Source organism: Canis aureus, chromosome 2, assembly GCF_053574225.1.
Source record: "Canis aureus isolate CA01 chromosome 2, VMU_Caureus_v.1.0, whole genome shotgun sequence".
Classification (NCBI taxonomy): domain Eukaryota; kingdom Metazoa; phylum Chordata; class Mammalia; order Carnivora; family Canidae; genus Canis; species Canis aureus.
This window is the reverse complement of record NC_135612.1, coordinates 75371967-75477111: the sequence shown is the minus strand read 5'-3', so window position 1 is coordinate 75477111 and position 105145 is coordinate 75371967. Positions and strand designations below refer to the sequence as shown.

General features: G+C 42.6%; 1 protein-coding gene across 1 annotated transcript; it reads right to left on the bottom strand.

Annotated features, from left to right (window-relative positions):
- Positions 1-221: 221 nt before the first annotated feature.
- On the bottom strand, positions 222-63200 carry RELL1 (RELT like 1). The gene is made up of 7 exons (XM_077879700.1): positions 63002-63200; positions 32965-33189; positions 30419-30490; positions 22807-22864; positions 20199-20435; positions 17205-17343; positions 222-2299 (listed from the first exon to the last, which is right to left on the bottom strand). The coding sequence occupies exons 1-6, from the start codon at positions 63087-63089 to the stop codon at positions 17208-17210; spliced, it is 816 nt and encodes a 271-aa protein (XP_077735826.1). The 5' UTR covers positions 63090-63200; the 3' UTR covers positions 222-2299; positions 17205-17207.
- Between the last annotated feature and the right edge of the window lie 41945 nt (positions 63201-105145).

Here is a 105145-nt window from a genome sequence, read left to right as displayed (position 1 = left end):
ATGATCTCCAAATTTTAAAAATAACTATCAGGGGGTGGGGAGTGGTGTTCCTTGCCGGGGACGGGGCTGGGGAGGGGAGAAGCAGGAAACTGACATCCAGTGGGGGACAGCTGGCCAGATCATCACTGGTCAACTGAGACCTAAGAAATCAGACACGTTAAAATCAGGCCCAGTATGAATCGTAACTACCACAATCGCATTTTCGTTCAAAAACAACACCGTTTATGTTTAACATTTTTATTTTTAACTCTGCTTTGGTAGTACAAAAGTCGTAAAAGTACAAACCAGACAGTTAAAAATATATCTGACACTCAAAATGGTGAAAAAGTTTCCTTTACAAATTTTTACATCAAGGTGGTAGCCAACTCACTCATTAAACCAGAAGTTAGCCCATCATTAGTGTTTTGTATAGTAAGTTCATGGTGGATCCCCAGATCCTTCCAGAGAAGGAAGAAGAACACAAGCCCTGTAAACATCAGTTGCTTTGGGAACACTTAAGAATTCTTATCAGTAAAAAGCTTATGTGTCAAAACATTGAATGCTTAACTTTTGGCATATTTGGAAGCCAGCCGGACAAAAACTGCTCAAGTATTAGAAAATATTTAAAAGGTACTCTTGGTATAAACACAATTTTAAATATGGTTGAGTATTCTCTTGCCTGTTGTATTGCTATAAAAAAGTGCTCTGACCTGAATAAAATTAAAAAATAATTAAAGCTGAAGAATATCTTACATTTTAGCCTCACCCTTTGAGGACATCATAGTTTTCAAGCCAAAAAAATGATGTTCTTAAAAAAACTAAAACTATTGATCTAGACTGCACATATAGTTATTTACAGTAATACACACACCCCCAAAATTCCTATGTTGCCCCTTTCTGGACTTCAGTGGGATTTCTTTCCATACCAGCTTCCCCTAGTCCACTGTATAGATGTATGTACACACGTGGAGCTCTAACCGGTTGTCAGAAAAAATTCACATGAAATTAAACTCACCATTCATTTAAAAGGTTGGACATTTTTAGTTTGATGCTATAAACAGAATGGAATGCGTAAGTTTACAGTCAGTACTTTACATATGGAAATCTTCTTTGGGGGTGAAATGAGAAAGATGCTCTTTCTCTCCTAGATCAAAGAAGTGCCCCGGGCATCACACCAACACTGACATGGGGGCAGGTCTTGGAGACCTGCCTGTAACTGGGCGCTCCCAGTCCCCGGCCCACACCTGTCAGAAATGTGCTACTATCTCTGCCTCTGGTTCTTGCAGGGGTTTCGTACACTACATAGCTTTTAAAAACACATAAAAATAGGGCTTTCCAGGCTACAGGGGAAATGTAACCATCAAGAATCTTTTAAATAACGAGCATGGGTTACAAGACGCAAAATACGAAGTGTCCGAGCAAAACATGCCAGGGGAAGGTATTGGTCCATTCTTCATCAGCAGTTGGGTATCTTTGTTTTGTTTTGGCCTTGGGTTGTCAAAACAAGCATTTTTTTTTTTTAGTTTTGCCGGGGTTTTTTTTTTTTTTTTAGTCATTTTAAACTATTATCCCCCTTTATTCAATAGATTAAATAAGACTTGCTTAGCGCAAGTTTAAGAAAAAAATACTCTCGATATTTTATAAGTGACCTAGGAGTGGCACGGTGGTGGTGACTTCTTGGTCCAAGAATCCGAAGTCTGGCTTCTGGTTCCATCTGACTCCATGCCCTTCCGGGAAGGATAGGAACCCCAATTTCTCAGGGCTAGACCAGATTATCTGCAAGGACCTTTGACCATTGAAGCTTCATCTTTATCTTTTTTAACAGTTAAACTGCAAGAGGATCTTCTTGCAACTAGTTGCAAAATGAGATCTATGGGTTGGGAGAACAGAAGCCGTGCACAGATGTGCATGTATGTGTGTGTATGCGCACACTCACACACATTCATGCATAAACATCCCCAAGCAGCAGCTCGGACTGCACACAAATAGTTCCCCTGCACACAGCGATCATGCGAGAAAAACTGGCAAGATGTACCAAGGCCAGAAATAGGGGACTGGGAAGTATGGTGGTTGGGAAAATTTTAAAATAAGCTCTTTCCTTCACTGGAAACGTAGTAAATTTTCCCTTGGACTTTTTAACCCAAACCTTGTTTCCAAGCAAACTGAATTCTGTATGTAGCATAGCACAGATATTCCCTTTTAGCTTTTATCCCCATGTCTGCAGACTCCACAACAGAAACTGTATAAAAATTTTAAAAAATTCCCCAGGCAACTTCTTCTAAGTCTTCAGTGTCTTAGAACTCTTGAAATAAGGTCACCCCTGCAAGAGAAAACAAAAAGGTGAGCTTTCCAGAAGGTAAACATCGTATCACGTATTAACCCATGTGGATATTTAAAAACACAGAGGAATTGTAATCCATCCTCACCTCCATCTCACCTGACCCCACTGAGTTCCTTCCCCCATTATATATTTCTTCTAGAATTCGGTCTAAAGAAATGTTAAGTACCACAATTTCAGAAAGACCTCATTATCAAGGTTTTGATAGAAAACCAAGAAAGAATTTGAGAGCCACAGTAGACTGAGGGCATCGGTCTGTTTCAACACAAGCTTCTAGAGTGACCGACCGGTTGAGCGTTCTCCTCTGAGTCATGTATCACTTCTTGGGAATGTGTTTATTAACTCCTTGGCCATGTTCTCCCAAGTAATGAGCATTGGGGTGAGCGTGCTCAGTCACAATGAAACTTCTTTGTGTCAGAAAAGGTGGCTCTCCCAAGCCACACAAGACAGAGTCAACTCTAGATGTCCACGGTGCACATGAGGCATCTTGGCTAGGATCTTGGAACCAACAGAAGCTCAATGACCAGATGCCCATCTCAGATGCCAATTGTGACTCGAGGGCTGTGTTGTGTGTTTTGGTTCAAACAGCTGGTTCTAGAGTATTCACACTTTCATTTCAAACGAAGTCCCCAGGAAACTTGGAAGACAGCTTTTTATGTTCCAAAGCTGTTTGCGATTGTTGTTGCTGTTCTTACAAACGTCTCATCTGAGTGACAGACAGCTGTGTGCCTGTTTACAGTCCTGTTTGGAAGACTGGGATAGGACAGGACGGAAATTCTAGCGCTGCCTGTGCCTATGGAGGCATACACATCACACAGGCCACCCTATGCCAGGTTAAGGGACAAAGAATTGCCCCATCTGCCCACAAATGCTAAGCAAAACTGTATGAAACCAACTTCCAGGAATACAAAGAGCAAAATGCCAATAAAGAGATCTTGATTTACATATTACTTTGTACTTATTTTATAGCTACTTCAATTTTTAAAAATATTTTTTTTTTATTCATGAGACACACAGAGAGAGAGACAGAAACACAGGCAAAGGGATGAGCAGGCTCCCTGAAAGGAGCCTAATGTGGGACACGATCCCACAACCCCAGGATCATGCCCTGAGCCAAAGGCAGATGCTCAACCACTGAGCCACCCACGTGCCCCTACAGCTACTTCAAGATCTAGAGTCTGAGATATTACCCTTTCCTGTCATTCTACAGTTTAAAATATTCATCACAGTTATGAGAGAGAGGCAGCGAAGAAGAGAAAGAGAGAGAGATTGCCCAAACTAAAAGGCTTCAGTAAAGGATCCTTATCCCCTTTGCTAAAAAGGAAATAAAACATCGTCCCCTAAAACAGAATGCATGGAGTTTTTAATTACGAATGGAAGTAATAATTCTCTGCTCTGCCTTGCTTCAGCTTGGCATGGCCAAAGTGCAGCTTTGTGCTGTAGAGCTAAACAAAAGCAAGTCTGGAAATACTTTCACTTGAGAGTTGATGAGTACAAACAGGGTAAAGGGAAAGAAGCCAGAGGTGGAGAAACAGAAAAATGGTCCCGAAAGACAAAACAGTAAAAACAGGGGTGAGTTTTCAAAGCCAAACTTCAAACTAGGCCATTATCTACAAAACAGGTGTTCAACTATTTTTATATCTCCTCCTTTTATCATCTGCTCCCTTAGACCTAGATTTTTTTGCATCAAGGAAAACAAGAAAGTCAAGGGCGAGGAATGTCAGGCCTAGAACGTAACATCCTATCACAGCCAGAGGTTTTGGTCCAACTGAGGAGAGCTTCCCATTAAGAGTTCTCTGCACAGATTGAACTGACTTTAAAGCACAAAGACTGAGGGCTGGGCTAAGGAAGGATCTGGAACGAGCGGCCTGGATTCTAAACCAGACCCCTGTGACTAGCTGTTGAACCTTGGCCCACTCTGGAGCATTTCCCCAAAGGGGTGTTGGTGGTTTTACAAACGATGATATGCATACAATGCTTAACCCGGGCCAGCAGTCAGGACACTCCCAAGGGCTAGCTCGGAGGATCCATACCAGCATCCAGCTGCCCTAAACAATCATGCTGGCTTCAACAGCTGCCTCCTGTGGCTGATTAAAACTGTACCATAAGCAGTTTGAGAGAGGAAGTGAAAAAAATACAAATTCTGCTTAGAGTCCTCATTACTAACACTAAACAGATAACAGAAAGTGAACCTTTCTAAAAACCCTACTAAAGCTACCCAGCACTGACGTGCAGGGCTCTCTCCCTCTTCAAAAACATGCGCTTATCAACAGGCAGCACTTCACCAGGACAGCTGTTATCCATTTCCAAGTAAATCTCTCTTTTATCACAATGACAATCTAGGGTAAAGAAGACACCACATACTCTGCGGCTTGTAAATCTCCAGCTGTGACCTTACGTCTTGAGCTGGGTCACAGGTGCATTTCCAAACTGCTAAATTTCTCCTCATTGCATCCTACAGGTGTAAATAGATCCATATTGATAAACACATACTTTTAAATGGCATTTCTTTAACAAAGTATGTTAATATTAAAAAGTGCCTTCCTTAAGGTCTTAGAGCAATCAGAAACCATGTGTAGGCTGGCATAAATGCCAGAGTGGGCCGGCAGCAGTGGACAGACCAGGAGAAAACCCTCCACCCACATGTTGTTCTCAGTTTCCATCACGCAGGACCTCTCTCTCTCTGGGAAAATTGGTGAGATGACAGTCTTACAGGTGGATGCTCAAACTGGATGAAATTAAGCAAAACTTCCTTACATTTAAAAGATGACTCAGGGGGTGCCTGGGTAGCTCAGTGGTTGAGCCATTGCCTCTGCCTATGTCTCTGCCTCTCTCTGTGTCTCTCATCAATAAATAAAATATTTAAAAATAAGTAAAGATGATTCAGAAATCCCCAGCGTGACCATTTCCCTAGTAACGCAAGACTTCTGGAGAAAAATTAAGAACCTCAGAAAAGGTGAAGGAAGAGGTCATTCTAATTATAAAGGTAAAGCCATAATTCCATTATTATATTAGGGTTCCACAAACGCCACAATACAGTGTGTGCCTTTGATTAGGACATATATGTGCCTTGTTAAAAAGGATCCTCTAGAAAAAAAAAAAAAAAACTATCCGGCCCCTTTAAAAAGTAGAAACATGCTTTAAAAAAACTAGAAACCTGAGCACCTTAATAGACATTGAACTCTAAGACCTCCAAGGACAGGGTGTCAAGGAAGGAAAACACTCTCTGATTAATAATAACAGTAGGTGACATTTACAAGGGCTTTCTATGTGCCAGGCACTGCCACGCTAACACTCTAGATTCATGAACTCAATCTTTCCAATGACTCCATGAGTCAAGGACAGGTCCCATTTTCCATAGGAAGAAACTGAGGCTTCCAGGGTCAATAACTTACTCAAGGCCTCACACTTAAAAATGGTGAAGCAGCAATTCTAGGGTAGGCAGGCAGACCTGGAAACTGACCCACTCATCCCCAAAAAGCCCTGACACACCAATCCCCACGGAGACATCCACAGTGTTGCTGAGATCTTCCGTTCCTTCACTTTCCTGCTCCCCACCTGTGTGGGGGGCAACAGAAGAGAAATGCAGAAATAGAAACCCTGGCAGGGCCACTCCCTAGGAAATAGTCCCTGTGGCTAGACAGGAGCAGTGAAATGATGTTAAAAACCTATATCCTAGGGATCCCTGGGTGGCGCAGCGGTTTGGTGCCTGCCTTTGGCCCAGGGCGCGATCCTGGAGACCCGGGATCGAATCCCACGTCGGGCTCCCGGTGCATGGAGCCTGCTTCTCCCTCTGCCTGTGTCTCTGCCTCTCTCTCTCGCTCTCTTTCTGTGTGTGTGTGACTATCATAAATAGTTAAAAAAAAAAAAACATTAAAAAAAAAAAAAAACCTATATCCTAAAAGGGGCTCAGGCCCTAAGAAGGTCAAAAGTGTACCTTGAATGAAATGGCATGACACGGAACAGACAGATACAAGGCTACAGAATCATATAGCCGGATTAAGAATTTTGTAGAACACACTTAAAGGAAAGAGATGGGGAAAGTTGCTCCTAGAAACAGAGCTAAGATTAGGACAGTAATATTCATACTCAAAGACCTAGAACAACACGTACTGATCTTTCACCAGTAATCTGTGATCCTTCAAGACTCAAACTCCTTAATTAGAGGATTATCAACTACCAGGCTCTCATGGAACAATCCGTGGTCATGTGTCCACAGGTTCTAGTTGCTGAACATGTGGGGACAGTAATGCCTGCAGAGGGTGGCATCTTGGCGGGTGTGGATTAATGGGAAGCTATCAGGAGGTACTTGGTGTTCGTAGTCCTTTAAACCTTGCTCTGGTCTAAATCATGTGTTAAGTTTTATAATGTTAATGCCTTTCTATTTTAATAAAGATTCCATGTTTACTAAAAAGCAAATCTAGGCTAACCGATAGACTCATGCTAATCTAGCTAAATCAGTGAGTCTCTTTAAATCAATGTTTCTCAGGATGATGGGTCACACCTTTAGAAGCAACTCAACGCTGCCAATCTCCGGATCACCCCCTAACGTACTAAATCAGGACTGATGGGACTGGAGCCCAGGACTCTGGTTTCTCGCAAGGTGCCTTCATGCACATACAAGGTTTTAAGCCAGGAGATAAAACTCAGTACTATTTGTCAACTGATAACAACCACAATAATTAAATTCATTTCTGAAAGGGCAAAGCCGGCAAACACAGCACTACAAAGTTAGCTGAGGTCAAAAACTATACGAAAGAAGTGGAGGAAACAGACATGACAGAAACATTTAAGGATTCAAATATTAATAAAAAGCTCAGCAACTCAATCTGAACTGCAAAATTCTGTAGTATTAGACTGAAATAGTAATTTAAAAAATCTTAACATAACCTGACCTACATAATTGTTGAATGACTGAATCACTTCCTAATTTCCTTCATAATAGTTTGGAACTAGAGTTCACCTCATCTGCAGAGGCCTATTTTACTGACCAGGTGAGTGAGCTAGCATCCCTCCTGTTACAGAATCACTGAGAGCTGGTCACCTGGAGGCACGACAGTGTATGTACTATGTACTGTGTACAAATGGCCACCTGGAGGCATGACAAAAAGTGAGAAGACAGTCTAAAATCTCAAAGAGCTTGGAGCTTATACAGGAAAGCTTAAGTGATCTCCAATCCAAAACGAAATGAGATACGTCGCATGTCATTTCTTAAACAAAACTAGGATATTTTACAACTTGCCTTCTCATCTAATGATACAGAGTAGATGCTCAGCCTCTGTCCATGTAGTTCTACTATACCAATGTGGCGTCCCTACTCAGGTGTGTGGTAACACCCATCTCCTTCCACCCTCTTCAACACTGGGTGCTATCCAGGGAGACCGTGTAAACCAGCTGGCCTGGGAGGCCTCGGTTTACATATGTTTGTTCTATAAATAAGTAGGAATAATTATTTACAGTGTCCCTTCTACTCTCAGAAGAGTCTCATTTTAAATGAAAGTTACACCATCAGGCTAGTATTAGCATTCATATTTGCCAACTGAAAAGCAAAAAGTGATCTCATTATTTTAGTTTCTATTTATTTGATTGCTACTAAGTTTGGGCATTTTCCATGTTTCTTGACCACTGCGTCTTGTGAGGGTTCTGCACCCAATTCCAGGGTGTAGGTGTAGGTAGGGTTTCTCCCATGCCACCAATGCTTGGACAACTGATGGGTGTCCTACAATTCAACTCAACTCTAACTCTACCTAACTAATGATAGCATCAGATCCCACAAGTGGGCTGCCTTCCACTTCACATGCCGATCACAAGTCCAGACGGTTACCTGTATTTCTGACCAACTGGCTGTAAGTCAGAGGTTCCCATGACCCTCTCCGTGGATTCAAAACTGGCTCACAGGATTCAGAAAACCAGTTTATTCACTAAGTTACCAGTTTATTGTAAAGGATATTAAAGGATATAAATCAACAGCCAGATGAAGAGATACATAGAGCGAGGTTCTGAACAAAGGAGCTTCTGTAGAGTTTGGGTCCCGGACACAATGGCATGTGGAAGTGTTCTGGTTCACAAACCTGGAAGTTCTCTGAACCTTCTCCTTTCGAGTTTTTATGGAAATTTCATCATATAAGCATTAAATCACTGGCTACTGGTGATTAATACAAACTCCAATCCCTCTCCCTTCTCTGGAGGTGCGGGGTAGAGTTCCAACCCTCTATACACATGGTTGGCTCCCTGGCAAACCACCTCATCCTTTAGTTAACTAGGGGCTTTCCAAAAGTCACTTCATTAACATAAAACAAAAGACCTTTATGGTTCTTATCCCTTAAGAAATTACAAGAGTTTTATTAGCTCTCTACAAGAAATGGGGACAAACTATACATTTCTTATTATAAATCACAGTATCACACATTGCCACATTACAACTCCTAGTTTGGAAGGGGGTTTAATAATCACACTTTTAGCTTTTTATTATCAATAGTGAGCAACTCTAATGTATATCAATTCAGGAAAAATAAAAATGTTTCAGGTATTTTACATTCAAAATGGAAATAGCTTTTTTAAGTAGCATAGAGCTTTGAAACTTCTGACATTAGATTTGGATCTTACTGAAAAGTCTAAAGGTAGCTCTTTACTAAGTTATTATACTCAACAACAATTTAAATATGTTTAATATTTAGAAGTAATGAAAAAATTAAAAATAAAAAAATATTTAGCAGTAATGGGTTTCTCAAGTGACAATAACTGGACACTTGTGATCTACCAGCCCTTGGGATGGTAGGATGCAGTGAAGTTTATTCCAAGTTAATGTACTTGACACCAAAAGTTATTCTGTATCTGGAAAAAACAAGGGTCCCCTTGGAATTATTTAAATGCAATTCAGCAGCTCCCCATTAGTCTCAATACATCTACAATTCAATGTCTACACTAAGCTATAGGTTGGAGATCTAGGACTTTGAATAGAACCACCTCTTTCTAATTGTCTCTACTGGCCTATGAGCTAGAAGTTCAGCTAACTGTCAGTAAGCCTCTACCTGAGGATCAAATGAATAATACTACAATACCTATGAATATAAAAAATAAATCACAAACCATTACCTTTTCATACTTTTATTTGTTCATTTTTTTTAAGATTTTATTTCTTTATTTGAGAGAGAGTGCAAGCGAGAGAGCATGAGTGGGGCGGAGGTGCATGTCTTATTTTGCAAATCCTAAAAATAATAATAATAATAATTCGAGACACCTGGGTGGCTCAGGATATGGGTATGTTGGGGGATGGGAGAGGGAGAGGGAGAAACAAACTCCCCCACTGAGCAGGGAGCCCAAAGTGCGGCTCAATCCCAGGACCCCGGGATCATGACCTGAGCTGAAGGCAGACACTTAACCGACTGAGCCACCCAGGCGCCCCTATTTGCTAAGTGTTTAAATACGGCTTAACTGATATAGTAATATTATCTAGCATTTGCCTATTCAGCACTTACTAAGCACCAAGGAGCGATATCCCTATGAGGTAGGTGATATTATTACCATTATCCTCACTTCACAGATGGAGAAGCTGAGGCATCAGAGGCTACGATGTGAAGGGTGACACAGAGAACAAGTGTCAGACCAGGACTGGAGGGCAGGGAGTATGATTTAGAACCTACACAGTGGAGTTACTTCAGCATCCTATGTCCCGCTACTTATAGAAAACAGGCCCTATGATTCACTTAGCTGTTTAATGTCAGTAGATTCAAAGCCTCGGGTTACAACTTAAGAAAAGTAAAAATCGTGGTGATAACCATTGATTCCCTTTTCTTTCTAGTTCTGGGCAATAATGTCTCTAAAAGCCTTTCATCTTCTGCCTCTGCCAAGCCCCCACAGGCCTGTCGGGAGGCCCTCCAGGGTCTCGGGGAGCCGCCAATGCTGCAGTTGCTATGGTGTAAAGGACAGAGGTCACAGCCTCTCTTTCTTAAGTCCCATCCACGGGCTAACAAGATCCAGAAGAAGAAGAGCTCAGTTGACGCAGGAGTCAGTGGGTCAACTTCTGATCAAAAATAGCAGGGGCCCTGGACCAGGTGCTGCCTGGGGAGATGCATGCAGGGGAAAGACGGCTTGCCTCAGCGGCAACTGAAACCAAACCAAACCAAAACCCTCCAGGCCCCTACACTATCTGACTCCTGAGAAGACTGACAAATATGTTTGTCTCTTCTGTACCCACAGCAGGGCTGGGGAGCAAGAACTTGGAAAAAACATCATAGTTGATGACAGCAAAGTATGTTTTTAGGGCCACCAAAAACTCTCAGATAATTTGCATGTTTGTTTTGGAGGTATTCCCAATGACAAAGAGGGCACGCAACTTTTTAAAAATGTGTCCAGCGTTTTCACTCCTCATGGCTCAATCCGTGGGGAATAGTAAAAACTCAAGAGTCCATGGATACTATTACTCATCAACTTCAATAAAAAGCAAAGTGTAGATAAGCATCTACGCTCTCACTAGAGGAAGGGCAAAAAAGGAAGCTGTACATACATATGTGTGTTATGTAAGCATGTCTGTGCACAGAATAATCCTGAAAAGACACAGAGGACACCAGGACCCATGGCTCCCTCCTGGGAAGGAGATTTCGAGATGGTGGTGAGAGAGAAGGGCTGTAAATAGGGTGAAGATTTTGCTTTTTTTAAAGGCCTATTTTTCACTCTGTAGGCTTTATTGCTGCTTGCATATTTTATTGTGTGCATGTCTTATTTTGCAAATCCTAAAAAAATAATAATAATAATTCGAGACACCTGGGTGGCTCAACATCTATCTGCCTTCAAGCTCAGGGCGTGATCCCGGAGTCACAGGATCAAGTCCCACATCAGGCATCTTGTGTGGAGCCTGCTTCTCCCTCTGCCTGTGTCTCTGCCTCTCCCTCTCTCTCTCTCTCTCTCTGTCTCTCATGAACAAATAAATAAAAATTTAAAAAAATAATAATAATAATTCAAGTTCAAACACTTGTCATAACCAACTCACCAGAGAGAGTGAGGGGAATGAAGGGTCAGAGGGTACAGGCTCTGGAATCTACCATCCGCATAACCTTGAACAACACACATAGCCTTCTTACTCCAAAAGGAGGGGATGAGGAGGCATGGGGAGAAAAATCTACATAAAAAACTAGAATGAAGCTTCGAGAAAGTGTGGCCCTTATATGTCCATCTTCTACACTTCTATGTCCCTCAGGCCTGGCACAGCACCTCACACACAGTAGGGGATCAATAAATACTTTATAAAGACATAACTGTACCTGAATTGACCTGAATAGCAATCACAGCTCCTCTGAGATCTCAAAGTCTATGATCTTAGTCTACCTGTAAGAAACCAGAATTGCTCACAGAACAGAACCTGATGCATGGCAGCCCAAAGACATCAGGGGGTCCCTGTAGGAGACCAAAGGAGCCGTGCCTGGTGAAGGCTGATAACGCTGTCATGATAGCTACTTTGAACCACCGGGCTAAGAGATCGAAGGAGGACTTGCTTTACTTGGAGAAAGCAAAGCTCCCTCAAACTCCAAAAGCCCCTGAGCATGTTAATTCCAAATATAGACTGCTGCCCATCCAAGCCCTGTCACTGCCAGCCCTTGGAACTGGGAAAAAGTAATCCCTCTGAGCCTAGTTCTTCATTTGTCATGGGGAGAGTGGAGAGATTAGTACTCATAAGGCTGCACTGAAATTTCGGTCCCTCACTCAGCTTTTCTCCACATCCGGCCAGTGCCTGCGCAGGTGGTAGCTTCCCTCCATTTCCAAAATTAAGATGGGCTCAGCGGGAATGATCTTCCACATAAGAACACAGGCATCAACCCAAATACTCCTTCTCCTCTGCAGAAATGTACTCAGCAACTGCAAATCAAGGCAAGTGTCCCAATGTCTGCCTATTTGAGGTACAGTTTCTTCTTATGAATTTCTCTGCCACGGCTCTTTAAGACCAGTGAATCAAATGAAGGGGTTCCCATCAAGCCTGACATACCTTGCTTTCTCAAAAATGTATATTTTGCCCTGCAAAAAAACACAACCTAGGGAGAAAAATATTAGCTAACAAGCAGTTAAGTTTCTCACCATCCTCTCCCTCCCTGGAGAGTTACCAGAAGAACCACAATGCAAAGTAGTGCAAATAATACAGCCCAATCTCTGGGGAGCCCCCACAGGGACCCTCCAATACACCCCTGTCATGAAGGTGAAAAGGAAGGAGGAGAGGATGGTGCCAACGGTCGGGGAGGCTGACCTTGTGACCTTGTGACTGGCCACAATGCTCAGGAGGCAGGGAGCATGATCCATGAAAGAGTCTTGGCAAAAAAGAAGGCTTTTATCCCAGAACTCAGCTCCAGCAAGGCAGTTTAGCACAGAAAACTCAGCCCACGCTACCTCTTAATTTAACCGGCCCTCTGATCTGTATAATACAAAGAACAGCGGCAAAACTATCCAACTGCCCTGTTACTAATTCTGATTCCACCTCCGGGAGGAGGGGAACAGTTATGTCTAAGGCCTCTTAGCACAGGCAAGAGAATGGTCCAAATTCCTAAGGGACTTGCCAAATATCGATTGTTAAGATGTCATGAGAATCCAAAACTCTAATATTCTTAAGAAATAAAAAGGGATTCACAGAATCTCAAACTGATATTTGAGGAACAGGCTAAAACATAACTAAGACCACCAAGAATGGGATTGATGAAAGTTATTGATAGTAGCACATACTTAGTAAATACTAACTCTGTGCCAAGGACAGATTTAAGAACAATATATCTATGTTATGTCACTCAGGACCAAAAACAACCCTGTTGTAAAGATAAAGACCCTCCGGGGGTGTGGAAGGGTGAAGCAATTTGCCCAAAACCACTGATCCTTAGTGGCACAGTTAAAATTAAGCCTAAACAGTTTAAACCCCCCCTTTTCATCACCATAATAAATTACTAAAATAATTAACAGAATTGCTTCAGTAATACAATAGCATAAAATAAAAAGCCATGTCTAATATTATGAATTTTTGTTTTGATGAAAAAATATTGTTGTGTACACTTCCCAAATTGATGTTTCGAGGAGAGCCTACCAGAAGATGCAAAAAGGAGCACATACTTGAGAAACGTATGATATCAAATGCTTACGACAGCTTCATTTTTAAAAAATGAAAGACCAGTGATCATGAAGACAAGGCAGTGGCATTTGGAGCCTGAAAGCGATTTGATTTATTTAACTTCAAAGAACAAAAGCTTATTCTTCTAAGAAGAAATCAAAACACATTTTCTGTGAAAAAAAAAAGAGACCATTTTAACTGCATTTGCCAAAATAAATCAGGCAGAGAGCAAGTTAGATCTAACTACAAAAAAGAGCACAGGCTAACGAAACGGGGGGGGGGGGGGGGAGAATAAAGGGCAGAAGAAACGCCAAACAACAGACTTTGTTGTTTTTTAAAAAGAGGAGAGAGAGAGAGAGAAAGAGAGAGAGAGAGGCATCCTAAGGCTAGTTTCTAGTATCAATTTCTAATTGAAAAAAAAGAAACCAAGCCAATGATTAGATATGATTTTGCATGTGAATATTTAAATCAATTCTACACTAAAAATCCAAATTTAAACAAAATAATTTTCCAGAAAGAAATATAACTCTAAAAACTATCTTAGACTGTATGAAAGATGCATAACACTCCTGTCTTACTTTATTAGCTATATTCTAGGGCAAATCTTCCAATTTAGTCCAGAACCAGAGATTTAGGGCCCAGACAGAAAAATGTCAGGATTTCTCTAGTTGGAAAATCAAGGCATGTTAAATAGCCCAAACATACTCCTTTGAGGGGATGAGAAATGGTAAGACATGTAGAAAGAACTCCAGGAATAAGTTTTTTAAATGACAATGAATATTCCTTTCTCTTCTTTTTCAGAGTCCATTCTCTGTTGGGGTCATCAGACATGGCCCCTCAGCAGGTCTCAACCCCAGCAGGCTCTGACCATGGGATCTGCTTTCCCCAGACCCAGATCAGTGGTCGAGCCTGTGATTCCAGCAGTCAGGCTGCCTGGAGGAGGCTCTGAACTCCACCCTTCCTCTGGCAGGTCACCCTGAGCACCCATATCGCTCAAACTCTCTGTGTTTAACACCTCCATTTGCAAAATGGGGCACTTAACTAGCACCCACCTATTGCTGTTATGAGGATTAAATCAGTCGGTACACGGAATGTGTCTTTCAAAGCATGCTGGGTACACAGTAAACACAGCAGGTATTATAATTAAATTATCCTATGGCCCATGAGCATTCATGACATAATTCTCTCCACTTTTGAGTTTGTTTGAAAGTTTCCATAATAAAAATTTTTATTTTTACTTTCAAAATTCATTACAATTGAGGGCTCAGAAAACACATCCCCTTCCTAAGGTCATTCATGAACTCATTGTTGATTTTGGAGGGCACAGCACAATACGGTTACCCTCTACTGAGAGCCAACTACGTGCCACACACTGTGCTGGCACTTGCCTTAAATCAATGAATTTAATATCCTTATGTCATATTCAAGGAAACAGGTTTAAGACGGCTTAACTCGGTCAAGCACAATCTCCAAGTGGTGAAGCTAGGATGTGAGCCCACGTCTTCCGATCAAGTACAACGTTCTTTTACAAAATCTTGGTGGATGACTGTGCACTTTGCAAATAATATCAAATTGTAAATCAGATGTGGTCAGGACTTCAGATGGGTCAATCAAATTCTTAGAGCCAGATACAGAAGAATTTGGACCAAGGAAACCAGCAGAGCAATCCTACTTCTTTTAACCTTCTCAAATCTCAAGTCCTCTCACTCTGGGCAGTAGACGCCAGAACCTGTGAGGCGGGCTTGACAGATCACCCCGTGCTTCCTGCCTGAGGGAGAGCAGTATCTTCTTACACGTGGTCAGCTCCAACTCCCGACACGCAGCCAGGCAGATGACTCAGAGGCAGACTCTCTTCACAACCAATAGCTTTCTCTGCAGCTCAGTGGGCTAGACCTTCACCTTCCACTTGGAGAGCCGGATGCTTCTCTTCTCAGGATTAGAGTCCTTATGACTTCAATCAGATTGCTTCTCTTTATTTACCAAAGTCATCAGGATTCGAACTAGAATACCTAACATTTACTCTGCTCAGTGAAAATTTTTCTGCCATGATGGAAATGTTCTGGATCTGCGCTGTCCGATATGGCAAGACCCTAGCCAACTCTGGCTACTGAGCACATGAAATGGTACTAGTGCAAATGCAGAACTAAATTTTTAATTTTAATTAATTTAGATTCAAGTAGCCACAGGTGACTGGTGGCTACCATATTAGACCCCAAGGTTCCAGATCACTGATGGAAATGCCCTCCATACGTCTTCATGAATGAACATCCTAGGATGGTAGAAGAGAACAGTTGGTCTTGTAGTCAGAGACCCAGGTTCAAATCAGCTCCTCTTTCCAGCTAAATGACCCTTAACATGTAACTTACCCTTTCCATTCATTTATTGTCTCTTCTGTAAAACTGGGATAATATCCATCCAATCAAGAGATGTTTACACAATGGTCACATGCAAGACTTATATCCCTACGATGCCCAGAAGACTTGAATACTGAATTGGCATCAGTGGCTTTTATTATTCCCTTCACCATCCTCTTTCTAAGTCTCTCTTGGCTCTCTTCCCAAGGCACCAGTACCTGGCTGAAAAGTTGAAGACAGACTTTTCTACTGGTTCTCTTCTTTAAAGAAAGCTCCTAAACTCAGGGGAAGGGGCCAGATCTTCCCAAATGTGAGATCCAAGAACTAACACTGGAAGTTATCAGGATCCAGAATTCAGGAGCACAACTCTTCCAGATTATTTCCAGATCACCTTCAACCACCCCACCCCCCCCGGCCCGAGCCTGGGCAGATTATCAGAGAAGCTTCCTTGAAAGCCACTTCTCTACTCAACTGTGCCATACCAGCCATACTCCCCTTGACCCCAGGGCTCAGCTTCAATCTTGCCTCTTTCCTGTACCTTCTTGAACCCAGCAGTCCACCTCCTCACATCCTACCCTTCCTTCCTTCTGCAAGGGTGACCTCTTCTGCCTTCACATTCAGGTTCTGACGGGGCCACTGGAGCTTTCGTAGCATAATCACTCCCAAGTCCTTACACTCACCCTCTTATCCGTAATAAGAAACATGAAAGGGGTGAATGCTACTCAAGCCAGAACAGAAAGAAGAGAGTAAGATGAAAGCTAAGCCAGTATCAAATTATCATGAGCCTTTTTCCTTTGGCAAGCACTATCTCCCAAAATGAAAACTGCCCAGCCAAAAGAGCATTCGTTTTGGGTTTTTAAATCACTTAAAAATATTTGGTTGGAAGAGTAACATTCCTACTGGGACGATTTTAGAATGGTGGCACATCAAAGAAAACTGGTTTCCAACTCAATTAAAGGAAAACGCATTGGTTTGCTTGCTCCAGCCTTTTGCAAATCACAGTTTACCTAGAAATGACTACAAGATTATATTTCCCTTGGCCTGCATGGTTTTTTGAAGGACATTTAATAAGCTGCCAACATTTATGAACCTGTGGTGATTTCACATTTCCAGAGTCTAGATTTCCACTGTTTTTTGCATAAGATCTAGCAACACTTAAGAGCCTTTTGCCTTGTGGTAACGCAAGTCCTATGGGTAGGTTTGCCACGATCCCTACCATTCCGCATGGTGTCTTAAATAACCCTCTCCCTCATTATCATGCAGGCCAGGCACCTGGAGGCACACAAGTTTGTGGCCTCTTGGACAGAAGAATAAACACATGCAGTCCCCTACAGCTCCAGCAGCTCTCACTCCCCTGGCCAGTCATTCCTACATCCCCCACACCCTGGGAGGCTCTCAGCACCTTCTCCCCACCATACTCCCCCACCCCCCACGTCACCAAACTACAACTCACCTGCTACTCTGTGTCACTTTGTTCTCTCTTCACAGGTGTCGCAGGCACATCGCCGTTGACACTGTCGGTCCCGCTAACTGACATCAAACTTCTCCGTTCCTTCTGATTTGATTTGTGTTCCACTTTTGTCACTCTAAACCTGAGGGGTTAAAGAGCAGATCTGATGAGTTTGGCATTTCCAGGAAATACGAATCAACAGTGAATCAAAAGTCTAAAGGATCCCATACGAACTCAGCCAAAAAAGTTGGGGAATCAAAGAAGAATGCCCTAATCAATAAGGAGAGGCATTCCTACCCAGCAAACACTCCTGTCCCCTGACCAACTTTGCAGTGGATTTTAGCACATCACACACTCTGCCAGGTACTTTAGAGAGCACAACAATGCATTAAAAAGCATGGTTACCCACATTCTAAACAGTCTCAGGGATGTGGTTTCTAAGAGGGACATGGGTTGACCACCAGCTGTTTTAACCACAGAAAGCAGGCTAAAAGCACTAGCTTGCCAGTTAGGCTGATGTAACCAAATGTTCACTCAAGAACTGCCTTCAGTGCACCCCTCAGAGAGTCTTATCTCTGCACACACATGGCCAGAGGAGCCCCAACTATGCATTTTCTCAGAATCCGTTGGCGGGAGGGTTTCTGTGTGTGTTCAGTTTTCAACTTTTTTTTTTTTAAAGCAAATTTGGGTTAATTTTCCTTAAGGGCTAAGGAAAATATTAAGGGAATTAAGGAAGAAATTTTCATTAAGAATGAAAAGAGACATTAAGGAAATTTACTCAGTTTGACTGTTTTTCTTTTATCATCCATCAAAACTCTGAAGTCTTTCATAATAGCTTCTCTCTAGTTCTCCTCTAAAATTCCCTTAACACCAAGATAAAATACATTCTCCTTCTTCATCCAAATGAGATCACCAACCACAAGGAGGAGGAAGACCCTGAGCAAGTAAAAGAAGGATTAGGGGAAAGTTGTAACCACAGATCCACTTGGTCAAAATGGAAGTCTCCCTTTAAGCAACACGAGAAGCTGGTCATAATTAAACGCTCACAGTATTCTACGTCCAACAAAGAGAGTTGCATTTGGGGCATTCATAAGAGCCATGTTGAATCTCAGCTGAAAATTTCAGCAGATTTTTTTTTAAAGCAAACAAAATACGCTTTGTTTAAACAAGCCCCAGGTTCTCATTACATTCCACATTCACAAATTCCCATGACTCTGCTTCTTAATAAAACAGTGTGGTCATGAGTTATACTCTTTTGCTGGAAGTGGGAAGCAGCCCTGCAGTCTTCTAGTTGCTTGTGCAACACAATATAAAACTCGACCAGATCAAAATAACAACAGTAACAGTCGCGAACAGTTGAGTGCATAGTAAGGGCCAAAAACTGGCCTAAGACCTTTCCATGAGTCAACTTATTTAATCCTGCCAGCAACCCGGTGAGGTGAGTGTTATTATCATCCTCATGTTATAGAGGGGGAAAACTGAGGAACAAAGAGTAGTGAGTTTGGAAGCAGTCACGCCAGCACTTGAATGAGGGAGATACAATGGGTTCAGGCTACTCTCCCCAGGGAGAAAGAAGGATCCCTAGAGAAAGAAGGATCACATCTGCAGTCCTGTCAACTTTTGCTTCCCCAGCTCGGCTTCAACACACATACTCTTGACCATTACTTCCTGCTGTCTTTCTGGAGGTACCCTCACAAGGGGACTCCTGCCTGAGATTCAGTATGGATACTGTGGACACGCCAAAGCACTCCCCTGCACAAATGCTCTCCATGCAGTTCAATGGATTCATCACTTGAACTGCAAGAGCCACACATCACAGATGAGCCACCAGGAAATGGTACTGGAGGACTGGAAAAGCCAGGACCCAGGTAAAGTGATCTAAAAGAGAGCAGTCCCAGGAATCCACATGGAACTTATGTGGCAGACACAGCAGAGCCGTGGGCAAGCTCCACCTCTTCCCTGCTCCCCACGAGCAGACCATGAGGGATGGCCGGGGAACTGAGGTCTAGACAGCAGCATGTAAGCAAAACGGAAATGTGCCACTTCCAGGCCTGTCTCATCAAACCTCTTAGGAACAATGCTCCTTGCACTTTCTCCTTCTACTAGCACACCTGGCAGAGCCACAAGGTGGAAAGCACCTGGGCCTCTGGACGGCTACCCTAAGAGCCACCCGCCGATCTTTAGGTCTGCACAAGTGAGATATAAACTTCTGTTCTGCATCTGGCTGAGATTTGGGCTTTACCTATTAGAATAAGAGTGCTGGTGAATTCTGTGTATCAACTTGGCTGGACTAACAGATGCCCAGAGAGCTGGTCCCACATTCTTTCTGGGTGTGCCTGTGAGGGTGTTTCCAGGAGAGATTAATCAGCTCTTGAGTCCATATATAGATTGAGCGAAGAAGATAGTCCTCACCAATGAGGATCGGTGTCACCAAATCCCTTAAGGGCATGAATGGACCAGGTCCATCCTTTTCCAATGGAAAAAAGTCCAGAAAGGAAGCACAAGGGTTTGTCTTTTCCTGCCCCTCAACATCCACCCCCTGGTTCTTGGGCTTTCAGAATAGGGCTGAATTATACCACCAGCTTCCTGGGTCTCCAGCTTTCAGAGGGCAGATGGTGGGACCTCTTGGCCTCCATAATCATGCCAGCTAATTCCTATAATAAATCTCCTCATATATAAATAAATAAATTATATATATGTATATGTATTATATATATATATATATTAGCTCTGCTTCTCCAGAAAACCGTAATAGAGCAAGTAATTAATTTTTTACCTTAATTAATACACCTGACACCTGATCTAGCAATACCCACCTCTTAGGATTATTTTGCTGTTGGAAAAATGTAGGACTCAGAGCAGAAAACATCTAGAAGGCCCAGAGATATAACCCAAGCCAGGCTTAGGACATCATACTCTATATTTAACAGCTACACACAAATCCACACACCACAGCAAGTACGTCACACAAACCCAAAGCATCAACAGGGATCTTACCTGCCAACAGAGAGGACAGTGACCTCTCCTTGACGCCTTGCATGGCCCTGTTTGGACTTGTTGGTGGGTCTTATGAAGTGCCACCGCTTGTGCCTACACCGATGACACACGTCCCTCTCAACAGCACCTCCTACTGTGTGTAGATGGTGGCCACAGATGTGTTTTCCTGGGGTGCCTCCTGGGGACAAGGGCCCCGGGCTCACAGGCGGGCTCCCAGGAGTGCTGGGAGTCACAGGGCTATGGTGGGAAAACGGAAAAGGCAAAACTGGTTACTTCAATAAAGTCCTAGCTAAGGCGATCTCTCCCCTACAATGCAAGTTGCAGGATTAAATCACAGCCGAGTGTCTGCCTTGGTCTCTAAACAAAGAGATCCCCTGAACATATGGGCCTTGAAGGAGAAAAACACGTAAGTTCCACTCAAATCATCAAATGACTTAAAGTAGAATATTTGATCCAGACTGATTATTGCATCAAAGGAAGAAAGCTTTTCAGTCAAGATATCAAAAGTAATGCTTAAGAGATGTTGACAGTGTTGATAATAGTAATGAAAATAGCTAACACTTAGTATTCTAAGCATTTGATACAGTTCATCTTTACAAAACCCCATGAGAGTGGTATTATGAGTTTCCTCATTTTAAAAATGAGAAGTTAAGTAACTTGCCCCAGGTCACACAGCTAATAAGTGATGGATCTGAGATCCAAATCTGGAAAGCCTAATTCTAGAAACCATGCTCTTAACTGCCATGCTATAGTGCTTCAGAAACAAGGGATACTGAGAAAAAATCCAGCCAGTCCATCCATCCAAACTATAAAAAGCAGAAGTAAACAGGTCAGATGTTGGCTCCCTTCAAAAGGCACATCAGGACTCTGGTCCACTAGGAAAGGAAGACTTAAAACAGGACAGGGCCAGCCTGACCAGGAATCAGCCCTCTGACGTGGTACAGGTAGGTGTAGGTTTGGCGGGGGTGGGGGGTTGGCAGGTCACCACAGAGCCTGAGACTGGGGCCTGGGCCAGCAGCCCCAGAGGCACATGGCAGTCTTACGACAGCATATAAACCAGCTTTTCTGCTCCTGGAAGCCGGCCCACTTGTACTTTTCAAAAGAAGTGTGCAGACTAGGGAGATAGTTTCAAACATCCTAGGTAGTCAAGTTTTCTGGAGTTCTTCAGGGATGCTCTTTAGATGGTTATATTAAAAACACTCAGCAGTAGCTGAGACCAAAAAAAAAAAAAAGAAGAAGTGAAATTAACACCACATTGAAGAAAGCTGAATTCAAAATTTTAATAACATTCATTCAACAAACATTTATCAAATACACAAAACCCAACGAGAGGCATTATCCATTGCCCCAAGATAACTGAGGCAAACGTGCCAGGAAACAACATGGTCCGAACACCAGGTAGGTGGTCTGTGGTCAGGGCTGGAACATGGGAGAAATCCCAGCTCATGTGTCCCTAAGAACTATCCTGCCAGAGCTTCCTAAACTGACCTTCCTGCACTTTAAGTGACCTCAGTAAAGGGCAAATCTAACATGGCAGTTGGACAAACACACTGTAGGTATCTAAGATGTGCTGGGTGCACCACCCACAGAGTAAACAGGAAAAGGTCCAAATTCCCTTTGCTCTGTCCCTTGGTCCAGTCTGCCTTCCTAGCCCTTTTTGCTACTATCCACAGTGCATTCTCTGGCTGCCCCAGACCAGAACTCTCCTGGGCGTGTCCCATACTTTATGCTCCAGTGTTTTTGCCCTGGGCTTTCTCCGCCTACAAGCAGTCCCTACCTCTGTCTCTGCTGGTCACATGCCTGGCTCAGATGGCATTTCTGTGAGCCTTCACGGACTTCCCAAAGCCCCACAGAGACCCCAGAGCATCCAGTGTTTGCTTCTCCTGCAGCATGGCCATGCTCCCCATCATAAGGCCTCATGCCCCAGGCTCCATTCCCCACTAGACTGAGCCCTCTGTGCCAAGGATCTGTGAATGCCCAGCCCCAGCACTGAGCAGACATTCAATAAATGCTTCTTGCTGAAGAAACAAACAAACAAAAACTATATAGGAATACAGTTCTCTAAAATTCATTAAAAGGGAATATAATCTCAACAACCCAACCAGCCTGATTTTCGCTTCATCGTCATTATTCGCGGACGGCTTTCAATGTGCCAGGCCCCATGTCTTCCTTACAATAACCCAAGGAAGTGGGTGCAATAGTTATCTCCATTTATAAATGATGGAACTGGAGCTCCTAGAGTGGAGTTAACTTGCCCACAGAGAAATGGTCACTATGTGGTGGAGATGGGACTCAACCGAGGTGCCCAACTGCATGGCTGTTATTTCTTTGTCATATCTCCAACACCGCAATCCTCAGTTGGGGCTGAATTCGCCCCAGGGGGCACTGATGATGTGTGGGGACGTTCTGGGTTGTCACAAGAGGACACCAGCATCTAGTGAGAGGAGCTCAGGAGTGCTAATAAACACCCCACGATGGGCAGGACAGTTGCCCACAGCAAAGAATTATCTGGCCCAAATGTCAACCAAGCCAAAGCTGAGAAATCTGCTCCAGTAGATAACTGGGGGGGAAAAATAAGTGCCACTAAATAGAGGGGAGAAGTGCTTACCTTTCAGGGTCCCCCAGGCTGTTATCTGCTACCATTGCCTTTAAAACATCAACGTTTGCTAAGGAAAAAAAAAAAAGAAAGCAAAGAATTAAAAAGAAGTGAATCACACAATCACAGAATGATCACATCAGAAAAGCTGTTGGAAGGAAAATAAGAGAAAAGCTGTTGGAAAAACATCTGAGTTCCTTCAGGTCACGGGGTCCTGGGGTCCCGGAGAAGGGAGGGTTTCTCCCAAGGTAACCCCTCGAAATGGCACCATCTGCAGAAAACTTTCAGCACGCAAGAACTTAGTATGAGTGACAGAGGATCCACACAAAGGAAAGCAGATCACACCAGAGAGCTGTGCTTCCTACATATCATTCCAATATAACACAGAAAAATACATTTCTTTCCCCCTCCCAAACTACAGGGAAATTTTCATGCTGCTTTCCGCTGCATTCAACTCACTTTGCCAAATATGTAGTGAGATGTATGTCTCAAGAGACCTGTATTCTGGGGCACGTGGGTGGCTCAGTGCTTGAGCATCTGCCTTTGGCTCAGGTTGTGATCCCAGGGTTCCGGAATCGAGTACCGCCTATAATTCCCCCCACAGGGAGCCTGCTTCTCCCTCTACCTATGTCTCTGCCTCTCTCTGTGTCTTTCATGAAAAAAATAAATATAATCTTAAAAAAGAGAGAGAGAGAGAGACCTGTATTCTAACAACTTGCATGTGCCCCAATGATTAGCCTTAACCTCTGGATACCCACATTATTATCAAGTCTATCCCACATATAATCAGGGATGTGAGAGAGTTAATTTTCCAGGTGCGCCATTTGGCTTAACTCGGCTTCAGGACCATAGAAGATCTTAACTCTGACCAGATACCTTAAATTTTCAAGAGTTGGTCACACATACAGGTTACCTAATAGGGACTGAATCAAACCAGACTTCTAGTGTTAATTTTTTTAAGGTCAGGAGTAGGCTGTCAACCAAAGCAAACTCAATCTAAGCTTTTTGAGTCCCCACTCCACACTCCACCCCCACAGACACACATGTTCTTTCTGTCTCTTACAGGGTGGTCAAACTCTCAAGGATGAAAGACTAAGTGAATGTTCAAGTTTCTCTCGGATATTCAATTGGCAAGTCCAAATGTTATTACTGACTGCTAACCTTTTGATTGATTTTTTTAAGTGCTGTTCTCATGAGGAACCACAAATTCTCCAGAGACAAAAGAATAAAAAATCACTATTTGCCATGGGAGCCAACAGCAACATTTAACATTTAACATAACAAATGACATCCCTAGAGAGGAAAATTAACTCTAGCTCCAACACTACTGCTCTTAAGTATTAACAGTTACAGGTTTGTATGGTGCTTCTCAATCTTTTAAAAATTAAAGGATTTTTAAAAATATTTTATTTATTTACTTGAGAGAGATCGAGCACAAATGGGACGGAGGTAAAGAGGAGAGAGAGGGGGGAAAGGGCAGAGGGAGAAGGAGAAGCAGACTCTCTGCTGAGCAGGGAGCGTCCACGGGGTTGGGTTCGATTCCAGGATCCTGAGATATGACCTGAGCCAAAGGCAGCTGCTTAACCGACTGAGCCACCGAGGTGCCCCAAAATTTAAGTTTTTTAATTTAAATAATTATTGCTCCACCCAGGAGCCTTTTGCAACATCTTTTTCCTAATCACCCCCTTGTGAAATTATAATACTGCAGACAGATATCTGTTTATGTCCTGTACATATAGTTATGCTTTATGTATAAAATAATAAGGGGTTTTTGCCCCCATGATCCATTTTCCCCCTTTTTAACCCTTGCAAATGCATAGGTTTTTTGTTTTTTGTTTTTTTTTTAAAGAACTATTAACACAGCATACCATCTTTTCTAAAAGAAATATTCTCTTTGGCCTTCATGACTCTCTATGACAATGTCCAAACACATTCCCTAACACATGTTCTGACCTACATAAGACTCCTGTCATTACTGAAAAAGTGCTGAAATGATTGGCAGTTGTCTTTTCCCACACCACAAAGGCAAATTTAAATATAATCTAGTGATGCCAGTCATTTTCCCTTTTAATTAATAAGGACTCAGAAAATTAATTTTTGTTTAGACAAAAGGTTTGGGACTACATCCAATAATTTGCCAGTTGACACTTATTCTCTCTCTACCATCATTTACTATACTTGGAGACTATAAACATTAAAGACGGGAGACAACAACAGAAGTCATGAAAGTAAAGAAAGCAGTAATAGCTCTCACTTATAAGAATGAGCTTTTTAAAAACAAAAGTTTAAATCATTGCCCTAGAAAATTAATCACTCCCTTAGAAACATGGGATCAGAAAACAATCAAGGAAGATTATTAAAATATATCAAAATCGTTCCTAAAACTGTTTTTTTTATAGACTTGTGTTGTTTCTTCTGTATTCATGTACCTCGCCCTACCTCTTAGAAAAATTTTTAAATGGTCCCTTGTTTGCCATGAGTGAATTCTTTAAGAGTAGACTCGAGTTTCTGTGTCAACATCATTCACACCCTCCCTGTCTGAGGAAGGTTCGGTATGTGGGGTCATGTGGTTTCCTGGGTTGAGAAAACTTTCCACCATGCTTTAATTTGGTTGTAAAATTACAATGAAAGAGCAACCATCTGATTAAGTTCTACTGAATCTACTGCTTTCTTTACTTTCAGTCTTATGTAGGTCAACATCTCCTCCTTGATTGTTACTCATAATTACAATAAGCAATAAAGGAAATGCTCCCCTGTACTTGTCTCCCTTCATGGGTTTCCAGAGAACGGGAAGAGTCAGTTACGGAGTAAGGAAAACCTGGCAAAAACAGGAGACATTTTCTAGAGGGTAATAATTTCAAAAAATGCTTCCACTCTTCTGTCCTGAATCTCTGCCTGACCGTAGATATAAAGCAGTCAAAAGCAGGCAAGAAGAATGTCCTGTTTTCTCTCCCACCACTCTCCCCTTCAAAGATTCCCTTGTGGGGCGCGCCTGGGGGGCTCAGTCAGTTGAGTGCCTGACTCTTGATTTCGGCTCAGGTCACGGTCTCAGGGTCCTGGGATCAAGCCCTGAGTTGGGCTTCCCACTCAGCATGGAGTCTGCTTGTCTCCCTCCCCCTCTGTCCCTCCTGCTGCTCTCTCACTTTTTCTCAAATCAATTTAAAAAATAAAATCATTTTTAAAAAAGGATTCCCTTGCAATCAAAGCAAATCCCCCAGGTGAGAACTATTGCCACTACCAAAATTAGAATACTGCTGTGTGCCAGCCACTTGGCCAAAGGCTTTACAGACCTTACCATGTTTGACTCTCCTGATAGACATAGAGACTGAGGCCCTAAAGCTTAGAGCTGACTGGCCAGCGTAATACAGCCAGCATGACGGACCTGGACACAAACCCTGGTCCATCAGACTCTAGGGTAGATGCTATAGACTCCAACGTTCTCCTTCTTACTTCTTCAATATCCAAACACTCAATGGTTAATAGTTTAATGCTTCACAGGATGTTTGCGTAATCATTATAGCAAGTCTCAGAGACGTACTTGAGAATGATAATTTATAATGGAATCCCTCTTGCCATAATATAAATTGAGCCTCAAGGTAAGAATTTCACAAAAGGATCCCTCTGCCTGATGTGAATAATGAGGAGCACCTGGAGAATAATCCCAGTACTCTTCCTTGTTACCAGATGACACAGGTTAAGGGCCCGGCAGAGAGCCTGAGCTATAGACTTGCTGGTACTTCCCAAATGCCCACAAAACTCAAGAAAACCCCAGGGACCACCCGTACACTCTTCAATTCAGTCTACTCAGAAAGACAAATTAAGTTAAGGGTAGCACTGTGGTTAATCCAAGCCTGGAGATTAGCCGGAGAATAATCAGTATGCAGGTCAGCTGATGACTCTATGCCCCTAGAGATTTATCTAAACTAACCTGATTTGCAACATTCAAGACATGATATATTTAAACCATAAACAAGAATGTCACCATGAGTACAGGTGAAATATTACCCCATTAGCCAAATGAAAAATGCAAAGCAGAAAACTACTCATAAATCATGATTGCAAATGTTTTTAAATATGCAAATTAGGCAAAGGAGACCTAAATAAACAACGGCAAATGGTAATGGATGGTTAGTATTTCCATTTTATTCCTCTTTTTTTTCCAATTTAAAAAAAAGGAAAATTAAATTAACATCAACAGGGAGGTCTAAATTGATACTAAGTTCAGAGACTGTTCATGACATAGACAAAAGATTAAAAATGCATTTGTTCTATAGAGGATTGAAGCCTCAAAGCAAACTAAAAAGCTAGGTTATAAACTGGGAAGAGACTTTAAGTATGGATCTAATTCTGCCCCTGTGGTCTGAGCACTGGCTGGAAGGCAGAGATGGCCATGTCTGGAAAAGGGTTTTTGGGGAGGTGAGATGTCTCCTCATGGCCAAGGAGAACCACCACCCATCCTCAGAGGTCATGCTCACAGGCAGATGAGTGAAGGCAGGGACGAGGGAAGAGAGGAGAGAGAATTGGGGATCAGAGGAGAGAGAAGGAAAACAGTGGCTTAGCTGTTTCTCTAATGGACCTACCGGTCATTGGTCATCAATGCAAAGGAAACAAAGAGACTACTTTCCAAAAGGAAAGCACAGCATTACAACAGAAAAGAAGGGACGCCTGGGTGGCTCAGTGGTTGAGCGTCTGTCTTTGGCTCAGGTCACGATCCTGGTCCAGGAATCGAGTCCTGCAGGGAGCCTGCTTCTCCCTCTGCCTACATCTCCGCCTCTCTCTGTCTCTCATGAATAAATCGATAAAATCTTAAATAAACTAATTAATTAAATAAAATAGAAAAGGACTGGAGTGCCCGGGTGGCACAGTCAGTTAAGCTTTTGACCCTTAATCTGAGCTCAGGTCTCGATCTCAGGATCAGGAGTTTAGGCCCTGCATTGGGCTCCACACTGGGCACAGGGCCTACTTCAAAAAATAGTAATAATAATAAACAAAGAAAATTAAAAAGGACAGACCTCTCCGCCAACAACTGTGGGAGGTGAGGAAATTACACAGCGTACTTGTTCCAGCGCATCAAATGCTTCTCCTCTGCTGCCATGAAGAGAAGGGGCCCACTATGGGTGCCACCCTGCCATGCACTGGCTGTATGAACTCTGGGCCTCTGTTTTCCCATCTGCAAAATGGGATGGCAAAAGGGCCTACCTGCCTCCATAAGGTAGTTTTGAGAATTTAATGAGTTAATGCTTAAGGAGTTTTATCAACTATCACATCTGCGCTTTATCCCCTTGAAAGGAAGATGCTTTCCGTCCCACCCTCCTGACACCAGGAAAGAGATCGTAACAGCAAGTGGTTATGAACAGACCCTGGAGTTAGATGCTAGAGTTCAAATCTCAGCTCTGCCACCTGCCACCTGCCAGCTGCTGGCATGTGATATTCGCATTAGCCAAGCCCTGTGAGCCTCTCGGTTTCTCAGCTGCAAAATGGGAACCAAGTATCTGAATTGTAAGGTTGTTGGCCCCTAGAAAGCCCTTAGACCAGGCCTGGCGCACAGCAAACAGTGCATCCTAGGACGCTGTATATAAGAACTTCAGCTCCTACAAAGTTTTTGGTTTACTTATTTCTGATTCAACAGTCAGGAAGCCACCTCACCCCACACTCACTAAGTTAGCAATTGCTCCAAGCTTTTAGAAACCCCAGGCCCAAAGGTCCCCAAGGGCCCCCAAGCCGTGTGAGGTAGTTTCCAATGCACAAGGCACACCATGCCTCACTCTGTGTACCTCTGTAATGGCTGAAGTTTCCATGCCAAGAACATATTTGTGTATTTCTTGTACAAATTAAAAACCACTTTTTATGTAAAAGAAATGTGCACCCTCGAGTGTTGAAGAATAGCATCACCAAGTACTGGTCCCTGAAGGAAGGTCTCTGGAGGATGGAGAGCAAAATACAAGTGTTCCAATCATTTTTGTTGTTATTTTAAACACCATTCTATTAAGGCTGATTATCTGGTTTTACATCCTGTAGAAACTGGACGCCACAAATTATAAGAGAGGAGACGTAATGTTGCGTAGTTGAAAGAGACTCACACAGGGCTCTGCTGTTGACTAACCATGTGAACTCAACTACTAGAAGTCTTCATTTCTGTACCTGGAAAATGGGTATAATAATACCAACTCTAGAGGGATATCCTGAGGATTAAATGAGATTATGCACATAAAGCACACTGTAAAGAACAAGGAAAATTATGCTGAACCATTTAAAATTGTGTTTTCTCTCAATCAAAAATGCTGACCAACAGCCTGGGCCAGGCAGATGATCTCACTGACAGTGAGGATATCGGGGTGGGGACCCCCAGGGAAGGGCTGGGGGCAGAGGAACAGATATTTACTGAGCAGCACAGAGGCATTTTACCTTTTGGACAAATGGCTTGGCTGCATCAGCGCACACAGCAGCAGTCAGCTCGGACTAGAGCCCCAAGGAAAATGTTTTCTTTTCAATTCTCAGGAGGACCCCAAAGTATGGCGATCTGCAGCTACCGGGGATGTGGGCAAGGAGTTCCACACACTCCAAAAGTGTCCGAGGGCCTCACCGTGTGCACCTCTGTGATGGTATCCTACTGAGCTAACAGCCAGTGTTTGGAACAAGGACCCTAATTTATCTAATCAAGATTCAATTCATCCTCTATTCCAGAAGATCGGAATTTAGAGTACACTTCAGAAGGGAAAAAATGGTTCCATCCACAAAGGTTAAACTTTTTAAAAGTTTGAACACTTCGGAGCAGATCACCAAACAGGCAAATCCGTAGAGACAGAAGCAGCAGGTGGCCACCAGATGGCTGGGGATGGGCAGCGGCCTGGGCAGGGACCACCTAACGGAGACCGAGTTTCAGCCTGGCCTCAGGACAACCTTCTGGAACTAGGCCGTGCTGATGGCTGGACATCACTCCCAACATACTTAAAGCCACTGAACTGTACATTTAATGACAACTTTTTTATGTTTTGTGTATTTTACCTCATTTCTTTTTTTTTTTTTTATTTATTTATGATAGTCACAGTGAGAGAGAGAGGCAGAGACATAGGCAGAGGGAGAAGCAGGCTCCATGCACCGGGAGCCTGACGTGGGACTCGATCCAGCGTCTCCAGGATCGCGCCCTGGGCCAAAGGCAGGCGCTAAACCGCTGCGCCACCCAGGGATCCCCCATTTCTTTTTAAGTACAAAAAAAAAAAGAATACACAGCATCTGAGTGCCTATTATACTAGGCACTTTATGTGCAAGACGTCACAACAATGCCACAAGGTAACTGTTATTTATTACCCTCCTTTGATGGAGGGGACAATGGAGGTTCCATGAGGTAAAGTGACTTTCCCCAAATCAAGGTGAGGCCAGGATCTGAAGGCAAGCCCAAGGATGGCTTTCTGCAACACTTAGACCTACTGACTCTTCGAAAACACACTTCTGCGAAACTCTCATGATCAGATAATCTGGAAGCGGACGTATTCGTGAGCTTAGGTAAAGGGTGTTGCCAATGACCAGATCCACAGGACAGGCCATACAAATTCTGACCCTTCGAAGCAGAGTTTTCAATAAAACATGAATACTAGACTGTTCTGGAACACCAAAACATCCATACCTTCATTTTTCATGATGTACTGGACAATCTGCCCAACGGTGTCACTATTTTCATTGACACTGTCATTCAACTCTGAAAGAGAAGGAGGAGCGGACAATGGGTTACACTCGGTCACCTCTGTCAAGTCAATGAGACCTCAGTGAACAGTCCCCAGAAACCTCGGCCGTGGCGCTAAGGGTCGAGGCTTTCTTCTTTCAGCCCCCAAATGCCTGACACAGCCCATAGTGACTTCCCTGGCATACCAAGGACCAAAATTATCCATCAACTTCCTCTCAAGTCCAAACACCCACTCACTTTCATGCATGTATGTCAGTCCTTATTACTACATTCCTCCCTCATCCTTTCCTTAAACCTTTAGGGGAAATGGGAAGAAAATAGTTAATCAAAACATAAGATCCTCCTTGGATTTTATTTTAACTGAAGACACACTATATAGAGTATGAATTTCTTTTTTAAATCGGGTAATTATTCATCCATGTTTAGAAGACTCTTCTTTTGTTTAAACACACTTCCAAATAACCTAAATTTTGGCTGTGGTGAGTTGTTTGCCCACAAACATGGTTTACTTTAGGAAATTCTGTATATATGACCATCTCTGGAAAAAAAAAAAAAATCAAACCTCCACCCTGAAACTGTGTAATTTCAGGGAGGAAGGAAAAGGGAGGGTTGAAATATTCCACACCCTCATTTACAGAGAACAAATCAAGGTGTGCAATGTCCTATTCGTGTACCTGGAAAAGTGGCTTCTCCATCCACAGTCAGCTTCCTCCTCCATGAAAATGCACATTTGGTTGGACAGTGCAAACGCTGACTGCTAAGGCAGCCTACAGAGCATCTGTTAAGGAGGGGAGGAGGAGGCTCGCTTTCTGTTGACAAACACTCAGCTTTGGTTTGCTCATGAGCTACACATGACTCATCCTGCAACCGGGTTCTCTCTCTGCCTCAAAGGTCAGTGGGGGTGGGAAAAACCAACAGGCCAGCAGGCTGGCAAAGAATGAAGAAGCTCCCTCCGCTGTGCCCTTTGGGTTCTCTTGAAAGGTGACTGACTCCAAAGGTCCCTTTCTGCAAAAACTGCCCTTTGAAGAACTGAAAGAGATATGGAAGGTTAGCTACTACTCCTCATGGTCCAAGTCAGGAAACGTCCCTAAAGAATGTTGAAAAGAACATCTATGGAGAAAACAGGATTTTATCTCTTGGGTTTTCCCAAACACTACCCTAACAACGCCATATTAAGAAGAAAAGGTAAGACACCCTCAAATTAATACTAAGGCACCATTTCTTGCCATACTTTTACTGCACAGTTGACACCATTACTTACTTAATAAATATAAATGCCAATCACATAGATTTAAGATAGAACGCCCCCAGCAGAAGTAATATCACAAAAGTGATAAGAGCTATTTAAATTTCCCCTTATTAGATTCTCTCTCAATAAAAATAGTAAGGATTAATATTTATGGAGTCGCCACAGGTGCCAAACACCAAATGCATCTTCTCTCTAAATTCCACAATAATCCTACAGGGTGGAGATTACTGTCCTCATTTAAATTAAATTAAAATTTTAATTAAATTGGCATTAAAATAACTAAGATTAAATTCCAGTTAAATTGCACATAGCAGAAGTCCAGAGCATATGTAACTTGCCCAGAGCCACAAGTAATGAGCTAGTAGGTGTTTAATAAGTGAAAGCCAGGTTCCAGGTATGGTTACTACAAAATCTAGACTGACACGCCACCATACCACCTAGCGTTAAGATGGATCATTTTGGGGGCACCTGAGTGGCTCAGTTGGTTAAGCACCCAATTTCAGCTCAGGTTGTGAAATCGAGCCCCTCGAAGGGCTCCATGAAGAGTGTGGAGCCTGCTTAAGATTCTCTCTCTCTCCCTCTGCCCCTCCACCGCCCCCTTTTCTCTCTCTCTCTCTCTCTGTCTCTGAGGGAAAAAAATGGATAATTTTGCTTCATAGAGCTGAAAGTATCTGTGACCGATTTCTCACTCAAAAATCACCTTAGAGGATCCCTGGGTGGCTCAGCAGTTTAGAACCTGTCTTCCGCCCAGGGTGTGATCTTGGAGTCCCATTATCGGGCTCCCTGCATGGAGCCTGTCTCTCCCTCTGCCTGTGTCTCTGCCTCACTCTCTCTCTGTCTCTCATAAATTAATAAATAAAATCTTTAAAAAATAAAAAAATAATAATCACCTTCACTTGGGCCACCTGCTTAGCTCAGTCAGTAAAGCATGTGACTCCTGAGCTCTGGGTTGTGAGTTCAGGCCCCACATTGGGTGTGGGGACTACTTAGAAATAAAATCTTAAGAAAAAAGAAAAGAAAAGAAAGAAAAGAAAAGAAAAGAAAAGAAAAGAGAAAGAAGAAAAAAGAAAAAAAAAGAAAAGAAAAGAAAAAGAAAAAGAAAAGAAAGAAAAGGAAAGGAAAGGAAAGGAAAAGGAAAAGGAAAAGGAAAAGGAAAAGGAAAAGGAAAAGGAAAAGGAAAAGAAAGAAAAGAAATCCCCCCCCACACACACATCTCCATAAAAAGACTGCCAGTATTTACCTATCTTTTCAACCTTCTCCTCTTCCACCTCTTGCTCGGCTTCTGTTGTACAACGATAGCCCTTCTTCTTAAGCAGGTGACAGATGAGGACACCAAAGAGACCCATGATGAAGAACACAGGGACAAGGGCATACGCGATATATTCTGGGTGTCCATTCCCAGTATTGTTAGTGGGCTCCGGGGTCGTCTCTGTCCTGGAGTGCAACGTGTGGCTGCCACCAATGTCTACAGAAAGAAATACACATGGTTGCATCAGACGTCTGCCCAGGACAAGAAAAGCTTGAGGACCCGGGGAAATGCTCACATCAAATTGGAGTCTGCTCCCAAAACCCAGGCCATGCAGAGACCAGCGGGTCTGGCCGTACAGAGCACAGGCTGAGGGCCAGGCTTGGCTAAAAGTCCAAGTTCCCATCTTGCCCCGCTACTCATAAACTAAGCCCCACCCTGGGTCATTTCTTTAAAACCTCTCAAGCCAGCCTCTGCTGCTTCATCTGCAGCAGTACCCACACGGTGAGGAAAGCAGGCACAGAGTTCAGGTAAAGTGTCAGGCACAAAATAAACATAGAATCATCTGGTGGCCTTAGAGCCTTCCCTAAGCTTAGTGGTTAGGAGCAAGGACCCAGGTGCCTTGGGTTCAGGTCCTGACTCCACCACCCAGCAGCAGTGCAACACTGGGCGATAACTTAGCACCTCCATGTCTCAGTTTCTTGTGAAATGGGCATACTAATTAAACCTATCCACCCTTCTAGGGTGTTATGAAGATGAAATAAATGCACATAAAACATTTAGAACCATTTTTACAACATAATAAATGCTCAACTACACAGCGGGTACCATCTGAGGCACTTGTGATATATCACGGAGTAAGACAAAGATCCTTGTCTTCATGGAGCTTATGTTTTAGAAGGGCTTAGTATATTGACAGATCTAGAGTATGAAAAAGAGAGAAAAGTACAGGATGGTGTCAAGATTTGGGCCTGGGGTGCAAACATATAAATGGAAGCATATGCATTTTTTGTTCATTCACTTATCCTAATTAAAATTTATCATATGTCCATTAGGTGAAAGGCATAAGGCTAGGAACTGGATACAGTGATAAACAACATGACTTGGCCAACAACATCTTAGAGCATGTAGAGAAACATCAGAAATGATCCCTAAACAAAACACGTGGGCAGATCATCACAGACTGAGAGAAATGCAGTCAAAAGTATACCCAGGGCAACAGGAGAAAAGGTAACAGTGAGGACCTAGTTTATGACTTCAAAAATAGGGCAGCTAGGAAGGGGGCATCTTTTGAAGAAAAGGAGAAATTTGCTTGTGGACATGTCCAAGTATCACATGGACTTATCACCAAAGGTGCCAACAGATCCTAAGAGGTCCCTACACATGGGGACCTGAATCTTCTCTAGGAAGGAGGGTGAGAAGCAGAGAACCTGGTGCGGACATCAGGAGACATGATCAACAAAGACAAGAGACAAAGAGCCAACCAACTACATAGAAAACCAGCAAGGTACCAGCCCACAGACACAAAATGAGAAGAGAATTATCAAATGAAGGTCAGGTAGGATGAGGAGTAAAGAAAAACGTGATATTTGATCGAAATGAAGTGGCATGATTTGGAATACTCAGGTTCTCAAATGATGAAACCAAGTTCTCTGCATCAGGGAGATTCCTGATGTTACTTAAGAAACCCAGAAACTGGAAAACTAGATACATTTAATTACAAGCTCTCTCAAAGAGTATTTTGATTAAAAAAAGAATCTACATGGCAATGATCGTATGGGGCAAATAGAAGGCGTGAAATAACCACATTTCATCACTGCAGCAAATAGTATTCGACAGAAGCCCAATCTGCAAACCAGAGGCTGTACAACAAAGGGCTATCAGTAGTTCATGTGGAAATACCCATTACCTTTGAACAGGAAAGGAAACTGTTGGTTTCTTAGGTTTGTAAAAGGTTGCATTCATTATTTTATCACACAATCTCTAGAATTGGGGATAACCTATATTTTTTTTCTGATTATTCTTCCAGGAATCAATATATTAAATGAATGAACAAATAAAGGGAAGCACACACCCACACCACACACACACACACATACACACACACACACACTTCCCTAACCTTATGCAAATATGTCATCCAATTTAGGATTTAATGGCCAGTTTTTTAGCAAAAACCAGAAACCTTTCTTTAACGTCCTTTACAATTCTGAGTCTTATTAATTAATTCCTTTTTAATAACACATATTCCATGCAACAGGAATAGTTGAAGCAGACAACTTCTAAGACTGAGAGAGTTTTACTCCGAGTCATGGCCTGTTTCAATCTGGAGGTGATAACCAATTCTCTTTGGGGGGAGGGGGGGCACTAGGAAGACAGAGGAAAGCGGAGAGGCTCGGAGTTGAAGCCAACAGTCCCTCCTGAATCAGGTGGTTGAGAATGTGTCTTCATTAATTTGACATGCAGCAAACCCTTGCAAACACTACATATTTAGAGTCCATGATTTATAAACAGTATCAGTCACTTAATCTCGTGTAATTACTGTACCATGGAAAAACTGAAGGAGATATGAATCTAAATTAGTGAAACATGAATTACAGAGAGATGCCATATAGCACTGAAGTTACAAGGTCACACTGCCTGGCATAAATAACAGCGTGGCCACATACTAGGTACGTCACCTTGGGCAAATTATTTAACTGCTCTGTCCTCAGTTTCCTCATTGTGAAACAAAATCAAATGACTGTACCTTTCTATGACGATTTTAAAACATGGCCCCAAATCTTTTGATTCTCTTCCAATGGAAAAGTCTGTATCTCCTCCCCTTGAATATATCTTCTGGGCTCCGCCCGGCCAATGGAGTATGTTGGAGTGATGCTCTGTCAGTTCCCAAGCTCCAGGCCCTAAGAAACCAACAGCTTCCACTGCCTGTCACTCAGGGCACTTGCTTTTGGAACACAGGCACCATGCTGTGAGGAAGTCCAAGTGTCCCCAAGAAAAGAAACCAATCATAGTCGTCAACTTGCCAACTATGTAAATGAGCCATCCTAGAAGTAGGTTCTATGGTCCCAGCTGATGTCACGTGGAGCAAACGTGAGCCGTTTCTGATGAACCCTGCCCGAGTTGGAGGTTCCTAAACAAAACGAGTGACTCTTGTTTTAAGTCACTAAGCTTTGAGGTGATTTGTTATATACCAATAGTAACCAGAAGACTACGTCATGGAGTCATTATAAGGATTAAATATACTAATACATAAAGCACTTGGAAGAATGTTTAGGAAGAGATAAGCGTCGTAAAAGTGTTTAGTCACCAGCTTGACAGAACTGGACTATCCACTAGCCACAAGAAGCTCTTCAAATTTAAGGCAACTAAAATCACAAAGTAAATATTCACAAATAATGCCTAAAAACATTTGTTAGCTTAGGTTAATTTAGCTTTCCTTCAATTTATGCTAATAACTTGTTTAGAGACACTGGCCATCTTTCTCCTTCACCCCCAGTTGAATCATATCTGAATTATAAGCAAACTGTTTGAGCCCAAATTCATAGCAGGAGTTGTTGCTGCATTATTTATAAGTCAAAAAGTGGCAAAAACCTGACTGTTTGACAGTGGAATAATAAGAAAATATCTAACTTAATCATTGTCTACCCATTTGATGGAATAATATGCATCATTTAAAACTATTCATAAAGATTTTGCAAAGGCATGAGAAAACACTGAAATTACGACATTGAATTCAAGAAACTTAACTCAGGGGTGCCTCAGTGGCTCAGTCAGTTAAGCATCCAGCTCTTGATTTTGGCTCAGGTGATAATCTCAGGGTCCTGAAATCGAGTCCCACATTGGGTTCCCTGCTCAGTGCAGAGTCTGCTTGAGATTCTTTCCCTCTTCCTCTCTCTGCCCCTTCCCTCACTCTATCTCTAATAAATAAATAAATAAAATCTTTTTAAAAAAACGAAAAGCTTGATTCAACATCTTACTTGCAGAATGGTTCAACTATTTTAAAAAATGCATAAAGGCATAAAATGTACAAAGCAATGACCAAAATATTAAATGATTCCAGGTAACTGAATAATGGGATAATTTTAAATTTTATTTTTATACTTATCTACAATTTTGCAAAATTCACATGTATTACTTTTGTACCAAGGTGGTAGAAAGACAAAGCAGAGGTTGTCAGTTGGGAATCAAAGACCCCTTTGAAAACATATGCTACTATGAAGGCTCCTATTCCAAAGTTTTGCCTCTAAGTTCTATGGGCTCTGAACCCCAAGTTCATAGAAGGGCAAGTGACTTGATCAGGATAATGCCCACGTTTCTGCATGATGAGTCATATGGCAGACATAGATGCCATTCTCTGAGATGGGAAATAACCTGAAGAAAAAAAAAAAGGAAGTTTGCTTGGTGTTGAATTTTATTTCCTCCCAATTCAAATGCTGAAGTACCCCAAGTACTTCAGAATGTGATCTTACTAAAAGACAAGGTCCTTACAAAGATAATCAAATTAAAATGAGATTATTTGAGTGGACTCAAATCCCATATGACTGCTGACTTTATAAAAGGGAAAATTTGGAGGCAGGTGGGCACAGAAGGAGAATACCATGTGAAGATAAAGGCAGAGATGGGATGATGCTTCCAAAGGCAAAAGGCGAAAGGCAAAAGAAGGCCAAAGACTGCCAGCAAACCACCAGCAACAAGGAGAGAAGCATGGAATAGATTCTTCATGGACCTCTGAAGGAAGAAACCTTCCCGATCTTGATCTTAGAATTAATTCTACCCTCCAGACTGTGAGATAATAAACTTCCCTTGTTTAAGACGCCCAGTTTGTGGTACTTTGTTCCAGCAGCCTTAGCAATATACGTGGCATGGAAAGGACAACATCACGAGCTCAGTTTTGAACATGTGGAGATAGAGGTAAGCGTATGGAAAGCTAAGCCTATGGAAAGGTAAGCATATTTCCACGACTAGTTGGAAGATATCCATTAAGCAACTGGTTCTACTCCACGAGGAAGCTGAGGAAGAAAAGCCAGGGCTCTCCTCTAGAATGTGGAGGATAGAGATTCCAGAAGGGATAAGCAGTCAGCGAGGTCAGATGCTGCAAGAGAGCAATTAAAATAGGAAGGAAATGGAAAATGGGGCAGCCACTATGTAAAACAATATGGTGGTTCCTCAAAAAGTTAAAAATAGAACTACCCTGTGATCTAGCAGTCCCCCTGAGCCTATTTATCCAAAAGGACTGAAATCAGGATCTTCGAGAGATACCTGCTTCCCATGTTCACAGCAGTATCATTCACAGCAGCCAAGCTATGGAAACAACCTAAATGTTCACTGATGGCTGAACAGATAAAGAAACCATGGTGTATACAGACAACTGAATCCCCTTTAGCCTTAAAGAGGAAATCCTGCCATATGTGACAATGTATATGCACCTGGAGGACATTATGCTACATGAAAAAAGCCAGTCACAGAAGGACAAATACTGCATGATTCCACTTTATGAGCCATCCAAGAGTCAAATTTATAGAACCAGAGAGTCACACGGTGGTTGCCAGGAGTGGGGGAGAGGAAAGTGGGTAGTTGGCATTCCACGGATGTAACATTTCCGGCACATTTTACGACATGGGGCCTGCTGTTAACAATACTTATCCTGCACTTAAAATTTTGTCTAGAGAGTTGATCTCATGTTAAATGTTCTTAACACAATTTAAAAAAAGAAACAAGAAACAAACAGCCTAAGAAGGCTCTTTAGAAAAAGAATTGAGACGTGCTCAGACAAATCAGGCAATGTAGAAGAACTCATGGGAAACCATTAGTTTCTAATTTAGGAAGCCACTGGAATTCTTTTAACTTTCTCCTTGTTGTACCTTACATCCTGTTTTTCTGTAGCTTCTTGAAGTAAACTTAAAAATCCTAAAATACATACACATATACAATGAACAAATAAAATAACAAATAGGATGGAAAAACAATCCATGGGAGAGCTTCATGGCCTTGGAGGGCACAGTTTTTCAGTAGCCTGGAATGTAAGACTAGATCCCCTGGGTTGAAGAATAGAGACTGAGCTCAGTTTACTCTTCCTGGATGCCCAGTAGGAGCAAAAAGAAGGTGAGAGGAAGAAATTTCTACTTGGTGTTTTGTTTTGCTTTTAAGTGGTTGAAATCAATGTATTTTTTTTTAAGATTTTATTTGTTTATTCATGAGAGGCACACACAGAAAGAGAGAGAGGCAGAGACATAGGCAGAGGGAGAAGATGTGGGACCTGATCCCAGGACCCCGGGAACACAACCTGAGCCAAAGTCAGAGTTCAACCACTCAGCCACCCAGGCACCCCTAATCCAACATATTTCTATACAGAAGGAGCAAGAGGGAGAGACTGAGAAAGAATACGGAGTGATAGCCTTGAGAAGATTTCCATACAAAGAAGAAAGATCAAACACTGGAACAAAAACCAACCCACTTCTTCCTGAAGCAGCGGGTCTGAGAGTTAGAGCCCCCAACAGTGGGCTGGAGGAAGTTGAGGGAACAACGTGCATGACATCTTCCATTTTCTCTCACAATAAGTAAGAAGAGATGACACCTGTTGAGACCAGGGGGCGGCCGGGCAGAGGAGCAGCTCGTGGAGACAGGGAGGCCTAGCCAGAGACTGAGGGGATAGGAGAGGACAATGAAAGGACAGGGCACTGGCATTCAGGGCACAGCCCAGAGGCATACCCCAAATCTCCAGCTGGACTAATAACCCATAGGGAGAAGTCCATCCAAGCTGGAAAGCCCAGCACAGTAAGGGACCAGGAACCAGAGTCAGAACAGAAAGCAGACAGAGCCATGGTAAGGAGGGGAATGGTTCTGAGTGAGATGGTGTTCCAGAAGAGACAGTGTTCCAGAAGAGATGGTGTTCTAGAAGAGACGGTGTTCCAGGAGAGATGTGGCTCGGAGTAGTTCACATCTCTATTACCACTTACAATGACAACCACCACATTTGCAGAGCATTTAGGAGCTGGCACTGAGCTAAGCACTGAATCCTCATGATAAACCTAGGACATAGAGGTATATCCTCACTTTCCAGATGGGGAAAGCAGGCACAGGAAGGTAGGATGACCTTCTCAAGGTCACACCGCTAGCCGGTGGCAGTGCCTGGATTTAAACCAGACAAGCTGGCTCCTGCCTGCTTCTAGACTGTTTCCTCTTACCTTCGGGAAGCCTTGGTCTCTGGGCATGTAAAACTAGGACTTGTCATTGGGCACCATCCAACTACAAATGCCTGTTTGAGGTATATTTTAATTAGGGTTCTTTCAAGAATATTTCATCACTTAATTACTTTTCTGTTACATGCGAAATGCTGGTTTGCTCTGGTATTTTAGAACTTAGGTTAAGGCTTCCCAAACTTCAAAACTGTGGGTTCCAATTAGCACAGCAGGAAGTAGGACAGGTTTTGAAAATGCCCAATGCCAGATTCCAAAGAGGTCCATGGGATGAACAACTACAAAACTGCCTTTTGTCCCCCATCTCTGACTTCCCTCCTCTCTCCAACATCACAGCTCACCTGACAGAGGCCACAACCCAGGTCAACCCAGCCTCATCTCGAGTTTGCCCCATGCCCAGCAAGAGCTGCCGAAGCAGAAAGTTCTTGGCTCTCACTGATAAATGTGATTCCCTTCCACAATATTACGAGTAAAAAACATCCAACAAAAGCCAGCGTTTATCAAACTCCTCTGGGTTTTTCCTACCTGGCCAGCTTTGGTTAATTCACTGCATTTTGAGCACCCACTCAAATGTGTTGCATTTTGCCAAGATCCCATTAAGAAAGTCACAAAAGAAGACTTGATATAAAAAGCTTGCAGATGGCAAGGAACTGAGGAAGAGGTCTGAGGAATGGCTCCAAGTCAATCCACAAAATCAAAAGCAGTTTTTTAGCTTGCTTCCAAATAATACTTGTATTTCCAAATGACCTCAGTGGTCATAGGAGCCGAGAAGGAATAGCATGGAAATGGCATTCCTCAAACCCAGTGGGCATAGCTCAAGGTTGCTAGACAATGGGGAAGACGAAGCTAATAACTAGAGACTACAGATAAGGAGGTCCTTGTGACCTCTCCCAAGCAGCTTTGTTCCAACCAAGGAACATTTTGATGGTTCTGAAAGCTATCCTTCCCCTTTTATCAGGAAAGGGTATGCAGTCTCAGAATCTAGGGTTTCTCAGCAGAATGACCCGACAACTCTGTGATGGAAAAGGCACTTGGCTAGTATGTAGATTACCCACAGAGTTTGGTTGGAAAATCGCTTTTAAACACACACATACACACCCTATTTTGTTTTTAGTGAAGATTCAAATCACAGTGCCCAAGAGCAAGCTATTTTTGGTCTAGTTTACTAAGATCCATAGACGTACATTTCCCTAAAAGGGAAATAGCCACCTCTGTGATTTGAACAAGTCACTTTACCTCTGTGGACCTCAGTTTGCTCAGCTGAAAAATCATGAGCTGGAGCCAGTGGTTCTCCATGGTTTCCCAACCTTCTCCAGCCCTACCCACAAAGCGTGACTGGTGATTAAAACACAAGCCCACCCGCCCTCTTGTGTCCACAAGGCAAAATCCCCAAAGCTCTGAGAACAAACACTTTTAGGATTCATTCCATAGCAAAAACTAAATCCGACAGACTCATTGGTGGCAAAACCTGCTCTGATCTCACACGAGGCTATTTACAATCTCTATTCCAATGAGTTTGCTGCATAAACATTAATGTGTTTCGTTAGACCTCGGAAGGGCGGTCTAACATATGTAGAGTTTCAGCAGGTCACAACACTATGAGGTAGGTACTGTCCTTTTAGAGGAGGAGAATCACAGGTTCAGGGAGGGTATGTCACTTGCCCCGAATCACACCAGTTAAAAGCTGGTAAGAGCCTGCATGCAGCCCAGGCAGGTGCTTGAGGACGGGGCTCCTGACCAGCCTGCCCACTTGAGCAGGACTGACCTACTAGTTTCTGCAAAACAACCTCCTTTATTAAGCTGTTTAAACACAGTTTAAATCAATTACATACACTCATGCAAGGGGCAAAATGCAAAGCAAACTCTACAAAATTCAATCATCCCCAAATTATTTCTATCTTTGGCTACAGAGACAACCCAAGTCATAGAGCCTTCAAGACCATCCCCGGACACTGCCAGTTACGGAGACCCGGCATTCACGCAGACAAATTGAAAAAGCTTAAAATATATGGGGGAGAACAAACGAGCTTAGATTGAGATGGGAAGACAATGGAAGTCAGTACATAAATAAGTGCTAAACCTTGTAGTGAAACTTAAGGCAGCTGCCAACTTCTAAACAACTCCCAGATAAACAGCTGTTCCAGCCCCTCCCTCCCCCACTCCGAAACTGTGCCCAGGCAGGGAGAAGATATCCAGATAGGACCCAGCTGCCCAGGGTCCACCCACCCATGACACAAAATCCTTCCCCATGCATACAGTACAGTCACTCAGTAACCATTATTTTGTCAAAGTCTTTGCAGTGCTTCATGACACTGGAGCACAGAACTCTGATCTGGGCAGCAAAGACAACCTGGGGGACAGAGAGAGGCCTCGAAGCTTCCTCTGCAGGATGTGCATACACCACCAACGCCCAGTTATGAATCCTCGATCTACAGAAACCTTCAGCTAAGAGGTCCCTTGAAAAAATGAGGCTGTGCCCGGGGTTTCTGTTAATACCTGTGTGAGATCAGCTGCCCCCTGGAGATGCCAAAACAGAGGGCCCAGGGCAGGAGGAGCACCCCAGGATCTGGAGGCAGGCATGAAGAGTGGGACAGGGAGACAGGGAGGGACAAGCAACCAAAGATTTCAAAATATTGCCAGAGGCCAAGAAGTTTTCTTCCCTTCCCCAGTACTTGGCTAAATGTTGGCTTTTGTTAGAAACTAAAATAACCAAATACAGTATGTAAACGATGACTGGGGCCTTGCTCAAGATTTTAATCAATAATAAAAAATTTCAAAACAGCCATAAAGTATATTTTGAGGACAACTGAGGAAACTGGGTTAAGGCAGTATTAGAGACGTTACTGTTTATTTTCTTAGGTATAATGATGGTATTGTGGTTATGTAGAAGGAAGTCCTTAATCCCACAAGAGACATGATAGAGGTAGTTAGGGAGAAATGTAATAATGTCTGCAACTTGATTTCAAATAGTCCAGCAAGGAAGTAGGTAAACAGATGGATAGCTAGGTAGACAAGGTGAGCAAGCAATATGGCAAAATGTTGACTCTAAATGATCAGTATACCAGGACCCACATTATGATTCTTTCAACTTTTATATTAAAAAGTTCACAAAGTCCCATTTTATCCATTTTAAATTTCCCTTTGTGGAAGCCTAATTTTTTTTTCTTTTCTTTTTTAAAAGATTTATTTATTTACTTGAGAGAGAGTATGAGAGAAAGAGTGTGCATGAGCTGGGTGGAGGTGCAGAGGGAGAAGCAGACTCCCAGCTGAGCAGGGAGCCCAATGTGGGGCTCAATCACAGGACCCCGAGATCACGACCTGAGCCGAAATCAAGAGTCCGACGCTTAACCAACTGAACCACCCAGGCGCCCCCTAATTATTATTTTTAACGGGAAAATGCACTTGAATTTCCATCACAATTACTCACAAAGGAATGTTTGGAGCACAGCCCAACCTTCAGCTTCCGTTTCTTTGTATATGTACCATAGGTGTGGGAAGGGAAGCAATTAGTGTGATCCAGGAAGCAAAGGGACTTTACGTTAGGTTTCAAAAGAAAAATCGAATTTGGCTGGATAAAAAGGGAACAAATGTTCTTGACAGGCAGGAGATTGAGGAGCGAAACTGAATCACTCCTGAACCCCAAGCAGCTATCGAACAAAAGGATTAAAACTAAGGTAAGGTTAATATCAAGATACTAAGATACTTAAAAATAATGATGGATACTGTAAATATTTCTCATCATAGGTTTCAACTGAAACTAGAAGGGGAAAACTAACTTTGCAGAGTCAGAGAAAGTCCCTAGCAATCTCCACAACTGTGTTGGATTCACCACTTGAAGTTATTTTTAAAGGCTACAGAACTCCCTGACCAAACACAATTCCCCAAGGGCATCAAAAGATTGAACACAGGCCACAGGCACCACCCCAAAGACGCTCCTTGAGAGAGGATTAACTCTAGGATCCCACTGTTTAGAGAAGCCAGGGTTCTCAACATCTGGATCGTTCCTGAACCTTCCAGAGTCCTTCAAACAATAGTCTGCATTCAGAAGACAACAGAAGGCTCATCTGACCTGACCGCATCCCAGACTAGAACGAGGTCAACTTGCCGGTACCTGCCTTGGGACACAGGCGAGGAGGCCACCAACCACAGCTCCAAAGCAGGGAAGGCTGAAGAGCCCCCAGCGGACCCCAAGCTGCAGGGCACATCTTGGGGTCTTCAAGATGGGTGTAAGCAAAAGCAATGCTCATGGTTCAGGGCTCTGTAGGTTCAGGTAGGTCTTCTCATTACCCCCTGACCCTGCACTCTTAGCCACGGTCTCACAGGGCCTGGAAGAGTGGAGGTGGCCCTAAATTTCATCCAGTGATACATACCTCACGGTAAAGAGGTAGGTTAAACCATCACCAGCTGACCACAGAGCTGGGCTAGAGCCCAGGTCCACACCCACCCACTGTTAACACCCTTAAACTCTAAAAAGGCTGCCTCTCTCTAAATGACCCTACTATGTATGATGAATACTGAAATCAGCATCTGTCTTTTTTTAATGTAAAAATCTTCATAGAAAATGATTACAACCAGTTAGAGCAAAATGAAATTTATAATAAATTCATTTTTTAAAAAAGATCTCAGAGGCATAAAACTACCCAGTATTAGTTTTTAACTGCAGGGCAGCCCCGATGGCTCAGCGGTTTAGCGCTGCCTTCAGCCCAGGATGTAATCCTGGAGACCCGGGATCGAGTCCCACATTGGGCTCCCTGCATGGAGCCTGCTTCTCCCTCCGCCTGTGTCTCTACCTCTCTCTCTCTCATTCTGTGTCTCTCATGAATAAATAAAATCTTTTTTTTTTAATTTGTTTTAACTGCAGAGGCAAAAGATCACTCGAAAGTGTAATGCTGTTTTACCCTCCATAACTATGAAGGTGAAAGGAAAACTCCCATCTGTTGAAAAGCATCTTATTCACAGCTGTTATGTTTTCATATTATTCCTAAGTATTGTACTTAGAAGCAATCCAATAGCAGGCACAAACGTAGTATGTACTAACACTGTGAGTTACATGGCATCTAAAAATCTTTCAGAAAAAGGAGAGAGGAAGGGAAAGAAAGCGAGGTGCAGGAGGAGGAAAATCTTCAATCATACTCATTAGCTAGAGGCACCATGCGAGATATAAAAGTTCCCACCCTAACGACACTTGAAGCTTTTACAGTCATTACTTTATTGAAACCTCTAATCCCAGGGAGGTAGCCAAGAGGGTGGATGAGATCCTCATTTTGCAAGTAAATCAATCGGTGGCCTAACATGACATCACTAGGTAGAGGCAGGGAAATGAGCCAGACAGAAGAACCACGACACACCTGCCGACACTTTCCCCACCCCCTTCACTATAACGCACATCACCCAGGCACACAATTGTGGTCAGAGTGAGGAAACCCAAATGTGACACAGAACTCACAGGAAAACCCTGGTTTAAGTCAAACACACCTGTCTCCCCAAGTGGAGAGGAGGGTGCCCTGTTTTTGCATGTCATCCCTCTCGCAGTTCTGGAGCACTGTGCAACCCCTTATCCATTTGCTACAGGGAACCTGTGAAGCTGGGAAAGCACAGTCTATCCCCTCCCAGAAGGGCTCCTGGGTAACTGAGTGTCCACTTTCCCTGTAACTCGATCAGCAGTTTTGTCAAGATGCTATTTGTAGGACAGTGTGTCCTGTGTACTTACACATCCATTTGCCAAATACTGACAGTTTTTAAAAACCAAAAAAAGATTATTTTCAGAGCTGGGCAACTGATACAGCCTGTAGCTTTACACACTTGTTGGGTAAGCCCTTTCTGAAAGATGTTAGTATACCAGCAAGCCTCTGTGCTCATAGAAATCAATAGAAGGTTGCAGTTAGCAAAGACTCAAAAGAAGGCTGCAAATAGCAGCACATTCCTAAACCCAGCTTGGGGAATTGGCCCTCGACTAGATTTTCATGGGGCTCCGTGACATTCCAGATGGCTAGATGTGTAAAGGGATGACAAACAGGAGAGGAGTTTACACGCCCTTACCAAAGCCACTGCCCACTTTTCACAGGGTTGCAATTCCTACCAGATCTGTTCGTGTACACATTCCTTGCAAGAGGCCAAGCAGGGACGAGGTTAGAAATTACTTAAACTATGGCAGGGAGCGAACGGCAAGTGTCAGGACGAAACCACTAAATAGGGAGAAGAGGACAAGGCCAGTTGGCCTGTTTCCAGCAGAAACAGCAAGAGTGAGGGTGAGGCAAGGGGGTCCCTTAGGAACCACTGACTCCTCCAGAGCTTCACTGAGACAGGGCTGGCACAGAGGACCAGGCCTCCGGGATCTAGGTCCCTGGGTTCTGGTATAACCTGCCCCTGCCAGGGTCGGAGTTCAGCCAGGTCGTTTCCATCTTCCAGAAGACAACACAAACTAACCACGTGGGAAAACAACTTGGTGTTGCTGAGCAGGCGGGAACTAAGCATGGGTTTCAAGGAGAAGACTGGCCGAGAGACCACATCCAAGGCCTCAGGGAAGTCCAGCCACTCCAGCACCAGCTGCTAAGAGCAGTGGACCTTACTGAGGGCTCTTATGTGCCAGGCCTTTTTACTCCCATTATCTTTCTTTTTTTTTTTTTTTAATTGTCATGATTCTGAGATAAGTGTTATTATCAAACCCATCTTAGAAATGGGGACATTAAAGAACAAAATATTGGAATGCCTGAGTGGCTCAGTCCATTAAGGGTCTGGCTCAGGTCATGATCTCAGAGTCCTGGGATTGAGCCCCACTTTGGGCTCCCTGCTCAGCAGGGGGAGCCTGCTTCTCCCTCTCCCTCTCCCTGCCGCTCCCCCTGCTTGTGCTCTCTCTCTCTCTGTCAAATAGGTGAAATCTTTAAAAAATAAAATGAAGAACAAAAGATTGAAGTCAAGGTCACTCATCTGGGGAATGGCCAGGACCTGAACCCAGGTCTGTGACAAGCAACACCCATGCCCCGCACCAAAGCTGCTCCCTAGAAAGAAAGCAGCAAAAGCAGAAGCTAGCATGTTCTCAGCTGCTCTGTGTTTATTCAACTTGCTCCTTAGCTCAGTGACCCCAGGTTAAGTCCATTCACTTCCTGTGCCTCAGTTTCCTCATCCCTAAAATGCAGACAATACGAGAATCGTTTCTGAGTATTAAATGAGATGAACTTGGGTTTACCCAATGGCCTAACACAGGGTAAGTGCCCCATAATGCTGGTTTTTATTGTTGCCACGATCATTATGAGTGGTAAAAACGGTAAAGGCCTCACAAAGCTTACAGCTCAGCTGGGGACACAATACCAACCTGCCAGAAGGGGCAGTGAACCACAGGAGCCACACTTGGAGGAGGCTGGGTTAAATGTGGGGGGACACGGTCTCTGCATAGGCCCTGCAGGTGAGGGCACAGCTGCCACCAGGGGCTCCCGAGGCAGCACGGCAGGGACAAGGCCTCCCGTCCCATGCACGCGGGCCCCGCAATCCCCCTCCTTCCAGGAACAGGAAGAGGAGCATGATTAAACAGAGAGCCACAAAAGTCCTCAACACAGGATTTTCCCATTAGTCACACTTGGGCAGGCAGGGCTCCTGCGGGACAGGCACGTGGCCTGCCTCCTGGGAACACGGGCACCGGGAAGGCGAGATGAGCAAATGGGGAGCACCCAGGTCACGACCCGGACGAGGTCCTCCGGTGTGCAGCCGACCCGCTGGGGCGGTGGGAGAAAGAGCAAAGCAAAGGGGGGTGCGGGCTAGGAGACAAAACAAGATCACTCTGGGAAAGGCAAAGGGGGGGACGCATAACCAGAAGTAATTAGGAAGACCCAAGACAAAAGGTGGGCTTAAGGGGAAGACACAATGTGAAGGTCACTTAGCACAAAACTCCAGTAAGAACTCTGAAAACCAGCCCCAAGGGTTAGACCCAGAGTAAAATACAATTAATAATAGTCACATATTGGGGATCCCTGGGTGGCTCAGTGGTTTAGTGCCTGCCTTTGGCCCAGGGCGTGATCCTGGAGTCCTGGGATCGGATCCCACATCAGGCTCCCGGCATGGAGCCTACTTTTCCCTCTGCCTGTGTCTCTGCCTCCTCTCTCTCTCTCTCTCTCTCTCTCTCTCTGTGTGTGTGTCTCTCATGAATAAATAAATAAAATCTTTCAAAATAATAATAATAGTCACATATTGATGCATCCTTTGTATAAATACCATGCCCAGTACCTGACAGGTATGAACTCATTTAACCCTTACAATAACCCTGTGAAGCAGGTTTGTATTTGTTTCCACTCCACTTTGCAGGTATGAAAACTAGAGCACAGAGACGTCAGGTAACTTGCATCAGGTCACACCGCTGGCAAGTAGCTGAGGTGAGATTTTGATCCAGGCGTCTGGGCTCCAGAGCATCATACTCTGTGCTCTACAGCCTCTGAAATGTGAGGTAACAGTTCTGAGGTTCAGTAAAGTTCCACAAAACGGGACTACCCACAGCTCATCTCTAGTTGGGTTGGAGTCTTAGGTAGAAAATCTATGAGTCATCATTAACTCATCTAATTCGATAGTTAACCTAGAATTACACAATGGTTTTTCCTAGCGAGACTATCATTGAGAATGAAAATGTGTTAAAGTTACGTTCTTTAAGTTAATCTATCTATTTTTTGGTATCAAGCACAAATTTTTAAAAATCCTACCATTTTTTTAAAGATTTTTATTTTATTATTTATTCATGAGAGACAGAGAAAGAGAGAGAGACAGAGAGAGAGAGGGAGGGAGAGGCAGAGACATAGGCGGAGAGACAAGCAGGCTCCATGCAGGGACCCCGATGTGAGACTTGATCCTGGGACTCCAGGATCACGCCCTGAGCCAAAGGCAGGCACTTAACCACTGAGCCACCCAGGCGTCCCAATCCTACCATTTTTTTAAAAAGATTTTATTTATTCGTGAGAGCCAGAGAGAGGCAGAGGGAGAAGCAAGCTCCCCATGGGGAGCCCCATGTAGGACTCAACCCCAGGACCCCAGGATTCCGACCTGAGCCAAAGGCATATGCTCAACCATTGAGCCTCTCAGGTGCCCCCCTGCTACTATTTATAAAAAGCAAAATCAAAAAGCCATCCCGACCTATATTTAACTGTTATAATTGTTGATTACTCGGAAATCCTAAACCTCCCTTTGACTTCTAAAACAATAGAAACGATCCCTGTGAAGGGATCAGATATGTCATATCCCTTTGTCTAAAATTATAACAGTTGTAAATGAAAAATGTTAAGCAAAAAAAATAAACACAAAGCAGGATTTTGAGCCAATATGATCCCAGTTTTATTGAAGAAAAAGATGGCAAAATGTTTACACTAGTGTGGTAGGATTTTAAGTTATCTTCATTTTCTTTTTAGTGTTTTGTATATTTTGTTGGTAGAACTTGGAAGTACCTTTTTTCTTTTTCTACTTCTTGCATTTTCTAAAATGCCCTGCTGGTAATCACAACAGTTGTTTTTCTTAAAACTGCAGATAAAAAGTCAGTAAGAAACTTGCATTACTCTTAGGTTGAACCATAGGAAACTATTGTCACTGTAGGTCAAAATACTCAGATTGGTGATTTCCTATGGTTCCACTTAATAGTAATATTAATGCTGTAGAGGTAAACCATAATCCTGGAAATCCCTTACTTACTAAGGAACTATTTACAAGTGTAATCACTAATATTTACATAATAGATATTTCCACTGATTGGGGGCAGAAACAATGTGATGAAATCTTTGGGTTGGGGCGCCTGGGTGCCTCAGATGGTTGAGCATCTGCCTTGGGCTTAAGTCATGATCCCAGGGTCCTGGGACTGAGTCCCACAAAGCGGGAAGTCAGCTTCTCCCTCTCACCTCTACTCCTTACTCATGCTCTCTCTCTTTCTCTTTCTCTCTCAAATGAATAAATAATAGCTTTAAAAAATATATCTTTGGGTTATACCAGGACAGAAGGGTCAAAGAAAACCACACAGTGGTATAACTTCTACTTTATTATACTATAAAACACAATGTTAAGTACATGAACAAGAAGGCACTGGCCTGATCATTTCTTTTCTTTCCCACTATATTTATTTTAATACCTTTTGAGTCCTTATCTAAATAATAACCCACCATCGTTTCAAAAAGATTCCTCCAGGAACAATGTTTTAATATTATTAGTTGGTTTTTCCAAACAGGAAAGACTTGACTGTTTCATTTTCCAACTGTCAATTATCCTTCACCAACTGGGTGTCCTACAATTCAATTCAGTTCTGACTCCCTATTCCTGGGGCTAGTGCCAACCCCACAGGTCTCAGGGCTCGGTCCCACAAGACCACCTCCACTTCAGCCACCAGCTGCAAATGGTGTCCCCAGGCTAACCAACTACAAAGTCAGGGATTCTCAGGATCGACAACTGGCTGAAATAAGTTAGAGCACTCAGGAGAACTCTGATGCTTAGGATCACAGTTTCACTACAAAGGACAGCACTCAAGAATGGCCAAAAAGGAAGGGCTGCATAGGGCAAAGTATGGCGGGCAGGGGGTTTCTCTGGACATACCACCCTCCCAGCACATCTGTAAGTTCAGAGTTTTTATGGAAGTTTCTCGCATTAAGCATGATTGATTAAGTCACTGGCCATCGATGAACTCATTCATCAGTCCCCCTTCCTTTCCTAAGATTGGAGGATGGGACTCAAAGTTTCAACCCTCCAATCCTGCTGTTGGCTCCTCTCGCAAACAGCCCCCATCCCGAAGCTACCTAGGGGCCCACTAGTCAGTCATGAGCATAAACTCAAGGAAAATAAAGGGTCCATTATGAATACCAAAAGATACTCCTCTCTCTCCAAAAATTCCAAGGGTTTTAGGAGGTCTGTGCCAAGAACTAAGAACAAACACATATATATTTTATTATTCCACACTGACTCAAAGTCTGGAGTCTTTGCTCACTTACATATCAAGACACAGCACTGAACAGCATGGAAAAGATCAACTATTTTATCATATGGTTCAAGCAAAAGAATTCTCTTGTCTTCCCCTTTGCCACTCCCCCCCCCAGGAACTGAGTCACACCACCTCTACCATCTCCGTCATATGGAGGTACCTAATGTATCCTCGTACTTTCAAGCAGATTATTTTCCTCTCCCAAAATCAACTTGGTCTCATCATTGTAAATAAATAAATAAATAAATAAATAAAATCAAGGGACAGAAGAGAAACACACTTGCCAGAAATGGCAGGGGGATGAAGCCCTCAGCCAAGCAGGATTTGAGAAATCACCCCAGTGCTGAGCTGCATGTTTTATTTAAAGACACTGCTCTATAGACACTGATGGCCAGCACTGCCCTCCTGACCAGGAGAGAAGCGAAAACAATGAGAACCTGGCCAACAACAGGGGGAAAGACAGAAATGCACAACGGTCTTCTGAAAACAAATGCTTGACGATGAAGGATTCAGGAGTCAAGCTGACTTGTACAACTTTGGAGGATTTACTCTAACGTAAGACAACTAGGCAATGAGCTAGCTTTCAGCACCAATGAACACTTCGTGGCCCTCACACCAGCAGGCTGCACACTGCACTTATTTCATGATTCCAGCTTCCCAGCGGTCCTTAAACCTCAAAAAAACTATTCCTCTCTGTGTCATATGTGTTATATTAAACCTCTACGCCATGTGTCATATTTCTATCACTTACAAAGGACTATATTATTCATTTTATATGCCAAACAATTCTGAGATGCATGAAGAACAGAGATGCCCCCCCAGTCCTCCCCTCCCACCCCCCATCTCTCTATCTCTGTCTCTCTCTCTCTCTCCAAAGCAGCAATTTAGAAACAAGAAGAAGGAAGAGCAATTATCAACTGCCTTGCTGAAGTACTCAAACTCAGGACTTTCCTGAGCTCAGCATCTGGGGCCCTGCCAACCCATCCCAGTGCCTGGGGTCCCACTGTCATCCACTACACCACACCCCAAGTCCCCCATTGCCTACACAATAAAGTGTATAGTTTCTGGAGCTCCACAAACTGGCCTCAGTCTCCCCTCAGCGATTTTCACTGAGGAACTCTCTGTTTATACCACGTCTGCACTGACTTCTCCTGTCCTACCTCTACACCTTCATACAGGCTGTTCCTTTTGCTGGGCCTGTCACCCCTCCACTCCCTTTGGGTCCACTTACAACGCCAGGCTTTAGGCATGGTGAAGTCCTTTCCACCACTCTTATCAGAAGGCAAGTCCCTCTTCTGTGATCCCACACAGCCCTTTGGATGGTACCAAACTCATTCTCCATTATTCCACAATGATTTGTATTCAGAGCTTATCTTTCCCTTCTGAATCACAAGTTTGTGGAGGACAGAAACCAAGCTTGTGGGTTTTCTTGGAAGTTTTTTTTTTTTTTTTTACTTACCTACACAACACTTCATGGTATCTCAAAGAAGGCCCTTTGTTTCTTAGTGAAGCCCACAATGCTTATAGGGCATATCTACAGGTCTCACCTGCAAAGATACTAACTCGGAAATCCTGCCTGCGAAATAGATTTTACCCTCAGAATCCCACTTCCTGGCTCTCTCACCTAGCTTCCAGCAATCCTCAAGGCCTCTTTTTTTTTTTTTTTGTATCCATGCTTGTTTTGTGTTTTGCCTTTAATAGAGGAGGAGGAGGTTGGAAAGAATGAAGGAAACAGCAAAGGAATTAAGGCTCTACAAGCCTATAGCACAAACTTGCGAAGAAAAATGAAGGAATGCCTGTTCATTAGCCATCTGCCCCTTCACCAATGCCAGGAAATTCCGGGCTGCTGTTTTTATAGTGTAGATAATTCACATGATTGTGTTGGAGACTTCCAGCTATGAAGGGCTGTTAGAACATTTGAAAATTAGCGTTCCCAAGTTATATCGTGAGACAGAAAGCCCAGTGAATTCTCGAAGCTTCCACCCCTTACAGGAATCTCAGAGAACCACGTTATGTTTGTACATATGCACGGGGGAGGAAGGCATGTTACCAATATTGAAAAGGATTTTTTGTTTGGTTTTGTTTTTTTTTTTTTTTTTAATTCTACCTATCACATGACATTTCATGCAGAGGCTGTTTATAAATCTTCAACCACTCAGCTAAGCTCATCTGGCCAGTTAACAAGGGTAATGGCATAATTGTCTAATTTGTGTCTTTTTAGGAAACTGAAGTCAATTTTTCCCTCATGACAAAACTTTTAAAAATTCATTTATAGGGCAGCCCGGATGGTCCAACAGTTTAGTGCTGCCTTCAGCCCAGGGCGTGATCCTGGAGACCCGGGATCGAGTCCCTCCGTCGGGCTCCCTGCATGGAGCCTGCTTCTCCTTCTGCCTGTGTCTCTGCCTCTCTCTCTCTCTCTCTCTGTGTCTCTCATGAATAAATAAATAAAATCTTTTTAAAAATTCATTTATAAACCTAATGACATGTAAATTGAGTTACTCCACTCAAAGATTTACTCTCAAGGCAAAAAGATGATTCCTAAAGAATTCCTTGGAAAACAGCTCATTTTCCACTAAAAAAGCAGAATCTACATTCGATTTATGATACCTTCGTTTTCTCTTTGAGTAGATGGACCTACTATGAAAAAGGAAAAAAAATTAAATATACAACCTTCCTTTTACCTGTGATACTGAGCATGCAGTACACGCAATTTCACATAATAATAAAGAACATTTGAGAACAAGGAACATCCATCTAGCTGTGGCTTCCCCTCATCCGTGGCATGAGTGAAACATTTCACTTCTCTTCATCTTGCTGATTCCTCAGTAAATCTGTTTCCTGAGATACAGCAGCCTGCTCCTCAGAGAGGCTGCAGGAATCTGATCGAGCAGTGAAATATCTGAGTTCTCTACACCTCGCTAATGCCAACATTTTTTACAGGTATCAACTTAAACTTCATTCCCTCCAGACATTCTTGTTCAACCTGTACTAGAGTCTTCATCCCACTCCCAGCCCCAGGTTAGGCACTTGGGCCAGGTGCTATACATACTAAAGACACTTTATCATTAAGGCCTGTTGGATCATCTTCCGGATAACCTGCTAGTTCCATAAAGTCACAGGCTGAGTCTGATTATTCACATTACTTCATCCCCAGTGCCTTGCACACAGTAAGGCACCTTACTAACTAACATTTGCTGGACTAATCATTATACCGAAGAACCAACCCGTGAAACAAGGGTCTAAAGGAAAGATCTAAAGTATTATAGAACTTGATATACACACATTAATAGATGCATTTGACGTCCTGGTTGTAGAAACACAACTGAATTCAGTTCGCCTCTGAAAACAGTTTCAGGAGTTGATTTGGGTTTTGAAAACTTTCACTTTGAAAATTTTCACTAACACTTCCAAACATATCAATGTCCTCCCATACTTACCCGATGAAGCAGCACTTGCTTACTTTTATTATCATGCTTTTTTTCTCAATGACCAGAGTTTTCCACCTCAGGCTTTGGGAACAATATGGCCCACAGAAGCTGGCAGACAAAACAGCCTCTTATTAATTCGAGAAGGGACTATAGCTAACATTTGTGGGTGAATATTGGAAAGCCTAACCCTTCACTTTATTGTAAACAAAAAGCGGAGTCAGAATACCTGGATTCCAACTCTGGCTTCCTTCCTTCTAGCATTTATGTGTCTGCTCTGTGCTAGGTCCTGTGCTTGGATCTTAGCCGTGGACAGTGACCAAGACACATAGACAGGTCCCTCCCCTCACCAAACCTAATGGTCTGCTCCTCCAGGAACTGCAGGCTAATGCTGTTCCTGACAGGCCACTGAACTTCTCGGGGCTCGGTTTCCCCATCTGCAAAGAGAGGGGGTTAATTGCAAGAAGACCACTAAAGTCCCCTCTCACTCTAAGGTTATATGGCTAAAAAACAACACAATGGCTCCATAAGTCAGGTAGCCAAAGTCATGCTTCTCAAGTCCTGCTCATCCAGATCCAGAAGGCTGGGAAACCAGCATGAGGACCAAGGGCAAATGTGGACCAACGAGCCTTATCAGAAGCAGCAAACTGGAGCCACTTCAATGGAGAGCCAGCTTTAAGCCAACGGGGAGAGCCCTAGACTGAGCAAAGGAACCTGCTTAAGTCCCAGCTGGGCCAACTTAGTGTCCTCAACTACTAAATATGCTTTGGGGCAATGGTCCAGGTCCCTTCAGGCCCTAATGCTACAGGATTCTACTTCCTCATTCCAATATGCGTTTTTCCCAGCACCACCAAGCAATAATTTTATTGTGAGGCTATTTACCTGGAGACAGCATCAGGTCCCACAGGTTAAGGACTCAGTCCTACGAGACTGCCCCACCCCCCACCCTGGATGCCAATTCCAAGTCCGGGTTGTCACCCTGTGCTTCGGACCCCCTATCAACCAGAGGTTCCCACAACCCTGCCCCCCTCCACCACAGCTTGGGTGCGATGAATATGCTAAAGCGCCTCAGAACACTGAGAGAAACACTTGACTTACTGGACCACTGGCTTATTACGAAAGCTAGAACTCCAGAACAACCAGCTAGGAGAGGTGCATACGGTAAGGTATGGGGCAGGGGCGTGGAGCTGCCATGCTCCCCAGGTGCGCTACTCTCCAAACGCCTCCGGCCTCCACCAATGCAGAAGCTTGTCACATCTTGTCCAAAAGTTTTTTAAAGCATTTCATCAGAAGCTCTCCCCCCAAACTCTTCCCCTTCCCAGAGGTTGAGGGGTGAGAGTAAAAGTTCCAACCCTGTCATCATTATGCGGCCTTTCAGAGGCCCAGCCCCCTCCTGGGGCTCCCTGGGGTACCACCTTGAGTCACCTCAGGGGCATCTGCTCCAAGGGAGCGCCTCATGAATGACAAAGGACCTTCCAGCCACTTGGGAACTTGGGAGGGTTTGAGAGCTTTGTGCCAGGAACTGGGGGCAAAGACTAATAACATTTCTTATTAAATCACACTCATCATAAAAAAATAAATAAATAAAATAAAAAATTAAAAAAATAAAAAAAAATCACACTCATCATAAGATTCTACTTCGACAGGAGTCTACTTCACCAGTCAGCAGTGAGAAGAGGAACAATGAGTAGTCCAACCCTGAATAATCACCAAGTATATCAGGAGGAGAATTACATCAAATCCCAGAAGACACTGTCAAAATTTTGTGACTGTATTTTTGGACCTACTGGCTGGAGATAACCAGATAATTGATGTATCTTCTAGAACTCTTCCAAAAGAAAGTGTCACACTCGACCCTTATAAAGCCAATAATTTGCTGCCTTCTGTTTTTCTCTCCTTCCTTGCCTAATTTTGGTAGCTAATGGCTCAGCCCCCACAGATCCCCTGCATCCCAAGAGGACTCCCTGCCAAGCCTCCTTCCCAGGGTGGGGGCCTCAGGCACTGCCCCACATTGCTTCCCCAACGTGTACACCCCTGCCTTTAAACCACCAGCCTCAGCCAGGGCTGGGAAGCTAGATGAGAGAGGCGATGCCTCAGGCAGTAGCAGAGAACCTGAAAGGAAAATTCTGGAGCAGTTCGGAACTCTGTCCCACCAGATTGTTACGGCAGGTTAGGATTTGCTTTAGGACAAAATAATAATAATATACTTTTTTGGTACTTACTATGTGCCAAACACTGTGCCCTGCACTCTCATGTTTTAGCTCATGTAATTGTCATAGCAATCCCATGAAGCAACTCGCTGTATTTTCTCCCTAATTCAGATGAGGAAAGTGGTTCAAAGATTTTTTTCCCTTCGAACAATGGCATTTTATTTAGTGGTCAGGATGCACATGTGCAGAGATGCCTGGGTGGCTCAGTGGTTGACAGACTCAGTGGTTGAGCATCTGCCTTTGGCTCAGGGCATGATCCCAGGGTCCTGGGATTGAGTCCCATGTCGGGCTCCCTGCATGGAGCCTGCTTCTCCCTCTGCCTGTGTCTCTGCCTCTCTCTGTGTGTCTCTCATGAATAAATACATAAAATCTTTTAACAAAATGCATATGCACAGGAGTATGCAAACAGAATGATGGGAGGGGAGAGCTGCTAGCCGTTTAGAAGCCTGGAATGAGCAAAGACAAGAAAGTGGAGGCCTTGGAGTTTGGAGGAGAGGGAGCAACAGAAACAGGGCTTGGCAAATGGATTCTCAAGGTGAGATGACTGGCACCAGAGGGCACAGAAACTCGGTTTGCCTGGGGGATCTGCCACTTTCTATCTACCTTTTCGGCCCCCAAAAAAGACCTCCTGGGCAGAGGAAAGCAGAGGAGAAACTGAGCCCAACTTCTCCACAAAGTTGCCATTATAGTGGACACCCATCCTCAAAGCCACCTAGAAGAAACAAAACCTCAGCTTTGCCCAGATATCTTTATTTTAGTAGATTTAGTAGATTCCATACTAGGCTACCAAAATAGTGCTTCTCTTTGTGAAGTGCCACTCAGTTGAGGAGTTACTTTTCTCCATAGGATATTTTACTATTTTAAGCAGTTTTACATTTGGCTGCCCACAGACCAGAACAAATGAGTCATGGAAGAGGAAATGCAGGACCATAATCCTTTATCTGAAAACCTGGAGGTCAGATGTGCCTCGAAATTCAGACTTTTGTGATTCTAGAAAGGTAACACAATGCATTTAGCACACATTACATAACGCTCAGAAATCAAATGCCTTGAGATTATTGCAGCAAAATTTAGCAATATTCAAACTAAGTGAGATGAATACGTACCCTAGAGTCTCATATCAGTTCAGGTTAGGTTTTACCACCAAAGGGGTATGCAAAAAGCCTCAAAAAGCTTCTGGTGTTCAGAGCTTTTCAGGCTCCGGAATTGTCCAAAAAGGATTACAGGCATATGCAAATGGCTCAGGTACTAGAAAACACAGTCAACCTACCAGTACTCAAATCAAAGACATACAAATTAAAACAATCAAAGTACCATTCTGCCTTACAAATTAGCAAATGTGTTTTTCAGAGAAAATGCCAACAGTGTGAAAAGTGAATCCTTCAACCACTGCTGTGAAAAGTAAACTGGGCCAACCTTCAGATCACCGATACTGGGGTCATCAGTGGCTTCAAAACCATGAATACCTTTGATCCCAACATTGCCTTTCCAATAACTCATTTTCCAAAGATGTCACCAGCATCTAGACAAAGCTTTACACACAGATATTCACTGAAGAAATTCATCTGAGGGGCACCTGGGTGACTCAGTCACTTAAGCATCTGCCTTGAGCTCAGGTCAAGATCCTCAGGGTCCTGGGATCCAGCCTCATGTCAGGTTCCCTGCTCAGTGGGAAGTCTGCTTCTCCCTCTCCCTCTGCCCCTCCCCCTGCTCATGCTGGCTCTTTCCCTGTCTCTCTCAAATAAACATTTTTTTAATTTAAAAATAAAACCAATTCATTTGAAAATTAAAATTCATTTAAAAATACTTAACAACAGGGGCACCTGGGTGGCTCAGTGGTTGAGCATCTGCCTTTGGCTCAGGTCATGATCCCGGGGTCCTGGGATCGAATCCCACATCAGGCTCCCCTCAGGGAGGCCTGCTTCTCCCGCTGCCTATGTCTCTGCCTCTCTCTGTGCCTCTCATGAATAAGTAAATAAAATCTTTGAAAAATAATAACAATAATTAGCAACAACTGAAATCTAAAACGGGGGCACAATGAGGTAAAAACCAGTGAATCCATATAACAAAATATGATGCAGCCATTTCTTGAGTAGGTAGGGAAATGGAGAGACCTCACATATAATATTAAGTGAAAAACGCAGGACACAAAATTGTATTTGCATCATGATCCTATCCAAGCAAAAATCATAAAACAAGAAGGAAATACACTAACAGCAGCAAGTGCCTTGGAGTAACGAGACCAAAGGGTGACTGTCTCCCCTTTAAATCTTTAAATCTTTGGGAGAATTTTCCAAAAGGATCAAGAGCACTGTATCTTAGCTGAAAGGAAATGGAGAAAGAAGTCCTGTCTTCCTAACTCCCAGTCAATGGCAGTAAATTCATGAATCTGAGGTGTCGCTCTGGGCTTTTATAAATGTACCAACATACAATGAACCTGTCTTTGCAAAACCACCACCATCTACAGAATGATGACCTTATAGTACATGTGGTCTACACTTACTATACAATTTGACTAACATTTTAAGTCCAGCCTAATAGACACTATGGGGAAGAAATCCAGAAACAGTTCAAAGGATAAGACAATATGCCACTTTGCAAAGACCTTTCAGAGACAACAGCTCATTTGATCCTCACTGGCAGCCAGTAAGGCAAAGACAGGAACTGGCACATACCCATCTTACAGGTAAGAAAATGGAGGCATAGGGAGCCACACTTTGGGGAGTGTGGCACACTCCCCAAAGTGTCAGGGGCTCTCCCTGACTTCTAGTCCAAGGGTGTCTTAGAGTTTGGTGCTATTTCCCCTCTATCTTGCCATTACCCTATTACTTGGTGATTCTTTAGAAGTATCTTTGAATAAAAAGAAATTTTATTCACTAGAAACCAAACCAAAATGATTTACTGATGATGAGAATAAGCTTCAGAAGTGAACAGATCTGACTCAAGGTCAAAATCCAACTTATATATTTGAGTGACTTTTTCAAGTTAACTTCTCAGATACTCGGTTTTCTTATCTACAAATACAGGAATAAAACTACACAGCTGACCAGGTGCTGAAGAATTAAATGATCTGAGTACTTCGACCAGAGCCTGCCTCCAAACAGGTATAACAAATGCTATATTCCTTCCTCCAAAAAAAGACTGAAGTATCTACAATGAACCAATTCCAAATTCCAACTTTAGTCCTTGTTGGCACACCAGACTCCTTATCCTACCTGCTATCAGGAGCCCATCAAATCTATACTAATTACTGAAGTGCCCTAAAATAATTAGAAACCACTCACCATAACAGTTTTAACCAATGACAATTTAAATCATTTTTTGTCAGTTTTAAATAATTTCTCTTTTGTCTTGGCATGTAAGTAAACTTCAACATCAGAGCCAAATTCTTTAAAAGTAACAATGAAATTTTTGTTTCAATTGCCTGGGGCTTTGGCCTGTCTCATTTGAATTCAACTACTGAAACTCCCAAATCATCTGTTTGATTAATTTCTTTGAGGGAAAAGGGAGGAGAAGGGAATGGCAGGCACTTTTCAAATTTTTCATTTCCTCTTTAAATTAGATTTGGGCATGGAAGCCTAGGCTCTGAGGATGCTTGCTCAAAACATTCTGTCCACTGACAATGTTATTATGTGGCTGTACAGCTTGGTAGCTACCTGACCAAAGGAGAACCCAGAATTTAATAAAGCTTATCCTTAGCATCAGCGGAGGAGTTAGGAGGCTGGATGGAAGCCCACAAAGCCATAGGGCCTTTCCCTCTCCATCAGCCTCCAAACCTTTTCCACCCACTCCTTTCTAGAAGGCTGGGCCCATTGTCTGGTAGAGAAACTAATAAGCACAAAGGTTGAGTAACCAGAGACCTTAAGGCCATAAATAAGCCAAGATGTGGAAAATCATCCCTTCTGGTGCTTGTGGTATACAGTTTCGAATGCTGCTTCTAAGAGACAAAAGTTTAATGAGATTCTCCTAGGAGGCAGGAAGAAAAAGAGACATTGTCACTACCCACTGTGAAGTTATCTGTCCTTTTTTCTGCTTCCCAACTTCTGTTAACCACATGCTTACAATTTCAGGATGTCCTACACTCCCTATCTTAGAATCTCAACAAGACTGCTGAGGATGATTTCTGCTCTATTTTTCTCTCTGGGGAGAAGTGGGGTACAGTAGAGAGAATGAACTTTAGAATCAAGCAAGTGAAGTTATTGAAGATGCATATAAAAATGCATACACACGGGCATGGGTGTGTGTGCACACACGCGCGCGCGCGCACACACACACACCTCCTAGTGGTTCTGCTTCTCCAATTAAATGCTGACTGATCCATTAGCTACATAACTCAACCAATTATTTAATTGCTCTGGGCCTCAGCTGCCTCCCCGTAAATAAGAACTTTATGGGGCTCTAAGAAATAAGTGTACAAAAAGCATATGAAGTGCCCAACTCAAAGCTTGGCATAAAGCAAGCACTCGGAGTGGCTGCCTATCTCTTTCCCCCGACCTTCCTAAAACATTCCCTGCAAACATTAATACTGTCGTAGATCCCAAGAGGATCAGATGCTAGCTGGTCAGGACATCTTTTCTTCATACAGGCCTCAAGTTGCACTGGCACATTTGTACTCTGTACTCTTTCCTTTTTAGATACTTTGTTCTTCTTAAATGGTAAACTTTTAAAAAAAACTTTTTTTATTGGAGTTCGATTTGCCAACATATAGCATAACACCCAGTGCTCATCCTGCCAAGTGCCCCCCTCAGTGCCCATCACCCAGTCACCCCAACCCTCTGCCCACCTCCCTTTCCACTACCCCTTGTTCAACTTTCATCAAAAAAACGTCGCTATGCAATTAGATGAGAACTTTCTTCATCACATTTCAGGCCTGAGAGCTGAGTGTTGCTCAGCGATCCATCGAAACACAAACTTACCCCAGGAATGGATGTCCCCTGCTGATGGCTGATTACAGGCATGCCGCATGCTGTGCTGAATTTTTGAACAATCTGACTCTCAGGTGAAGCTATTCAAGTTCTGGGGCAACTGACTCTAGCTCTTCAAGTACTGTCTACAACCCTGTGTCCAATTTGAACCTGATTGTGCACTGAAACACAGGGTGAAAACCAAAATTTCCCACCCAATAATACATGTCACTCGCTGCCATCTCCCCAGGAGGGATGACTGAAGGAAATACGGGTCTGCTAATAAAGGCTCAGGAGACACTCTCCATCCTGCTCCCTTCCTAACATGTTCTGTCTTCTATGAAATAGTGAAAGCCAAAGTGATAAGCCGGTTTAAGAATTGTAAGCGATCGTTATCTTCTCAGGAGTAAAGAGCAGATATATGTGTTGTTATGGAGGAGACAGTCCCGGTTGGAAGGCTTCCAGATGCTTATTATTATCTGGACGTGGAAGAGGAGCTGCTCGAGCTTGGAAGAGCTTGCTGACGTAAGACTCCAGGCTGCGGTAACCCCAATTGGCCAAGAAGGCATACGTTTATTATTTTTTTTTTTAAACTAGTGCTGTCAAGTGGCAATTAGGAGGGGAGACGGTGGCAAGGAATCCCTGGGGTCTAGGGCCATAGAAACAAGAGTGTGAGACTGGACTTCCGTAAAAGTTACACCGCCTCGTAGGTTTCAATTAAAAAGCTCCTGCTCCAAATTCGTCATTGAGGACAGCACTTTATGGTCTCTGCTGGTGGCTTCCTGCTCTGACCACAGAAGGTTCCTTTTGTGGTGACAGGAATTGACTCAAAGAAGAAGAAGAGAAAAAAAAAAAGTAAGTTTACAAATGCGCCTTCCCTTTTTTTCCAAGGCTGATTTATCCAGAACATGTGGGGAGGACATCTGAACCCCCCAACCTGTTGTAAGAATCCATCAGCCGCTGAAATTCATGAAAACTTGGAACGGAAAGAAATGGAAGTCCCCAAGGTCTGAAAACATAAGAAAAATTAAACGGTGGGGGTGGGGGGCAGGACGGCGCACCCGGGCGCTGGAGCCCATCTGCGGCTCGCGGGGCCTCCGAGGGCTCGGCCGGCGGGAAGCGCCGCGGGATCCCAGGCAGGCCGGGCGCCTGCACCCCCGACAGCCGCGGGGCGGCGACGGGGGCCGGTCCTCGGAGCAGCGGGCCCGGGCGAGGCGAGCGGGAAGGGGCCGCCAGCCCCGCCGGCCCCGCCGGCCCCGCCAGCCCGGGGCTCCGCGTCGGGATCCCGCGCCGTGCCCGGGCGAGGGCAGCTCAGCGCGCAGCGAGGCCGCCTCCCGGCGCCCGGGCCCCCCGGGACACTCACCCGGGGCCACCAGCGGCGAACTCGCGGTGCCTCCCACGAAGACGGCGGCGGCCAGGACCGCGGACCCCGAGAGCTCCCACGGGGCCATGGCCGCCTTCCTTCGCCCTCCTCCGCGGGGCGCCGCGGCCCGGGCTCCGGCAGGCAGTGCGACTCGAGAGCCGGCGGCCGACCGAGTAGCGAGGCTCGGCCCCCGCGCGCCGGGAGCCCAGCGCGTCCAGGACCCTCCTCTCCCGCCCCGCCCCGCCCCGCCAACCCCCCGGCTCCGCCCGCCGGGCAGCGAGCCCCGAGGCCCCGCCCACGCCCCGCCCACCTGCCTGGCCCCGCCCCTCTCCGCGGCGCCCGCTTCCTTTCTAAATTCGACCGCCGCTTCTGCCGCGCGGATCCGGCCACGGCCCCGCCCACCTGCCTGGCCCCGCCCCTCTCCGCGGCGCCCGCTTCCTTTCTAAATTCGACCGCCGCTTCTGCCGCGCGGATCCGGCCACGGCCCCGCCCTCCGGCCCCGCCCACCTGCCTGGCCCCGCCCCTCTCCGCGGCGCCCGCTTCCTTTCTAAATTCGACCGCCGCTTCTGCCGCGCGGATCCGGCCACGGCCCCGCCCTCCGGCCCCGCCCACCTGCCTGGCCCCGCCCCTCTCCGCGGCGCCCGCTTCCTTTCTAAATTCGACCGCCGCCTCTACCGCGCGGATCCCGCCACGGCCACGCCCACCGGCCACGCCCACCGAGCGGGTCCGGTCACGCCCACCTGCCTGGCCCCGCCCCTTGCCGCCGCGCCCGCGGGGGTCCGGAGTCAGGCTTGGGCGCAGCCGCGGGGTTTGCGCGGGAGCCGGGCGAGGGGGCGGGGTGTCCGCGGCTCCTCCTGCCGGCTCCGGGAGCAGGCGGGCGGAGGGTGGGGAAGAGGGCGAGCGGGACTGGAAGCTCCAGGTGGCCTGACTTGACCCTCGTCGGAGTGGGCACGAGCTTCGGTCTTCGCTGGCCTTGCCCTCCGTGGCCGGTGCAGAGACGGGCCCTGCTCTGTACGTGAACTTCCACCGTTTGAAAATAGAAAAGGCAAATCGTTTAAATTTCTTCCTATCTCCGCTTTCCCTTAAGCTGCTCCTTATGGGAAACAAAACTCTACATACCCGCAGGAACAAACTGCTTTTGTGTGTGTGTGTGTGTGTGTGTGTGTGTGTGTGCTCACGTTGCACTTTGCAAATACTTTCACGAAATAGCTCTTAAAGTGCCTGTGTTGTGCCCAAGATTGCGAATCCAAGAAACCACCAAGGAGCCGACACCGATGCAAACTCACGAGGGTTTATTTGCAAGCTCGAGCTTGGGTCCAAGTATACCCGACAGAGCAGGACTTGGACCCCGAAGTGGGTTACAGCTGTTTTTTTGGGGGGGGGGTTGTTTTGTTTTAAGATTTAGTTAGTTAGTTAGTTAGTTAGTTAGTTAGTTAGTTAGTTAGTTATGATAGTCAGAGAGAGAGAGACAGGAGGAGGGAGAAGCAGGCTCCATGCTGGGAGCCTGATGCCGGACTGGATCCCCGGGACCCCAGGATGGTGCCCTGGGCCAAAGGCAGGCGCCAAACCGCTCAGCCACCCAGGGATCCCCTACAGCTGTTTTTTTTATAGGCTGGTCTAGGGGATTTTCAGAAGGGGTGGAGGAATTTCTCAAGTTCTGTTTACATTCTGATGTGGGGCTTTCAAGGGCATTGAGCTCTGTTCTCATTCTAATATGGGACTTGCTACCACAGGCGTGGGCTCTGTTGTCTTTCTGATATGGGATTACCTGCCGAGGACATTGAGGACATTCTGTAGTTTTTCCTATAAACTATAAAGTTCAGCTCTTATTCATAGGGGCCTAAGATGGCTGTACTTGTGCTAATGCTAAACTTGAGGTGGAATGGCCTTGATTTTTCTCGGCCTCCACACCTGGTCACTTAGGATCTCCTTATAGCCTCATGTCAGCTCTGTGAGGTGAGTAGTATCTCTATTCCACAGGCCGCTGACTTAACCCAGCGGCTCCTAGGATAAACTGGAATGAACTTGTCTCCATTGTGTTTGCTCCCTGCTGTGACACCACACAGTAAGAGTCAGAAGTGGCTTTGAAGTTAACTCATCACATGCATTGATTAAACAAGAAGAGCCCTTCTGAGTAGTTCCTACTTTCCTGTACTATAGAAACCCCTGAAGCAAGGTCAGGCCTTCAGCAACTCAAGGTCACAGGCCTGGTGAGGCAGGTGAGGTCTGGGGGTCTTTACAGAATAGGGCTCTTCCTTGGCTTGACTGTCATCCTCCAATTTTTTTTTAAGATTTTATTTGTTCGAGAGAGACACACACAGAGAGAGGCAGAGACACAGGCCAAGGGAGAAGCAGGCTCCCTGCAGGGAATCTGATTCCAGACTGGATCCCAGAACTCTGGGATCAGGACCAGAGCCAAAGGCAGATGCTCAACCACTGAGCCACCCAGGTGCCCCTGTCATCTTCCAATTTTCAAAAGACTATTTTCTTGTTGCGTCCTCGCCACATAGGCTCTTACAAACATTGACACTGAAGTGGGAATCCCCACGACAGAAGCTTGGGTCTCTACAGATAGCAGGGGCTGAAGGATGGGAACCTCTGCCCTTTGAAGGGGAGTGAGGTACCACTGTGTATCTGGAAGATGAAGTAGTTTTATACCACCCTAGAAATTGAGAATGGCTACGTTTGAAAAAAAAAAAAAGGTCCATGTGGTTTTCTAACTAAAAACAGGAGACAGTCCTGGACCTAGAGCCTAAACTGTAAACTATAAACTGTAGCCAGGACCAGCTATATAATTTGCAGAGCCTAGTGTCAAATGAACATCCAGGTCCCTTTGTTCAAAAATTATTAAGAATTTCAAGATGCTGGTGCACCTGGGCTCAGTCCATTAAGTCTCTGCCTTCTGCTCAGGTCATGATCCCAGGGTCCTGGGATGGAACCTCGCATGATCAGCACTGGGCTACTTGCTCAGGGGGGGAACCTGCTTCTTCCTCTCCCTCTACTACCACTCCCCCTGCTTGTACTCTCTCTCTCTGTGTCAAATAAATAAATAAATAAAAGTTTTAACAAGAAAAAGAATTTCAAGATGGCAATTACAGAGCATTAAATCAATTGTAGAGCTCTTCTAAGCATGGAGCCCTGTGTACAGGCCATACACCCATAAAGCCAGCTCTGGTTTTAGCACTTTGAATGCAGCAAAGTGCTTGAACCAAGATACCTGCACAAAATGTAAAATGCTACCTGAAAAATGGATGTTTCACACTTTTTTTTTTTCACAGATTGAACTTACTAGTAAAAAAAGACAGGATTGTTTTTGTTTTTGTTTTTAAGTAATCTCTATACCCAACGTGGGACTCAAACCCACAACCCCAAGATCAAGAGTTGCATGCTCCACCGGTGCCCCAAGACAGGGCCATTTTAAACAACATATTTGAATTGGATGTCTGTTCACGGCTCTTCAGAGATAAAAATACAACCCTGTAATTAAAGCTGGACGAAACCTTAGTAACCACCTATCAAGCCCCTTTAAAGATGAGATAGTTAAGTGATTTGCCAGATACCTCATTCCTAGTATGAGCCACGGTTGGAAACCAAGGCTCTGAAATTTCTCTTCTCAGACTTTTTTGTAACGTTTAGCTGCTTCATACAGTCTCTGCAGATACCTTCCTGTCACATAACCCCAGATACATACATTTGCACATCTCTGTTAAGGGGAGAGAGGAAGTGAGAAAGGGATGAAGAAAGGGAAGAAGATAGGAAGGAAAGAAAATCAAGCTAAAACTATTCTCCAAGGACTTACCACTACAGATTTGCTTGTACAATTTGAAAAGCCCCACGTAGATGCATCTAAAAGCCATTGTTTGTTTAATCTTAAATGTGAAAACTTCAATGTGCTAGAAGTTCTCTTTAGCATTAGGAAGAGGATGTCACATTGCTTCTGAGGAAATAAAAACTGACACCATGAGACTAAGTGATCTTCCCATTTTTTTTTTCAGAATAAGATTAAAAGATAGTAGGTAGAAATAGTTGTTAACAATAGCTCTGATTTATTCATTCCTTAGATTGAACCCCATCCCATGGTGAGCACTTTTCCTGTGTTTCTTCAACAAAGCCTCATAACTTTATATTTTGGGAAATATTGCTACTGCCCTTCACTACAAAGCTGAAAAGACTGAGATATGAGGGATTAAGAAATTTACCCAAGTCATACAGCTGCTCCACGGTGTTGCTGGGACTCAAATCCAAGATCAGCTCACTGCAGGCCTGCACTTGAACTTCTGCTTATACTGCTGCCTCCAAAATTCAGAACACCAGCCAATCCGCTCTCTCTTTCCAATACAAAGTCTCATTCTGTCTTTGCATGCTCAACCTAGCCTTTTGGCACTCTGTGTCAACAATTACATGGTTTGTTCTTCAAGAATATTTACGGGGATAGGTTATAAATAAGACTTTGGAGGGATCAGACTTACAAACTTATGCAATGTGCTGTCCTTTCTGTTTTTTGTTGGTTTATGTTTTGTTTTGTTTCCAGTGTCCTTGTAAGAATTCAGTTAATCATTCCCCTTAGTAGAAACCTTTCCTGTTTTCCTCTGTGCCGCTAAGGTGGTAATTTTCATCACCATCATTTTAAATGCGTAAGACTCAGTTGGCTGGTATTTACCTTAATTAATGTAGAAAAAACTTCCGCAGAAGGTCTCTGTAGAATTTCTTCTTTCTGTGATTTAGATGTAGTCATGTTTCCTTTTGAGATGTTATATCCAGGAGGAAAGCTGATAATTAAAAAAGTGTATATATAAAAGTGTATATATGTATATATATATATATATATATATATATATATATATATATATATATACTTGCAGGGGGATAAAATAACATATATATATATATATATAATATTTTTTAAAGATTTTATTTATTTGAGAGAGCGAGCACATGAGTGGTGTGGGAGAAGAGGCAGAAGTGGTGTGGCAGAGGGAGAAGCAGGTGTCCCTAAAAGTATATTTTCTAAAACCTAGGGTTATTTTCATCTAATAACAAGTATGTACCATGTTCCTAGTACTGACCTGAGAGTAGGAGGTTGGAGGGGAGAGTCGCTGTACATTTAGTAAAAGATCCTAACCTTGCTTAAAGAAACTTCTCAGCCTACCTAGAAAAAAGGAAACAATAGTGCAGTAAAATGGGGATGGTCAAAGGCCCAGGGGTGGGGTGGGTGAAGGGAGAGTCCTGCCAGTGACTCACCCTGTGACTTTCAGCAGCTTCTCTTTGGTCAGTCTTCTTACCCATAAAATTCAGCCGGGGGCGGGTGGTGGTGGTGGTGGTAATAGGATGATTTCTGAAAGTTGCCATCCAGCCCAAAGATTCTACACCATAATAAGTAATCCGCTGACAGGGTAAAGGGTGTCAGAGTCAGGCTAGAATGAAGCATTTCTCAAAATTATGAAAACACAATGGGTCAGATAATTCTTTGTTGGGTGGCTGTTTTGTGCACTGTAGGATGTTTAGCAGCATTCTCTGCCTCTACAAACTAAATGCCGGTAGGAATCTTCCCCCACCCCCAGCCTCCCAAATTGTGACTACCAAAAATATCTCTAGATATTATCGAATGTTCCGTGGGGGACAAAATAGGCCCCAGTTGAGAACCACTCGCTAGAGGAATTCCAAGATGACAAAAGGATTGTAAATGGAGGCTCTGAACAAGGCTTCATGGAGAAAGTACAATTTGGCTGAGTCTTGGGATTAAAGTACAATTGGGCTGAGTCTTGGGATTAATGGAGAGGTGAGGGAAACACATGAGAAAAGGTACAATAGGAGAATTTGCATGGTGTCAGCTGCAAGATGATAAGTATTCATGAGCGAAAGGAGAGACTGTGTTGGCAATAACCATGGGTAATAGCTGAGCATGAAAGTCAAGAAAAGGAGAACTGACAACTTCAAATGCCCATGAATTGTCATAAATTATAATAAATTATTCTATCACCAAAATACATTTTTTTTAGGGATGGTGAGAAGAATTTCCATTGTTCAATTAGACCGTTTTCATCATAAATCAGGAACTGCAAATACAGAAATCTTCATTTTGCCCTTGTGCTTGGTAGAGTCCTGAGGAATCTGACAGGTTAGCAAGAACGTCCTTAATCTCCGCCCCCCTCCATAAACCACCATGTTGCACCTTGTTTCATGGGCACACATTCTTCTGAAAATGGTATGTAAGGGACTCAGGCCATTTGCTGGTAGAGCCTCAAAACCAGGTGGATATCCACTGACATGGTTGTTCTCAGTGAAGACCAAGAGAGAATTACGGTGAGGAACCTCATGGTGTGGGCCCAGCAAAACCCAAGACACACGATTCAGAGGACACACTCTACAAGGTACAAGGTGCCTATCTTAGGCAAGCTTCCTTTTGATTGCAATCAACAAAAACTTATTAAATACAAGCTCAATAAATACTAAATGTATTATAAGGGTAAACTCTCTCATGGATATAAAAAAGAGCCAGGCGTCAAGTCCTCAGGCAAATTAGAACCAACAGCAGTAAATAATAAATATAGGTGGTGAGGCTCCCCCTCCAACTCCCCGGGGCGGCCACATCATCCTCACTTCTATCTCTTTAGCAAGTATATGCTTCCTCTCTGTGTCTCTTTCTGCCTCTGTCTCTCTTCTCTCTCTGATTCTATCTCTGTCTGTCTCTCTCTACCATCTGCTGCCTGTTTGTTATTTATCTTGGCCAGGGCCTCCCAGAGCTGCCTCACACCCAGGCCCCACTCAGCATGACCTGCACAGCTTGGCTGTGGACTGATTTTCCCCTGTCTCAGGAGAACATGGGGCTGCCCAGCTGCATGCAGCTGTTCCTTCTAGATAGGGATGTTGGTCATGGTCCTCGAACTAGCTGACAGGTTCTGTGCAGAAGCCAGCAGAGGCAAGATTTTCCTGAAGACAGAAGTGATCATCAGCGCATGGAACTAGAAGGTATTATGTGAAGCAAAATGAATCAGTCAGAAAAAAATAAACATCATCTGATTTCACATATATGTGGAATTTAAGAAATAAAACAGATGAACATAGGGGAAGGGAAGGAAAAACAAGATAAGATGAAAACAGAGAGGGAGACAAACATAAAAGATTCTTAACTCTAGGAAACAAACTGAGGGTTGTTGGAGGGGAGGGCGGTGGGAAGGACGGGGAAACTGGGGGATGGACATTCAGGAGGATACGGGATGTGATGAGCACTGGGTGTTATGTGTAAGTGATGAATCACTAAACTCTACCTCTGAAACTAATAATACACTATATGCTAATTAAGTTGAATTTAAATTTTTTTTAAAGTGATCATCAGTGTCAAGTGTACAGAGTAGTCCAGTAAAATAAGGACTGGAAAGTTCTCCAGCAAATCAGGCACCATGGAGGTTACTGAGGGTGCTGCAAAAGAATATTAAGGGAAATGGGGAGGGGAGGCCAGAGTGCAGTGGACGAAGAAGTAAAAATAGTCCTAGAGAGTTTTCTTTCCAGAAGCTTGGCTGAGAGAGAAAAGAAAAGGAGGGGTAGAGGGGCCTTGGGAGTCAGGGGAAGACTTTTATGGAGTGGAATTGATTTTATGGGATGACTGGAAAAAATGCAGAAAGGAAGATGTGTGGGAAGGGGGATAGCTAATGCCATGAGATCCAGAGAAGATCCCCGATGGGATCAACAGCATAGGCGTTGTTGGCCTTGAACAAAAGGCAAACACCATAGGCTCTGAAATTGAAGATGTACATACTTGCAGGTGGGAGATAGAAAATTGAGGAGGTTCACGTTAATGGAGGCAGAACCATGCTCTGATAATGGAAGGGAAGGGAAGATGCAAAGGTTTTGAGGGAACCATGGTCGGAGCCGTCAGTACAGGCATCTGGGTTGTGTACTGCACAAGGGCACCGCTTCTGACCTTATCCCAGCATGTGAAAGCCAGAGATTCTGGCCTCCTGGCCAAGTCTTGGAAAAGCAGAGGAGAGCTTCCTCCCATAAACTCACACTGCCCGCAAGGCTGTGCACACACGTGGAAGAGTACACATGTACACTCTCACCGGGGTTCACACACGTTTACACACTCATGCATGACTGTGTCCTGTATCAGTCATGCTCTGAGCATTCCTTGAGGTTTTATTCTTTCATCCACAGAAACCTGACTCATGCCAACCAGGAACCAACCCTGCTTTTCTTTCCCTGGGGATGTGCTGGCTGCTGACACTGTGAAGACCCAAAGTCAGGGGCAGGCGGGGTGGGGCAGGAGGGTGTGGACAGGTTTGAAGCTCTCGGGCCTGTCTGTGTGGGCTGCTGGGTATGCTGACCCCTGGGACCCTGGCAATCCTATTTCCTCCTATCCCAAGGAGAGAGCTCTCCAGATCATACAATATCAAAACTAACTGGAGGAAGGGGCACTTCTTGCTAATTCTTTGAGATTCTGAGAGTGATAAAGGTTTGCATGTCGCTGAAGGGCACAGGGGAGTGGACTGGTGCGCGCAAGGCTGTGTTATCACTGAGGCTACAGCTGGAGCTGGAGCCCATGAATTTTTCATGGGCCAATCTGCTCAACTGAATGATGCTCTGTAACTGTGCCTGGCAGCCCAGGGCTAGGAACATAGAAGGCAGCTTTCGCGATGGATCCAGGTTTAGGGTTGGTTTTGTTTTTTCAGGAAAGAGCTTTGACATCTTAAAGGCTTTTCAAGCCATCTAGCAGTTTTTAAAGGGCACAGGCAACAAGCTTCAGGGTAGGCTGGCTAGGCATGAAAGGGCGGGGTACAGGAGAACTTGAGGGTCTGGTGGAGCATGAGGTGCATGAATCAGGGTGTTGGGGTGGAGCGTCCAGAGAACCACAGGATGGGAGGACCCTTTCGTGACATGCAGATGCTGCCAATTTCTTTGGAACTCTGAGCACCCCATAATATACTCTTTTTTTCTTCCTTTTGGCACTGCCAAAAAAGTTGATCTGCTTAGCTAAGAGGCTAGGAATTATATCCCTCTGGGGCGGGGGATAGGGGAATGATCTTCTCACCCCATCCTTGAGCTCAGTGTGGATGAGCCCCATAGACCTCCCAGGCCCCATACAGCTCCCACCTCCACCTTGCCCAGGAAATCAGCATGTGCACTTTGATGTTAAAGGTTTTCCTGAAAGGGCTATGGGGAATCAGAAAAAAAAGTAGGAAAAAGAGGAAGAGGAAGACATTCCAAAGATCACAGAACATTGCATAGCTTAAGCCAGACTATAGTTATGTGAGTTATATGAGTTTCCTGCTTGTCTCTGTGTGAAATAACTACAAGTTATTTCTCCTAACAGAAATGTAATGCAAGTCACACATGTATTGTTAAATTTTCTGGTAGCCATATTAAAAAAGAGTAAGAACTGGGGCATGCTGCGTGGCCAACTCTTGGTTTCGGCTCAGATCCTGATGTCGGGGGTCCTGGAATCAAGCCCAGGCCAAGCTCCACGCTCAGTGGGGAGTCTGTTTGAGGAGTCTCTCTCTCCTTCTGCCCCTCACCCTGCAGGGAGCACATGCTCACTTGCTCTCTCTCCCTCTCTCTAAATAAATAAATAAATCTTAAAAAAAAAAAAAAAGGAATAAGAACAGGTGAAATTAATCCTAATAGTATATTTCATTTAACCTAATGTATCCAAAATATTATCATCTCAACACGTAATCAAAATTTCGAAATTACTAATGAGATATTCTTAATGTTCTTTTTACTGTGCCCTATCTTCAAAATTTGGTGGATATTTTCCATGTATAGCAACATCTCAGTTTGGACTAACCACATTTCAAGTGCTTCATTAGCCACATGAGGCTTTGGTACCATATAGACCCGGGCTTGAGTCCCTAGATGACTGAAAGCCTCTTGGATTTCTATGCTCTGCTTTTACTGCTAAGAGTTATGTTTATCAAGATTCCTACGTCCTTCTGACCCTACAGGAAGCCCTGGGGACCCTTGCCTCCTAAAGGGTTTCTGTGTCCACTCTATCTGCAGATACTGTGAAGAAATAACAGTACCAACTAGTTCACGTGTGGTAGGGACTGAATGAGGCTTTAGGGTTCTGCCCTGGGTCTCAGCATTCATGCTCAACTCTTTCACTTGGCCAAAAGGGAGCTGAGTGCAATGAACATCCCTCCCCCACCCAGCAGCCCAGCCCCACCCCACTCCCCACCCTGAGACTTAATGAAGAACTTTGAATGCTGAAATTCTAATTCACCTTTTCTCCTGTAACCACACATCAAGATGGAGGAACCGGGTAGGCCAGCTTCATCTACTTCAAAGCAATCGCACAAGTTTTTTTCTTGCCCAAAGAACTTTGTTTGACTTTGGAAAGGCAAGCTACGTCAACAATCGCTTCTCCCTCAAAAGCCTGATTCTATAGGTCTTATAGTCCTTTGGTGTTCCTGGTTGCTCCAAGTCATGCAATGGCCTCTGAAACAGAGACTGTGTCTAGCCTGTGCCACCCTCCCACCCACCAGCCCGCTGCCAGAGGGATCCTTTCAAAAGCCTTAATGTAGCAGAGAATCCTCTGCCCAATGCCCTTCCAGGAGCCAGCCCTTTGCTGCCTATGGAGTCACATTAAAAACCTTTAGCCTGATGTAGCCTGTCTATCCTCTGGGTGGTTCCTCTCCATGCAGGCAGGATCCAGCTCCTCTCTCTCCATCCCGCACTCCTACTTTTCACATATTCAGGTTGTGAAGGTTGGTCTCTTGGCCTCTCTGACTCACACGGCCTGCTGCTTATTCATGGTCGACTGGCTCCTAACTGCATTCTGGGCATAGTTCTTTTTTTTTTTTTTTTTTTAAAGATTTTATTTGTTTATGACAGAGACACAGAGACACAGGCAGAGGAAGAAGCAGGCTCCATGCAGGGAGCCCAACGTGGGACTCGATCCCGGACCTCCAGGATCATGTCTTGAGCCAACAGTTCTGGGCTAGGATGGCCACTCTGACCTCTAGGAATGGCTGCAATTCTCTTCACTGCCCCATCCCTCCCTAGACATGTATGCTGCTTACTCTTCCCCCCTCCAGCCCCCCACACACAACATACTAACACAAAGGTGCTGCATGTAACAGACTTTTCCTAAAATTTTGACCAATATCCTCTGTGGATCCAGCACACACAGAACAAGAAAGGAGGCCATTCTCATAATTCTCTCTCTGGGTGGCTCAGTGGTTGAGTGTCTGCCTTCAGCTCAGAGCTTGAACCCAGAGTTCCGGGATCCAGTCCACATTGGACTCCCCACAGGGAACCTGCTTCTCCCTCTGCCTATGTCTCTGCCTCTCTGTGTGTCTCTCATGAATAAATAAATAAAACCTTTAAAAAAATTTCTCTCAGCCATCACGGGCATGGAAAACTCCTTATTGGAAGTACAGCACACTCCTTGGGTCTTCACTCACCTCTTTGCTTTTAGGATTAGAGCAAAGAGTCTTTCCCTTTCCTCTTCTAGAATGTCAAGGCCTTCAACACACTCCAGCCTGCCTCCCCACAAAAAGATCCTAAAAATTGTGATGTAAAGGATTACCTGATTTTATTCCAGATTGCCAGGGTTTTAAACTGGACTCCTCCCATGCGGTCTGTAAACTGAAATAAAGGGGTTTATAGATTTGGGTGGGGGGAAAATATCACATCTTTATTAACCTTGCAACTATTCATTCAATTAATCTTAACTTATTCATTCAATAATTATTCCTTATTTTCAATAATCTTGAAATGAAATTTAGCATCTCCTTCAATTATGAATGTAGGCAACAACCCACAGTGCTTGCAACACTGACACACACAGAAATCAGATATTTTCGTATCTATTATAGCTGTTCAGGTATCTCAAAATGTCATTTATGCCCATTATTATTTTGAAATCACTTTGAAGTTTAAAATTTCAAAAGATTTAAAATAAGATCTTGTTATTTAATATGTGAGGTGGCATATATTGCCCTACCACAATTTCTCTTTAATTTTTCAGTAACAGCATTTCAATGTAATTGGTTTCTTTGTAATCCCATATATTTTATTTCCCATATTTGAAGATACAATTTGGAGAAGAGACTCCACAGGCTCCACCGTACTGCCAAAGGGATCATACCCAAAAGCACATACCAAAAAAGTATGGAACCCTTGCCCTAGGAACTGCCTTTGCATAATCCGCCTCCCCCACCCCCGAAGAATTTTCTTCTGTCAAAGGTATCTTCCTTCCCTGCTACTGCTTCTCTAGAAACTGACTTGGTTATAACCAAGGTCTGGGGATTGTATATTCACTTTGCTGGCTAGCTAAATACTCATTTCTATAAATTTATTTCATGGGGATATTTCTGTCCTCACCCATAAATGAAATTTAGAGCAAGCCCCGTGATCTTCCTGGTACCTTAAAGGTAATAAAAGCTACTATGGACACTAATTAAAAGTTCAGTCTTCTGTAATGATTAAAAACTCCTCTCCCCAATACTTGTGCCCTTATAGACGAGACACCTGCACTGGGAAGGTTGTGTCGTCTGTTTACAGAAGCACACCTTACTTTGGAATATGGTATCTATTAGATCTTGATGCCTTAGTTGAAACAGCAATCTGGACCTGTTGTAATCTATCTTCCTTTTACTCTTTCTCTCTTTTTCTTTCTTTTCCTCTCTCCACAATATTAACCTCTATGCTTTCATCTCTCATTATTCCTTTACCTAAAGTCTATGCTGCAGGCAAATGGGTCTGCTTTCAAGTTCACCAAAGGCCCCATAAATATTCCTATCTGCTCCTTCTTCAACATCTGTCACCCTTCAATGTCACATGTGTTCTCCATCTTTAGGTAGAGATTCATGTCCTGACTCCTCTGAAAACAATACTCTTAACCATACATCTCTTAATGTACTCTGTTACTTTCTGATCTGTGGGATACCCTCTCCTTCCAACAGATTCCAAACATTGAGGAAACCCACAATGTTTTATGTGAGTAGAGAAGGTGAATTTTTAAAATGATACCAGCATGTTCTCTCCCTGGATGTTAAGGAAAGAAGTTCTTTGAAATACATATTCCCTATTACGGGGTGTGGAAAGGGTAGCTTGAGTATGCTCCACTGACCCAGGATAAGGGTGTGACTGGACTTTTGTGGCCTGAACAAAGGTGCCCTCTAACCTCTGTGCTACTCTGGACTCATAATTACAAAGGTGGTAGGCAAATTACAGAGGGGAGCCTCTTTGGGAGAAAGGGATCCCCACATTTCTCAAACTTTAATATGCATACATAAAACACCCAGGGATCTTGTTAAAATGCAGATTCTGAAGTAGTAGCTCTGGGATGGTACCTGGGCTTTTGCATTTCTTAAAAAATCTCAGAGATTGACAATGTGGCCACAAGAAACACTTTTTTTTTTTTTTACAAGGAACACTTTGAGTAACAAGTATCTACACCTCAAACTATACTTTTGAGGTTCAACATTGTGAGAATCTTATTTTGTGGATTAGGATAAACCCCACTGAGGTTCTTTGGCATGTGCATTAGATACCTATTGCTCTATAACAGAATTATCACAAACCTAGTGCCTTAAAACAGCACACATTTATCTCATAGTTTCTGTGGGTCTGCAATCCAGGTATGACTTAACTGGATGTGTATCAGGATATCTCATGAGGCTGTAATCCAAGTGCTGGCCAAGCATGGGGTCTCATCTGAAGGCTTGACTGGAGAAAGATCCAATTTCAAGCTCAATGGCTATAGGTAGGATTCAGGATTCACTTCCTTGTGGCATGTTGGCCTCTCTCAGTTCTTTGCCATGTGGGCCTCCCTAACATGGCTGCTTGATTTCTCAAAATAGACAAGCTGAGAAGGCAATATAGAGAGAGTGTATCAAGGTACAAGTTACAGTCTTGTGGAACATAACATGGACATGACATCCCATTGCCATTGCCATCCTATTGGTGACAAGTCAATCCTAGGTTTCACCCACACTCGAGGTGAGGGAATTACACAATAACATGGACACCAGGAGACAGAAATCATTGGTGGCCCTTGAAGAGCCTCCTGGCCATGGTAAGAAAGAATGGGATGGGCTTCAAAGGGAAGATGACCCTGAAGGAAGAGTCTGGGCTAGTGGAATGGGCAGAATGATGGCCTCTCAAGGTTGTCCATGTCATAGTCCCTAGAACCTATGAATAATATGGCAGGTATCATAGCAAAGAGGCATTCAAGTTGCAGGTAGAATTAAGGTTGCTAATCAACCGACTTCAAAAATAAGGAGGTTATCCTGGATTATCCAAGTAGGCCCCATGTAGTCAGAAGGGACTTAGAAGTGGAAGAAGGTGGCCAAACAATAAATCAATCAGAGGGATATATAAGTATATAAGTATGGAAGACAGACACAGAGAGATATAATGGTGCCGGCTTTGAAGACAGAGGAAGGAGCCAAAGAATATGGGAGCTCTTTACAAGCTAGAAAAGGCAAGGAATCAGATTCACTCCTACAGCCTCCAGAAAGAAAAGGAACCCTGTTCACACTTTGATTGTATCAAAATGATTTCTGCTAGATTTCTGAGTTGGAAGCATAGTGAAGAGATTGGTTCCAATATTTCTAACACCTACATTTTGCTGATTAAAGCTTTATATTACAAATTGATTTATAAATTTAGTGCAATTTTCATTTTCTTTTGGTTTTTTAGTCTGCTGTTTCTTTTTCCAGTCTGTTTTGTATATTCCCTCTCTTAGAATTGAGGAGTGTCAGAAGAGATAAGCATTCTGGTCATGGGCAGGAAGAAGCAAATAGTATATTGAAATGTCACTTGGAGAAATCAATCCCTCAACCTCTCTTAAGCACTTGGCAGCTAAAGTAGGTGAGAGATACTGAAATGTTGTTTTAGGTGCAAAAATACTGTGAAATGCAACAAACACCTCCTTGGGGGATTAAAAAAAAAAACTTTACATTAGTTGATCATCATATGAACCAAGGTGACTTGGCCAGCTCTCAGTGGATACCAAGGGTCCTTTGTCTAGTCTACAGCCATTCCAAGCAGCTGCGCCAAGGCAAGACGATTTCTAGGACCATGGTAGGGGATTGCATCCATCACATTTTGGGGCAACATTGGAAAATGTTGGGTGGGATTTGCTTTTAAGCACCTCCTCACATTGTTTAACTCACTCTCTTCTCATCTTTCCCCTGCTTACCTTCAAGAAGCTTCCCCCGCCTAAAATTACACCTTTTCCCATTCTTCGGCTCAAAAGCCTACACTACACTGGTCTCAGCTAGATGAAATGTGATTCATTTACTGGTGTTCAGTCCTGCTAACAAGTATTCTTATTTTCACTAGGAATTCAATTTTTAAATCAGTCCCTTAATAATGTTCTCAGTTGACTACTTTTTCACATTTACTAGGTAACTACAAAATGTCCATCAATGTGATGGTCACTGAAAAGGAAAGGTTGGGCAACACTGGTTTATTATAAGAGCTAGCATTAAAATACTCATACATGTACCTATTTCATGTGTCTTCATATAAATCATTATATACAGGGCGCCTGGGTGGCTCAGTGGTTGAGCATCTGCCTTTGGCTCAGGTTGTGATCCCAGGGTCCTGGGATCGAGTCCTTCATTGGGCTCCCTGCAGGGAGCCTGCTTCTCCCTCTGCCTGTGTCTCTGCCTCTCTCTCTCTCTGTGTCTCTCATGAGTAAATAAATAAAATCTTTTTTAAAAATCATTATATACATATATGTATTTTACAAATATACCTCAAATGTAAAGTATGTGAAATTAGGATTCATTTATGAAATTGCTAAAATTCAACCAGGCTGATTCCTTCTACAAAATGATATGTAAGGATCTTCCTGAGTAATGAACAGGGCTTGAAAAAGCTGCTTATACCAAAAAAAAAAAAAAAAAAAAAAAAAAAAAAAAAAAACTTGTAAAAGGTTAAGATAGTCAATTGTAAAATCATCAAAATTAAGTGAAGGAAACGATTTTTTAAGTGATTTGATTATTTTTACCTGAAGGAAGGTAAAGGTTTGAGTTACCTTGCTTTTTCTGCTGTGACATTTTGATTTCTCTGTGTTTGAAATGATTTCCTTATTGCCATGTGCAGATGGCCTGGTGTGTTGCTCTCAGCTTCAGCATCACCTCCCTCAATGCTGCCAGCTAGCCCACAAACTTCTCTTCTAAGTCACACTTATTAGATCCCTGATGAGTAACAAGAATGAAGGAAGGCCGAAGACAGTTTCTAGGCCTGGAGATTGCTATTAAAATGCTTTTAACACCACCAACCTTTCAATTACCCATTGAAACAGAAAAGGAGTCCACCAGTGATTTGCTTTGTACCTTGGATTTTATTCATCTTTTTGCCCAAACCTCAAATATTTGCACTTTTTCAAAAATAATTTTTTCTCTAGCAACTAAATGGCTTATGCTTATTGAAAAAAATATGGAAAAGTGAAAGTCATCTTAAGCTAATCACTGAGAAATTACCATGTGGTATTGTATTTTTTTTGGGGGGGTCGTTGTTGTTGTTGTTTGGTTGGAGTGTTTTTTTCAACTAAAATCATTAGCATTTTCTCATGTCATTAAATGGTCTCCAAATGGTCTCCAAAAACATGTTTTTAATGACCATAAACCATTAACTATTCTCTTAATATGTACATCTACCTTAATTTCTGCAGCAGTGTGATGAGAAACAGTCTTACTCATTAACCATTAGCTACATATCTACATTTTAAAGGATGTATTTCTAGAAGTAGCTTTAAAGATTCGCAGTGAATAAGGAAAATTTATTTTATGCAGGCTTGTGCCAGGAGCCTTCCTAGTTCTTTTTTACTGACTAGATCTTTTAAGATGGTGCTGTTCAGAACTTTGGGTGATGGTGAAAAAAATCCAGATCTGCACTAAAATGTAGCCACATGCCACATATGGCTATGGAACACTTGAGTTGTGATTAAGGAGAATAAGGAACAGAAGGTTACATTTTATTTTGTTGTAATTAATTAATATCAAATTTAAACAGCTGCATGTGGCGAGCTCATACTGCATACAACACAACTGGAAAAAAAGCAGAATGCTGTTGATTATACCTGGAGTTTACTAAGCCATATATTTTTTTAAATTTTGCTTTCAGTGCAAAACCCACATTCACTCTAGTTATTGGCATATGAAACCTTAATTTTTTATCTACATCATCTTTCCTCTGCCCCTTATTTAGTAATTTAGTGATAAGTTTTGATGAAAGGCAGTATACAAATGACACCCAACAACCTAGACAACTGGTACCTTACAGAAGTCATAATGATTGTAATGACTACAAAGAATCAAAAGACAATTAAGAAATTATGTTTGACAAAAATTAATTATGTTATTCAGATTTTTAGAAGTAACTTAAGATATAATAAAACTATGGCGTGATTCAGAATGCCAGAGAGATTTGAAAGACAAATTACCCCAGAATTCTGCTAAGTTCTGAGGAAGCACAAAAATCAGCCCACGTGGTGGTTCTTAGTTCACATCTGAAAAAGGTTAAATGAAATTTTGGCTCATCTTTGGGAGGAGACTAATCAAGTTACACGTTCTCAAGACAAACCGTCTCCAAGCTATGATCTTACATAGTTTACACTTATTTCCACTCCATCACTTAATTATGTTGTGTGTTGATTGAGCCAACATCAACAAACCTCAGAATCATCTTATTTCTCCTATTTCAAATACTCTTTTTACCTTCTATCATTTTTTTCATCAAGATGACTTCTGCTCATCTTCCAACTCCCCATAGAGTTGGAAGTTAGCATCATTCATTACATTCTTTACTTGTTCATCAACACCTGTCTTCTCCATACTAGAAACTTCTTGAGGTTGGGTACCATGGGTCATGTTGTCTTCTTCATTTTTATATCTGCAGTGTCTGATGTACAGCTAAATCTGTATCTAATATCTATTTATATCTCTGTAGATATATGTGGTGGGTACCTCATAAATATTAGATGAACACATAAAGGAGTTAAATCTCCACAACCACAACGGTATCATCGGGTTTTCATCCCCAGTGTGGATGAGGAAGTGAGGCTCAGAGACAATACAACATGATTACTCTGGATTGCACAGCAAAAAGCTGGGGGAAGTGGGATTTGAACCCAGAACTCTGGCTTCAAGTCCAGTGTTCTTTTCTTTTTTTTTTTTTTTATTGGTGTTCAATTTACTAACATACAGAATAACCCCCAGTGCCCGTCACCCATTCACTCCCACCCCCCGCCCTCCTCCCCTTCCACCACCCCTAGTTCGTTTCCCAGAGTTAGCAGTCTTTACGTTCTGTCTCCCTTTCTGATATTTCCCACACATTTCTTCCCCCTTCCCTTATATTCCCTTTCACTATTATTTATATTCCCCAAATGAATGAGAACATATAACGTTTGTCCTTCTCCGACTGGCTTACTTCACTCAGCATAATACCCTCCAGTTCCATCCACGTTGAAGCAAATGGTGGGTATTTGTCATTTCTAATAGCTGAGTAATATTCCATTGTATACATAAACCACATCTTCTTTATCCATTCATCTTTCGATGGACACCGAAGCTCCTTCCACAGTTTGGCTATTGTGGCCATTGCTGCTATAAACATCGGGGTGCAGGTGTCCCGGCGTTTCATTGCATCTGTATCTTTGGGGTAAATCCCCAATAGTGCAATTGCTGGGTCGTAGGGCAGGTATATTTTTAACTGTTTGAGGAACCTCCACACAGTTTTCCAGAGTGGCTGCACCAGTTCACATGAGCGTATGAGGGTTCCCTTTTCCCTTTTCTCCACATCCTCTCCAACATTTGTTGTTTCCTGCCTTGTTAATTTTCCCCATTCTCACTGGTGTGAGGTGGTATCTCATCGTGGTTTTGATTTGTATTTCCCTGATGGCCAGTGATGCAGAGCATTTTCTCATGTGCATGTTGGCCATGTCTATGTCTTCCTCTGTGAGATTTCTGTTCATGTCTTTTGCCCATTTCATGATTGGATTGTTTGTTTCTTTGGTGTTGAGTTTAAGAAGTTCTTTATAGATCTTGGAAACTAGCCCTTTATCTGATATGTCATTTGCAAATATCTTCTCCCATTCTGTAGGTTGTCTTTGAGTTTTGTTGACTGTATCCTTTGCTGTGCAAAAGCTTCTTATCTTGATGAAGTCCCAATAGTTCATTTTTGCTTTTGTTTCTTTGGCCTTCGTGGATGTATCTTGCAAGAAGTTACTGTGGCCGAGTTCAAAAAGGGTGTTGCCCGTGTTCTTCTCTAGGATTTTGATGGAATCTTGTCTCACATTTAGATCTTTCATCCATTTTGAGTTTATCTTTGTGTATGGTGAAAGAGAGTGGTCTAGTTTCATTCTTCTGCATGTGGATGTCCAATTTTCCCAGCACCATTTATTGAAGAGACTGTCTTTCTTCCGATGGATAGTCTTTCCTCCTTTATCGAATATTAGTTGCCCATAAAGTTCAGGGTCCACTTCTGGATTCTCTATTCTGTTCCACTGATCTATGTGTCTGTTTTTGTGCCAGTACCACACTGTCTTGATGACCACAGCTTTGTAGTACAACCTGAAATCTGGCATTGTGATGCCCCCAGCTATGGTTTTCTTTTTTAAAATTCCCCTGGCTATTCGGGGTCTTTTCTGATTCCACACAAATCTTAAAATAATTTGTTCTAACTCTCTGAAGAAAGTCCATGGTATTTTGATAGGGATTGCATTAAACGTGTATATTGCCCGGGTAACATTGACATTTTCACAATATTAATTCTGCCAATCCATGAGCATGGAATATTTTTCCATCTCTTTGTGTCTTCCTCAATTTCTTTCAGAAGTGTTCTATAGTTTTAAGGGTATAGATCCTTTACATCTTTGGTTAGGTTTATTCCTAGGTATCTTATGCTTTTGGGTGCAATTGTAAATGGGATTGACTCCTTAATTTCTCTTTCTTCAGTCTCATTGTTAGTGTATAGAAATGCCACTGACTTCTGGGCATTGATTTTGTATCCTGCCACGCTACCGAATTGCTGTATGAGTTCTAGCAATCTTGGGGTGGAGGCTTTTGGGTTTTCTATGTAGAGTATCATGTCATCGGCGAAGAGGGAGAGTTTGACTTCTTCTTTGCCAATTTGAATGCCTTTAATGTCTTTTTGTTGTCTGATTGCTGAGGCTAGGACTTCCAGTACTATGTTGAACAGCAGTGGTGAGAGTGGACATCCCTGTCTTGTTCCTGATCTTAGGGGAAAGGCTCCCAGTGCTTCCCCATTGAGAATGATATTTGCTGTGGGCTTTTCATAGATGGCTTTTAAGATGTTGAGGAATGCTCCCTCTATCCCTACACTCTAAAGAGTTTTGATCAGGAATGGATGCTGTATTTTGTCAAATGCTTTCTCTGCATCCAATGAGAGGATCATATGGTTCTTGGTTTTTCTTTTGCTGATATGATGAATCACATTGATTGTTTTACGGGTGTTGAACCAGCCTTGTGTCCCAGGGATAAATCCTACTTGGTCATGGTGAATAATTTTTTTAATGTTCCAGTGTTCTTTTCATTACACAAAAGCCGCCCTCTCATTTCCTTCTCTAGACTGGCATTGACATCCATCTCTATCTCTCCAGCCTGAGACCCATCAGCAATGGAAGCAGTTCCAGTAAGAGCAGGGCTGTGATGAAAACAGCTGCCACCACAGAGGAGGCAAATGCAAGCACAGAGCTGCTGCTAGAGCCAAATGCTCTTCTCATTTCAGAGTGAATTACCCTGCTCTCTCCAATCTGAGAAAAATACACCACAGACTGCAACTCTCTTTCTGTATAATAGATACTACAGCTCCATTGAACCACCATCAGAAAAATCTACAAGGGGTGCCTGGGTGGCTCAGTGGGATGAGAGTCTGCCTTTGACTCAGGAGATGATCTCTGGATCCTGGGATAGAGCCCTGAATCTAGCTCCCTGCTCAGTGGGGAGCCTGCTTTACCCTCCCCCTCGGCACCCCCTAGCCCCACTATCAAATAAATAAATAAAATCTCTTTTTGAAAATTTTATTTATTTATGAGAGACCCAGAGAGAGGCAGAGACATAGGCAGAGGGAGCCTGATGTGGGACTTGATCCCAGGCCCCTGGGATCATGACCTGAACCAAAGGCAGACGCTCAACCACTGAGCCACCCAGGTGCCCCAAGAGTACATTTTAGATATCCCTCCTTCCTGCCATTTCCTTTTTCACATGTAGGAAATGAGGTTCAGAGAAGTGAGACGCCTTGCCCAGGCCACACAGCGCAGGGGTGAGAACGGAGCGATCCTGCTTCTCTGTGTGGTGCTGTCCACTTGGCCAATCATCTCCAGACACCGGTTGGCAGAGGGGGCCCCCCCTAGGAGGCAGCTCCCAGAAGTCCAGCACGTGAGAATCCTGTCAGCACAGCGAGCTGTATATTATAATGACCACAACTTATAATCATTATTTGTTCATTTGTTTGTTTTGTACCTGTCTCCCTCATCATTATGTTAATAATATTACAATATATTCGCTCACAGGTGAGGGAGCACGGCGGGCTGCTGACAGTCCTCCCTCTTGCACTGACAAACTCCTACCAGTCCTTCAGAATTCGGCTCAAACATCTCATCGTTGGGGAAGCCTTTCCTGAGGCCACCAGCCAGAGCAAGGACTGCCTCTTTGCTACTTCTGTAGTAAATTCTATTTGATGAATGAATGAGCCTTACATGATTTTTTTTTATTCTAAAGGCTTTATTCATAACCCATGTTTTTGTTGGCTAGGTCTACTGTAGCAAACTACCGCAGATGTGGTGGCTTAAAACAGCAGAAATGTACTCATTCACAGTTCTAGAAGCTCGAAGTCTGAAATCAGGGTACCCACAGGACCATGCTCCCCTCTGAAAGCTCTAAGGGAGGGGCTTTCCTTGGCTCTTCCAGCTTCTGGTAACCCCAGACTCTCTTCACTTTGTAGCAATACTCCTCCGCTCTCTGCCCCCATCTTCACGTGGCTGTGTTCCCTCTGTGTCTGTCTTTCCTCTTCCAGGAGGGCACCAGTCAGAGGCACTGAGGTCTCACTCTGCTCTGGTGTGACCTCATTGTAACTTTACTACACCTGCTACAGCTCGAATTCCAAGTAAGGTGTCATTCAGAGATAGCAGGAGTCGAGCATATGTTTTTGAGGAACACGATTCAACCCTTAACAATATATACCCACAAATGTACACTTAGGTGCACAGCTCCAACTCAAAGTGGACTGAGCCATGTTACCAATACTCAGATCGAGGAACAGACCATGATCAGCACCCCAAAGTCCTCTCACGCTTGCTTCTGGGGACTTGCCCCCTTCATCACCGGTAACCATTATCTTGCCTAACAGAATGGATTCGATTTTTCTTTAAGTTGTAATTCATATGCCAGAAAATTTTCCTTTTAAATAAAGTGAAAAAACTCAGGAGTTTTTAGTATACACCCGCAAAGTTGTGCAATCATCACCATTATCTACTTCCAGAACATGTTCATCACCTGTGAAAGAAACCCCATACCCCATTAGTGGTCATTCCCATCACCCTCTGGTGACCCCAGTCCCTGAGGAACCACTAACCTCCCACCTGTCTCTACTGACTTGTCACTGCAGACAATTTCATAGAAATGGAACTGTACGATATATGTCTGGCTTCTTTCATCCATGTCATAGCATGCATTGGTACTTCATTTCTTTTTATGATTGAAAAATACCCTATTGTATATACATGCCATGTTTTGTTTGTCCATTCTTCCGTTGATGGGCATCTGGGTTCTTTCCATTTCTTAGCTATGAGAATAATGCTTCTGTGAACATTCTTGTATATGTTTTTGTGTGGATATATGCTTTCAGTTCCCTTGGGTGAGTACTTGTCTGTTTTGTACCCTCATTGTCCAACACAGTTCAAGGCTTAGGGTAGATATCAGCTGATGGACTGCAAGTTAAAAGCAACCCTAGCCTCGGAAAAAGCTGGCCTCTCCTACATTAGGGAGTAACTTGGACACTTGAGAGAATTGTAGCTCTCCTCTGTTTGATGCACAGCATCTTTTTATACTCATCCTTCCAGATAGTTAGTAATCATCTGGTTTTCCACAAGCTTGTTAGTGCAGGAAGCAGCGCACGGCTCATGTGCTCAGAAAATGTCATCTGAAGTCACCATGAAAGGGCATGTGCTTAAAATAACAAAATGAAACATTTTGGAAACTGTTAATTTGGGAGGGGAAAAAAACCCCAGCAGGAAACAAAGCATATACCTATCATCTTTCTCTGATGAGGCCATCAAAGAAGTACAATGTTAGTGAGATTCCCCTGGCTCTGCTTTGTACGCCTGACAACAATGATGTAGACACAGTAATCGAGGCAGGCTTCCAATTCTCTCTACGTCTTGACTTTTTTATAATGTTTCAAAAGAGTGGATCCCCAGATAGACAGACAGACAGACAGACAGACGATAGGTTCTTTTGAATGGATGTATAGCAGATAAGATATAAAGATTAATGAAACAGGGACCAGGGGTTCCTGGGAGGCTTAGTTGGTTAAGCGTCTGACTCTTGATTTCAGCTCAGGTCACCATCTCAGGGTCATGAAATCAAGCCCTGTGAAGGCTCCATACTGGGTATGAAGCCTGCTTAAGATTCTCTCTCCCTCTCCCTCTGCCCCTCACCCCACCCCCACTCATGTGTACCCGTATGCACTCTCCCTCTTAAAAAAAAAAAAATTTAAAACAAATACGTATGTATCTATTAACCCAGCTTAAGAAATAGAATATTATCAAACTTGTTGAGGTCTGCCTTCCCCCAAGAAACCCACCTTACTGAATTTTGCGATAATAATTGTGTTATAATCTTATTACATTTATATGTATCTCTAAATAATATATAATGTGGACACAGAGAGCATGAAAACTCGGGGAGGTGGATATACTCAGTTCTCCTAAATGATTTGAATTTCTATTTCCTTGATTAGTATTGAGATTAAATATCTTTCAAAAGTTTGTTGGTCACTTGTGTTTCCTCTTCTGAAATGCTTCTTCATGGGGCACTGGGTGGCTCAGTGGTTGAGCATCTGCCTTTGGCTCAGGCTGTGATCCAGGGGTCCTGGGATCGAGTCCTACATCAGGCTCCCCGCATGGAGCCTGCTTCTCCCTCTGCCTGTGTCTCTGCCTCTCTCTCTCTGTGTCTCTCATGAATAAATAAAATCTTGAAAAAAGAGAGAGAGAAATGCTTCTTTTTTTCTATTTTTATACCAAGATTTCATCTTTTTTAAATTCATTCAGAAGAGATTATTATGACAGTGATGATGATTAATCCAAATATTAATCCTTTGTCAGGTATATGTGTGTTTCAAATATCCCCTTCTAGTTTCTATCCTTCTTTTCACTTATTTTCTTCACTATAATCAACTCATGATTCTTATTTTTGGTATATGTGTATGCTTTTTTATCTTATTTATGACATCTTTTCATATTCCAAATCGTTAGGATAATTTCTTATATTCTCTTGTAATATTTTTAAAGTTTTGCTTTTCACATTTAATATACCAGGAACTGATTTTCGCATCTGATATGAAATAGAGATCCAACTTCCACTTTTTCCCATATGGAAAAAACACCATATCCTGGCACCATTTATGGGCTATATTTCCCTTTGCCCACCTGACTTGCTACCATGATCATAAATCATAAATCAAGTTTTGTTTTATCTTTATCTCTGTTGTTCCACTGATCTCTTTGCCAACCACCATGCCAGCCTCACACTCTCTTATAAATACAGTTTTTTAACAAGTTTTAATATCTGTTATAACAAGTTTCCTTACTTTGCTATTCTCCAGAAGTATCTTGACTATTCTGGGCAATTGGGTTTTTCATTTAAGTTTTTGGATCAAATTGTCAAGGTCCTTGAAACGCCTCCCAGAATTTGGATTGAAAATGGAGTTTCCTATAGATCAAATTGGGAGAAAACTGAAATCTTTACCATATCCTGTCTTCCTTCCATTAACATGTCTCTACATTTACTTAGGCATTACATTATGTTTTTAAATGTTAACAATTTTCTTTCTAAAAGTTTTGCCCAACCTTGTTAAATTTATTTATAGTCATCTTAATTTTTTTTCTGTGGTTATTGCAAACCCTTGCCTTTAAGTATTTTCTTAACTGTTGATGGTAAAAGAGATAAGACTGATTTGTATATTGTTTGTTGTTTTTTGAGCTTTTTGTGCCTGTATGTACAGATAGTTATATTATCTACAAATAACTATAGTTCTCTTTTTTTCTTTCCAGTCCTTAGAGCTACTTAATTTTTGTCTTATAGCTCTTAATTTTTGCCAGTTTTCTAGTGTCTTCACAATTGCAAAGCACAGTTATTTTCTAATTAATCCTCAGTAATTGTTTTCAAGGTTTGTTACATATGATTCTCAACTTACTGCACAGTTAGATGCTCTTTTGTCTTGTGTTTTGACTCATCAGTTATCTAACATATCGAGATCCAATTGTTTGCATGGCCCTTGTTTTTTCAGAAAATAAACCTGCTCCATGTTCTTACACTTCCATTCATCTATCTGGTTGAACGCAATAGTATGAAATCAGTGTTTTTCAAACATCTAAATTTTTAACTAAGTTAAAGGAGTTCATCAAAGAGAAGAGGTCAGGAATATTTATTAATTGCCTTCCATATGTGCTTTACATATTTTAAATGTAACCTACTTCTTATGTGTTTTTATATATACTATTGCCATGTAGCAACCGGAAGGTAAATCCAATAATTCTACTATGTTGTCACTTTAAGTAAAGCGAGAAGTTAAAGGAAAACTTACTTGCTTTCTCACACGCCATAACTAACTCAAGACTGAAATTGTTCCGAATCGGTAAAGGATGATTACCCTGCAAAGCACTGTTGTACACCCCACCTCTTACCTATTATTAACTGGAAACCTGCAGAAATAATTAGCACAAGCCCCAGTCCCCTCCTCCCTTCTCTGAGTCACTTAAATTATCTAGTGGTTCATGTGAGGAAAGGAATAACTGCGAAGGTTGGCAGGCTTCCAAATGCCTGGGTAACAGTTGAGATAAAAATATAAGTGTTTATGTATGATGACATTATTGGAATCACAAAGTTTTCATAAGATATATTCTCGCTAAGGAGTGGCTCTGTTCTCCACTGTGCCTGCTGGCTAGCCTCTGGGCAGGGATTTGCTGCTTTTTACACAAGTAAAAAGTATTACAATCACCACCTTTAGAGAGTTAACTTCTATCCATTAGCTCATCTTAATCCCTCAACAATCTGGTAAGGCACACGGAACTGGTAGTTTTATACTCGTCTCACATCTTACAGACCTGTTCATCGTTAGGCTTAAGATTATATGGCTGTTTATATTCAACCCAAAAAATTAAACACACTTTTAGGGTCATTTGGACTAGAATCATGCAATTCCCTCTTCCTTACTTTATTTCTCTGCCTGGACACCAAACCAAACCAAACAACAGCAGCACAAAAAACACAACACAAAGCCCTTTGAGTTTGTACCTAATTTCATCCAGAGGTACCTAAGAAGCTGCCTTCTCCTTATGACTTCTTTGAGATCATCTAGGAACTAGAGAAAACTGGTTTTCCATCGACTATTCATTCTGGAGTAGTAGAAGGAAAATAGAGATCGGCAAACAAGGCTTCCAGAGGAAGAATCAGCTCTGAGATGGTCCCTGATGGGATGTTGAGCCTCATCAGAACAGGTGCATCTGGAATAGGTGCTCACTCTAAGAGTTAGGGTGCCAGGAGGGTCAGAGTGAAAGCAGAGACAAAAACATGAATTTTGAAGTCAGATCTTGAGCAAATGGTTAACTTCTCTGTGCTTCAGTTCCTTCTTATAATAATTGAGGCCTGTAATATCATGAGCACCTAACCTCAGAGGATAGTGATGAGGATAAAGTACAAGAATGTAACTTTAAAGTAGGCAAAACATTCTTAAATAGCACCCACAAGGAATTGGCCACAAAAGAAAAGTTGATAAATTGGACTTCATTAAAATCAAGAACTTTAAAAAAATGTTTTTATTTTAATTCATTGAGCATATAGTGCTATATCAGTTTCAGGTGTACAATATAGTAGTTCAAAAATTCCATACATTTCTCAGTGCTCATCATGGGAAGTGTATTCTTAATCCCCATCACCTATTTCACTCATCCCCCCACCAACCTCCCCTCTAGTAACCATCAGTTTGTTCTCTATGGTTAAGAGTCTGTTTCTTGGTTCCTCTCTCTCTCTCTCTCTCTCTTTTTCTTTGCTCATTTGTTTTGCTTCTTAAATTCTACCTGTAAGTAAAATCATATGGTATTTGTCTTTCTCTGACTGATTTATTTCACTTAGCATTATACTTTCTGTCTCCATCCATATTGTTGCACATGGCAAGATTACATTCTTTTTTATGACTGAATAATATTCCATTGTATATATATATATATATATATATATATACATCCCACATCTTCTTCATCCATTCATCTACCCATGGATACTTGGGCTGCTTCCATAATTTCACTATTGTAAATAATGCTGCTATAAACATAGTGGTGCAGGTATCCTTTTGAATTTGTGTTTTTGTATTTTGGGGATGTATACCTAGTAGTGTGATGCTGGATCATAGGGTAGCTCTACTTTTAACTTTCTGAGAAAGTAGTTCTACTTTTAACTTTCTGAGAAAACTCTATACTGTTTTTCATAGTGGCTGCACCAGTTTGCACTGCCACCAACAGTGCAAGAGAGTTCCTTTTTCTCTACATCCTTGCCCACACATGTTTCTTGTGCTTTTGATTTTAACCATTCTGACGAGTGTGAGGTGGTAATTTTGATTTGCACTTTCCTGATGATGATTGATGCTGAGCTTCTTTTCATATGCCTGTTGGCCATCTTCTTTGAAGAAAAGTCTATTCATGTCTTCCTATTTTTTAATTGGACTATTTGGTTTTAGGATCTTGTGTTGTATCAGTTCTTTATATATTTTGGATACTAACATTCTATTGGATAAGCCATTTGCAAATATCTTCTCCCATTCAGTAGGTTGCCTTTTAGTTGTATTGATCGTTTCCTTCCCTGTGCAGAAGCTTTTTATTTTGATGTAGTCTCAATAGTTTATATTTGCTTTTACTTCCCTTGCCTCAGGAGACATACCTAGAAAAATGTGCTACAACCAATGTCAGAGAAGTTACAGGTTGTGCTCTCTTCTATAATTTTTATGATTTCATGTCTCACATTTAGATCTTGAATGCATTCTGAGTTTATGTTTGTACATGGTGTAAGAAAATCAAGAACTTCTATTAACTATAAGATACACACAAAGTGAAAAGCAAAGTGTGGCAGATTGCATTTTCCAGAAATGTCCATAATATTTCACAACAATATGCTCCTTCAGAACCTTGCCACAATCCCATCTAGGTCTATGTCCCAGGTTTATGTCCCTCCCCTGAACCTGGGTGGACCACTGTGGCTATTTTGACCAATACAATATGGCAGAAGCAATGCCATGGGACATCCAAGACTAGGTCATAAAAAAACCATACAGTTTCCACCTCTCTTGGGATATTCACCCTTGGAACTCAACTACCATACTGTGAGGAAAGCCCTCACATATGGAAAAGCCCATTTGAATAAAAACTAAGGCATCCATCCCTCAGCCCAGCTGATAGTCCATATCAACTTGCCGGTCAGTGAATGAGCCATTTTGGGAGGAAATATTCCATTTATATAAGGATCAAGAACAGGCAACACTAAACTATGGTGATAAAAGCCAGAATAGCCTGTCATGGAGAAGGTAAAGGTATTGTCTGGGAAATAGGAATTAGGGATCCTGAGTGTTAGAAATATATAATGAAAATATATCATTTTATCATGATCTGGGTGGTGGTTATGCAAGTGTATACATATATAAAAATTCTTTGAGGCTTCTACTGTACAATAAAGATTTATGTACCTTACTGCATGTTACATCTCAGTAAACATTGTTCAGTGCATATAAACCATGCAGCACAGTTTCTGGCATATAGTAAATGTTCAGTAAATGTTTGATAACATGAATCCAGCTGCTTCTTACAATAGTCAATTAATATTAGAGAGTAGCAAAGGACCCATAGCCCTGGAGGGTACAGTGTATTCCCTGAGTTTGAGTTCTCTGAGTTATTGAATGTGACCAAAAGAACGTGGAATATGGTAGAAGCAATCTGATGTTTTATCTTCTCAGGTCCTGGTTTGATAAAGCTCCCAGGAAAATCTGTCTTATTTCCAAGTGAACTATTAGCAGTACAGGTCCCAGGAAGAGTAAACACAAAACAGAGTTCTGTTTTAACAACCCTAGGACTGAGACTGGGATGATAAAATGGCCACAATAAATGTAATGCCTGTTAATAAAATGCTTTCTCCAGGGTTACCTTTCCTCAGAAAACAAATAAAACTACATGAGCATTTCCCAAGGAATGTGATCAATGAACCGCCCAGATAGATAATCTGCCAATGAAATAGACTGGAGGAAGTCTCAAGCATCAATGAACTGGTTTGATAAGAGTCTTTTGTCATAGTTCAAAGGAAGCTATGATTACCGAAGCAGCCATCAACAAGAGAGGAACTCATGGCCACATGGACCAGAGGAAATTTATCAGTTTCTCAAGTGAGGGTAGGATAATGGTAGTCAACATGTTGTCAACCACCAATTTCTGTAGGAAATGCTTATTATTTAACCTCTGTTTGGTCTTCCCAGTGAACCAATGGGAAGCTCTGATGTCCTCAACATGATGATCAACAACTACACTTGCCTATAGACTAAATTCTCCCTAGTAAAATTCCCTCCTAGTTCCCTAATTTTTCAGGACAAGAGAAGTCTATTTAAAAATTATAACATTGGGATCCCTGGGTGGCTGAGCGGTTTAGCACCTGCCTTTGGCCCAGGGTGCGATCCTGGAGTCCCGGGATCGAGTCTCATGTCAGGCTCCCGGCATGGAGCCTGCTTCTCCCTCTGCCTGTGTCTCTGCCTCTCTCTCTCTCTCTCTCTCTCTATCATAAATAAATAAATAAATAAATAAATAAATAAATAAATAAATATTTTTTAAAAGTAAAAAAAAAATTATAACATTGAAGTAAACTGGAAAGATTAATAAAATATTCATGGAAATAACTTTGATCCCTCCAAATAGTCTTTGTTCATTCTTGAAACCTCTATTTGCTCATTTCTCATATTCAAACTATCACTGAGTCCTAAAAATACCTGGCATCCACCCTCTTCTCTTCATTTCCATCCTTAGAAATTGGCTTCCTTAATTTCTCACCTGGATTACTCCAATGGTCTGATCTGAATGGTTACATCCTTACATTTTAGCTCTCACTTACCTGTACTCTACACTAACACCCGAGTGATCATTTGAAAACATGACTCTAATGGCTTTACCCCCCTTCCCCTCTACCATATCACTTTGACGGCTTTCCATTGCCTTGAAGATAAATACCAAATCCTTAGCATGTCTATATGCCCTGCATAAGTTTGGCCCCTGCTCATCTCTTCAGCCATGACCTTCCAGCCATCAAATTCATTCAGGTCACACCTTAATTGTTCTTACTGCAGGGACTTTAAACATGCGATTGCCACTGGTTGGGAAGTTCTTAACCTCCCTCTTCACCTAGTCAAACTCTATTATTCCTTCAGGTTTCACTTAAGTCATAACTTCTCAGTAAAACCTTCCCTGATCCTTTAGCACTTAACCACAATTTCAATTTTTCCAATTATTTGTATGATTATTCGATTAATGATCAAACGAATAGAATAGAGAGCAAGCTCCTTGAGGACAGAGATAACGTAGTTTTTTACTCATCATTGTACCACCAAGTCCTGGCTGAGTGACTGACACATGAAAATGTTCAATAAATACTTGTCAAATGAATAAATGCACAAATTGCTGAATGACATTTCTAGATAGTACAGTCAAGAGTTATTCTGTGCCAAAACTTGGCCTTCTCTGATACTTTGTGAGAGGCAAATCTGCTTCCAGGAATTGTGAAAGTTATATGACTCATGACCCAAAAAGTAGTGACTACATCCATACTCTAAAAAGCCTTACCTGAAACTCATGATGAAAAAGTCCATCCAGTAAAGGAGGGTGCCCTATGAGAAAGGGGACTCCAATAGGATTCAAATGTGTCACAGTAAAAATATCCTCTAGTGATACCTGGTGCTGCTCTTCATCCTGGTGAGAGAGAGACTCCTCTTGAATGGAGATATGAGCAGCTGCCATTTTCTTAATCTGACATCTGACTCTGTTTATTATAATGGTCACAGAATCAGAATGTTCAACATACATACCCAATGAGCAATTCCTAGTGTTTAAATAGAAGAAAATGGACTAAGGGAAAATGGAAGCCAACAGTGCACTTCAGAAGGGATAGCATCTGGGAAGAGCATGGAGGACAGTCAAGATGTGAACCTGGAAAGGACCAAGATAACTACATAAATAAAGGAAAACTATTGTTCTACAACTCTAGGACAGCAAGGTCCAAGGGAAGTAGGGGGTGTTGGTTATAATGGTCAAGGTTACTTGAATAGATTAAGGTTAAAATTAGAGCACATTGGGTATGCTGCAATCAAAGAGTTAACACTTGCTGCAGGCTTCTGCTTAGTCCTGAGGTAGAAAGTACCTTGTGATGAATGTATATCTGAAACCATGGTGATCTATTGGTAATAAGACGATTTGAATGACCTCTTACAGTCATGGTGTCTCTAGCTTCCAAGACTAACTGTTTTTGCCATGTTTCCCTGTCAACACTAAAAACTTGGGAGCCATTTTATTACACCAGGAAATAAGCTTTATGTCTTGGAAATGCCTTATATTAAAAGCTCTAGTCCAGGTCAGAGACATTTTCTCTAGGTCACTTCCATAACTGAGACTCAAAACTCTTTTGAGTCACCAGTTTTCAGTTACAACCTAAGAAACTGTAGTCATAGGAGACCCTCAGTGTGTGAAATGTGGACTCAAAGAATGGATGGTTCCAGTATGATATGGAATTCATTCAATCACCCATCCAATGTTGGAATGCAAAAGAGGATATGTAGGTCAGTGAATAAAAAGGAAATATACAGAATATTGTGTTAGCACCGTCTTGTGACCATGCATAATTGGGATCATTATTTAGCACCAAGATGCTTACAGCTGGCCTGATTAGTAGTTGTGCCATATTAGTTAGTAGTTTTGTCCATGGATTTGTGAAAGTCACTCCAGAGTGGATAAGCTCAGTCTGTCATAATGCCTGACAGATGCCAACACTCCTCTCTAATTTTTCATTCTAAGAATGCACATTCTTAAAATGCAATATTCAGAATATTACCTAAAGGTAATATTTATATTGATATCACTGCTTATGTAGTAGTTCCTGGTTCCAATGTCTGTAACTACCATGATAGATTCTACATTGGTAGAATAGGATTATCCAAGTACCCTGCATCAATCCCACTGCTTGCTAGTACCAGTTATTGATGAGAGGCCCTTGGGAACAAGGTCACACTGATAGAGAGAATGCAATCAATAATGAAGGGGAAATACTGAGCTACCACTGAATGTACTCTACTTGAATTGGAAAAATACACAGGCTTCGATTTGTACTTGGCAAGTCTCCACAATGACTGGTTGTAGGCACTTCTCGGTGTTATTCATAAGAATATGATTAGGTGCTCCAAAAACATGCAAAATGAAACTCCTACCAAAATCTATATATGCTATGATCATATATTATACATTTCATTTTCTAGAAATTTAGTGACCTACTTGAAGGTTTTCAAATAAGAAAAATAACTTTAATTAATGTTGGTATTAATGGAGATCTATTAAGAATCAGATGGATCTGTGTTTGAATATTCTCAAATTAAACACTATGTGGCAATTATTCTTAGTTTTTCACTCTAGTTTTACATGATAAATTCTAATATAAACAATTTAAACTGAGTTAAAACAAAAGTTTCCTAGGGACCTGGAGAATAACAATAAATGTAATTACCATCAAGTAAAATAATACTATAGTCAAAAATTCAGGTGAATTATTCTTAATTCTCTGGTTATGTGATAAATGGAAATCAAGCTTGTATCTATTTTTTAAATGCTAAGATCATAGGAAACTGCTAAAATTTTAATGCAGTACATTTCTGTTAGGGATACTGATTCACTAATGTATTTCAACCTAGATACAATGGAGATCTTTGATTGCACTGTTCTAACCACAAATTAATTGGTGGGTTTTCAAAAAAAATGAATGTAATCTTTTATTAGAAGCCAGAAAAATATTTTTGAGCTGTTCTTTCCACTTGCATTTGAGTTTCAACTATTTCCCTGTTAAAGGTCACACGTTATCATGCAAATAGGTCAGTATTGGCGGACTGTCTCTGAGTCATCACTCTACAGTGATGTGGACATTCTGGACACCATGTCTAGACATCTGCTTATTCAGCGAGAACATGGGGCTTCTTGGGACTCATGCCAGCTCTTGTATTCTCTGCTTAGCCCTGGATGAATCACTGCTGATCCCTAGAGCCACATTTTTCAGTCTTTCAAATAGGATGAAAAACTGCCAGCCTTTCCATCTTCTGTTCTATGTAGCTCTCAGCACTAGGCAAAAATGCCATCTCCAAGGATTCTTATGAGGTCTAAATAGATAATGTTGACACTCCCTGGAAGAAAGATGCTGTGTCAATGGATGAGGCACTTATTATGATGTAATTGAAGACCCTTATTAAAGTAATGTAAATAAGACAGGATGTTTAAGTCCCTAAATAAAGGTTAAATGTTCAACATAGCATTGCTCTTCTGATTGCAAAAGTAATACATGTTTATTTCGGAAAAAAAAATATATATATATATAAAGAAGATAATAAAAAACCCTTGCCTATAATAGCTCCACACAAAAATAATTGAAAATATAGCAAAAATTTATAAGTGATTGCCCTTTTTCCCCCAAGAGTCATACTCAAAATAATATACTGATTGTCAAACAAACATCTTTGTTGAATTAAATGCATTAATATAAAATTTCAAAGTGTTTTTCTTCCCTGTCTCTCTGAGAAATATACCAAGTTCTGGGAAGAATTTGCTACAGTTACGGGAATTTATATACATATTACTAATATATATACATATATATGTAAGCATGTAAAACACACACATAATATTATAATACACACATACAATATATAGTACATAAAATATACATGAATCTCACATAAAGTCTATGTGTGTGCATATTTACATACATACAAACACATGCATGTAAGATACACGTGTGATATATGTACAAATACATGCCAATACATATATGTACCTATTCATGCTCTTATCTATAAACTGAAGTCTATAAACTGAAGTCTACAAGCTTTACCTTTCTCTTAGATCCACCTAGATTCCTTGGCTTGACATCTGACATCTGGATCTCCATCCTTCTATCATTTTCTCCCATTACACCTTTGGTCAAGCTGAAACTTTTTTTTTTTTTTTTTTTTTGGCTCCTCATGCACTTTCTGGCCCCCAGGCCTTTGTTGGCATCATTTTTTCCACCTGTAAGGCACTCTGTATTTCTCATGCTTAAGTCTCCCAGACTATGGTTAAGAGCACAAGGTTTGGAATCAGAGTTTGTTTTGTTGTTGTTGTTTTTTAAAGATTTTTTTAATTTATTTATTCATGAGAGACACAGAGAGAGAGAGAGGCAGAGACACAGGCAGAGGGAGAAGCAGGCTCCATGCAGGGAGCCTGATGTGGGACTCGGTTCTGGGACTCCAGGATCACGCCCTGGGCCGAAGGCAGGTGCTAAACCTCTGAGCCACCCAGGGGTCCCCTAACCCCCCATTCCTTAAGCATGGGCTGTGCACAGTGACTTCCTCTCAGAAAATAACTTTACAGTGGGGAGACCTGACAGGTAATCAAAGTCAACTTCAACAGCAGCAAGCCATGTCAGTAGTATGTTCCTTTGTCACGCTATGTCATCATAGAGTATCACGTCACTTTTATAGTCCTCCTTCCAAAAATTCAGAATTCCAATCTAATCACAAAAAGCATTAGACAAATCCCAATTGAGGGACATTTTGCAAAACATTTAACCAGTACACCTCAACACTCTCAAGTTCATTGGAAACAGGGCAAGTCTGAGAAACTGTCACAGCTGAGGGGAGCCTAAGGGGACATGACTACTAAATGTAATGTAATGTGGCATCCTAGATGGGATGGGATTTTGGAACAGAAAAAAAAAAAAAGTTTTTTTCAAAGGACATCAGGTAAAAAAAAAAAATACCCAAGGAAAAGTAAATAAAGCATGGACATTAGTTAATAATAATATACTGATGTTGGTTCATTAATTGTGACAAAGGCATGATACTAATGTAACAGGGAAATGGGGAGTGGGGTAGGTATATTGCTGACTCTATACTGTTTTCACATCTTGTCTATAAATCTAAAACTGATCTAAAATAAAAGGGTTATTTGGCAAAAAAGATCTAGCCATACTATCAATTTTCTAGATTTTATGGGGCTTCTAAGGAGAAGGTTGCATCACACCTTGCAGCGAAACTTAACCATGCTTCTCCATTCACTTTCTACTCCTCTCCAGATTCTTCCTTTTGTGTTCTAGCTGAGTCTCTGTTCTCTATTTTCACTACCCCCAATCCTCCACTTCTGCTCCAATATAACAGCATCCAAAAATCCCCAAGAATTTCAGGTTTTGTCCTCAGCCTGCATGGTCCACTCAGCAAAATAAATCCCCATATTCAGCTAAACAGCATTTGGACTTTTTCCTCCACCATGTGCCTTGGACGGATCTGCTCTGCTGCCATATTCAATTTAGGGAAATGTTCTAAAAAGATTTCATTCTGACTCAGTGTGTGGTTTCCAGAGAAATTCCAAAACAGCTCCAAAAGTAAAAAATGTATTTGGAAGAAGCTCCTGAACCTAACCTCAAACAGAGAGATGATGTCCAAAAGCCTACAGGATTGGAGGAGGTTTTGTGAAACTCATTTATAATGGTCATAAAAATCACAAATAAAAAAAGAAGGCTTAAAGGACAGGCGCTTAACAAGCTGAGAGGCAAAATCGATGAGTGCCAAGAGAGCACAAAAAAACGAAGCTAAGGGGAAAAATTCCTATTGAATTCTAATGATAGATGCTGCTTACACAGGGCTGACTTCGTCCTCAGATGTGGTGATGGTTCGTCCGGACTCAACCACTCGGTCTTCTGATTATTCTGGGTAAACACCAATAAGTCACCTGAAAAAGAGCCAGGCAGAGCCAGGAATGCCGAGGTGACCAGAAGGCAGCGGTGTCAACTGCCTGTGACCTTGTCCACATTCCCATTTTCTGCTACCCACGCTGAGTACAGTAGGCGGGGAGGGAAAGACCTAACCCTCTGAAGGTATAAACCACAGCAGGAATGCCCTCAACAGTTTACTAGTATTGAGGTAAGCCAGTGATGCCTGCCAGAGAGAAGACAAATAACAGCACAAATGACACTCTTCTTAAAAAATCCATTATGTATAAATGTTTGTATGTATATTCAAAATCATACATAGCACTCTGGTTTTTTGTGTTTTTTTTTAATTTATTTTTATTTATTTATGATAGTCATACAGAGAGAGAGAGAGGCAGAGACACAGGCAGAGGGAGAAGCAGGCTCCATGCACCGGGAGCCCGACGTGACTCGATCTCGGGTCTCCAGGATCGCGCCCTGGGCCAAAGGCAGGCGCCAAACCGCTGCACCACCCAGGGATCCCAGCACTCTGGTTTTAAAGTCTTCAGTGTCTTCCGGATATTTTTGTTTTGGGGTGCCTGGGTGGCTCAGCCCATTAAGCATCTACCTTCAGCTCAGGTCATGATCTCAGGGTCTTGGGATCCAGCCCCACATTGGACTCCTGCTCAGCCAAGAGTCTGCTTCTCCTCTGCCTCTGCCTCTCCCCCATCTCACGCTCTCTAATGTGTGCATTCTCTCTCAAATAAATAAATAAAATCTTTTTTTAAAGATATTTTTGTTGTAAGAAACAAATACATGATTTTACTTGGTGCTAATCTTATAGTAAAGGCTGAGAATCTATATTTATATAATCATTCTTTTCCTTTTTTTTTTAAGATTTTATTTATTTACTCATGAGAGACACACAGAGAGAGACAGAGACAGAGAGAGAGAGAGGCAGAGACACAGGCAGAGGGAGAAGCAGGCTCCATGCAGGGAGCAGACGTGGGACCCGATCCCAGGACTCCAGGATCAGGCCCTGGGCCCAAGGCAGGCACTAAACCACTGAGCCCAGGGATCCCAAGCCACCCAGGGATCCCATAATCATTCTTTTCATTTGCATACCAACCTCTATGGCTTACCTGTGCTTCCTGGCTTCCCATTATTGTGGTCTCAGAAGAAAATGGACAGAATTCCCCTGGGAAGCCATCTGGTCCTGGACTCTTGTGTCTTGGGAGGTTTTTGATGACTGCTTCAATTTCCTCCCTGGTTATTGGCCTGTTCAGGTTTTCTATTTCTTCCTGTTCCAGTTTTGGTAGTTTGTGGCTTTCCAGGAATGCGTCCATTTCTTCTAGATTGCCTAATTTATTGGCGTATAGCTGTTCATAATATGTTTTTAAAATCGTTTGTATTTTCTTGGTGTTGGTAGTGATCTCTCCTTTCTCGTTCATGATTTTATTAATTTGAGTCTCCTCTGTCTTCTTTTTAATAAGGTTGGCTAATGGTTTATCTATCTTATTGCAAGATACATCCATGAAGGCAAAAGAAACAAAAGCAAAAATGAACTATTGGGACTTCATCCAGGTAAGAAGCTTCTGCACAACAAAGGATACAGTCAACAAAACCAAAAGACAACCTGCAGAATGGGAGAAGATATTTGCAAATGACCTATCAGATAAAGGGCTAGTTTCCAAGATCTATAAAGAACTTCTTAGACTCAACACCAAAGAAACAAACAATCCAATCATGAAGTGGGCAAAAGACATGAAGAGAAATCTCACAGAGGAAGACATAGACATGGCCAACAAGCACATGAGAAAATGCTCCACATCACTTGCCATCAGGGAAATACAAATCAAAACCACAATGAGATACCACCTCACACCAGTGAGAATGGGGCAAATTAACAAGGCAGGAAGCCACAATTGTTGGAGAGGATGCGGAGAAAAAGGAACCCTCATACACTGTTGGTGGGAATGTGAACTGGTGCAACCACTCTGGAAAACTGTGTGGAGGCTCCTCAAAGAGTTAAAAATAGACCTGCCCTACGACCCAGCAATTGCACTGTTGGGGATTTACCCCAATAATTCAGATGCAGTGAAACGCCGGTACACCTGCACCCCGATGTTTCTAGCAGCAATGTCCACAATAGCCAAACTGTGGAAGGAGCCTCGGTGTCCATCGAAAGATGAATGGATAAAGAAGCTGTGGTCTATGTATACAATGGAATATTCCTCAGCCATTAGAAACGACAAATACCCACCATTTGCTTCAAAGTGGATGGAACTGGAGGGTATTATGCTGAGTGAAGTAAGTCAATCGGAGAAGGACAAACAGTGTATGTTCTCATTCATGTGGGGAATATAAATAATAGTGAAAGGGAATATAAGGGAAGGGAGAAGAAATGTGTGGGAAATATCAGAAAGGGAGACAGAACATAAAGACTCCTAACTCTGGGAAACAAACTAAGGGTGGTGGAAGGGGAGGAGGGCGGGGGGTGGGGGTGAGTGGGTGACAGGCACTGAGGGGGACACTTGACGGGATGAGCACTGGGTGTTATTCTGTATGTTGGTAAATTGATCACCAATAAAAATTATTTTATTAAAAAAATAAAAGAAAAAAAGAAAGAAAACGGACAGCGTGAACTGAAGGCAGAGAAGGGGTCAGAGCAGTAGCTACGAAGGCTTGCAGATGGAGAAGTCAGAGAGCAAGAGTAGAGCTTGCCAGTAGCCACGGTGGCCACAGCAAGGGCAGAAATTACCCAGGAGGCAGAAGCTCTAAGACAGGAGGAGGCAGGAGAGGGTTGGAACAGCCCTATTCAAGAATCACTATAAGCCAAGGATAATTAGGGGCCCAGTCCTAACATCTTTAAATCCTAACTTCACACAATGCCCATCCCCAGAAAGCCTCATAATTTATTCTATTAGTCTTCCTACTTCTGCATTACTCATGTAGTAAATGGCAGACTTTGGAAGATTGTCTAGTATTCATGCATTTTTTTTCCTTCAAATACTTCATCAGAGATGTCTAGCTGGAGGAGCTGCTCTATATTAAGCACTTATCCTGTACGGACATTCCACATGTATTCTCTAATCCTTACAATGCTATGAGATGGCTACTATCATATGGATGATAAAAATGAGGCTTAGAGGAGCAAAGAAGTTAGCACAGGTCATATCTCTGGAAGTGAAGAGGGACAATTAAATCCCATACTCATTCAAATCAGAAGCCGAAGCTCTGACCCACTCCAGCGGCCATGGGGAATCCTTCTGAAGAAGGGAGAGGGTGGTGGAGAAAGGTGGTGGTCCTGCCTTCCTCCCAAACCTGTAAGGATCCCTCCACCTTTAAATATTAGCAGTAAGTGCTTCATTCTCTTGAGCATTTCTCTTCTTAATTCTAAATCCACCCATGGATGAGAGCTGCTTACCAGCCAAGAAATGTCTACATTCTTCAAAATTTGGAGGAGGAGGGTACTTACCTTTTCAGATGACCTCTGAAGTTGCTTTCTTTGCTTGCTTGAGATTATAAAATGACCCAATGGGCTGCTGGCTGGGTTTTTGTTGGTGACCCAGGAGAGATATTGTCTCTTTTTCCTTCTCTTGCTCTCTCTCATTTGCTTTCTATTGTTGTTTGTTTGTTTTTGTTTTTGTTTTTTTACTTTCTGAACCTGTTTGAAGTTTCTGAGCCGTTTCCTCAATGTAAAAAGGGGAAAGATGTTACTTGGCTCACTTGGCTGGATTCAGTTTATATATTGTCTAATCCTTCTATCTATTTCCAAAAGTGTGCAAGCCCCACCTGCACTTATCACTCTAATGATAGTCAAAAACCAGCTATAAAGGAAGGAAATAATTATTTCTCCTGTTAAACACCTCTATGCAAATAAACACTTTGAACAACTCCTATATGTATGTTAATACTTAAAGTCTTTAATGGGAAAAATGAGCTGCTTTTTTTGTTTGTTAATTTAGCTAATTGGGTTAGATTGTGACAATGCTACTTAGGGTAAATCTAAACTGCTTCTACATTTTGTCTTATTAACAGAGCAGAGAAACGAATGTCACATAAGTATGTGGACAGAAATGGGATAGAGATGCTGAAGCAATTTTAGCAAGCTCAGGATATTTATTGACTCATCCAAAATAATTCATCTTCAATCTTTCACTAGCAGCCAGACTTAACAATTTATTCTATAAAATTTTGCTAAATTTATATCATCTTTGGATGAATAAATAGATTCCAGCTCCAAAAATTCCTTTTGTATGGAACACAAAAGTCAAAACATTCTATCAAATTCATAAATTGCCTGGTGATAAGAAAAGCTCTGAACTATTTAGCTTATCACCTATTTCATTGATAACTAGTGTTAAGAGAAATGTCATAACACTTTATAAAAACTCTGTTATTCCAAGCTTAACTTCTATTTTTGCCTTTTGTCATTTGTTTCTGTCATTAAAAAACAATGTTACTGGGGCACCTGGCTGGCTCAGTTGGAGGAGAGTGTGACTCTTGACCTTGGGGTCATGAGTTTGATCCCCATGTTGAGTGTAGGGATTACTTAAAAATAAAATAGTTAAAAAAAAGTTACTCTTTTTCCTTGCATGGAATATTATTTATTTAATATTTAATAATATTTAATAATATTATTAAAATATTACATAATTAAATTTATAATAACTTTAAATATAAAATAAATAATATTTAATTATTTAATATTATTAAAATATGAAGCTATCAGACAATAAGAAAGCATAGATGGCTTTTCTTGTACCTTGAAAAAGTTGGAAGACTGGTTTCTTATCTTGCAGAAATGCTACAAGTTTAGAACTTAAGCATTTCCAACAGAATGTCCCCTGAAAACCCATCACATCTCAGCATTAACAGTTGTTCTGGTCAGCTTCTATATTATAAGCAAATAAGAAGGATAATCTTGAATTTAACATGTTAACCTCTGCATAACTTCTCAACTGTTCTCGCACCACGAAGCACATTGTTTAGTTCAGCAGACATGTTTTCTTTATAGCAAGATTTTCTCAATGAAGAAAGCAGTTGGAGCTCTTGATCAGGATAATCATTCCTTCCACAATGCTGTTCTGTCCCTGATGCTGTCATCAGAACACACTTCTACACAAAACTGAAACCTCAAACCGCATTTGCTAATGCTGATCAGGGGCTTGGATTTCATGGAGGTATAAAATAGCTCTGAAAGTTCCAAATTGCTTATGCTTATGGTTTCCATACTGATCTCCCAGCAGACAGGTAACACATGGTTCACAGACCAGGTCTGTTGCAGACAGCACTGTGAGCACGTTCCCCGCTGTTCTATCACCCTCCCATTCCTAGGACAGGGCCTGGCCCATGGCCAGCACTTGATAGTTATTTATTGAATGAATGGATGAAAGGTGAATAAAAGCCACAACGTGAGTCCAGGGTTCATTCCTTAAGCACACGTTAGGCTCTTGGGCTCAGTTACTGGAGACACAGAATGTGTGGCATGGTCCCTGCTCATTGCTTTACAGTCTACTGGAGACATGATACATATACAAGTACTATAAATCAAACCAGCGTACGGTGGGGGCTCACAGGAGAGCTATAAATTAGTCTCATGGTTCAGAGGAGAAAAAAAATCACTTTTTGGCTTAATGTAAAGGGTGATATTTGTGCTAGGCCTTGATAGATGAGCACAACTTGGATAAGACAGATGTTCATAGGCAAGGCAAGAATGTCAATGCATCCCTAAACTTAGTCTGCAAATTGGGAATCTTCTTTAGAGCCAAGCCCAGAACGTTGCTAACACTGGAGTGGAGATGTCTGTAAAAATAAAACAGCAGCGCCCTGATCCTGAGTTTCAGTTTCTCTGAGACTGTTTTAGAACTATGTATATGGGGGCACCTGGTGCCTCAGTGGTTGAGCGTCTGCTTTTGTCTCAGGTCAAGATCCCAGGGTTCTGAAATCG

Coding starts and splice junctions, on each gene's coding strand:
- RELL1 (XM_077879700.1), bottom strand. CDS start 63,089: ATGGCCCCGTGGGAGCTCTCGGGGTCCGCGGTCCTGGCCGCCGCCGTC. Junction 33,190..63,001: donor TTCGCCGCTGGTGGCCCCGG/GTGAGTGTCCCG, acceptor TTCTTTCTGTAG/ACATTGGTGGCAGCCACACG. Junction 22,865..30,418: donor GTACATCATGAAAAATGAAG/GTATGGATGTTT, acceptor TTTTTTCCTTAG/CAAACGTTGATGTTTTAAAG.